At 46.9% G+C, this 144,179-nt stretch overlaps 1 long non-coding RNA gene across 1 annotated transcript; it reads right to left on the bottom strand.

Moving 5' to 3' along the window:
- Nucleotides 1-85,101: 85,101 nt before the first annotated feature.
- Nucleotides 85,102-135,429, bottom strand: LOC138302078 (uncharacterized). Its single transcript, XR_011205260.1, has 2 exons — nucleotides 135,228-135,429; nucleotides 85,102-86,137 (listed from the first exon to the last, which is right to left on the bottom strand). It is a non-coding gene; the product is annotated as an uncharacterized lncRNA (long non-coding RNA).
- Nucleotides 135,430-144,179: the final 8,750 nt, after the last annotated feature.

The raw sequence follows: 144,179 nt of genomic DNA, 5'->3' as shown, positions 1-144,179 counted from the left end.
ATTTGGATGTGTCCACGTTGCGCTTTGGGGTGGTTCCTGTCGCGGCCGCTAGGCCTACCCACACAAGTGAGGTATCATTTTTATCGGGAGACGTGGGGAAACGCTGGGTGGAAGGAAATTTGTGGCTCCTCTCAGATTCCAGAACTTTCTGCCACAGAAATGTTAGGAACATGTGTTTTTTTAGCCAAATTTTGAGGTTTGCAAAGGATTCTGGGTAACAGAACCTGGTCCGAGCCACACAAGTCACCCCACCTTGGATTCCTCTAGGTCTCTAGTTTTCAGAAATGCACAGGTTTGGTAGGTTTCCCTAGGTGGCGGCTGAGCTACAGGCCAAAATCTACAGGTAGGCACTTTGCAAAAAACACCTCTGTTTTCCTTCACAAATTTGGATGTGTCCACGTTGCGCTTTGGGGCGTTTCCTGTCACAGGCGCTAGGCCTACCCACACAAGTGAGGTATCATTTTTATCGGGAGACGTGGGGGAACGCTGGGTGGAAGGAAATTTGTGGCTCCTCTCAGATTCCAGAACTTTCTGCCACAGAAATGTTAGGAACATGTGTTTTTTTAGCCACATTTTGAGGTTTGCAAAGGATTCTGGGTAACAGAACCTGGTCCGAGCCACACAAGTCACCCCATCTTGGATTCCCCTAGGTCTCTAGTTTTCAGAAATGCACAGGTTTGGTAGGTTTCCCCTAGGTGGCGGCTGAGCTACAAGCCAAAATCTACAGGTAGGCACTTTGCAAAAAACACCTCTGTTTTCCTTCACAAATTTGGATGTGTCCACGTTGCGCTTTGAGGCGTATCCTGTCGCGGCCGCTAGGCCTACCCACACAAGTGAGGTATCATTTTTATCGGGAGACGTGGGGGAACGCTGGGTGGAAGGAAATTTGTGGCTCCTCTCAGATTCCAGAACTTTCTGCCACAGAAATGTGAGGAACATGTGTTTTTTTAGCCAAATTTTGAGATTTGCAAAGGATTCTGGGTAACAGAACCTGGTCCGAGCCACACAAGTCACCCCATCTTGGATTCCCCTAGGTCTCTAGTTTTCAGAAATGCACAGGGTTGGTAGGTTTCCCTAGGTGGCGGCTGAGCTACAGGCCAAAATCTACAGGTAGGCACTTTGCAAAAAACACCTCTGTTTTCCTTCACAAATTTGGATGTGTCCACGTTGCGCTTTGGGGCGTTTCCTGTCGTGGGCACTAGGCCTACCCACACAAGTGAGGTATCATTTTTATCGGGAGACGTGGGGGAACGCTGGGTGGAAGGAAATGTGTGGCTCCTCTCAGATTCCAGAACTTTCTGCCACAGAAATGTTAGGAACATGTGTTTTTTTAGCCACATTTTGAGGTTTGCAAAGGATTCTGGGTAACAGAACCTGGTCCGAGCCACACAAGTCACCCCACCTTGTATTCCTCTAGGTCTCTAGTTTTCAGAAATGCACAGGTTTGGTAGGTTTCCCTAGGTGGCGGATGATCTACAGGCCAAAATCTACAGGTAGGCACTTTGCAAAAAACACCTCTGTTTTCCTTCACAAATTTGGGTGTGTCCACGTTGCGCTTTGGGGCGTTTCCTGTCACGGGCGCTAGGCTTACCCACACAAGTGAGGTATCATTTTTATCGGGAGACATGGGGGAACGCTGGGTGGAAGGAAATTCGTGGCTCCTCTCAGATTCCAGAACTTTCTGCCACAGAAATGTGAGGAACATGTGTTTTTTTAGCCAAATTTTGAGATTTGCAAAGGATTCTGGGTAACAGAACCTGGTCCGAGCCACACAAGTCACCCCATCTTGGATTCCCCTAGGTCTCTAGTTTTCAGAAATGCACAGGTTTGGTAGGTTTCCCTAGGTGGCGGCTGAGCTACAAGCCAAAATCTACAGGTAGGCACTTTGCAAAAAACACCTCTGTTTTCCTTCACAAATTTGGATGTGTCCACGTTGCGCTTTAGGGCGCTTTGGGGCGCTTCCTGTCGCGGGCGCTAGGCCTACCCACACAAGTGAGGTATCATTTTTATCGGGAGACGTGGGGAAATGCTGGGTGGAAGGAAATTTGTGGCTCCTCTCAGATTCCAGAACTTTCTGCCACAGAAATGTGAGGAACATGTGTTTTTTTAGCCAAATTTTGAGGTTTGCAAAGGATTCTGGGTAACAGAACCTGGTCCGAGCCACACAAGTCACCCCATCTTGGATTCCCCTAGGTCTCTAGTTTTCAGAAATGCACAGGTTTGGTAGGTTTCCCTAGGTGGCAGCTGAGCTACAGGCCAAAATCTACAGGTAGGCACTTTGCAAAAAACACCTCTGTTTTCCTTCACAAATTTGGATGTGTCCACGTTGCGCTTTGGGGCGTTTCCTATCACGGGCGCTAGGCCTACCCACACAAGTGAGGTATCATTTTTATCGGGAGATGTGGGGGAACGCTGGGTGGAAGGAAATTAGTGGCTCCTCTCAGATTCCAGAACTTTCTGCCACAGAAATGTTAGGAACATGTGTTTTTTTAGCCAAATTTTGAGGTTTGCAAAGGATTCTGGGTAACAGAACCTGGTCCGAGCCACACAAGTCACCCCATCTTGGATTCCCCTAGGTCTCTAGTTTTCAGAAATGCACAGGTTTGGTAGGTTTCCCTAGGTGGCGGCTGAGCTACAGGCCAAAATCTACAGGTAGGCACTTTGCAAAAAACACCTCTGTTTTCCTTCACAAATTTGGATGTGTCCACGTTGCGCTTTGGGGCATTTCCTGTCACGGGCGCTAGGCCTACGCACACAAGTGAGCTATCATTTTTATCGGGAGATGTGGGGCAACGCTGGGTGGAAGGAAATTCGTGGCTCCTCTCAGATTCCAGAACTTTCTGCCACAGAAATGTGAGGAACATTTGTTTTTTTTTTGCCACATTTTGAGGTTTGCAAAGGATTCTGGGTAACAGAACCTGGTCCGAGCCACACAAGTCACCCCATCTTGGATTCCCCTAGGTCTCTAGTTTTCAGAAATGCACAGGTTTGGTAGGTTTCCCTAGGTGGCGGATGAGCTACAGGCCAAAATCTACAGGTAGGCACTTTGCAAAAAACACCTCTGTTTTCCTTCACAAATTTGGATGTGTCCACGTTGCGCTTTGGGGCGTTTCCTGTCACGGGCGCTAGGCCTACCCACACAAGTGAGGTATCATTTTTATCGGGAGACATGGGGGAACGCTGGGTGGAAGGAAATTTGTGGCTCCTCTCAGATTCCAGAACTTTCTGCCACAGAAATGTGAGGAACATGTGTTTTTTTAGCCAAATTTTGAGGTTTGCAAAGGATTCTGGGTAACAGAACCTGGTCCGAGCCACACAAGTCACCCCATCTTGGATTCCCCTAGGTCTCTAGTTTTCAGAAATGCACAGGTTTGGTAGGTTTCCCTAGGTGGCGGCTGAGCTACAGGCCAAAATCTACAGGTAGGCACTTTGCAAAAAACACCTCTGTTTTCCTTCACAAATTTGGATGTGTCCACGTTGCGCTTTGGGGTGTTTCCTGTTGCGGCCGCTAGGCCTACCCACACAAGTGAGGTATCATTTTTATCGGGAGACGTGGGGGAACGCTGGGTGGAAGGAAATTTGTGGCTCCTCTCAGATTCCAGAACTTTCTGCCACAGAAATGTTAGGAACATGTGTTTTTTTAGCCACATTTTGAGGTTTGCAAAGGATTCTGGGTAACAGAACCTGGTCCGAGCCACACAAGTCACCCCATCCTGGATTCCCCTAGGTCTCTAGTTTTCAGAAATGCACAGGTTTGGTAGGTTTCCCTAGGTGGCGGCTGAGCTACAGGCCAAAATCTACAGGTAGTCACTTTGCAAAAAACACCTCTGTTTTCCTTCACAAATTTGGATGTGTCCACGTTGTGCTTTGGGGCATTTCCTGTCGCGGCCGCTAGGCCTACCCACACAAGTGAGGTATCATTTTTATCGGGAGACGTGGGGGAACGCTGGGTGGAAGGAAATTTGTGGCTCCTCTCAGACTCCAGAACTTTCTGCCACAGAAATGTTAGGAACATGTGTTTTTTTAGCCTAATTTTGAGGTTTGCAAAGGATTCTGGGTAACAGAACCTGGTCCAAGCCACACAAGTCACCCCACCTTGTATTCCTCTAGGTCTCTAGTTTTCAGAAATGCACAGGTTTGGTAGGTTTCCCTAGGTGGCGGCTGAGCTACAGGCCAAAATCTACAGGTAGGCACTTTGCAAAAAACACCTCTGTTTTCCTTCACAAATTTGGATGAACCACGTTGCGCTTTGGGGCGTTTCCTGTCACGGGCGCTAGGCCTACCCACACAAGTGAGGTATCATTTTTATCGGGAGACATGGGGGAACGCTGGGTGGAAGGAAATTTGTGGCTCCTCTCAGATTCCAGAACTTTCTGCCACAGAAATGTGAGGAACATGTGTTTTTTTAGCCAAATTTTGAGATTGGCAAAAGATTCTGGGTAACAGAACCTGGTCCGAGCCACACAAGTCACCCCATCTTGGATTCCCCTAGGTCTCTAGTTTTCAGAAATGCACAGGTTTGGTAGGTTTCCCTAGGTGGCGGCTGAGCTACAGGCCAAAATCTACAGGTAGGCACTTTGCAAAAAACACCTCTGTTTTCCTTCACAAATTTGGATGTGTCCACGTTGCGCTTTGGGGCATTTCCTGTCACGGGCGCTAGGCCTACGCACACAAGTGAGGTATCATTTTTATCGGGAGATGTGGGGCAACGCTGGGTGGAAGGAAATTTGTGGCTCCTCTCAGATTCCAGAACTTTCTGCCACAGAAATGTGAGGAACATGTGTTTTTTTAGCCAAATTTTGAGATTTGCAAAGGATTCTGGGTAACAGAACCTGGTCCGAGCCACACAAGTCACCCCATCTTGGATTCCCCTAGGTCTCTAGTTTTCAGAAATGCACAGGTTTGGTAGGTTTCCCTAGGTGGCGGCTGAGCTACAAGCCAAAATCTACAGGTAGGCACTTTGCAAAAAACACCTCTGTTTTCCTTCACAAATTTGGATGTGTCCACGTTGCGCTTTGAGGCGTATCCTGTCGCGGCCGCTAGGCCTACCCACACAAGTGAGGTATCATTTTTATCGGGAGACGTGGGGGAACGCTGGGTGGAAGGAAATTTGTGGCTCCTCTCAGATTCCAGAACTTTCTGCCACAGAAATGTTAGGAACATGTGTTTTTTTAGCCAAATTTTGAGGTTTGCAAAGGATTCTGGGTAACAGAACCTGGTCCGAGCCACACAAGTCACCCCATCTTGGATTCCCCTAGGTCTCTAGTTTTCAGAAATGCACAGGTTTGGTAGGTTTCCCTAGGTGGTGGCTGAGCTACAGGCCAAAATCTACAGGTAGGCACTTTGCAAAAAACACCTCTGTTTTCCTTCACAAATTTGGATGTGTCCACGTTGCACTTTGGGGCGTTTCCTGTCGCGGGCGCTAGGCCTACCCACACAAGTGAGGTATCATTTTTATCGGGAGACGTGGGGGAACGCTGGGTGGAAGGAAATTTGTGGCTCCTCTCAGATTCCAGAACTTTCTGCCACAGAAATGTTAGGAACATGTGTTTTTTTAGCCAAATTTTGAGGTTTGCAAAGGATTCTGGGTAACAGAACCTGGTCCGAGCCACACAAGTCACCCCACCTTGGATTCCTCTAGGTCTCTAGTTTTCAGAAATGCACAGGTTTGGTAGGTTTCCCTAGGTGGCGGCTGAGCTACAGGCCAAAATCTACAGGTAGGCACTTTGCAAAAAACACCTCTGTTTTCCTTCACAAATTTGGATGTGTCCACGTTGCGCTTTGGGGCGTTTCCTGTCACAGGCGCTAGGCCTACCCACACAAGTGAGGTATCATTTTTATCGGGAGACGTAGGGGAACGCTGGGTGGAAGGAAATTTGTGGCTCCTCTCAGATTCCAGAACTTTCTGCCACAGAAATGTTAGGAACATGTGTTTTTTTAGCCAAATTTTGAGGTTTGCAAAGGATTCTGGGTAACAGAACCTGGTCCGAGCCACACAAGTCACCCCATCTTGGATTCCCCTAGGTCTCTAGTTTTCAGAAATGCACAGGTTTGGTAGGTTTCCCTAGGTGGTGGCTGAGCTACAGGCCAAAATCTACAGGTAGGCACTTTGCAAAAAACACCTCTGTTTTCCTTCACAAATTTGGATGTGTCCACGTTGCGCTTTGGGGCGTTTCCTGTCGCGGGCGCTAGGCCTACCCACACAAGTGAGGTATCATTTTTATCGGAAGACGTGGGGGAACGCTGGGTGGAAGGATATTTGTGGCTCCTCTGAGATTCCAGAACTTTCTGCCACAGAAATGTTAGGAACATGTGTTTTTTTAGCCACATTTTGAGGTTTGCAAAGGATTCTGGGTAACAGAACCTGGTCCGAGCCACACAAGTCACCCCATCTTGGATTCCCCTAGGTCTCTAGTTTTCAGAAATGCACAGGTTTGGTAGGTTTCCCTAGGTGGCGGCTGAGCTACAGGCCAAAATCTACAGGTAGGCGTTTTGCAAAAAACACCTCTGTTTTCCTTCACAAATTTGGATGTGTCCACGTTGCGCTTTGGGGCGATGCCTGTCGCGGCCGCTACGCCTACCCACACAAGTGAGGTATCATTTTTATCGGGAGACGTGGGGGAACGCTGGGTGGAAGGAAATTTGTGGCTCCTCTCAGATTCCAGAACTTTCTGCCACAGAAATGTTAGGAACATGTGTTTTTTTAGCCACATTTTGAGGTTTGCAATGGATTCTGGGTAACAGAACCTGGTCCGAGCCACACAAGTCACCCCATCTTGGATTCCCCTAGGTCTCTAGTTTTCAGAAATGCACAGGTTTGGTAGGTTTCCCTAGGTGGCGGCTGAGCTACAAGCCAAAATCTACAGGTAGGCACTTTGCAAAAAACACCTCTGTTTTCCTTCACAAATTTGGATGTGTCCACGTTGCGCTTTGAGGCGTATCCTGTCGCGGCCGCTAGGCCTACCCACACAAGTGAGGTATCATTTTTATCGGGAGACGTGGGGGAACGCTGGGTGGAAGGAAATTTGTGGCTCCTCTCAGATTCCAGAACTTTCTGCCACAGAAATGTGAGGAACATGTGTTTTTTTAGCCAAATTTTGAGATTTGCAAAGGATTCTGGGTAACAGAACCTGGTCCGAGCCACACAAGTCACCCCATCTTGGATTCCCCTAGGTCTCTAGTTTTCAGAAATGCACAGGGTTGGTAGGTTTCCCTAGGTGGCGGCTGAGCTACAGGCCAAAATCTACAGGTAGGCACTTTGCAAAAAACACCTCTGTTTTCCTTCACAAATTTGGATGTGTCCACGTTGCGCTTTGGGGCGTTTCCTGTCGCGGGCACTAGGCCTACCCACACAAGTGAGGTATCATTTTTATCGGGAGACGTGGGGGAACGCTGGGTGGAAGGAAATGTGTGGCTCCTCTCAGATTCCAGAACTTTCTGCCACAGAAATGTTAGGAACATGTGTTTTTTTAGCCACATTTTGAGGTTTGCAAAGGATTCTGGGTAACAGAACCTGGTCCGAGCCACACAAGTCACCCCACCTTGTATTCCTCTAGGTCTCTAGTTTTCAGAAATGCACAGGTTTGGTAGGTTTCCCTAGGTGGCGGATGATCTACAGGCCAAAATCTACAGGTAGGCACTTTGCAAAAAACACCTCTGTTTTCCTTCACAAATTTGGATGTGTCCACGTTGCGCTTTGGGGCGTTTCCTGTCACGGGCGCTAGGCCTACCCACACAAGTGAGGTATCATTTTTATCGGGAGACATGGGGGAACGCTGGGTGGAAGGAAATTCGTGGCTCCTCTCAGATTCCAGAACTTTCTGCCACAGAAATGTGAGGAACATGTGTTTTTTTAGCCAAATTTTGAGATTTGCAAAGGATTCTGGGTAACAGAACCTGGTCCGAGCCACACAAGTCACCCCATCTTGGATTCCCCTAGGTCTCTAGTTTTCAGAAATGCACAGGTTTGGTAGGTTTCCCTAGGTGGCGGCTGAGCTACAAGCCAAAATCTACAGGTAGGCACTTTGCAAAAAACACCTCTGTTTTCCTTCACAAATTTGGATGTGTCCACGTTGCGCTTTGAGGCGTATCCTGTCGCGGCCGCTAGGCCTACCCACACAAGTGAGGTATCATTTTTATCGGGAGATGTGGGGGAACGCTGGGTGGAAGGAAATTTGTGGCTCCTCTCAGATTCCAGAACTTTCTGCCACAGAAATGTGAGGAACATGTGTTTTTTTAGCCAAATTTTGAGATTTGCAAAGGATTCTGGGTAACAGAACCTGGTCCGAGCCACACAAGTCACCCCATCTTGGATTCCCCTAGGTCTCTAGTTTTCAGAAATGCACAGGTTTGGTAGGTTTCCCTAGGTGGCGGCTGAGCTACAGGCCAAAATCTACAGGTAGTCACTTTGCAAAAAACACCTCTGTTTTCCTTCACAAATTTGGATGTGTCCACGTTGCGCTTTAGGGCGCTTTGGGGCGCTTCCTGTCGCGGGCGCTAGGCCTACCCACACAAGTGAGGTATCATTTTTATCGGGAGACGTGGGGAAGCGCTGGGTGGAAGGAAATTTGTGGCTCCTCTCAGATTCCAGAACTTTCTGCCACAGAAATGTGAGGAACATGTGTTTTTTTAGCCAAATTTTGAGGTTTGCAAAGGATTCTGGGTAACAGAACCTGGTCCGAGCCACACAAGTCACCCCATCTTGGATTCCCCTAGGTCTCTAGTTTTCAGAAATGCACAGGTTTGGTAGGTTTCCCTAGGTGGCAGCTGAGCTACAGGCCAAAATCTACAGGTAGGCACTTTGCAAAAAACACCTCTGTTTTCCTTCACAAATTTGGATGTGTCCACGTTGCGCTTTGGGGCGTTTCCTATCACGGGCGCTAGGCCTACCCACACAAGTGAGGTATCATTTTTATCGGGAGATGTGGGGGAACGCTGGGTGGAAGGAAATTAGTGGCTCCTCTCAGATTCCAGAACTTTCTGCCACAGAAATGTTAGGAACATGTGTTTTTTTAGCCAAATTTTGAGGTTTGCAAAGGATTCTGGGTAACAGAACCTGGTCCGAGCCACACAAGTCACCCCATCTTGGATTCCCCTAGGTCTCTAGTTTTCAGAAATGCACAGGTTTGGTAGGTTTCCCTAGGTGGCGGCTGAGCTACAGGCCAAAATCTACAGGTAGGCACTTTGCAAAAAACACCTCTGTTTTCCTTCACAAATTTGGATGTGTCCACGTTGCGCTTTGGGGCATTTCCTGTCACGGGCGCTAGGCCTACGCACACAAGTGAGCTATCATTTTTATCGGGAGATGTGGGGCAACGCTGGGTGGAACGAAATTCGTGGCTCCTCTCAGATTCCAGAACTTTCTGCCACAGAAATGTGAGGAACATGTGTTTTTTTTTTGCCACATTTTGAGGTTTGCAAAGGATTCTGGGTAACAGAACCTGGTCCGAGCCACACAAGTCACCCCATCTTGGATTCCCCTAGGTCTCTAGTTTTCAGAAATGCACAGGTTTGGTAGGTTTCCCTAGGTGGCGGATGAGCTACAGGCCAAAATCTACAGGTAGGCACTTTGAAAAAAACACCTCTGTTTTCCTTCACAAATTTGGATGTGTCCACGTTGCGCTTTGGGGCGTTTCCTGTCACGGGCGCTAGGCCTACCCACACAAGTGAGGTATCATTTTTATCGGGAGACATGGGGGAACGCTGAGTGGAAGGAAATTTGTGGCTCCTCTCAGATTCCAGAACTTTCTGCCACAGAAATGTGAGGAACATGTGTTTTTTTAGCCAAATTTTGAGGTTTGCAAAGGATTCTGGGTAACAGAACCTGGTCCGAGCCACACAAGTCACCCCATCTTGGATTCCCCTAGGTCTCTAGTTTTCAGAAATGCACAGGTTTGGTAGGTTTCCCTAGGTGGCGGCTGAGCTACAGGCCAAAATCTACAGGTAGGCACTTTGCAAAAAACACCTCTGTTTTCCTTCACAAATTTGGATGTGTCCACGTTGCGCTTTGGGGTGTTTCCTGTTGCGGCCGCTAGGCCTACCCACACAAGTGAGGTATCATTTTTATCGGGAGACGTGGGGGAACGCTGGGTGGAAGGAAATTTGTGGCTCCTCTCAGATTCCAGAACTTTCTGCCACAGAAATGTTAGGAACATGTGTTTTTTTAGCCACATTTTGAGGTTTGCAAAGGATTCTGGGTAACAGAACCTGGTCCGAGCCACACAAGTCACCCCATCCTGGATTCCCCTAGGTCTCTAGTTTTCAGAAATGCACAGGTTTGGTAGGTTTCCCTAGGTGGCGGCTGAGCTACAGGCCAAAATCTACAGGTAGTCACTTTGCAAAAAACACCTCTGTTTTCCTTCACAAATTTGGATGTGTCCACGTTGCGCTTTGGGGCATTTCCTGTCGCGGCCGCTAGGCCTACCCACACAAGTGAGGTATCATTTTTATCGGGAGACGTGGGGGAACGCTGGGTGGAAGGAAATTTGTGGCTTCTCTCAGACTCCAGAACTTTCTGCCACAGAAATGTTAGGAACATGTGTTTTTTTAGCCTAATTTTGAGGTTTGCAAAGGATTCTGGGTAACAGAACCTGGTCCGAGCCACACAAGTCACCCCACCTTGTATTCCTCTAGGTCTCTAGTTTTCAGAAATGCACAGGTTTGGTAGGTTTCCCTAGGTGGTGGCTGAGCTACAGGCCAAAATCTACAGGTAGGCACTTTGCAAAAAACACCTCTGTTTTCCTTCACAAATTTGGATGAACCACGTTGCGCTTTGGGGCGTTTCCTGTCACGGGCGCTAGGCCTACCCACACAAGTGAGGTATCATTTTTATCGGGAGACATGGGGGAACGCTGGGTGGAAGGAAATTTGTGGCTCCTCTCAGATTCCAGAACTTTCTGCCACAGAAATGTGAGGAACATGTGTTTTTTTAGCCAAATTTTGAGATTGGCAAAAGATTCTGGGTAACAGAACCTGGTCCGAGCCACACAAGTCACCCCATCTTGGATTCCCCTAGGTCTCTAGTTTTCAGAAATGCACAGGTTTGGTAGGTTTCCCTAGGTGGCGGCTGAGCTACAGGCCAAAATCTACAGGTAGGCACTTTGCAAAAAACACCTCTGTTTTCCTTCACAAATTTGGATGTGTCCACGTTGCGCTTTGAGGCGTATCCTGTCGCGGCCGCTAGGCCTACCCACACAAGTGAGGTATCATTTTTATCGGGAGACGTGGGGGAACGCTGGGTGGAAGGAAATTTGTGGCTCCTCTCAGATTCCAGAACTTTCTGCCACAGAAATGTGAGGAACATGTGTTTTTTTAGCCAAATTTTGAGATTTGCAAAGGATTCTGGGTAACAGAACCTGGTCCGAGCCACACAAGTCACCCCATCTTGGATTCCCCTAGGTCTCTAGTTTTCAGAAATGCACAGGTTTGGTAGGTTTCCCTAGGTGGCGGCTGAGCTACAGGCCAAAATCTACAGGTAGGCACTTTGCAAAAAACACCTCTGTTTTCCTTCACAAATTTGGATGTGTCCACGTTGCGCTTTGGGGCGTTTCCTGTCGCGGGCGCTAGGCCTACCCACACAAGTGAGGTATCATTTTTATCTGGAGACGTGGGGGAACGCTGGGTAAAAGGAAATTTGTGGCTCCTCTCAGATTCCAGAACTTTCTGCCACAGAAATGTGAGGAACATATGTTTTTTTAGCCACATTTTGAGGTTTGCAAAGGATTCTGGGTAACAGAACCTGGTCCGAGCCACACAAGTCACCCCATCTTGGATTCCCCTAGGTCTCTAGTTTTCAGAAATGCACAGGTTTGGTAGGTTTCCCTAGGTGGCGGCTGAGCTACAGGCCAAAATCTACAGGTAGTCACTTTGCAAAAAACACCTCTGTTTTCCTTCACAAATTTGGATGTGTCCACGTTGCGCTTTGGGGCGCTTCCTGTCGCGGCCGCTAGGCCTACCCACACAAGTGAGGTATCATTTTTATCGGGAGACGTGGGGGAACGCTGGGTGGAAGGAAATTTGTGGCTCCTCTCAGATTCCAGAACTTTCTGCCACAGAAATGTTAGGAACATGTGTTTTTTTAGCCAAATTTTGAGGTTTGCAAAGGATTCTGAGTAACAGAACCTGGTCCGAGCCACACAAGTCACCCCACCTTGGATTCCTCTAGGTCTCTAGTTTTCAGAAATGCACAGGTTTGGTAGGTTTCCCTAGGTGGCGGCTGAGCTACAGGCCAAAATCTACAGGTAGGCATTTTGCAAAAAACACCTCTGTTTTCCTTCACAAATTTGGATGTGTCCACGTTGCGCTTTGGGGCGTTTCCTGTCACAGGCGCTAGGCCTACCCACACAAGTGAGGTATCATTTTTATCGGGAGACGTAGGGGAACGCTGGGTGGAAGGAAATTTGTGGCTCCTCTCAGATTCCAGAACTTTCTGCCACAGAAATGTTAGGAACATGTGTTTTTTTAGCCAAATTTTGAGGTTTGCAAAGGATTCTGGGTAACAGAACCTGGTCCGAGCCACACAAGTCACCCCATCTTGGATTCCCCTAGGTCTCTAGAAATCAGAAATGCACAGGTTTGGTAGGTTTCCCTAGGTGGTGGCTGAGCTACAGGCCAAAATCTACAGGTAGGCACTTTGCAAAAAACACCTCTGTTTTCCTTCACAAATTTGGATGTGTCCACGTTGCGCTTTGGGGCGTTTCCTGTCGCGGGCGCTAGGCCTACCCACACAAGTGAGGTATCATTTTTATCGGGAGACGTGGGGGAACGCTGGGTGGAAGGAAATTTGTGGCTCCTCTCAGATTCCAGAACTTTCTGCCACAGAAATGTTAGGAACATGTGTTTTTTTAGCCAAATTTTGAGGTTTGCAAAGGATTCTGGGTAACAGAACCTGGTCCGAGCCACACAAGTCACCCCACCTTGGATTCCTCTAGGTCTCTAGTTTTCAGAAATGCACAGGTTTGGTAGGTTTCCCTAGGTGGCGGCTGAGCTACAGGCCAAAATCTACAGGTAGGCACTTTGCAAAAAACACCTCTGTTTTCCTTCACAAATTTGGATGTGTCCACGTTGCGCTTTGGGGTGTTTCCTGTCACAGGCGCTAGGCCTACCCACACAAGTGAGGTATCATTTTTATCGGGAGACGTAGGGGAACGCTGGGTGGAAGGAAATTTGTGGCTCCTCTCAGATTCCAGAACTTTCTGCCACAGAAATGTTAGGAACATGTGTTTTTTTAGCCAAATTTTGAGGTTTGCAAAGGATTCTGGGTAACAGAACCTGGTCCGAGCCACACAAGTCACCCCATCTTGGATTCCCCTAGGTCTCTAGTTTTCAGAAATGCACAGGTTTGGTAGGTTTCCCTAGGTGGTGGCTGAGCTACAGGCCAAAATCTACAGGTAGGCACTTTGCAAAAAACACCTCTGTTTTCCTTCACAAATTTGGATGTGTCCACGTTGCGCTTTGGGGCGTTTCCTGTCGCGGGCGCTAGGCCTACCCACACAAGTGAGGTATCATTTTTATCGGAAGACGTGGGGGAACGCTGGGTGGAAGGATATTTGTGGCTCCTCTGAGATTCCAGAACTTTCTGCCACAGAAATGTTAGGAACATGTGTTTTTTTAGCCACATTTTGAGGTTTGCAAAGGATTCTGGGTAACAGAACCTGGTCCGAGCCACACAAGTCACCCCATCTTGGATTCCCCTAGGTCTCTAGTTTTCAGAAATGCACAGGTTTGGTAGGTTTCCCTAGGTGGCGGCTGAGCTACAGGCCAAAATCTACAGGTAGGCGTTTTGCAAAAAACACCTCTGTTTTCCTTCACAAATTTGGATGTGTCCACGTTGCGCTTTGGGGCGATGCCTGTCGCGGCCGCTAGGCCTACCCACACAAGTGAGGTATCATTTTTATCGGGAGACGTGGGGGAACGCTGGGTGGAAGGAAATTTGTGGCTCCTCTCAGATTCCAGAACTTTCTGCCACAGAAATGTGAGGAACATGTGTTTTTTTAGCCACATTTTGAGGTTTGCAATGGATTCTGGGTAACAGAACCTGGTCCGAGTCACACAAGTCACCCCATCTTGGATTACCCTAGGTCTCTAGTTTTCAGAAATGCACAGGTTTGGTAGGTTTCCCTAGGTGGCGGCTGAGCTACAGGCCAAAATCTACAGGTAGGCACTTTGCAAAAAACACCTCTGTTTTCCTTCACAAATTTGGATGTGTCCATGTTGCGCTTTGGGGCGTTTCCTGTCACAGGCGCTAGGCCTACCCACACAAGTGAGGTATCATTTTTATCGGGAGACGTGGGGGAACGCTGGGTGGAAGGAAATTTGTGGCTCCTCTCAGATTCCAGAACTTTCTGCCACAGAAATGTTAGGAACATTTGTTTTTTTAGCCGAATTTTGAGGTTTGCAAAGGATTCTGGGTAACAGAACCTGGTCCGAGCCACACAAGTCACCCCATCTTGGATTCCCCTAGGTCTCTAGTTTTCAGAAATGCACAGGTTTGGTAGGTTTCCCTAGGTGGTGGCTGAGCTACAGGCCAAAATCTACAGGTAGGCACTTTGCAAAAAACACCTCTGTTTTCCTTCACAAATTTGGATGTGTCCATGTTGCGCTTTGGGGCGTTTCCTGTCACAGGCGCTAGGCCTACCCACACAAGTGAGGTATCATTTTTATCGGGAGACGTGGGGGAACGCTGGGTGGAAGGAAATTTGTGGCTCCTCTCAGATTCCAGAACTTTCTGCCACAGAAATGTTAGGAACATTTGTTTTTTTAGCCGAATTTTGAGGTTTGCAAAGGATTCTGGGTAACAGAACCTGGTCCGAGCCACACAAGTCACCCCATCTTGGATTCCCCTAGGTCTCTAGTTTTCAGAAATGCACAGGTTTGGTAGGTTTCCCTAGGTGGTGGCTGAGCTACAGGCCAAAATCTACAGGTAGGCACTTTGCAAAAAACACCTCTGTTTTCCTTCACAAATTTGGATGTGTCCACGTTGCGCTTTGGGGCGTTTCCTGTCGCGGGCGCTAGGCCTACCCACACAAGTGAGGTATCATTTTTATCGGGAGACGTGGGGGAACGCTGGGTGAAAGGAAATTTGTGGCTCCTCTCAGATTCCAGAACTTTCTGCCACAGAAATGTGAGGAACATGTGTTTTTTTAGCCAAATTTTGAGATTTGCAAAGGATTCTGGGTAACAGAACCTGGTCCGAGCCACACAAGTCACCCCATCTTGGATTCCCCTAGGTCTCTAGTTTTCAGAAATGCACAGGTTTGGTAGGTTTCCCTAGGTGGCGGCTGAGCTACAGGCCAAAATCTACAGGTAGGCGTTTTGCAAAAAACACCTCTGTTTTCCTTCACAAATTTGGATGTGTCCAAGTTGCGCTTTGGGGTGATGCCTGTCGCGGCCGCTAGGCCTACCCACACAAGTGAGGTATAATTTTTATCGGGAGACGTGGGGGAACGCTGGGTGGAAGGAAATTTGTGGCTCCTCTCAGATTCCAGAACTTTCTGCCACAGAAATGTTAGGAACATTTGTTTTTTTAGCCGAATTTTGAGGTTTGCAAAGGATTCTGGGTAACAGAACCTGGTCCAAGCCACACAAGTCACCCCATCTTGGATTCCCCTAGGTCTCTAGTTTTCAGAAATGCACAGGTTTGGTAGGTTTCCCTAGGTGGTGGCTGAGCTACAGGCCAAAATCTACAGGTAGGCACTTTGCAAAAAACACCTCTGTTTTCCTTCACAAATTTGGATGTGTCCACGTTGCGCTTTGGGGCGTTTCCTGTCGCGGGCGCTAGGCCTACCCACACAAGTGAGGTATCATTTTTATCGGGAGACGTGGGGGAACGCTGGGTGAAAGGAAATTTGTGGCTCCTCTCAGATTCCAGAACTTTCTGCCACAGAAATGTGAGGAACATGTGTTTTTTTAGCCAAATTTTGAGATTTGCAAAGGATTCTGGGTAACAGAACCTGGTCCGAGCCACACAAGTCACCCCATCTTGGATTCCCCTAGGTCTCTAGTTTTCAGAAATGCACAGGTTTGGTAGGTTTCCCTAGGTGGCGGCTGAGCTACAGGCCAAAATCTACAGGTAGGCGTTTTGCAAAAAACACCTCTGTTTTCCTTCACAAATTTGGATGTGTCCAAGTTGCGCTTTGGGGTGATGCCTGTCGCGGCCGCTAGGCCTACCCACACAAGTGAGGTATAATTTTTATCGGGAGACGTGGGGGAACGCTGGGTGGAAGGAAATTTGTGGCTCCTCTCAGATTCCAGAACTTTCTGCCACAGAAATGTGAGGAACATGTGTTTTTTTAGCCAAATTTTGAGATTTGCAAAGGATTCTGGGTAACAGAACCTGGTCCAAGCCACACAAGTCACCCCATCTTGGATTCCCCTAGGTCTCTAGTTTTCAGAAATGCACAGGTTTGGTAGGTTTCCCTAGGTGGCGGCTGAGCTACAGGCCAAAATCTACAGGTAGGCACTTTGCAAAAAACACCTCTGTTTTCCTTCACAAATTTGGATGTGTCCACGTTGCGCTTTGGGGCGTTTCCTGTCGCGGGCGCTAGGCCTACCCACACAAGTGAGGTATCATTTTTATCGGGAGACGTGGGGGAACGCTGGGTGAAAGGAAATTTCTGGCTCCTCTCAGATTCCAGAACTTTCTGCCACAGAAATGTGAGGAACATGTGTTTTTTTAGCCACATTTTGAGGTTTGCAAAGGATTCTGGGTAACAGAACCTGGTCCGAGCCACACAAGTCACCCCATCTTGGATTCCCCTAGGTCTCTAGTTTTCAGAAATGCACAGGTTTGGTAGGTTTCCCTAGGTGGCGGCTGAGCTACAGGCCAAAATCTACAGGTAGTCACTTTGCAAAAAACACCTCTGTTTTCCTTCACAAATTTGGATGTGTCCACGTTGCGCTTTGGGGTGGTTCCTGTCGCGGCCGCTAGGCCTACCCACACAAGTGAGGTATCATTTTTATCGGGAGACGTGGGGGAACGCTGGGTGGAAGGAAATTTGTGGCTCCTCTGAGATTCCAGAACTTTCTGCCACAGAAATGTTAGGAACATGTGTTTTTTTAGCCACATTTTGAGGTTTGCAAAGGATTCTGGGTAACAGAACCTGGTCCGAGCCACACAAGTCACCCCATCTTGGATTCCCCTAGGTCTCTAGTTTTCAGAAATGCACAGGTTTGGTAGGTTTCCCTAGGTGGCGGCTGAGCTACAGGCCAAAATCTACAGGTAGGCGTTTTGCAAAAAACACCTCTGTTTTCCTTCACAAATTTGGATGTGTCCACGTTGCGCTTTGGGGCGATGCCTGTCGCGGCCGCTAGGCCTACCCACACAAGTGAGGTATCATTTTTATCGGGAGACGTGGGGGAACGCTGGGTGGAAGGAAATTTGTGGCTCCTCTCAGATTCCAGAACTTTCTGCCACAGAAATGTGAGGAACATGTGTTTTTTTAGCCACATTTTGAGGTTTGCAAAGGATTCTGGGTAACAGAACCTGGTCCGAGCCACACAAGTCACCCCATCTTGGATTCCCCTAGGTCTCTAGTTTTCAGAAATGCACAGGTTTGGTAGGTTTCCCTAGGTGGCGGCTGAGCTACAGGCCAAAATCTACAGGTAGTCACTTTGCAAAAAACACCTCTGTTTTCCTTCACAAATTTGGATGTGTCCACGTTGCGCTTTGGGGTGGTTCCTGTCGCGGCCGCTAGGCCTACCCACACAAGTGAGGTATCATTTTTATCGGGAGACGTGGGGAAACGCTGGGTGGAAGGAAATTTGTGGCTCCTCTCAGATTCCAGAACTTTCTGCCACAGAAATGTTAGGAACATGTGTTTTTTTAGCCAAATTTTGAGGTTTCAAAGGATTCTGGGTAACAGAACCTGGTACGAGCCACACAAGTCACCCCACCTTGGATTCCTCTAGGTCTCTAGTTTTCAGAAATGCACAAGTTTGGTAGGTTCCCCTAGGTGGCGGCTGAGCTACAAGCCAAAATCTACGGGTAGGCACTTTGCAAAAAACACCTCTGTTTTCCTTCACAAATTTGGATGTGTCCACGTTGCGCTTTGGGGCGTTTCTTGTCACAGGCGCTAGGCCTACCCACACAAGTGAGGTATCATTTTTATCGGGAGACGTGGGGGAACGCTGGGTGGAAGGAAATTTGTGGCTCCTCTCAGATTCCAGAACTTTCTGCCACAGAAATGTTTGGAACATGTGTTTTTTTAGCCAAATTTTGAGGTTTGCAAAGGATTCTGTGTAACAGAACCTGGTCCGAGCCACACAAGTCACCCCATCTTGGATTCCCCTAGGTCTCTATTTTTCAGAAATGCACAGGTTTGGTAGGTTTCCCTAGGTGGTGGCTGAGCTACAGGCCAAAATCTACAGGTAGGCACTTTGCAAAAAACACCTCTGTTTTCCTTCACAAATTTGGATGTGTCCACGTTGCGCTTTGGGGCGTTTCCTGTTGCGGGCGCTAGGCCTACCCACACAAGTGAGGTATCATTTTTATCGGGAGACGTGGGGGAACGCTGGGTGAAAGGAAATTTGTGGCTCCTCTCAGATTCCAGAACTTTCTGCCACAGAAATGTGAGGAACATGTGTTTTTTTAGCCAAATTTTGAGATTTGCAAAGGATTCTGGGTAACAGAACCTGGTCCGAGCCACACAAGTCACCCCATCTTGGATTCCCCTAGGTCTCTAGTTTTCAGAAATGCACAGGTTTGGTAGGTTTCCCTAGGTGGCGGCTGAGCTACAGGCCAAAATCTACAGGTAGGCGTTTTGCAAAAAACACCTCTTTTTTCCTTCACAAATTTGGATGTGTCCAAGTTGCGCTTTGGGGCGATGCCTGTCGCGGCCGCTAGGCCTACCCACACAAGTGAGGTATCATTTTTATCGGGAGACGTGGGGGAACGCTGGGTGGAAGGAAATTTGTGGCTCCTCTCAGATTCCAGAACTTTCTGCCACAGAAATGTTAGGAACATGTGTTTTTTTAGCCACATTTTGAGGTTTGCAAAGGATTCTGGGTAACAGAACCTGGTCCGAGCCACACAAGTCACCCCATCTTGGATTCCCCTAGGTCTCTAGTTTTCAGAAATGCACAGGTTTGGTAGGTTTCCCTAGGTGGCGGCTGAGCTACAGGCCAAAATCTACAGGTAGGCGTTTTGCAAAAAACACCTCTGTTTTCCTTCACAAATTTGGATGTGTCCACGTTGCGCTTTGGGGCGATGCCTGTCGCGGCCGCTAGGCCTACCCACACAAGTGAGGTATCATTTTTATCGGGAGACGTGGGGGAACGCTGGGTGGAAGGAAATTTGTGGCTCCTCTCAGATTCCAGAACTTTCTGCCACAGAAATGTGAGGAACATGTGTTTTTTTAGCCACATTTTGAGGTTTGCAAAGGATTCTGGGTAACAGAACCTTGTCCGAGCCACACAAGTCACCCCATCTTGGATTCCCCTAGGTCTCTAGTTTTCAGAAATGCACAGGTTTGGTAGGTTTCCCTAGGTGGTGGCTGAGCTACAGGCCAAAATCTACAGGTAGGCACTTTGCAAAAAACACCTCTGTTTTCCTTCACAAATTTGGATGTGTCCACGTTGCGCTTTGGGGCGTTTCCTGTTGCGGGCGCTAGGCCTACCCACACAAGTGAGGTATCATTTTTATCGGGAGACGTGGGGGAACGCTGGGTGAAAGGAAATTTGTGGCTCCTCTCAGATTCCAGAACTTTCTGCCACAGAAATGTGAGGAACATGTGTTTTTTTAGCCAAATTTTGAGATTTGCAAAGGATTCTGGGTAACAGAACCTGGTCCGAGCCACACAAGTCACCCCATCTTGGATTCCCCTAGGTCTCTAGTTTTCAGAAATGCACAGGTTTGGTAGGTTTCCCTAGGTGGCGGCTGAGCTACAGGCCAAAATCTACAGGTAGGCGTTTTGCAAAAAACACCTCTGTTTTCCTTCACAAATTTGGATGTGTCCAAGTTGCGCTTTGGGGCGATGCCTGTCGCGGCCGCTAGGCCTACCCACACAAGTGAGGTATCATTTTTATCGGGAGACGTGGGGGAACGCTGGGTGGAAGGAAATTTGTGGCTCCTCTCAGATTCCAGAACTTTCTGCCACAGAAATGTTAGGAACATGTGTTTTTTTAGCCACATTTTGAGGTTTGCAAAGGATTCTGGGTAACAGAACCTGGTCCGAGCCACACAAGTCACCCCATCTTGGATTCCCCTAGGTCTCTAGTTTTCAGAAATGCACAGGTTTGGTAGGTTTCCCTAGGTGGCGGCTGAGCTACAGGCCAAAATCTACAGGTAGGCGTTTTGCAAAAAACACCTCTGTTTTCCTTCACAAATTTGGATGCGTCCACGTTGCGCTTTGGGGCGATGCCTGTCGCGGCCGCTAGGCCTACCCACACAAGTGAGGTATCATTTTTATCGGGAGACGTGGGGGAACGCTGGGTGGAAGGAAATTTGTGGCTCCTCTCAGATTCCAGAACTTTCTGCCACAGAAATGTGAGGAACATGTGTTTTTTTAGCCACATTTTGAGGTTTGCAAAGGATTCTGGGTAACAGAACCTTGTCCGAGCCACACAAGTCACCCCATCTTGGATTCCCCTAGGTCTCTAGTTTTCAGAAATGCACAGGTTTGGTAGGTTTCCCTAGGTGGCGGCTGAGCCACAGGCCAAAATCTACAGGTAGTCACTTTGCAAAAAACACCTCTGTTTTCCTTCACAAATTTGGATGTGTCCACGTTGCGCTTTGGGGCGTTTCTTGTCACAGGCGCTAGGCCTACCCACACAAGTGAGGTATCATTTTTATCGGGAGACGTGGGGGAACGCTGGGTGGAAGGAAATTTGTGGCTCCTCTCAGATTCCAGAACTTTCTGCCACAGAAATGTTTGGAACATGTGTTTTTTTAGCCAAATTTTGAGGTTTGCAAAGGATTCTGTGTAACAGAACCTGGTCCGAGCCACACAAGTCACCCCATCTTGGATTCCCCTAGGTCTCTAGTTTTCAGAAATGCACAGGTTTGGTAGGTTTCCCTAGGTGGTGGCTGAGCTACAGGCCAAAATCTACAGGTAGGCACTTTGCAAAAAACACCTCTGTTTTCCTTCACAAATTTGGATGTGTCCACGTTGCGCTTTGGGGCGTTTCCTGTTGCGGGCGCTAGGCCTACCCACACAAGTGAGGTATCATTTTTATCGGGAGACGTGGGGGAATGCTGGGTGAAAGGAAATTTGTGGCTCCTCTCAGATTCCAGAACTTTCTGCCACAGAAATGTGAGGAACATGTGTTTTTTTAGCCAAATTTTGAGATTTGCAAAGGATTCTGGGTAACAGAACCTGGTCCGAGCCACACAAGTCACCCCATCTTGGATTCCCCTAGGTCTCTAGTTTTCAGAAATGCACAGGTTTGGTAGGTTTCCCTAGGTGGCGGCTGAGCTACAGGCCAAAATCTACAGGTAGGCGTTTTGCAAAAAACACCTCTGTTTTCCTTCACAAATTTGGATGTGTCCAAGTTGCGCTTTGGGGCGATGCCTGTCGCGGCCGCTAGGCCTACCCACACAAGTGAGGTATCATTTTTATCGGGAGACGTGGGGGAACGCTGGGTGGAAGGAAATTTGTGGCTCCTCTCAGATTCCAGAACTTTCTGCCACAGAAATGTTAGGAACATGTGTTTTTTTAGCCACATTTTGAGGTTTGCAAAGGATTCTGGGTAACAGAACCTGGTCCGAGCCACACAAGTCACCCCATCTTGGATTCCCCTAGGTCTCTAGTTTTCAGAAATGCACAGGTTTGGTAGGTTTCCCTAGGTGGCGGCTGAGCTACAGGCCAAAATCTACAGGTAGGCGTTTTGCAAAAAACACCTCTGTTTTCCTTCACAAATTTGGATGTGTCCACGTTGCGCTTTGGGGCGATGCCTGTCGCGGCCGCTAGGCCTACCCACACAAGTGAGGTATCATTTTTATCGGGAGACGTGGGGGAACGCTGGGTGGAAGGAAATTTGTGGCTCCTCTCAGATTCCAGAACTTCTGCCACAGAAATGTGAGGAACATGTGTTTTTTTAGCCACATTTTGAGGTTTGCAAAGGATTCTGGGTAACAGAACCTTGTCCGAGCCACACAAGTCACCCCATCTTGGATTCCCCTAGGTCTCTAGTTTTCAGAAATGCACAGGTTTGGTAGGTTTCCCTAGGTGGCGGCTGAGCCACAGGCCAAAATCTACAGGTAGTCACTTTGCAAAAAACACCTCTGTTTTCCTTCACAAATTTGGATGTGTCCACGTTGCGCTTTGGGGTGGTTCCTGTCGCGGCCGCTAGGCCTACCCACACAAGTGAGGTATCATTTTTATCGGGAGACGTGGGGAAACGCTGGGTGGAAGGAAATTTGTGGCTCCTCTCAGATTCCAGAACTTTCTGCCACAGAAATGTTAGGAACATGTGTTTTTTTAGCCAAATTTTGAGGTTTGCAAAGGATTCTGGGTAACAGAACCTGGTCCAAGCCACACAAGTCACCCCACCTTGGATTCCTCTAGGTCTCTAGTTTTCAGAAATGCACAGGTTTGGTAGGTTTCCCTAGGTGGCGGCTGAGCTTCAGGCCAAAATCTACAGGTAGGCACTTTGCAAAAAACACCTCTGTTTTCCTTCACAAATTTGGATGTGTCCACGTTGCGCTTTGGGGCGATTCCTGTCACAGGCGCTAGGCCTACCCACACAAGTGAGGTATCATTTTTATCGGGAGACGTGGGGGAACGCTGGGTGGAAGGAAATTTGTGGCTCCTCTCAGATTCCAGAACTTTCTGCCACAGAAATGTTAGGAACATGTGTTTTTTTAGCCAAATTTTGAGGTTTGCAAAGGATTCTGGGTAACAGAACCTGGTCCGAGCCACACAAGTCACCCCATCTTGGATTCCCCTAGGTCTCTAGTTTTCAGAAATGCACAGGTTTGGTAGGTTTCCCTAGGTGGCGGCTGAGCTACAGGCCAAAATCTACAGGTAGGCGTTTTGCAAAAAACACCTCTGTTTTCCTTCACAAATTTGGATGTGTCCAAGTTGCGCTTTGGGGCGATGCCTGTCGCGGCCGCTAGGCCTACCCACACAAGTGAGGTATCATTTTTATCGGGAGACGTGGGGGAACGCTGGGTGGAAGGAAATTTGTGGCTCCTCTCAGATTCCAGAACTTTCTGCCACAGAAATGTTAGGAACATGTGTTTTTTTAGCCACATTTTGAGGTTTGCAAAGGATTCTGGGTAACAGAACCTGGTCCGAGCCACACAAGTCACCCCATCTTGGATTCCCCTAGGTCTCTAGTTTTCAGAAATGCACAGGTTTGGTAGGTTTCCCTAGGTGGCGGCTGAGCTACAGGCCAAAATCTACAGGTAGGCGTTTTGCAAAAAACACCTCTGTTTTCCTTCACAAATTTGGATGTGTCCACGTTGCGCTTTGGGGTGGTTCCTGTCGCGGCCGCTAGGCCTACCCACACAAGTGAGGTATCATTTTTATCGGGAGACGTGGGGAAACGCTGGGTGGAAGGAAATTTGTGGCTCCTCTCAGATTCCAGAACTTTCTGCCACAGAAATGTTAGGAACATGTGTTTTTTTAGCCAAATTTTGAGGTTTGCAAAGGATTCTGGGTAACAGAACCTGGTCCGAGCCACACAAGTCACCCCACCTTGGATTCCTCTAGGTCTCTAGTTTTCAGAAATGCACAGGTTTGGTAGGTTTCCCTAGGTGGCGGCTGAGCTACAGGCCAAAATCTACAGGTAGGCACTTTGCAAAAAACACCTCTGTTTTCCTTCACAAATTTGGATGTGTCCACGTTGCGCTTTGGGGCGTTTCCTGTCACAGGCGCTAGGCCTACCTACACAAGTGAGGTATCATTTTTATCGGGAGACGTGGGGGAACGCTGGGTGGAAGGAAATTTGTGGCTCCTCTCAGATTCCAGAACTTTCTGCCACAGAAATGTTAGGAACATGTGTTTTTTTAGCCAAATTTTGAGGTTTGCAAAGGATTCTGGGTAACAGAACCTGGTCCGAGCCACACAAGTCACCCCATCTTGGATTCCCCTAGGTCTCTAGTTTTCAGAAATGCACAGGTTTGGTAGGTTTCCCTAGGTGGTGGCTGAGCTACAGGCCAAAATCTACAGGTAGGCACTTTGCAAAAAACACCTCTGTTTTCCTTCACAAATTTGGATGTGTCCACGTTGCGCTTTGGGGCGTTTCCTGTCGCGGGCGCTAGGCCTACCCACACAAGTGAGGTATCATTTTTATCGGGAGACGTGGGGGAACGCTGGGTGAAAGGAAATTTGTGGCTCCTCTCAGATTCCAGAACTTTCTGCCACAGAAATGTGAGGAACATGTGTTTTTTTAGCCAAATTTTGAGATTTGCAAAGGATTCTGGGTAACAGAACCTGGTCCGAGCCACACAAGTCACCCCATCTTGGATTCCCCTAGGTCTCTAGTTTTCAGAAATGCACAGGTTTGGTAGGTTTCCCTAGGTGGCGGCTGAGCTACAGGCCAAAATCTACAGGTAGGCGTTTTGCAAAAAACACCTCTGTTTTCCTTCACAAATTTGGATGTGTCCAAGTTGCGCTTTGGGGCGATGCCTGTCGCGGCCGCTAGGCCTACCCACACAAGTGAGGTATCATTTTTATCGGGAGACGTGGGGGAACGCTGGGTGGAAGGAAATTTGTGGCTCCTCTCAGATTCCAGAACTTTCTGCCACAGAAATATTAGGAACATGTGTTTTTTTAGCCACATTTTGAGGTTTGCAAAGGATTCTGGGTAACAGAACCTGGTCCGAGCCACACAAGTCACCCCATCTTGGATTCCCCTAGGTCTCTAGTTTTCAGAAATGCACAGGTTTGGTAGGTTTCCCTAGGTGGCGGCTGAGCTACAGGCCAAAATCTACAGGTAGGCGTTTTGCAAAAAACACCTCTGTTTTCCTTCACAAATTTGGATGTGTCCACGTTGCGCTTTGTGGCGATGCCTGTCGCGGCCGCTAGGCCTACCTACACAAGTGAGGTATCATTTTTATCGGGAGACGTGGGGGAACGCTGGGTGGAAGGAAATTTGTGGCTCCTCTCAGATTCCAGAACTTTCTGCCACAGAAATGTTAGGAACATGTGTTTTTTTAGCCACATTTTGAGGTTTGCAAAGGATTCTGGGTAACAGAACCTGGTCCGAGCCACACAAGTCACCCCACCTTGGATTCCTCTAGGTCTCTAGTTCTCAGAAATGCACAGGTTTGGTAGGTTTCCCTAGGTGGCGGATGATCTACAGGCCAAAATCTACAGGTAGGCACTTTGCAAAAAACACCTCTGTTTTCCTTCACAAATTTGGATGTGTCCACGTTGCGCTTTGGGGCGTTTCCTGTCACGGGCGCTAGGCCTACCCACACAAGTGAGGTATCATTTTTATCGGGAGACATGGGGGAACGCTGGGTGGAAGGAAATTCGTGGCTCCTCTCAGATTCCAGAACTTTCTGCCACAGAAATGTGAGGAACATGTGTTTTTTTAGCCACATTTTGAGATTTGCAAAGGATTCTGGGTAACAGAACCTGGTCCGAGCCACACAAGTCACCCCATCTTGGATTCCCCTAGGTCTCTAGTTTTCAGAAATGCACAGGTTTGGTAGGTTTCCCTAGGTGGCGGCTGAGCTACAGGCCAAAATCTACAGGTAGGCACTTTGCAAAAAACACCTCTGTTTTCCTTCACAAATTTGGATGTGTCCACGTTGCGCTTTGGGGCGTTTCCTGTCGCGGGCACTAGGCCTACCCACACAAGTGAGGTATCATTTTTATCGGGAGACGTGGGGGAACGCTGGGTGAAAGGAAATTTGTGGCTCCTCTCAGATTCCAGAACTTTCTGCCACAGAAATGTGAGGAACATGTGTTTTTTTAGCCACATTTTGAGGTTTGCAAAGGATTCTGGGTAACAGAACCTGGTCCGAGCCACACAAGTCACCCCATCTTGGATTCCCCTAGGTCCCTAGTTTTCAGAAATGCACAGGTTTGGTAGGTTTCCCTAGGTGGCGGCTGAGCTACAGGCCAAAATCTACAGGTAGTCACTTTGCAAAAAACACCTCCGTTTTCCTTCACAAATTTGGATGTGTCCACGTTGCGCTTTGGGGTGTTTCCTGTCGCGGCCGCTAGGCCTACCCACACAAGTGAGGTATCATTTTTATCGGGAGACGTGGGGGAACGCTGGGTGGAAGGAAATTTGTGGCTCCTCTCAGATTCCAGAACTTTCTGCCACAGAAATGTTAGGAACATGTGTTTTTTTAGCCAAATTTTGAGGTTTGCAAAGGATTCTGGGTAACAGAACCTGGTCCGAGCCACACAAGTCACCCCACCTTGGATTCCTCTAGGTCTCTAGTTTTCAGAAATGCACAGGTTTGGTAGGTTTCCCTAGGTGGCGGCTGAGCTACAGGCCAAAATCTACAGGTAGGCGTTTTGCAAAAAACACCTCTGTTTTCCTTCACAAATTTGGATGTGTCCACGTTGCGCTTTGGGGTGGTTCCTGTCGCGGCCGCTAGGCCTACCCACACAAGTGAGGTATCATTTTTATCGGGAGACGTGGGGAAACGCTGGGTGGAAGGAAATTTGTGGCTCCTCTCAGATTCCAGAACTTTCTGCCACAGAAATGTTAGGAACATGTGTTTTTTTAGCCAAATTTTGAGGTTTGCAAAGGATTCTGGGTAACAGAACCTGGTCCGAGCCACACAAGTCACCCCACCTTGGATTCCTCTAGGTCTCTAGTTTTCAGAAATGCACAGGTTTGGTAGGTTTCCCTAGGTGGCGGCTGAGCTACAGGCCAAAATCTACAGGTAGGCACTTTGCAAAAAACACCTCTGTTTTCCTTCACAAATTTGGATGTGTCCACGTTGCGCTTTGGGGCGTTTCCTGTCACAGGCGCTAGGCCTACCCACACAAGTGAGGTATCATTTTTATCGGGAGACGTGGGGGAACGCTGGGTGGAAGGAAATTTGTGGCTCCTCTCAGATTCCAGAACTTTCTGCCACAGAAATGTTAGGAACATGTGTTTTTTTAGCCAAATTTTGAGGTTTGCAAAGGATTCTGGGTAACAGAACCTGGTCCGAGCCACACAAGTCACCCCATCTTGGATTCCCCTAGGTCTCTAGTTTTCAGAAATGCACAGGTTTGGTAGGTTTCCCTAGGTGGCGGCTGAGCTACAGGCCAAAATCTACAGGTAGGCACTTTGCAAAAAACACCTCTGTTTTCCTTCACAAATTTGGATGTGTCCACGTTGCGCTTTGGGGCGTTTCCTGTCACAGGCGCTAGGCCTACCCACACAAGTGAGGTATCATTTTTATCGGGAGACGTGGGGGAACGCTGGGTGGAAGGAAATTTGTGGCTCCTCTCAGATTCCAGAACTTTCTGCCACAGAAATGTTAGGAACATGTGTTTTTTTAGCCACATTTTGAGGTTTGCAAAGGATTCTGGGTAACAGAACCTGGTCCGAGCCACACAAGTCACCCCACCTTGTATTCCTCTAGGTCTCTAGTTTTCAGAAATGCACAGGTTTGGTAGGTTTCCCTAGGTGGCGGATGATCTACAGGCCAAAATCTACAGGTAGGCACTTTGCAAAAAACACCTCTGTTTTCCTTCACAAATTTGGATGTGTCCACGTTGCGCTTTGGGGCGTTTCCTGTCACGGGCGCTAGGCCTACCCACACAAGTGAGGTATCATTTTTATCGGGAGACATGGGGGAACGCTGGGTGGAAGGAAATTCGTGGCTCCTCTCAGATTCCAGAACTTTCTGCCACAGAAATGTGAGGAACATGTGTTTTTTTAGCCAAATTTTGAGATTTGCAAAGGATTCTGGGTAACAGAACCTGGTCCGAGCCACACAAGTCACCCCATCTTGGATTCCCCTAGGTCTCTAGTTTTCAGAAATGCACAGGTTTGGTAGGTTTCCCTAGGTGGCGGCTGAGCTACAGGCCAAAATCTACAGGTAGGCACTTTGCAAAAAACACCTCTGTTTTCCTTCACAAATTTGGATGTGTCCACGTTGCGCTTTGGGGCGTTTCCTGTCGCGGGCACTAGGCCTACCCACACAAGTGAGGTATCATTTTTATCGGGAGACGTGGGGGAACGCTGGGTGAAAGGAAATTTGTGGCTCCTCTCAGATTCCAGAACTTTCTGCCACAGAAATGTGAGGAACATGTGTTTTTTTAGCCACATTTTGAGGTTTGCAAAGGATTCTGGGTAACAGAACCTGGTCCGAGCCACACAAGTCACCCCATCTTGGATTCCCCTAGGTCCCTAGTTTTCAGAAATGCACAGGTTTGGTAGGTTTCCCTAGGTGGCGGCTGAGCTACAGGCCAAAATCTACAGGTAGTCACTTTGCAAAAAACACCTCTGTTTTCCTTCACAAATTTGGATGTGTCCACGTTGCGCTTTGGGGTGCTTCCTGTCGCGGCCGCTAGGCCTACCCACACAAGTGAGGTATCATTTTTATCGGGAGACGTGGGGGAACGCTGGGTGGAAGGAAATTTGTGGCTCCTCTCAGATTCCAGAACTTTCTGCCACAGAAATGTTAGGAACATGTGTTTTTTTAGCCAAATTTTGAGGTTTGCAAAGGATTCTGGGTAACAGAACCTGGTCCGAGCCACACAAGTCACCCCACCTTGGATTCCTCTAGGTCTCTAGTTTTCAGAAATGCACAGGTTTGGTAGGTTTCCCTAGGTGGCGGCTGAGCTACAGGCCAAAATCTACAGGTAGGCGTTTAGCAAAAAACACCTCTGTTTTCCTTCACAAATTTGGATGTGTCCACGTTGCGCTTTGGGGTGGTTACTGTCGCGGCCGCTAGGCCTACCCACACAAGTGAGGTATCATTTTTATCGGGAGACGTGGGGAAACGCTGGGTGGAAGGAAATTTGTGGCTCCTCTCAGATTCCAGAACTTTCTGCCACAGAAATGTTAGGAACATGTGTTTTTTTAGCCAAATTTTGAGGTTTGCAAAGGATTCTGGGTAACAGAACCTGGTCCGAGCCACACAAGTCACCCCACCTTGGATTCCTCTAGGTCTCTAGTTTTCAGAAATGCACAGGTTTGGTAGGTTTCCCTAGGTGGCGGCTGAGCTACAGGCCAAAATCTACAGGTAGGCACTTTGCAAAAAACACCTCTGTTTTCCTTCACAAATTTGGATGTGTCCACGTTGCGCTTTGGGGCGTTTCCTGTCACAGGCGCTAGGCCTACCCACACAAGTGAGGTATCATTTTTATCGGGAGACGTGGGGGAACGCTGGGTGGAAGGAAATTTGTGGCTCCTCTCAGATTCCAGAACTTTCTGCCACAGAAATGTTAGGAACATGTGTTTTTTTAGCCAAATTTTGAGGTTTGCAAAGGATTCTGGGTAACAGAACCTGGTCCGAGCCACACAAGTCACCCCATCTTGGATTCCCCTAGGTCTCTAGTTTTCAGAAATGCACAGGTTTGGTAGGTTTCCCTAGGTGGCGGCTGAGCTACAGGCCAAAATCTACAGGTAGGCACTTTGCAAAAAACACCTCTGTTTTTCTTCACAAATTTGGATGTGTCCACGTTGCGCTTTGGGGCGTTTCCTGTCACAGGCGCTAGGCCTACCCACACAAGTGAGGTATCATTTTTATCGGGAGACGTAGGGGAACGCTGGGTGGAAGGAAATTTGTGGCTCCTCTCAGATTCCAAAACTTTCTGCCACAGAAATGTTAGGAACATGTGTTTTTTTAGCCAAATTTTGAGGTTTGCAAAGGATTCTGGGTAACAGAACCTGGTCCGAGCCACACAAGTCACCCCATCTTGGATTCCCCTAGGTCTCTAGTTTTCAGAAATGCACAGGTTTGGTAGGTTTCCCTAGGTGGCGGCTGAGCTACAGGCCAAAATCTACAGGTAGTCACTTTGCAAAAAACACCTCTGTTTTCCTTCACAAATTTGGATGTGTCCACGTTGTGCTTTGGGGCGCTTTGGGGCGCTTCCTGTTGCGGGCGCTAGGCCTACCCACACAAGTGAGGTATCATTTTTATCGGGAGACGTGGGGAAACGCTGGGTGGAAGGAAATTTGTGGCTCCTCTCAGATTCCAGAACTTTCTACCACAGAAATGTGAGGAACATGTGTTTTTTTAGCCAAATTTTGAGGTTTGCAAAGGATTCTGGGTAACAGAACCTGGTCCGAGCCACACAAGTCACCCCATCTTGGATTCCCCTGGTCTCTAGTTTTCAGAAATGCACAGGTTTGGTAGGTTTCCCTAGGTGGCAGCTGAGCTACAGGCCAAAATCTACAGGTAGGCACTTTGCAAAAAACACCTCTGTTTTCCTTCACAAATTTGGATGTGTCCACGTTGCGCTTTGGGGCGTTTCCTATCACGGGCGCTAGGCCTACCCACACAAGTGAGGTATCATTTTTATCGGGAGATGTGGGGGAACGCTGGGTGGAAGGAAATTAGTGGCTCCTCTCAGATTCCAGAACTTTCTGCCACAGAAATGTTAGGAACATGTGTTTTTTTAGCCAAATTTTGAGGTTTGCAAAGGATTCTGGGTAACAGAACCTGGTCCGAGCCACACAAGTCACCCCATCTTGGATTCCCCTAGGTCTCTAGTTTTCAGAAATGCACAGGTTTGGTAGGTTTCCCTAGGTGGCGGCTGAGCTACAGGCCAAAATCTACAGGTAGGCACTTTGCAAAAAACACCTCTGTTTTCCTTCACAAATTTGGATGTGTCCACGTTGCGCTTTGGGGCATTTCCTGTCACGGGCGCTAGGCCTACGCACACAAGTGAGGTATCATTTTTATCGGGAGATGTGGGGCAACGCTGGGTGGAAGGAAATTCGTGGCTCCTCTCAGATTCCAGAACTTTCTGCCACAGAAATGTGAGGAACATGTGTTTTTTTTTTGCCACATTTTGAGGTTTGCAAAGGATTCTGGGTAACAGAACCTGGTCCGAGCCACACAAGTCACCCCATCTTGGATTCCCCTAGGTCTCTAGTTTTCAGAAATGCACAGGTTTGGTAGGTTTCCCTAGGTGGCGGCTGAGCTACAAGCCAAAATCTACAGGTAGGCACTTTGCAAAAAACACCTCTGTTTTCCTTCACAAATTTGGATGTGTCCACGTTGCGCTTTGGGGCGTATCCTGTCGCGGGCGCTAGGCCTACCCACACAAGTGAGGTATCATTTTTATCGGGAGACGTGGGGGAACGCTGGGTGAAAGGAAATTTGTGGCTCCTCTCAGATTCCAGAACTTTCTGCCACAGAAATGTGAGGAACATGTGTTTTTTTAGCCAAATTTTGAGATTTGCACAGGATTCTGGGTAACAGAACCTGGTCCGAGCCACACAAGTCACCCCATCTTGGATTCCCCTAGGTCTCTAGTTTTCAGAAATGCACAGGTTTGGTAGGTTTCCCTAGGTGGCGGCTGAGCTACAGGCCAAAATCTACAGGTAGGCACTTTGCAAAAAACACCTCTGTTTTCCTTCACAAATTTGGATGTGTCCACGTTGCGCTTTGGGGTGTTTCCTGTTGCGGCCGCTAGGCCTACCCACACAAGTGAGGTATCATTTTTATCGGGAGACGTGGGGGAACGCTGGGTGGAAGGAAATTTGTGGCTCCTCTCAGATTCCAGAACTTTCTGCCACAGAAATGTTAGGAACATGTGTTTTTTTAGCCACATTTTGAGGTTTGCAAAGGATTCTGGGTAACAGAACCTGGTCCGAGCCACACAAGTCACCCCATCTTGGATTCCCCTAGGTCTCTAGTTTTCAGAAATGCACAGGTTTGGTAGGTTTCCCTAGGTGGCGGCTGAGCTACAGGCCAAAATCTACAGGTAGTCACTTTGCAAAAAACACCTCTGTTTTCCTTCACAAATTTGGATGTGTCCACGTTGCGCTTTGGGGCGTTTCCTGTCGCGGCCGCTAGGCCTACCCACACAAGTGAGGTATCATTTTTATCGGGAGACGTGGGGGAACGCTGGGTGGAAGGAAATTTGTGGCTCCTCTCAGATTCCAGAACTTTCTGCCACAGAAATGTTAGGAACGTGTGTTTTTTTAGCCTAATTTTGAGGTTTGCAAAGGATTCTGGGTAACAGAACCTGGTCCGAGCCACACAAGTCACCCCACCTTGTATTCCTCTAGGTCTCTAGTTTTCAGAAATGCACAGGTTTGGTAGGTTTCCCTAGGTGGCGGCTGAGCTACAGGCCAAAATCTACAGGTAGGCACTTTGCAAAAAACAACTCTGTTTTCCTTCACAAATTTGGATGTGTCCACGTTGCGCTTTGGGGCGTTTCCTGTCACGGGCGCTAGGCCTACCCACACAAGTGAGGTATCATTTTTATCGGGAGACATGGGGGAACGCTGGGTGGAAGGAAATTTGTGGCTCCTCTCAGATTCCAGAACTTTCTGCCACAGAAATGTGAGGAACATGTGTTTTTTTAGCCAAATTTTGAGATTTGCAAAAGATTCTGGGTAACAGAACCTGGTCCGAGCCACACAAGTCACCCCATCTTGGATTCCCCTAGGTCTCTAGTTTTCAGAAATGCACAGGTTTGGTAGGTTTCCCTAGGTGGCGGCTGAGCTACAGGCCAAAATCTACAGGTAGGCACTTTGCAAAAAACACCTCTGTTTTCCTTCACAAATTTGGATGTGTCCACGTTGCGCTTTGGGGCATTTCCTGTCACGGGCGCTAGGCCTACGCACACAAGTGAGGTATCATTTTTATCGGGAGATGTGGGGCAACGCTGGGTGGAAGGAAATTTGTGGCTCCTCTCAGATTCCAGAACTTTCTGCCACAGAAATGTGAGGAACATGTGTTTTTTTAGCCAAATTTTGAGATTTGCAAAGGATTCTGGGTAACAGAACCTGGTCCGAGCCACACAAGTCACCCCATCTTGGATTCCCCTAGGTCTCTAGTTTTCAGAAATGCACAGGTTTGGTAGGTTTCCCTAGTTGGCGGCTGAGCTACAAGCCAAAATCTACAGGTAGGCACTTTGCAAAAAACACCTCTGTTTTCCTTCACAAATTTGGATGTGTCCACGTTGCGCTTTGAGGCGTATCCTGTCGCGGCCGCTAGGCCTACCCACACAAGTGAGGTATCATTTTTATCGGGAGACGTGGGGGAAAGCTGGGTGGAAGGAAATTTGTGGCTCCTCTCAGATTCCAGAACTTTCTGCCACAGAAATGTGAGGAACATGTGTTTTTTTAGCCAAATTTTGAGATTTGCAAAGGATTCTGGGTAACAGAACCTGGTCCGAGCCACACAAGTCACCCCATCTTGGATTCCCCTAGGTCTCTAGTTTTCAGAAATGCACAGGTTTGGTAGGTTTCCCTAGGTGGCGGCTGAGCTACAGGCCAAAATCTACAGGTAGGCACTTTGCAAAAAACACCTCTGTTTTCCTTCACAAATTTGGATGTGTCCACGTTGCGCTTTGGGGTGTTTCCTGTTGCGGCCGCTAGGCCTACCCACACAAGTGAGGTATCATTTTTATCGGGAGACGTGGGGGAACGCTGGGTGGAAGGAAATTTGTGGCTCCTCTCAGATTCCAGAACTTTCTGCCACAGAAATGTTAGGAACATGTGTTTTTTTAACCAAATTTTGAGGTTTGCAAAGGATTCTGGGTAACAGAACCTGGTCCGAGCCACACAAGTCACCCCACCTTGGATTCCTCTAGGTCTCTAGTTTTCAGAAATGCACAGGTTTGGTAGGTTTCCCTAGGTGGCGGCTGAGCTACAGGCCAAAATCTACAGGTAGGCGTTTTGCAAAAAACACCTCTGTTTTCCTTCACAAATTTGGATGTGTCCACGTTGCGCTTTGGGGTGGTTCCTGTCGCGGCCGCTAGGCCTACCCACACAAGTGAGGTATCATTTTTATCGGGAGACGTGGGGAAACGCTGGGTGGAAGGAAATTTGTGGCTCCTCTCAGATTCCAGAACTTTCTGCCACAGAAATGTTAGGAACATGTGTTTTTTTAGCCAAATTTTGAGGTTTGCAAAGGATTCTGGGTAACAGAACCTGGTCCGAGCCACACAAGTCACCCCACCTTGGATTCCTCTAGGTCTCTAGTTTTCAGAAATGCACAGGTTTGGTAGGTTTCCCTAGGTGGCGGCTGAGCTACAGGCCAAAATCTACAGGTAGGCACTTTGCAAAAAACACCTCTGTTTTCCTTCACAAATTTGGATGTGTCCACGTTGCGCTTTGGGGCGTTTCCTGTCACAGGCGCTAGGCCTACCCACACAAGTGAGGTATCATTTTTATCGGGAGACGTGGGGGAACGCTGGGTGGAAGGAAATTTGTGGCTCCTCTCAGATTCCAGAACTTTCTGCCACAGAAATGTTAGGAACATGTGTTTTTTTAGCCAAATTTTGAGGTTTGCAAAGGATTCTGGGTAACAGAACCTGGTCCGAGCCACACAAGTCACCCCATCTTGGATTCCCCTAGGTCTCTAGTTTTCAGAAATGCACAGGTTTGGTAGGTTTCCCTAGGTGGCGGCTGAGCTACAGGCCAAAATCTACAGGTAGGCACTTTGCAAAAAACACCTCTGTTTTCCTTCACAAATTTGGATGTGTCCACGTTGCGCTTTGGGGCGTTTCCTGTCACAGGCGCTAGGCCTACCCACACAAGTGAGGTATCATTTTTATCGGGAGACGTAGGGGAACGCTGGGTGGAAGGAAATTTGTGGCTCCTCTCAGATTCCAAAACTTTCTGCCACAGAAATGTTAGGAACATGTGTTTTTTTAGCCAAATTTTGAGGTTTGCAAAGGATTCTGGGTAACAGAACCTGGTCCGAGCCACACAAGTCACCCCATCTTGGATTCCCCTAGGTCTCTAGTTTTCAGAAATGCACAGGTTTGGTAGGTTTCCCTAGGTGGCGGCTGAGCTACAGGCCAAAATCTACAGGTAGTCACTTTGCAAAAAACACCTCTGTTTTCCTTCACAAATTTGGATGTGTCCACGTTGTGCTTTGGGGCGCTTTGGGGCGCTTCCTGTTGCGGGCGCTAGGCCTACCCACACAAGTGAGGTATCATTTTTATCGGGAGACGTGGGGAAACGCTGGGTGGAAGGAAATTTGTGGCTCCTCTCAGATTCCAGAACTTTCTGCCACAGAAATGTGAGGAACATGTGTTTTTTTAGCCAAATTTTGAGGTTTGCAAAGGATTCTGGGTAACAGAACCTGGTCCGAGCCACACAAGTCACCCCATCTTGGATTCCCCTGGTCTCTAGTTTTCAGAAATGCACAGGTTTGGTAGGTTTCCCTAGGTGGCAGCTGAGCTACAGGCCAAAATCTACAGGTAGGCACTTTGCAAAAAACACCTCTGTTTTCCTTCACAAATTTGGATGTGTCCACGTTGCGCTTTGGGGCGTTTCCTATCACGGGCGCTAGGCCTACCCACACAAGTGAGGTATCATTTTTATCGGGAGATGTGGGGGAACGCTGGGTGGAAGGAAATTAGTGGCTCCTCTCAGATTCCAGAACTTTCTGCCACAGAAATGTTAGGAACATGTGTTTTTTTAGCCAAATTTTGAGGTTTGCAAAGGATTCTGGGTAACAGAACCTGGTCCGAGCCACACAAGTCACCCCATCTTGGATTCCCCTAGGTCTCTAGTTTTCAGAAATGCACAGGTTTGGTAGGTTTCCCTAGGTGGCGGCTGAGCTACAGGCCAAAATCTACAGGTAGGCACTTTGCAAAAAACACCTCTGTTTTCCTTCACAAATTTGGATGTGTCCACGTTGCGCTTTGGGGCATTTCCTGTCACGGGCGCTAGGCCTACGCACACAAGTGAGATATCATTTTTATCGGGAGATGTGGGGCAACGCTGGGTGGAAGGAAATTCGTGGCTCCTCTCAGATTCCAGAACTTTCTGCCACAGAAATGTGAGGAACATGTGTTTTTTTTTTGCCACATTTTGAGGTTTGCAAAGGATTCTGGGTAACAGAACCTGGTCCGAGCCACACAAGTCACCCCATCTTGGATTCCCCTAGGTCTCTAGTTTTCAGAAATGCACAGGTTTGGTAGGTTTCCCTAGGTGGCGGCTGAGCTACAAGCCAAAATCTACAGGTAGGCACTTTGCAAAAAACACCTCTGTTTTCCTTCACAAATTTGGATGTGTCCACGTTGCGCTTTGGGGCGTATCCTGTCGCGGGCGCTAGGCCTACCCACACAAGTGAGGTATCATTTTTATCGGGAGACGTGGGGGAACGCTGGGTGAAAGGAAATTTGTGGCTCCTCTCAGATTCCAGAACTTTCTGCCACAGAAATGTGAGGAACATGTGTTTTTTTAGCCAAATTTTGAGATTTGCACAGGATTCTGGGTAACAGAACCTGGTCCGAGCCACACAAGTCACCCCATCTTGGATTCCCCTAGGTCTCTAGTTTTCAGAAATGCACAGGTTTGGTAGGTTTCCCTAGGTGGCGGCTGAGCTACAGGCCAAAATCTACAGGTAGGCACTTTGCAAAAAACACCTCTGTTTTCCTTCACAAATTTGGATGTGTCCACGTTGCGCTTTGGGGTGTTTCCTGTTGCGGCCGCTAGGCCTACCCACACAAGTGAGGTATCATTTTTATCGGGAGACGTGGGGGAACGCTGGGTGGAAGGAAATTTGTGGCTCCTCTCAGATTCCAGAACTTTCTGCCACAGAAATGTTAGGAACATGTGTTTTTTTAGCCACATTTTGAGGTTTGCAAAGGATTCTGGGTAACAGAACCTGGTCCGAGCCACACAAGTCACCCCATCTTGGATTCCCCTAGGTCTCTAGTTTTCAGAAATGCACAGGTTTGGTAGGTTTCCCTAGGTGGCGGCTGAGCTACAGGCCAAAATCTACAGGTAGTCACTTTGCAAAAAACACCTCTGTTTTCCTTCACAAATTTGGATGTGTCCACGTTGCGCTTTGGGGCGTTTCCTGTCGCGGCCGCTAGGCCTACCCACACAAGTGAGGTATCATTTTTATCGGGAGACGTGGGGGAACGCTGGGTGGAAGGAAATTTGTGGCTCCTCTCAGATTCCAGAACTTTCTGCCACAGAAATGTTAGGAACGTGTGTTTTTTTAGCCTAATTTTGAGGTTTGCAAAGGATTCTGGGTAACAGAACCTGGTCCGAGCCACACAAGTCACCCCACCTTGTATTCCTCTAGGTCTCTAGTTTTCAGAAATGCACAGGTTTGGTAGGTTTCCCTAGGTGGCGGCTGAGCTACAGGCCAAAATCTACAGGTAGGCACTTTGCAAAAAACAACTCTGTTTTCCTTCACAAATTTGGATGTGTCCACGTTGCGCTTTGGGGCGTTTCCTGTCACGGGCGCTAGGCCTACCCACACAAGTGAGGTATCATTTTTATCGGGAGACATGGGGGAACGCTGGGTGGAAGGAAATTTGTGGCTCCTCTCAGATTCCAGAACTTTCTGCCACAGAAATGTGAGGAACATGTGTTTTTTTAGCCAAATTTTGAGATTTGCAAAAGATTCTGGGTAACAGAACCTGGTCCGAGCCACACAAGTCACCCCATCTTGGATTCCCCTAGGTCTCTAGTTTTCAGAAATGCACAGGTTTGGTAGGTTTCCCTAGGTGGCGGCTGAGCTACAGGCCAAAATCTACAGGTAGGCACTTTGCAAAAAACACCTCTGTTTTCCTTCACAAATTTGGATGTGTCCACGTTGCGCTTTGGGGCATTTCCTGTCACGGGCGCTAGGCCTACGCACACAAGTGAGGTATCATTTTTATCGGGAGATGTGGGGCAACGCTGGGTGGAAGGAAATTTGTGGCTCCTCTCAGATTCCAGAACTTTCTGCCACAGAAATGTGAGGAACATGTGTTTTTTTAGCCAAATTTTGAGATTTGCAAAGGATTCTGGGTAACAGAACCTGGTCCGAGCCACACAAGTCACCCCATCTTGGATTCCCCTAGGTCTCTAGTTTTCAGAAATGCACAGGTTTGGTAGGTTTCCCTAGTTGGCGGCTGAGCTACAAGCCAAAATCTACAGGTAGGCACTTTGCAAAAAACACCTCTGTTTTCCTTCACAAATTTGGATGTGTCCACGTTGCGCTTTGAGGCGTATCCTGTCGCGGCCGCTAGGCCTACCCACACAAGTGAGGTATCATTTTTATCGGGAGACGTGGGGGAAAGCTGGGTGGAAGGAAATTTGTGGCTCCTCTCAGATTCCAGAACTTTCTGCCACAGAAATGTGAGGAACATGTGTTTTTTTAGCCAAATTTTGAGATTTGCAAAGGATTCTGGGTAACAGAACCTGGTCCGAGCCACACAAGTCACCCCATCTTGGATTCCCCTAGGTCTCTAGTTTTCAGAAATGCACAGGTTTGGTAGGTTTCCCTAGGTGGCGGCTGAGCTACAGGCCAAAATCTACAGGTAGGCACTTTGCAAAAAACACCTCTGTTTTCCTTCACAAATTTGGATGTGTCCACGTTGCGCTTTGGGGTGTTTCCTGTTGCGGCCGCTAGGCCTACCCACACAAGTGAGGTATCATTTTTATCGGGAGACGTGGGGGAACGCTGGGTGGAAGGAAATTTGTGGCTCCTCTCAGATTCCAGAACTTTCTGCCACAGAAATGTTAGGAACATGTGTTTTTTTAACCAAATTTTGAGGTTTGCAAAGGATTCTGGGTAACAGAACCTGGTCCGAGCCACACAAGTCACCCCACCTTGGATTCCTCTAGGTCTCTAGTTTTCAGAAATGCACAGGTTTGGTAGGTTTCCCTAGGTGGCGGCTGAGCTACAGGCCAAAATCTACAGGTAGGCGTTTTGCAAAAAACACCTCTGTTTTCCTTCACAAATTTGGATGTGTCCACGTTGCGCTTTGGGGTGGTTCCTGTCGCGGCCGCTAGGCCTACCCACACAAGTGAGGTATCATTTTTATCGGGAGACGTGGGGAAACGCTGGGTGGAAGGAAATTTGTGGCTCCTCTCAGATTCCAGAACTTTCTGCCACAGAAATGTTAGGAACATGTGTTTTTTTAGCCAAATTTTGAGGTTTGCAAAGGATTCTGGGTAACAGAACCTGGTCCGAGCCACACAAGTCACCCCACCTTGGATTCCTCTAGGTCTCTAGTTTTCAGAAATGCACAGGTTTGGTAGGTTTCCCTAGGTGGCGGCTGAGCTACAGGCCAAAATCTACAGGTAGGCACTTTGCAAAAAACACCTCTGTTTTCCTTCACAAATTTGGATGTGTCCACGTTGCGCTTTGGGGCGTTTCCTGTCACAGGCGCTAGGCCTACCCACACAAGTGAGGTATCATTTTTATCGGGAGACGTGGGGGAACGCTGGGTGGAAGGAAATTTGTGGCTCCTCTCAGATTCCAGAACTTTCTGCCACAGAAATGTTAGGAACATGTGTTTTTTTAGCCAAATTTTGAGGTTTGCAAAGGATTCTGGGTAACAGAACCTGGTCCGAGCCACACAAGTCACCCCATCTTGGATTCCCCTAGGTCTCTAGTTTTCAGAAATGCACAGGTTTGGTAGGTTTCCCTAGGTGGCGGCTGAGCTACAGGCCAAAATCTACAGGTAGGCACTTTGCAAAAAACACCTCTGTTTTCCTTCACAAATTTGGATGTGTCCACGTTGCGCTTTGGGGCGTTTCCTGTCACAGGCGCTAGGCCTACCCACACAAGTGAGGTATCATTTTTATCGGGAGACGTAGGGGAACGCTGGGTGGAAGGAAATTTGTGGCTCCTCTCAGATTCCAAAACTTTCTGCCACAGAAATGTTAGGAACATGTGTTTTTTTAGCCAAATTTTGAGGTTTGCAAAGGATTCTGGGTAACAGAACCTGGTCCGAGCCACACAAGTCACCCCATCTTGGATTCCCCTAGGTCTCTAGTTTTCAGAAATGCACAGGTTTGGTAGGTTTCCCTAGGTGGCGGCTGAGCTACAGGCCAAAATCTACAGGTAGTCACTTTGCAAAAAACACCTCTGTTTTCCTTCACAAATTTGGATGTGTCCACGTTGTGCTTTGGGGCGCTTCCTGTTGCGGGCGCTAGGCCTACCCACACAAGTGAGGTATTATTTTTATCGGGAGACGTGGGGAAACGCTGGGTGGAAGGAAATTTGTGGCTCCTCTCAGATTCCAGAACTTTCTGCCACAGAAATGTGAGGAACATGTGTTTTTTTAGCCAAATTTTGAGGTTTGCAAAGGATTCTGGGTAACAGAACCTGGTCCGAGCCACACAAGTCACCCCATCTTGGATTCCCCTAGGTCTCTAGTTTTCAGAAATGCACAGGTTTGGTAGGTTTCCCTAGGTGGCAGCTGAGCTACAGGCCAAAATCTACAGGTAGGCACTTTGCAAAAAACACCTCTGTTTTCCTTCACAAATTTGGATGTGTCCACGTTGCGCTTTGGGGCGTTTCCTATCACGGGCGCTAGGCCTACCCACACAAGTGAGGTATCATTTTTATCGGGAGATGTGGGGGAACGCTGGGTGGAAGGAAATTAGTGGCTCCTCTCAGATTCCAGAACTTTCTGCCACAGAAATGTTAGGAACATGTGTTTTTTTAGCCAAATTTTGAGGTTTGCAAAGGATTCTGGGTAACAGAACCTGGTCCGAACAACACAAGTCACCCCATCTTGGATTCCCCTAGGTCTCTAGTTTTCAGAAATGCACAGGTTTGGTAGGTTTCCCTAGGTGGCGGCTGAGCTACAGGCCAAAATCTACAGGTAGGCACTTTGCAAAAAACACCTCTGTTTTCCTTCACAAATTTGGATGTGTCCACGTTGCGCTTTGGGGCATTTCCTGTCACGGGCGCTAGGCCTACGCACACAAGTGAGGTATCATTTTTATCGGGAGATGTGGGGCAACGCTGGGTGGAAGGAAATTCGTGGCTCCTCTCAGATTCCAGAACTTTCTGCCACAGAAATGTGAGGAACATGTGTTTTTTTTTTGCCACATTTTGAGGTTTGCAAAGGATTCTGGGTAACAGAACCTGGTCCGAGCCACACAAGTCACCCCATCTTGGATTCCCCTAGGTCTCTAGTTTTCAGAAATGCACAGGTTTGGTAGGTTTCCCTAGGTGGCGGCTGAGCTACAAGCCAAAATCTACAGGTAGGCACTTTGCAAAAAACACCTCTGTTTTCCTTCACAAATTTGGATGTGTCCACGTTGCGCTTTGGGGCGTATCCTGTCGCGGGCGCTAGGCCTACCCACACAAGTGAGGTATCATTTTTATCGGGAGACGTGGGGGAACGCTGGGTGAAAGGAAATTTGTGGCTCCTCTCAGATTCCAGAACTTTCTGCCACAGAAATGTGAGGAACATGTGTTTTTTTAGCCAAATTTTGAGATTTGCAAAGGATTCTGGGTAACAGAACCTGGTCCGAGCCACACAAGTCACCCCATCTTGGATTCCCCTAGGTCTCTAGTTTTCAGAAATGCACAGGTTTGGTAGGTTTCCCTAGGTGGCGGCTGAGCTACAGGCCAAAATCTACAGGTAGGCACTTTGCAAAAAACACCTCTGTTTTCCTTCACAAATTTGGATGTGTCCACGTTGCGCTTTGGGGTGTTTCCTGTTGCGGCCGCTAGGCCTACCCACACAAGTGAGGTATCATTTTTATTGGGAGACGTGGGGGAACGCTGGGTGGAAGGAAATTTGTGGCTCCTCTCAGATTCCAGAACTTTCTGCCACAGAAATGTTAGGAACATGTGTTTTTTTAGCCACATTTTGAGGTTTGCAAAGGATTCTGGGTAACAGAACCTGGTCCGAGCCACACAAGTCACCCCATCTTGGATTCCCCTAGGTCTCTAGTTTTCAGAAATGCACAAGTTTGGTAGGTTTCCCTAGGTGGCGGCTGAGCTACAGGCCAAAATCTACAGGTAGTCACTTTGCAAAAAACACCTCTGTTTTCCTTCACAAATTTGGATGTGTCCACGTTGCGCTTTGGGGCGTTTCCTGTCGCGGCCGCTAGGCCTACCCACACAAGTGAGGTATCATTTTTATCGGGAGACGTGGGGGAACGTTGGGTGGAAGGAAATTTGTGGCTCCTCTCAGATTCCAGAACTTTCTGCCACAGAAATGTTAGGAACATGTGTTTTTTTAGCCTAATTTTGAGGTTTGCAAAGGATTCTGGGTAACAGAACCTGGTCCGAGCCACACAAGTCACCCCACCTTGTATTCCTCTAGGTCTCTAGTTTTCAGAAATGCACAGGTTTGGTAGGTTTCCCTAGGTGGCGGCTGAGCTACAGGCCAAAATCTACAGGTAGGCACTTTGCAAAAAACAACTCTGTTTTCCTTCACAAATTTGGATGTGTCCACGTTGCGCTTTGGGGCGTTTCCTGTCACGGGCGCTAGGCCTACCCACACAAGTGAGGTATCATTTTTATCGGGAGACATGGGGGAACGCTGGGTGGAAGGAAATTTGTGGCTCCTCTCAGATTCCAGAACTTTCTGCCACAGAAATGTGAGGAACATGTGTTTTTTTAGCCAAATTTTGAGATTTGCAAAAGATTCTGGGTAACAGAACCTGGTCCGAGCCACACAAGTCACCCCATCTTGGATTCCCCTAGGTCTCTAGTTTTCAGAAATGCACAGGTTTGGTAGGTTTCCCTAGGTGGCGGCTGAGCTACAGGCCAAAATCTACAGGTAGGCACTTTGCAAAAAACACCTCTGTTTTCCTTCACAAATTTGGATGTGTCCACGTTGCGCTTTGGGGCATTTCCTGTCACGGGCGCTAGGCCTACGCACACAAGTGAGGTATCATTTTTATCGGGAGATGTGGGGCAACGCTGGGTGGAAGGAAATTTGTGGCTCCTCTCAGATTCCAGAACTTTCTGCCACAGAAATGTGAGGAACATGTGTTTTTTTAGCCAAATTTTGAGATTTGCAAAGGATTCTGGGTAACAGAACCTGGTCCGAGCCACACAAGTCACCCCATCTTGGATTCCCCTAGGTCTCTAGTTTTCAGAAATGCACAGGTTTGGTAGGTTTCCCTAGTTGGCGGCTGAGCTACAAGCCAAAATCTACAGGTAGGCACTTTGCAAAAAACACCTCTGTTTTCCTTCACAAATTTGGATGTGTCCACGTTGCGCTTTGAGGCGTATCCTGTCGCGGCCGCTAGGCCTACCCACACAAGTGAGGTATCATTTTTATCGGGAGACGTGGGGGAAAGCTGGGTGGAAGGAAATTTGTGGCTCCTCTCAGATTCCAGAACTTTCTGCCACAGAAATGTGAGGAACATGTGTTTTTTTAGCCAAATTTTGAGATTTGCAAAGGATTCTGGGTAACAGAACCTGGTCCGAGCCACACAAGTCACCCCATCTTGGATTCCCCTAGGTCTCTAGTTTTCAGAAATTCACAGGTTTGGTAGGTTTCCCTAGGTGGCGGCTGAGCTACAGGCCAAAATCTACAGGTAGGCACTTTGCAAAAAACACCTCTGTTTTCCTTCACAAATTTGGATGTGTCCACGTTGCGCTTTGGGGCGTTTCCTGTCGCGGGCGCTAGGCCTACCCACACAAGTGAGGTATCATTTTTATCGGGAGACGTGGGGGAACGCTGGGTAAAAGGAAATTTGTGGCTCCTCTCAGATTCCAGAACTTTCTGCCACAGAAATGTGAGGAACATGTGTTTTTTTAGCCACATTTTGAGGTTTGCAAAGGATTCTGGGTAACAGAACCTGGTCCGAGCCACACAAGTCACCCCATCTTGGATTCCCCTAGGTCTCTAGTTTTCAGAAATGCACAGGTTTGGTAGGTTTCCCTAGGTGGCGGCTGAGCTACAGGCCAAAATCTACAGGTAGTCACTTTGCAAAAAACACCTCTGTTTTCCTTCACAAATTTGGATGTGTCCACGTTGCGCTTTGGGGCGTTTCCTGTCGCGGCCGCTAGGCCTACCCACACAAGTGAGGTATCATTTTTATCGGGAGACGTGGGGGAACGCTGGGTGGAAGGAAATTTGTGGCTCCTCTCAGATTCCAGAACTTTCTGCCACAGAAATGTTAGGAACATGTGTTTTCTTAGCCAAATTTAGAGGTTTGCAAAGGATTCTGGGTAACAGAACCTGGTCCGAGCCACACAAGTCACCCCACCTTGGATTCCTCTAGGTCTCTAGTTTTCAGAAATGCACAGGTTTGGTAGGTTTCCCTAGGTGGCGGCTGAGCTACAGGCCAAAATCTACAGGTAGGCACTTTGCAAAAAACACCTCTGTTTTCCTTCACAAATTTGGATGTGTCCACGTTGCGCTTTGGGGCGTTTCCTGTCACAGGCGCTAGGCCTACCCACACAAGTGAGGTATCATTTTTATCGGGAGACGTAGGGGAACGCTGGGTGGAAGGAAATTTGTGGCTCCTCTCAGATTCCAGAACTTTCTGCCACAGAAATGTTAGGAACATTTGTTTTTTTAGCCAAATTTTGAGGTTTGCAAAGGATTCTGGGTAACAGAACCTGGTCCGAGCCACACAAGTCACCCCATCTTGGATTCCCCTAGGTCTCTAGTTTTCAGAAATGCACAGGTTTGGTAGGTTTCCCTAGGTGGTGGCTGAGCTACAGGCCAAAATCTACAGGTAGGCACTTTGCAAAAAACACCTCTGTTTTCCTTCACAAATTTGGATGTGTCCACGTTGCGCTTTGGGGCGTTTCCTGTCGCGGGCGCTAGGCCTACCCACACAAGTGAGGTATCATTTTTATCGGGAGACGTGGGGGAACGCTGGGTGGAAGGAAATTTGTGGCTCCTCTCAGATTCCAGAACTTTCTGCCACAGAAAGTTGAGGAACATGTGTTTTTTTAGCCTAATTTTGAGATTTGCAAAGGATTCTGGGTAACAGAACCTGGTCTGAGCCACACAAGTCACCCCATCTTGGATTCCCCTAGGTCTCTAGTTTTCAGAAATGCACAGGTTTGGTAGGTTTCCCTAGTGGCGGCTGAGCTACAGGCCAAAATCTACAGGTAGGCACTTTGCAAAAAACACCTCTGTTTTCCTTCACAAATTTGGATGTGTCCACGTTGCACTTTGGGGCGTTTCCTGTCGCGGGCGCTAGGCCTACCCACACAAGTGAGGTATCATTTTTATCGGGAGACGTGGGGGAACGCTGGGTGAAAGGAAATTTGTGGCTCCTCTCAGATTTCAGAACTTTCTGCCACAAAAATGTGAGGAACATGTGTTTTTTTAGCCACATTTTGAGGTTTGCAAAGGATTCTGGGTAACAGAACCTGGTCCGAGCCACACAAGTCACCCCATCTTGGATTCCCCTAGGTCTCTAGTTTTCAGAAATGCACAGGTTTGGTAGGTTTCCCTAGGTGGCGGCTGAGCTACAGGCCAAAATCTACAGGTAGTCACTTTGCAAAAAACACCTCTGTTTTCCTTCACAAATTTGGATGTGTCCACGTTGCGCTTTGGGGTGCTTCCTGTCGCCGCCGCTAGGCCTACCCACACAAGTGAGGTATCATTTTTATCGGGAGACGTGGGGAAACGCTGGGTGGAAGGAAATTTGTGGCTCCTCTCAGATTCCAGAACTTTCTGCCACAGAAATGTTAGGAACATGTGTTTTTTTAGCCAAATTTTGAGGTTTGCAAAGGATTCTGGGTAACAGAACCTGGTCCGAGCCACACAAGTCACCCCACCTTGGATTCCTCTAGGTCTCTAGTTTTCAGAAATGCACAGGTTTGGTAGGTTTCCCTAGGTGGCGGCTGAGCTACAGGCCAAAATCTACAGGTAGGCACTTTGCAAAAAACACCTCTGTTTTCCTTCACAAATTTGGATGTGTCCACGTTGCGCTTTGGGGCGTTTCCTGTCGCGGGCGCTAGGCCTACCCACACAAGTGAGGTATCATTTTTATCGGGAGACGTGGGGGAACGCTGGGTGGAAGGAAATTTGTGGCTCCTCTCAGATTCCAGAACTTTCTGCCACAGAAATGTGAGGAACATGTGTTTTTTTAGCCAAATTTTGAGATTTGCAAAGGATTCTGGGTAACAGAACCTGGTCCGAGCCACACAAGTCACCCCATCTTGGATTCCCCTAGGTCTCTAGTTTTCAGAAATGCACAGGTTTGGTAGGTTTCCCTAGGTGGCGGCTGAGCTACAAGCCAAAATCTACAGGTAGGCACTTTGCAAAAAACACCTCTGTTTTCCTTCACAAATTTGGATGTGTCCACGTTGCGCTTTGGGGCGTATCCTGTCGCGGGCGCTAGGCCTACCCACACAAGTGAGGTATCATTTTTATCGGGAGACGTGGGGGAACGCTGGGTGGAAGGAAATTTGTGGCTCCTCTCAGATTCCAGAACTTTCTGCAACAGAAATGTGAGGAACATGTGTTTTTTTAGCCAAATTTTGAGATTTGCAAAGGATTCTGGGTAACACAACCTGGTCCGAGCCACACAAGTCACCCCATCTTGGATTCCCCTAGGTCTCTAGTTTTCAGAAATGCACAGGTTTGGTAGGTTTCCCTAGGTGGCGGCTGAGCTACAGGCCAAAATCTACAGGTAGGCACTTTGCAAAAAACACCTCTGTTTTCCTTCACAAATTTGGATGTGTCCACGTTGCGCTTTGGGGTGTTTCCTGTCGTGGCCGCTAGGCCTACCCACACAAGTGAGGTATCATTTTTATCGGGAGACGTGGGGGAACGCTGGGTGGAAGGAAATTTGTGGCTCCTCTCAGATTCCAGAACTTTCTGCCACAGAAATGTTAGGAACATGTGTTTTTTTAGCCACATTTTGAGGTTTGCAAAGGATTCTGGGTAACAGAACCTGGTCCGAGCCACACAAGTCACCCCATCTTGGATTCCCCTAGGTCTCTAGTTTTCAGAAATGCACAGGTTTGGTAGGTTTCCCTATGTGGCGGCTGAGCTACAGGCCAAAATCTACAGGTAGTCACTTTGCAAAAAACACCTCTGTTTTCCTTCACAAATTTGGATGATTCCACGTTGCGCTTCGGGGCGTCCCCTGTCGCGGCCGCTAGGCCTACCCACACAAGTGAGGTATCATTTTTATCGGGAGACGTGGGGGAACGCTGGGTGGAAGGAAATTTGTGGCTCCTCTCAGATTCCAGAACTTTCTGCCACAGAAATGTTAGGAACATGTGTTTTTTTAGCCTAATTTTGAGGTTTGCAAAGGATTCTGGGTAACAGAACCTGGTCCGAGCCACACAAGTCACCCCACCTTGTATTCCTCTAGGTCTCTAGTTTTCAGAAATGCACAGGTTTGGTAGGTTTCCCTAGGTGGCGGCTGAGCTACAGGCCAAAATCTACAGGTCGGCACTTTGCAAAAAACACCTCTGTTTTCCTTCACAAATTTGGATGTGTCCACGTTGCGCTTTGGGGCGTTTCCTGTCACGGGCGCTAGGCCTACCCACACAAGTGAGGTATCATTTTTATCGGGAGACATGGGGAAACGCTGGGTGGAAGGAAATTTGTGGCTCCTCTCAGATTCCAGAACTTTCTGCCACAGAAATGTGAGGAACATGTGTTTTTTTAGCCAAATTTTGAGATTTGCAAAAGATTCTGGGTAACAGAACCTGGTCCGAGCCACACAAGTCACCCCATCTTGGATTCCCCTAGGTCTCTAGTTTTCAGAAATGCACAGGTTTGGTAGGTTTCCCTAGGTGGCGGCTGAGCTACAGGCCAAAATCTACAGGTAGGCACTTTGCAAAAAACACCTCTGTTTTCCTTCACAAATTTGGATGTGTCCACGTTGCGCTTTGGGGCATTTCCTGTCACGGGCGCTAGGCCTACGCACACAAGTGAGGTATCATTTTTATCGGGAGATGTGGGGAAACGCTGGGTGGAAGGAAATTCGTGGCTCCTCTCAGATTCCAGAACTTTCTGCCACAGAAATGTGAGGAACATGTGTTTTTTTAGCCATATTTTGAGGTTTGCAAAGGATTCTGGTTAACAGAACCTGGTCCGAGCCACACAAGTCACCCCATCTTGGATTCCCCTAGGTCTCTAGTTTTCAGAAATGCACAGGTTTGGTAGGTTTCCCTAGTTGGCGGCTGAGCTACAAGCCAAAATCTACAGGTAGGCACTTTGCAAAAAACACCTCTGTTTTCCTTCACAAATTTGGATGTGTCCACGTTGCGCTTTGAGGCGTATCCTGTCGCGGGCGCTAGGCCTACCCACACAAGTGAGGTATCATTTTTATCGGGAGACATGGGGGAACGCTGGGTGGAAGGAAATGTGTGGCTCCTCTCAGATTCCAGAACTTTCTGCCACAGAAATGTGAGGAACATGTGTTTTTTTAGCCAAATTTTGAGATTTGCAAAGGATTCTGGGTAACAGAACCTGGTCCGAGCCACACAAGTCACCCCATCTTGGATTCCCCTAGGTCTCTAGTTTTCAGAAATGCACAGGTTTGGTAGGTTTCCCTAGGTGGCGGCTGAGCTACAGGCCAAAATCTACAGGTAGGCACTTTGTAAAAAACACCTCTGTTTTCCTTCACAAATTTGGATGCGTCCACGTTGCGCTTTGGGGCGTTTCCTGTCGCGGGCGCTAGGCCTACCCACACAAGTGAGGTATCATTTTTATCGGGAGACGTGGGGGAACGTTGGGTGAAAGGAAATTTGTGGCTCCTCTCAGATTCCAGAACTTTCTGCCACAGAAATGTGAGGAACATGTGTTTTTTTAGCCAAATTTTGAGATTTGCAAAGGATTCTGGGTAACAGAACCTGGTCCGAGCCACACAAGTCACCCCATCTTGGATTCCCCTAGGTCGCTAGTTTTCAGAAATGCACAGGTTTGGTAGGTTTCCCTAGGTGGCGGCTGAGCTACAGGCCAAAATCTACAGGTAGGCACTTTGCAAAAAACACCTCTGTTTTCCTTCACAAATTTGGATGTGTCCACGTTGCGCTTTGGGGCGCCTCCTGTCGCGGCCGCTAGGCCTACCCACACAAGTGAGGTATCATTTTTATCGGGAGACGTGGGGGAACGCTGGGTGGAAGGAAATTCGTGGCTCCTCTGAGATTCGAGAAGTTTCTGCCACAGAAATGTTAGGAACATGTGTTTTTTTAGCCACATTTTGAGGTTTGCAAAGGATTCTGGGTAACAGAACCTGGTCCGAGCCACACAAGTCACCCCATCTTGGATTCCCCTAGGTCTCTAGTTTTCAGAAATGCACAGGTTTGGTAGGTTTCCCTAGGTGGCGGCTGAGCTACAAGCCAAAATCTACAGGTAGGCACTTTGCAAAAAACACCTCTGTTTTCCTTCACAAATTTGGATGTGTCCACGTTGCGCTTTGGGGCGTTTCCTATCGCGGGCGCTAGGCCTACCCACACAAGTGAGGTATCATTTTTATCGGGAGACGTGGGGGAACGCTGGGTGAAAGGAAATTTGTGGCTCCTCTCAGATTTCAGAACTTTCTGCCACAAAAATGTGAGGAACATGTGTTTTTTTAGCCACATTTTGAGGTTTGCAAAGGATTCTGGGTAACAGAACCTGGTCCGAGCCACACAAGTCACCCCATCTTGGATTCCCCTAGGTCTCTAGTTTTCAGAAATGCACAGGTTTGGTAGGTTTCCCTAGGTGGCGGCTGAGCTACAGGCCAAAATCTACAGGTAGGCACTTTGCAAAAAACACCTCTGTTTTCCTTCACAAATTTGGATGTGTCCACGTTGCGCTTTGGGGCGTTTCCTGTCGCGGGCGCTAGGCCTACCCACACAAGTGAGGTATCATTTTTATCGGGAGACGTGGGGGAACGCTGGGTGGAAGGAAATTTGTGGCTCCTCTCAGATTCCAGAACTTTCTGCCACAGAAATGTGAGGAACATGTGTTTTTTTAGCCAAATTTTGAGATTTGCAAAGGATTCTGGGTAACAGAACCTGGTCCGAGCCACACAAGTCACCCCATCTTGGATTCCCCTAGGTCTCTAGTTTTCAGAAATGCACAGGTTTGGTAGGTTTCCCTAGGTGGCGGCTGAGCTACAAGCCAAAATCTACAGGTAGGCACTTTGCAAAAAACACCTCTGTTTTCCTTCACAAATTTGGATGTGTCCACGTTGCGCTTTGGGGCGTATCCTGTCGCGGGCGCTAGGCCTACCCACACAAGTGAGGTATCATTTTTATCGGGAGACGTGGGGGAACGCTGGGTGGAAGGAAATTTGTGGCTCCTCTCAGATTCCAGAACTTTCTGCCACAGAAATGTGAGGAACATGTGTTTTTTTAGCCAAATTTTGAGATTTGCAAAGGATTCTGGGTAACACAACCTGGTCCGAGCCACACAAGTCACCCCATCTTGGATTCCCCTAGGTCTCTAGTTTTCAGAAATGCACAGGTTTGGTAGGTTTCCCTAGGTGGCGGCTGAGCTACAGGCCAAAATCTACAGGTAGGCACTTTGCAAAAAACACCTCTGTTTTCCTTCACAAATTTGGATGTGTCCACGTTGCGCTTTGGGGTGTCTCCTGTCGCGGCCGCTAGGCCTACCCACACAAGTGAGGTATCATTTTTATCGGGAGACGTGGGGGAACGCTGGGTGGAAGGAAATTTGTGGCTCCTCTCAGATTCCAGAACTTTCTGCCACAGAAATGTTAGGAACATGTGTTTTTTTAGCCACATTTTGAGGTTTGCAAAGGATTCTGGGTAACAGAACCTGGTCCGAGCCACACAAGTCACCCCATCTTGGATTCCCCTAGGTCTCTAGTTTTCAGAAATGCACAGGTTTGGTAGGTTTCCCTAGGTGGCGGCTGAGCTACAGGCCAAAATCTACAGGTAGTCACTTTGCAAAAAACACCTCTGTTTTCCTTCACAAATTTGGATGATTCCACGTTGCGCTTTGGGGCGTTTCCTGTCGCGGCCGCTAGGCCTACCCACACAAGTGAGGTATCATTTTTATCGGGAGACGTGGGGGAACGCTGGGTGGAAGGAAATTTGTGGCTCCTCTCAGATTCCAGAACTTTCTGCCACAGAAATGTTAGGAACATGTGTTTTTTTAGCCTAATTTTGAGGTTTGCAAAGGATTCTGGGTAACAGATCCTGGTCCGAGCCACACAAGTCACCCCACCTTGTATTCCTCTAGGTCTCTAGTTTTCAGAAATGCACAGGTTTGGTAGGTTTCCCTAGGTGGCGGCTGAGCTACAGGCCAAAATCTACAGGTAGGCACTTTGCAAAAAACACCTCTGTTTTCCTTCACAAATTTGGATGTGTCCACGTTGCGCTTTGGGGCGTTTCCTGTCACGGGCGCTAGGCCTACCCACACAAGTGAGGTATCATTTTTATCGGGAGACATGGGGAAACGCTGGGTGGAAGGAAATTTGTGGCTCCTCTCAGATTCCAGAACTTTCTGCCACAGAAATGTGAGGAACATGTGTTTTTTTAGCCAAATTTTGAGATTTGCAAAGGATTCTGGGTAACAGAACCTGGTCCGAGCCACACAAGTCACCCCATCTTGGATTCCCCTAGGTCTCTAGTTTTCAGAAATGCACAGGTTTGGTAGGTTTCCCTAGGTGGCGGCTGAGCTACAGGCCAAAATCTACAGGTAGGCACTTTGCAAAAAACACCTCTGTTTTCATTCACAAATTTGGATGTGTCCACGTTGCGCTTTGGGGCATTTCCTGTCACGGGCGCTAGGCCTACGCACACAAGTGAGGTATCATTTTTATCGGGAGATGTGGGGCAACGCTGGGTGGAAGGAAATTCGTGGCTCCTCTCAGATTCCAGAACTTTCTGCCACAGAAATGTGAGGAACATGTGTTTTTTTAGCCATATTTTGAGGTTTGCAAAGGATTCTGGTTAACAGAACCTGGTCCGAGCCACACAAGTCACCCCATCTTGGATTCCCCTAGGTCTCTAGTTTTCAGAAATGCACAGGTTTGGTAGGTTTCCCTAGGTGGCGGCTGAGCTACAAGCCAAAATCTACAGGTAGGCACTTTGCAAAAAACACCTCTGTTTTCCTTCACAAATTTGGATGTGTCCACGTTGCGCTTTGAGGCGTATCCTGTCGCGGGCGCTAGGCCTACCCACACAAGTGAGGTATCATTTTTATCGGGAGACATGGGGGAACGCTGGGTGGAAGGAAATGTGTGGCTCCTCTCAGATTCCAGAACTTTCTGCCACAGAAATGTGAGGAACATGTGTTTTTTTAGCCAAATTTTGAGATTTGCAAAGGATTCTGGGTAACAGAACCTGGTCCGAGCCACACAAGTCACCCCATCTTGGATTCCCCTAGGTCTCTAGTTTTCAGAAATGCACAGGTTTGGTAGGTTTCCCTAGGTGGCGGCTGAGCTACAGGCCAAAATCTACAGGTAGGCACTTTGTAAAAAACACCTCTGTTTTCCTTCACAAATTTGGATGCGTCCACGTTGCGCTTTGGGGCGTTTCCTGTCGCGGGCGCTAGGCCTACCCACACAAGTGAGGTATCATTTTTATCGGGAGACGTGGGGGAACGCTGGGTGAAAGGAAATTTGTGGCTCCTCTCAGATTCCAGAACTTTCTGCCACAGAAATGTGAGGAACATGTGTTTTTTTAGCCAAATTTTGAGATTTGCAAAGGATTCTGGGTAACAGAACCTGGTCCGAGCCACACAAGTCACCCCATCTTGGATTCCCCTAGGTCGCTAGTTTTCAGAAATGCACAGGTTTGGTAGGTTTCCCTAGGTGGCGGCTGAGCTACAGGCCAAAATCTACAGGTAGGCACTTTGCAAAAAACACCTCTGTTTTCCTTCACAAATTTTGATGTGTCCACGTTGCGCTTTGGGGCGCCTCCTGTCGCGGCCGCTAGGCCTACCCACACAAGTGAGGTATCATTTTTATCGGGAGACGTGGGGGAACGCTGGGTGGAAGGAAATTCGTGGCTCCTCGGAGATTCGAGAAGTTTCTGCCACAGAAATGTTAGGAACATGTGTTTTTTTAGCCACATTTTGAGGTTTGCAAAGGATTCTGGGTAACAGAACCTGGTCCGAGCCACACAAGTCACCCCATCTTGGATTCCCCTAGGTCTCTAGTTTTCAGAAATGCACAGGTTTGGTAGGTTTCCCTAGGTGGCGGCTGAGCTACAAGCCAAAATCTACAGGTAGGCACTTTGCAAAAAACACCTCTGTTTTCCTTCACAAATTTGGATGTGTCCACGTTGCGCTTTGGGGCGTTTCCTATCGCGGGCGCTAGGCCTACCCACACAAGTGAGGTATCATTTTTATCGGGAGACGTGGGGGAACGCTTGGTGGAAGGAAATTTGTGGCTCCTCTCAGATTCCAGAACTTTCTGCCACAGAAATGTGAGGAACATGTGTTTTTTTAGCCAGATTTTGAGGTTTGCAAAGGATTCTGGGTAACAGAACCTGGTCCGAGCCACACAAGTCACCCCATCTTGGATTCCCCTAGGTCTCTAGTTTTCAGAAATGCACAGGTTTGGTAGGTTTCCCTAGGTGGCGGCTGAGCTACAGGCCAAAATCTACAGGTAGGCACTTTGCAAAAAACACCTCTGTTTTCCTTCAAAAATTTGGCTGTGTCCACGTTGCGCTTTGGGGCATTTCCTGTCACGGGCGCTAGGCCTACGCACACAAGTGAGGTATCATTTTTATCGGGAGATGTGGGGGAACGCTGGGTGGAAGGAAATTCGTGGCTCCTCTCAGATTCCAGAACTTTCTGCCACAGAAATGTGAGAAACATGTGTTTTTTTAGCCAAATTTTGAGGTTTGCAAAGGATTCTGGGTAACAGAACCTGGTCCGAGCCACACAAGTCACCCCATCGTGGATTCCCCTAGGTCTCTAGTTTTCAGAAATGCACAGGTTTGGTAGGTTTCTCTAGGTGGCGGCTGAGCTACAAGCCAAAATCTACAGGTAGGCACTTTGCAAAAAACACCTCTGTTTTCCTTCACAAATTTGGATGTGTGCACGTTGCGCTTTGGGGCGTTTCCTGTCGCGGGCGCTAGGCCTACCCACACAAGTGAGGTATCATTTTTATCGGGAGACGTGGGGAAACGCTGGATGGAAGGAAATTTGTGGCTCCTCTCAGATTCCAGAACTTTCTGCCACAGAAATGTGAGGAACATGTGTTTTTTTAGCCAAATTTTGATGTTTGCAAAGGATTCTGGGTAACAGAACCTGGTCCGAGCCACACAAGTCACCCCATCTTGGATTCCCCTAGGTCTCTAGTTTTCAGAAATGCACAGGTTTGGTAGGTTTCCCTAGGTGGCGGCTGAGCTAGAGGCCAAAATCTACAGGTAGGCACTTTGCTAAAAACAGCTCTGTTTTCTGTGATGTGTCCACGTTGTATTTTGGGGCATATCCTGTCGCGGGCCCTAGGCCTACCCACACAAGTGAGGTATCATTTTTATCGGGAGACTTGGGGGAACATTGAACAGCAAAACAAGTGTTATTGCCCCTTGTCTTTCTCTACATTTTTTCCTTCCAAATGGAAGACAGTGTGTAAAAAAGACATCTATTTGAGAAATGTCCTGTAATTCACATACTAGTATGGGCACCCCGGAATTCAGAGATGTGCAAATAACCACTGCTTCTCAACACCTTATCTTGTGCCAATTTTGGAAATACAAAGGTTTTCTTGATAGCTATTTTTTACTCTTTATAATTCAGCAAATGAATTGCTGTATACCCGGCATAGATTGAAAACCCACTGCAGGGTGCAGGTCATTTATTGGCTCTGGGTACCTAGAGTTCTTTATGAACCTATAAGCCCTATATATCCCCGCAACCAGAAGAGTCCAGCAGACGTAACGGTATATTGCTTTCGAAAATCTGACATTGCTGGAAAAAGTTACAGAGTAAAACGTAGAGTAAAATTGATGTTTTTTTCACCTCAATTTCAATATTTTTCTTTTTCAGTTGTTATTTTCTGTAGGAAACCCTTGTAGGATCTACACAAATTACCCCTTGCTGAATTCAGATTTTTGTCTACTTTTAAAAAATGTTGCGGTTTCTGGGATCCAGCCTTGGTTTAATGCCCATTTCTGTCACTGACTGGAAGGAGGCTGAAAGCACAAAAAATCGTAAAAATGGGGTATGTCCCAGTAAAATGCCAAAATTGTGTTGGAAAATTGGGTTTTCTGATTCAAGTCTGCCTGTTCCTGAAAGCTGGGAAGCTGGTGATTTTATCACCGCAAACCCTTTGTTGATGCCCTTTTCAGGGAAAAAACCACAAGCCTTCTTCTGCAGCCCATTTTTCCCATTTAAAAAAAAAAAAAAAACATTTTCACTGTTTTTTGGCTAATGTCTTGGCCTCCTTCTGGGGAACCCACAAAGTCTGGGTACCTCTAGAATCCCTAGGATGTTGGAAAAAAAGGACGCAAATTTGGCGTGGGTAGCTTATGTGAACAAAAAGTTATGAGGGCCTAAGCGCGAACTGCTCCAAATAGCCAAAAAATGGCTCGGCACAGGAGGGGGAAAAGGCCTGGCAGCGAAGGGGTTAAATGAATAACAAAAACAGGAATGAGCATTTTGTATAAATGATGCAAAAAATGAAACTATTCTCCAACCAATTAGTCAAACTTTAAAGCTCTTTACAATCTGATACACTTTTCCAATTTAAAAGCAGTATAAAAAGGCCATGAAAATACAGAACGAAATGTTTCCCGAAAAAAATTACATCAGCTCAGGGTCACTCAGTCAGATTGCAAACATAAAAAAGAAGATTGCAACACTTCAACAAATCACTGACTCCTGGAAACAAACAATAAAGGAAAGCCAACAAAATTAATAAATAACTAAAAGTATGTTAAGATAATAAATATCAGCTGTGTTACATGTTTATGTCCCTAATTTACAGGTACAATCTTTCCAAGAAGAAAAAATGCTAAAAGGAATAGAAAATAAAAACATAACCAAAGTCCAAAACTAAAATTAAACTAATAATAACGCTTTAACATATTTAAAAAAATAAAACAACTAAACCCCTAACTAAATTGTACATTAAAAAATAACAACTAACAAATTGCTCCTCACAACAGACTTCGACAAAATAATACAATGCCAAAAACAACACCAAACTGACCTACTGAGCACAATTCCACAACTAAAATGAGCAAAGAGTAAATCCAGAATACAAGTAAAAATGTGCGCTGCAGTATAAAAATGGTAAAATAAATATAAATTCAAAGATTTGTTATGAAATGAGTGCATATTTTTTAAACTCTAAAGCCCACAAACAAAATTTTGGAAATGGCAAAATACATCAAATCCAAAAAGGAAGCTCTTATTGAATTATAGAGGAAATACGTATGGTAAGCAGAGCACTAACAGTGAGAAAGCACAGTGAAAATGTAATACATATTGGCCCTCATTACAACCTTGGCGGTAAATGCCGCCGACTGCCGTGCTGATGATCGACAAGATACCGCGGCGGTATACCGCTACCCGTATTATGACCCACACAGAGAAATCCACCACTAAACAGACACCCACACAAGTCCGCCAGCCCAAAGGTCAGTGATAAATTGGCGGTACCAAAACCCACACCGTTACGCCAACAGAAATACGCCCACAGCATCAGGACCCACGAATCACTGCAGCAGTCTTTCAACCGTGGTAAACCATTGGCAGTACACACCGCCGCTCTCAAAATACACACACACTAACAAAACTACACAACATTGGACAATTCAAAATACACACACCTGACACACATACACACACCACACCCACAATACTATAAAACACCCACCCACAATACCCAAAGTCCCTTACAACGAAAACAAATATTGCCAGCTCAGAGAGAGACAAGCCAGGAGCACCCACTCAATCTGAGCCACATAGCACCATCACCCATACACCATCCACGCACCTCACAGCACACACCCCAACACATCACCCCACACACCCTCACACATATCACTCACACTACACCCATGGCACCACAAAGACACCCCAGGTTCTCTGAGGAGGAGCTAAGGGCCATGGTGGAGGAAATCTTCCGGGTAGAGCCACAGCTATTCGGATCACAGGTGCAGCAGACGTCTATTGCAAGGAAGATGGAGCTATGGTGGGGAGTCCTGGACAGGGTCAACGCCGTGGGACAGCACCCAAGAACAAGGCATGATATCAGGAAGAGGTAGAACGACCTACGGGGGAAGGTGCGTTCCGTGGTTGCAAGACACCAGGTAGCGGTACAGAGGACTGGTGGTGGACCCCCAACTCCTCCGCAACAACTAACAACATGGGAGTAGCAAGTCATGGCGATCATGCATCCTGAGGGCCCCACAGGAGTAGCAGGAGGACCGGACTCTGGTAAGTCAAATCTTTACTACTTTATCCCCCCCACCTGCATGCCATCACAAACTCCTACCCCTACCCTCACCCCCATCACTCTACCACCTCACATACACCCCACCATCACAACTCACACATCCTAATACCAAGCCCTGCATGCAACAACAATGCATGAACACCCATCACAGATCTGCATGGACACCCATCACCACAGCATGCACACTAGTGACCATCACTTAGCCAACCGATTCTCAACTCACACAAGCCAAAGCTGCCTTGCAAATAACAACCATAAAGGAAAACATACCCATGCACAAGATGTCACACGCAGATACAATAACACTGCATTTCATCCCCACAGGACCCCCACTCAACGTCCCCGGAGAGGAGGTGCCACCAACATCCAATCCCCCCCCAGAAGAGGCACACAGTGATGACAGCAGCTCTGCACGCCTGGATCACGATGACCAACCTGGCCCATCAGGGACCTCTGCACAGTTGGGGTACCCTGCCACAGTCCCATACCACCATAGAGCCTCCCCCCTCAGGAAATGCCAGCACAGCACCCACTCAGCGGGCCCATCCCTCTGACCCCAGGACACGTGAATCAGCAGTGTGTCTACCACTACAGGGACCCCAGGCAACCCCACAAACACAGGACAATCAGGGACCTGGGGTCAGTGGCAGTGGGCACATGGTTCAGGGGACGGAGGCACAGGACAACAGGGACACTGGGAGGACTGCTGTGCGACAGGGGGAGGACAGACCCAGGGAATCCACTCTCCACAAGGCACTTGCAGGGATCCTGGGAGCATACCAACATTACCAGGAGACCTTGGGCCGGATACTGTACAAGTTGCAGGGGACCCAGCGGATGCATGAGGGACAGTACTTGGGGATTAGGGAGGACCTCAAACACATCCACACCATCCTGGTCACCATGGCAGGGGTGCTGGCTGACATGGCCAACACCATGAGGGAGGCAGTGGCACACCAACGGGCCCCGGACACTAGCCACACCGATGAACAGCCCTCCACCTCTGCCGGCGCTAGTGGACAGGAGGCCCCACCACAGGACCAACAGGCCACCAGCACCCCAGCCCCTGCAGAAGGAGAACCACCCTGCAAACAGTCCCTGCGATCCAGGCAGAAGCCAGAGAACATTGCCAAGACCCCCGCCAGGAAATAAGACTCTCCTGATTGTCACCCATCTCTCCCACTCTGTTACCCTGTCCACCTTGAACTGCTATTGCTCCCCTTCCTATGCCCCATTGGACAATGCACCTGTGATACCAATAGTCAGAACTCTACCCTGGACTTTCCTCCATCATCAACCCAGCCCATTGCAATACCCCCTCCACTTATTTGCACATAGATAAACACCCTTGGAACTAATACAAGTATGGAGTCTGGCAATTGATTCAAATACATATTCGTTTAACAAGCTGTAAACATTGCAATTCAACTGTACAGTCATGTATACATGGGTATGACATGTAGTAGGCAGCAGGGAACATGTGGGGCACATAGATCTGAAAATAGAGATGCCAAAGGGTACAGTAAGTGACCATACAATATGGAAAATCAGGCTGCCACGTACAATGTCCAACACAAAACTGCAATGGAAATTGAAGTTACAGTGTCTTACCTGTGTGTCACTGGAAGTACTGCTGTATGAGTGATCTCCTGTTGTCCACATCTTCTTTCTCTGCCTCCTGTTCCTCACTGTCCACAAGCTCCACCGCTGCCACAAGACCATCTCCAGGCTCATCTTCCTGCAGAAAAGGCACCTGGCGTCTCAAGGCCAGGTTGTGCAACATGCAACATGCAACGATGATCTGGCACACCTTCTTGGGTGAGTAGTACAGGGATCCACCTGTCAGATGGAGGCACTAGAACCTGACCTTCAAGAGTTCATTCCTCCGGGGGGGACAAATGCTACATGTGTACCATCAATGGCACAAATGGTGTTGGGGATATGTGCAAGGGCATAGAATTCAGCTTTCACTGTGGCCAAATCCTCCACCTGGGGGAATACGATGTAGCTGCGCATGTGTTTCAGCAGGGCAGACAACACTCTGGTCAACACGTTGAAGAGCATAGGCTGTGACATTCCTGATGCCATGGCTGCTGTCGCTTGGAAGGAACCACTTGCCAGGAAATGGAGCACTGACAGGACCTGCACTAGAGGGGGGATACCTGTGGGCTGGCGGATAGCTGAAATCAGGTCTGGCTCCAATTGGGCACTCAGTTCTTGGATTGTGGCCCTATCAAGTCTGTAGGTTAGGATAATGTGTCTGCCCTCCATTGTCGCCAGGTCCACCAGGGGTATTCATCCTCAACGGTTGAAGTCTAGGGAGAAAAACGGTGAGCAGAGGGTCATATTCACACATCTATTGAAATAATCATTCATCTCTTCCTTTACAGAAATAGTATGTGAATTTGAGAGTCAGTTGATGTGCCAATGTCTGCTGTGATGCAGTTAGGTGTCATGGCCGGTGCCCCCCTGAAATGGCAGCTGCCTGACCTCTCAGGAGAGACAAGTGGAAATGAGGTAATTATGGTGGCGTTGTGCGCCGTAGCGGTTGGCGGTCGATGACCATTGCGCAACTTCGCATTGGTTAACATTAGATCATATGGTTCCAGGAGACAATGGCGCTGTACGCCGGAGGTGACGGTATACACCACTGCGGACGGGACCGCCATTTCCTAACTGTTCACTCACTTGCTAACTGACCTTTAACAGGCGAGAACCTACACTACAAGTGCTGCTGTGACCTGTGTCTGGAAGCGACAATTTCTCATGTGTCAGGGGAAAGGGCCCCTGCCTTCACTTCGGAGGAGTTGGAGAGACTGGTGGATGTGGTCCTACCCCAGTACACTTTACTCTATGGTCCTTCAGACAAACCAGTGAGTACACTGTGAGCATGATGCTTGGGCCATGAATGTATGGAGTGCTGTGTTTGTAAGACCACATGTGGGGGTGGCTGAGGGGTCCTGGGCAGAGTGCTGCATGTGTGGTGGTCAATGTATGTGCGTAAGGGGATGGGAGAGATATGGTGGGCCATGAGTATGACAGTCCAGGCGGTATGACTAATCCCTTTTCTGCTGTCTTTCTCCTGCAGGTCAGCTCCCATCAGAAAAAGGGTATTTGGCGTGCCATCGCCAAGGAGGTGCGGACCCTTGGGGTCTTTGACAGGCTGGGCACCCATTGCCACAAACGGTGGGAGGACCTGCGCTGCTGGGCAAGGAAGACGGCAGAGGCCCAGCTGGGGCTGGCCTCCCAACGAGGAAGGGATGCCCGTCGTACCCTGACCTCCCTGATGTTCTGCATCCTGCCGGTGGCCTATCCTAAGTTGGATGGGCGCTTGAGGGCATCACAGCAGCCACAAGGGGCTGAGTACAGATTCAGAATCATGACTTTGCGTGCATTAAGGTTTTACCTGGGTGGGGGATGTGGACTGTGGGTGCCCCTAGGCCAGGGCGAACATGGCAGGGTAGGTCCCTTGTTGGTCAGGCTCTGAAGCACTCCAACCCCAATGGTGTTAGTGGGCATCTACTTCTGGGCAGGGCCCTGTTTGTTTCAGGTGTGCAGCTGATGGTGTTATGCTATGTACCCCATGGGCTGGTGACTATCTTTTCAACTGGTAGTGCATGGCCTAGTGCATAGGGATGCTCCCTGTGTGTTGTGTACGCCAATGGTAGTGTTGTTGCTGGCATTGACCAAGTGTATCCTCTGTCTCTCCTCCCCATTTTGTTTTGTCACCCTGTCCTTGCGTGCATTGGCATCATCTGGCGGAGGAGCAGAGGCACAGGCGACGGAGGGAGGTGCATCCCACATAGGCCTGGAGGCCGAATCCACCGACAATGAGGGCACCAGTGGGACGGAGGGCAAGGGGAGCACCACGACGGAGACTGAAGGGGACACTACAGACAGCAATTCCTCCTCTGATGGAAGCTCCCTGGCGGTGGCGGACACCTCTGTGCCCACCCCAACAACAGGTACAGCCGCCACCCCCCCCTAAAAGCACTGCCCTCCCAGCAGCCCCTCAGCTTGTTTCCCGTGCCCGCTCACCCAGGAGGGTGGGCATCTCCTTTGCCCCAGGCACCTCAGGCCCTGCCCCAGTGAGCCCTGCTGCCCTCAGTGAGGAGGCTATTGACCTCCTGAGATCCCTCTCTGTTGGGCAGTCAACCATACTGAATGCCATCCAGGGTGTCGAGAGGCATTTACAACAAACAAATGCATAACTGGAGGGCATTCACTCTGGTGTGGGGGCCCAACAGAGAGCATTTCAGGCTCTGGCCTCTGCACTGATGGCAGCCATTGTCCCTGTCTCCAGCCTCCCCGTCCAACTTCCTCTACCCAGTCCCAATCCCCTCAACCCCAGCCTATCCCAAGCACACCTTCAGAACAGCATTCACCCAAATCAACACACAGAAGTGGCTCAGGCAAACACAAGCACCACACTTCATCTCACAGGCACTCACACAAGCACCATCCCCATTCAGACACACCAACATCCACTGCCTCCACTGTGTCCCCCTCCTCCTCCTCGTCCACCCCCCTCCCAGTAGCGTCTCACCTCACACCTGCATGCACTACATCCTCATCCACTACCTCCATCACCAGCACGCCCATCACTACACACCCCTCACTGGTAGTCACCACCCCCACATCCATGCACACGTCTCCTGTGTCCTCTCCCACTGTTTCTGTGACCCCTCCTCCCAAAGTACACAAATGCAAGCACACTCACACCCAACAGCTATCCACCTCACAACAGCATCCAGCTCATGCACCTGCACCCAAACACAGCAGACTGACACCACCTACAACCACTCCCTCTTCCTCCACTCCCAAACCTTCACCTTCTTCCCACCCCAATGTCCCTAAGAAGCTTTTCCTAGCGAACATTGACCTCTTCCCTACCCTCCCCGTCCTTCACCTTGGGCCAGGGTGGCCAGAACCCAGCCCAGCACCTCAGCCACCAAGTCCATGTCCGCTGTGGTTTCTGCAGCTGTAAGAGGCTCTAAGTGGGCACCCATCAGCCCAGCCAGTGTGCCACCAACCCCTGCCAAGGCCAAGAAGATTCCGCCACCTGGCAAGGTCAAGAAGGGGACAGTGTCCAGCAAGGAGGAGCCAGAACCACCCAGCAAGGCCACGTCAAAGACTCCAGCTGCCAGACCCAAGGTGACACCACCATCTGCCAAGGGCAGGAAGGGGCACAGAACACCAGCCAAGGCACTTCAGCCGTCCAAGCCTGCAGTTGAAGGCCTGGTGGCTACCAGCACAACTGCCAGCACCGCCACCTGCACCGCAGCCAGCACCGCCACCTGCACCACCGCAAGCACCGCCACCTGCACTGCCGCAAGCACCACTACTGGCAGCAGCAGCAGCCCCAGTGGGCAGCTGTCTGAGGCTGCAGGTGAAGGGCTGGAGCCTCCCCCCACCACTGGTAGCACTGGCACCTGCACCGCGGCCAGCACTGCCACCTGCACCGCCACAAGCCACGCCGCAAGCACAGCCACCTGCACCGCTGAAAGTAGCACCACTGCCAGCAGCAGCAGCCCCAGTGGGCAGCTGTCCGAGGCTGCAGGGGAAGGGCAGAAGCCTCCCCCATCCACTGGCAGCACCCCCACCAGCACTGGCACTACCACCACTGTGCAGCCATAGCCGCCGACGGATGGACTGTAGCCCTGCCTCCATGGAGTATCATGCATCCTGGCCACTGCAAATCTTGTGGCTCTGACACCCCGGTGAGGGACTGTGACCTGACACCCCCCAAGTGCTACATCACTGAGCACAAATCCCCCTCCAGAACCAGTGGAAGAAGGCATCCACTCAGCCCCTCCTTGCCAGGAAGAAGCACACTGAGCACAAGGCCCCCTCCGGAACCAGTGGAAGAAGGCATCCACTCACCCTATCCTTGGCAGGATGAAGCACACTGGGCACAAAGCCCCCTCCAGAACCAGTGGAAGAAGGCATCTACTCACCCTATCCTTGGCAGGATGAAGCACACTGGGTACAAGGCCCCCTCCAGAACCAGTGGAAGAAGGCATCAACTCAGCCCCTTCTTGCCAGGAAGAAGCACACTGGGCACAAAGCCCCCTCCAGAACCAGTGGAAGAAGGCATCCACCCACCCTATCCTTGGCAGGATGAAGCACACTGGGCACAAGGCCCCCTCCAGAACCAGTGGAGGAGCCACCCACTTGAGAGACTGTGGTTCTTCTCTCCCCAGGACCAAGCAGTGGGCAAACCACACACTTGAGAGACTGTGGCTTTGCACTCACCAGGACCAAGCAGTGGGCAGGTCACCCACTTGAGAGACTGTGGCCTTGCACTTCCCAGGAGCAAGCAGTGGGCAAACCACCCACTTGAGAGACTGTGGCTTTACACTCCCCAGGACCAAGCAGTGGGCATGAAGCCCCCTCCAGGAGCAGTGGCGTACTACCATCTTCCGGCTGAGGTGCCCCCCTTCCCCGTTCCCCTGAGGTGCCTGTGTGTTTTCAACCTGATGCCCCTGCAGTGTTCTCTCCGTTTTGAGGCAGGAGTCAAGTTTGGGCTTGGCCTATGTGTTATGGCCCAGTGGGCCACGGACTATTTTTGTGTGTACATTGACCCTCATTTTGTATATATTGTATATATTGTACATACTGTTCATTTATTTATGTATGTATTTCTAAGTATTTCTAATATTACACTCATTTGACTCCATTTCTTTTGTCCTTGCGTTATTCCAGAGGGTTACGGGGTGTATATGTAATGTTGTTGCATGTGTTTGTATGTATGGTGTTGGGGGTGAGGGTGGGGGTGGGGGTGTTGCATGCTGCGTGTGTGTGTCACTCTCTTTTTCATCCCCCCCTCCCTTGTGTGCTTTGTGCAGTACTCACTGTGGTCGTTGTCGCCGGCGTTGGTGCTCCTGGTATATGAGCAGATATATCATAATGGGGAGGACCTGCAGCTCGGGCTCCATGGCGTCCTGGTTCTTCCTTGAGTGTCGAGAGATGAGTGGTTTCCTTCCAAGTACTGTTTCCGCTTTTGATGGCGTTAGTGCCGCCCCGGAAAAGCTGGCGGATGGGCCAGTTGTAATTCTGTTGGGGGTACATTGTCTTCCCCCTGGCTGTTGGCGGTTACCGCCGTGGCGGTCAGAGTGTTAAAGTGGCTGTCTGTGTTGGCGGTTTCTGTCGTGGTCATGATTCTATTTTTGTTACCGCCAGCCTGTTGGCGGTATTACCGCCGCTTTAACACTGACCACCAGGTTTGTAATGAGGGCCATTATGCCAATATCTGCTACCACAGGGCTACCAGTAAAAATGAAGTAGATGAATGTATAGTAAGCAGAGCACTAACAGTGAGAAAACACAGTGAACATGCAGTACATGTCATGTGAACATATGCCATCGCAGAGGTGGGGGGAGGCGCTAAAGTGCCAGGGGCAAAATGGACCAACATTACTGCTGTTCCACCAGCTGGGATTAGTAATCCGGCAGTTATCTGGCTCCATGGCTGCCATCCGTTCCCAATAAGAAAAAATAACCCATTGAGACGAAGTGGGAAGAGGCCAGTGACAGTGGCGGTGTTGTGGAGGAGTCCGGTACGAGCGATAGCTGAGGTGCTGAAGCCCTGCATGGTCTGGGCCTACCCGGAGAGGTGAAAGACTGGCTAGGGTGCTGCCTCTGGAATAGCAGCAGGATCCTACAGTGAGGAACTGGGGGAGAGGATGGAGCTGTGGAAGGAGTAGCTAAAGGTGGCCCGGACAAGCGGGGGTGGCCTGAGGCCCTGGATTAGCGGTGAGTGGCTGGGGGTGCGATGAATGGGGGGGAGACTGTCCCCAGTGGAACATGAGGTTGCGGACCAGAGAGCGTTGGCCTCCTGGTCCTCCCTTCATCCCCAGACGAAACAGCAAGTGTGGGACCGGCAGGCAAGCCAAGAGGGAGATGGACAAATCCTGGCCTGCAGTGTCGGTGCCCGCAGATGTGAACAAGGCCTGCGCGCTGGGCCTCCACCTTCTCTCAGGCACGCAGACAAGCGCAATCCATTGCATGACCTGTGGTGATAGCAGCGCAGGCTCTGAGGGCAAACAGTCACTGAGACCACCTGAGGGGGGTTCTGCCAAACATACTGCCCACTCTGGGACCACAGCAAGAGGGGTGGGTAGAAGCAGTGCAGAGCCCTGACAACAATAGCGGGCCCCCCTTGGCCGGGGGGTATAGAAATGGCATGGAATCTTTGAGGGCACATCACCAAGGGTGGCGAATGGCCCCAACCTTGAGAGAACCTAGGAATTCAGACACATAGATGCCCACTGTGTCAAATAGAGAGGTACTGCCCATACTGGATGTTGCCACCACAAGCAAATGAGTGGAATCCGTGGCACAGTCAGTGGGGAATGTGGCACTGTTCTTTGAGCAACAGACATTGAGACCCCCTGGGGGAGCTGCCGAGCACAATACCCACCCTGGAATCACAGCATGAAGAGTGCTTAGGGGAGGTGCAGAGCCCCAACAACAGGAGTGAGTCCTCCTGTGGTTCGTGGGTACCATAAAAACAGCCAGGAATCTTACAGGGCACATCACCAAAGGCCACTGTTCACACCAATCCTGGGAGCACCGAGGAATTCGGAATCACAGATACCCACTGGGTCAAACAGCTAGGCACTGCCGAATTGAGCGATGCCACTCAGGCAGGTAACCTGGATGCGCCACACAGCAAAAAAAACAGTCCTGCTTCACCTTTGAATCGCAGCGATCAACTCGCCCTCTCCCAAAATGCATTGTCGGACTCTGAGCTGGAGGCACCTATGCAGCCGCCCCCAACATTGGAAACCATGCTCTTACCTATGCAGCACAGCCTACAGTCCATCAAAAGTAAAATGGATACTTTACACCTCAGGATGGACAGCATTGAGGCAAAACTAGACAAACATGCAACAAATATCACAAATGTAGAACAGCACATATCCACTGCGTAGGACGGCACGCAGTCTCTCACGGACAAATGTCTCAATATGGGAAAAGTGCTTGAGGTGGTCCGAGCCAAAAATGAAGATTTAGAAGCATGCCCATGGTGCAGCAACCTGCCCATAGTTGGGGTGCCGGAATCAACTAACACTGGTCATCTGGAGGACTATATGGAAGCAATTTTGTGGGAGATTTTTGGGCCAGCGAACCTGTCCTCGGTTCTCACAGTGGAAAGAGCTCATGGATTGTTGGCAATTACTCAACTAGTGGGATCAGGACAATGTGCTGTCTCTCCAGATCGCAGCAGACCACAAACTAACAGGGAAACAACATCACCTTCTTTCCAGACTTCACTGTGGTGGTCCAAGTGGCCTGACGGGAATTTCTTCAAGTTTAAAAATGCCTGCAGACTGCCAGCATTTAATATGCTATGCTGTACACAGCCCGACTGCACACTAATCATGACGGCAAAGAGAAAATCTTCACTTCTCCAAAAGCAGCAATGGACTTTGCCAGGTCTGTAGTGCGAGAGGAACATCATCATCGCCTCACTTGGAAAACCATGGACAACTAAATAAGTGCGCAAAACAGGATGGAAGCCTTGCAGAATGAGACCAGAGGAATAAATGCTCACCCCCCTCACTCTCTGTAGTACTGAAGGTGCAGAAATCTCCCAGGATGGAACCTTGGGGCACACAATATGAAGTAGACGCATCAGCCATATTCTGCATGAATATTGGCTTACGCTGCTCTCTGGTCTGGGATGGCTGGGGCACCGGGACTGGTTGGGACCCCGCTTGGGCATGGGCATCCTGGACAAATTCAAGGCAATGGGCTCAAATAAAGTTGTGAACTACTAGCGAAGGCCAAAGCTGACGTTCCAAACCCTATCAGCCTACTGTGGGAGTACCCCAGATGGCAATAATGCTTGATATTTTGAATGTATCCAGTTATAGATTAAGTTTGATATGGTTTCAGTAGTATTTTTATTTTACTGTTGGGAAGCGGATGGCCTTAGCATGGTTGGGTTGCCGAAGCTTTACACGGTTGAAGCAACCATGTCGAACCTCAACACCTTGGCTATATCAGTCGGGCTATCACGGGCATATGTTGTTGCAGTGTATACTAGAAGGTGACATTGGGCAGCCATCATGATACCTAAAGTAGGGCGAATTAGATTCTTAAACTGGAATATACAAGGCCTTAACAATCCCAAAAAACTGATGCAGGAATTTGCCTATACGGAAAGCACCAAATTCAAGTTGCATTGTTGCAAGAAACGTACTTGATACCCCCATTAAGATGAAGGTGGGCACAAAATGGGCCAGTTTTGGGTTGCCTTCTCCTACTCCTCCTATTCCCAAGGCATATTATTATTACTTATAAGGGGAGTGCCATTTATACTAGCACACTCTGAACCAGATAGCTGGGGCAAATATGTGCTTGTTCAGGGCATACTGGGCTGGACGTTAGTCATCATTATCAACACATATGGGGCGAACATTGACGATCACGAGTTTTATACCCAGATATGGGGCCGCGTTTGTGACCTGCAGCCGTCTGCTGTGGTGGCAATCTCAACACTTACTTAGACTCCACTGTGGACTGGTCTGCCATGGCAGATTGGCATGGCAAGCGTCCTGCTCGGGTTATCCAAGAAGGCATGGATGACTTTGGGCTCATTGATGTTTTGAGACTCTATCACCCAGCAGATAGAGAGGGCACTTTTTCCTCCACGGTTCATAAGTCATGATCCCAGCTAGATTATTGGTTTACCATGAGGAAGGTGAGCACATGGGTAACTGATGTAGCACATATGCTGAAGACCCTACCGGATCACTCACTGGTGATGATGGAGCTTGAGATTCCCACACACATACACCTCTGTCGCCGCTATTATTTTCACTAGCGGTAGAACTGCTGGGATGTCTATTAAGACAGAAACATAAAGCCAGTCATACCAACACATTTTCAGTTTTGTGAAACACACCTTCACACTGATTGGTTGGGAACAGCCAATCAGAGTTATGAGAGAGAGCTGCATTCTATTTCACTGAAAAACAGCCTTCTCACTGCACATGGTGGGTGAAGAGGGAGGAGAGGAAATGCAACTGTGTGTTTGTTTCCAGTGAATTTAAGGCTGCACAATATTTCATTTTATTTAACTAAGTGTTTTTCTCTTTACACAGGCCTCTGCAGAAAGCACTGCTGGTTTGGGAAATACAAGGGGACCCAGCTTGGGCCATAAATCAGCTCTTGGAGAAAGGGTTATAGAGGTCATCTACAGTTCAACCAAAAACATTCTGGTTTCAGTTTCATATGTTTCAGTGTGAAGGTGTGTGTCATAAAACTGAAAATGTGTTGGTATGACTGAGGGATGAGGAATGAGGAGTAGGGATGGTGGATGAGGAGTCGGGATGATGGCTGAGGCATGAGAAGTGGGAATGATGGAAGATGGATGAGAAGTAGGGATGAGAAGCAGGGATGAGGGATGAGAAGTAGGAATGATGGAAGAGAAGTAGGGATGAGAAGCAAAAATGAGGGATGAGAAGCAGGGATGATGGGTGAGAAGTAAGGATGATGGATAAGAAGCAGGGATGATGGATGAGAAGTAGGGATGAGATGCAGGGATGAGAAGTAGGGATGATGGATGAGAAGTAGGGATGATGGATGAGAAGTAGGGATGATGTTTGATGGATGAGAAGTAGAGATGATGGATGAGAAGCAGGGATGAGACGAAGGGATGAGAAGTAGGGATGATGGATGAGAAGAAAGGATGATGGACGATGGATGAGAAGTAGGGATGATGTATGATGGATGAGAAGTAGGGATGATGGATGAGAAGTAGGGATGATGGATGATGGATGAGAAGTAGGGATGATGGATGAGGAGTAGGGATGTTGGATGAGAAGCAGGGATGATGGATGAGAAGTAGGGATGATGGATGATGGATGAGAAATATGGATGATGGATGAGAAGCAGGGATGAGAAACAGGAATGAGAAGTAGGGAGGAGGAGTGAGGAATGAGGATGTCCTAAAATGGATGCCGTACAGCTGAGAAACTATCCCCACTAATACGGGAGTGTATTCAGTACAAATGGTATTCTGGGTTAAGCATTAAATGGTAAAAATCTACCATTATACCACTAAAGCAGGAGTCAAATCCATGCACGCTGGACTTCTCTTTGGATTGGCAGGAGGAACCTGTCTAGTACCTGGGAATATAGGTACACAGAGACCCTGTGACAGTCATCAGACAAAACTACGGCAAGGCAATCTTCAAATTAGGAGACCAAGTTGCCAGATGGACGCACCTACCACTGTCCCTTGCTGAGAGAATTGCAATCATGAAAATTATTATACTACCCAAGTTCCTTTATCTATTCATCAACACACCCATTATCTTAACGAAGGCCTTCTTCACCACCCTTCAGTCCCACATGTTGGCATTGACATGGGCCAGCAAACAACCAATGATTGGCTGGCACGCTTGTGTGACCGTATGAACAAGGAGGGTTCGAAGCACCTGACATGCACTAATACTACCTCTGCACACAAGAACAACTCGCACATTGCTGGTACTTCCCACCCAAATACATGTTTCACATAGCAATAGAAGCCGATGATGCACACCCTATGCCCCATGAGCGCAAAGACGTGAATCACCAGGAATTAAACACAATACACAGCACTACAAAAGCATGACGCATGCCTAGTATACGCGTGGGTAAAACCCCCATTTATGCACCAACACTGCCACATCACCTAGCAATTTCCACCAGTCGGGAACCCAAGAAACTTTCCATGCTTGCAGTGGCAGGACTTCACACAGTAGGGGATCTATACAAAGGGGGTACACTTATAACACTTCTGGAGGCATTCCAACGCCAGCGCAGCACGCCGCTGTTGATTTTTAACTATCAAAGATTACAGAGATCAATGAGAGAATTGTATCCTCAGGTCCCTGATGAACCACCCCCACTGGGGTCACTGCAGAAACTACTTTCAAGCTGCACTCGTAGAAATCTCATCACCGGATTACACAATGCCTCACTGTCTGATAGACCATTCACCCCCAACACCACATTGGAAGAAGCAACTAGATAGGTATGCAGAAGAATTGCCACAGACCTCTAGACCTCTAGACCACAGGATATATGGGGCACAACTGTACCAACTGTGATTGTATATGATGACAGCACTTCATGACGTGTTGCAACTGTAGTGACATGTTTATGCCCTATTCTGTACTATTGAAAATTTTAAATAAAAAAAAAACATCTGACTTCACAGGGCTACCAATGAAAATGAAATAGTTGAATGCATCATGGAACAAAACCAATCAGAAATCAAAAGTGTGAAATATTTTAGAGGAACTAGAAGAGGCCAATACGAGTGCTCAAAATCCAACAGGAATGACAATACTTAAAAATATTGTACCAAACGTTCCTTAACAAGCAAAAGGCTAACTCTTTGCAAACAATCCTAAAATAATTAATTGCCAGAACACATAGAACAGCGAGCCACTAATTTACTGCAATGTAACACAAGGATGATGGATGGCACTTATAAGTTGTGTCATCCATGATTCAAGCCAACGTACACAATACATGATCAATATCAAAATACACACATCCCATTATAGTATGCACTGTTACCTAACAAACAAAGAGCAACCCACAATGAAATACTAACACGTACTTAGCAAAAATTTAACAGCTACTATCCACAAAAAGATAATTGAACAGGTAACAATATCAACCATACTAAGGCCCTCATTTCAACCTCAGCGGTCTTTTCACAAGACCGCCAAGATTCCGCCGGCCTGATGCCCTCCAGTGGTGGCGGTCTTCCGCTAACCATATTATGACTGTTGGCAACCCTCTGCCCTTTTTTGGATGGAGAGCCACTAGCAGCCATCCTGGCCGTCGACGGTAAAGTGGAGGCTGCTCCACCATCACCGCCACGTCATCGGAACACCGCCCACTGTAATACGACCCAGTATTCGGTGTGCGGTGTTCTGGTGACGGGGTGCTGGCGGCAGAGCAGCCCCCATGGATCCCGTTCCTTCCCGGAGGATCACCAGAACAGGTAAGGTGATCGTCCGTTAGGGGAGGGGGGTGGTGGGGTGTTGTGTGGTGTGTGCATGCATAGGGGTGTGCGTGTGCATGTGTAGAGGGGTTGTGTGAGTGCGTGTATGCATGCGGGAGTGTAATGTGTGTAAGGGAAATGTAACGTGTATGTATGTGTGCATGAGTGCATGTATGTGTGCGTGTATGTGTGTGAGTGGTGTGAGCGTGCGTGTAGGGGGTTGTGTGGGATATGTGTGGAGGTTTATATTGGGGTGGGGGCGGGGAGGGGGCGTCCTACCACCTTTTGGGGGTGGTAAGGGGGTCGTGGGTGTTGGGGGAGGACTCAGGGGAGAGGGAGGAGGAGAGGGGAGGGGGAGACTCCAATCAGTGCCAGGGAACAAATTCCCTGGCACTGAAGGTACATACTGCCATGGATTTTGTGGCAGTACGAAACCCCACGAAATCCATGGCGATATGCGGGGTCCTGATACCGCCGGCGGTCTAGTGATGGCTGCCGGGCTAGAGGCCGTTGTCTCCAGCATGGAGGTCGTTACCGCCGTGGCGGACGGTGCGGGACATTGTCGGTTTGGCATATGCCAAACCGCCAATGTCATAATGGGGCGGTAATGACCGCCAGCCTGTTTGCGGTCTTACCGCCCTTTTTCCGCCATCCACCAGGGTTGTAATGAGGGCCTACATTTCGACACATACTTCAAGTCAGGGGTGCTGCTATCACTTTAACCAGAGGCTCTGAAGGCACTACAAAAATTCACTGAGTATCAAATATGCAGCTAAACTAGACTTTGCACATGAAAAGTTAATAGCTTTAGCATATGTTCCTGTAACAGAAGTCACTAAACACTAGGATATACTAATTGAATCCCCCAATTTCCAACATAATGAAACAAAACTAACCTATTTAATGAATTATTTTGTGGATACTTGTCTGTCACCTGCACTGATTAGACCACAGACCCCAATCCAAGAATCACATTCCAGAGTGGAATAGCTATGATAGCACCACGCCCAAAGACATAAAGACAAATAACACAGTAGAAGGGTGGTAAAATTCTTTCCACTGAACACTTGGAAGTAGCTCCTCTATTATCTACCAATACCTAGAAATAATTAAAAAAAAACAAAGATGTCAGGAGCTGAGAATGAAACAATCCCTGACCAAACTCAGACCAAAACTGTCCAGATAAAAATAATGATGAAAATAGAAATAATAATAATAATAATAAGAAGAAGAAGAATTTCTATTATTATTATTATTGTTTATTGCTGTTATTAGTTATTGTAATGCTGCTGATAATAATAATATTAACAATAATAATCATAATAATAACAACAATAATAATAATAAGAAGAAGAAGTAGAAGAAGAATGAGAATAATAAGAATACCTGTCATATCATCATAATCATAATAATCATCATCATAAAGGATCTACTGATCAAATATCTAGACCCATATTTATACTTTTTTAGCGCCGCATTTGCGTCGTTTTTTGACGCAAAATCGGCGCAAACTTACAAAATACAATTGTGTTTTGGAAGTTTGCGCTGCTTTTGCGTCATAAAATGACGCAAATGCGGCGCTAAAAAAGTATAAATATGGGCCCTAGTGTCTTCAAATATGGTACAGAAATACAGTTCATTCACAGTTCTTATTGTTCTGATTTAGTCAGGACAGTATTCAGATTGATGTAAACAGAGTGCAACAATGTGCATGTGTACTGTGAGGTAGATGTAAACATTGTGTCTAGATAGATGGTGATGAGTACGAACAGGACATTCATTGACAAGTCTCAAGGGAAAGGTGTGTTAAAGGGGAGTTGTACCCCTGTTAGTAACTTGTGTACCTATATGTGCGGTTCAAAAGTGCATACTTTAGATAGACAGCTTCCACTATGCATGTAATGGCTGTTAGTATTGGAGGCGACATGCTGTGGATTGCAGTATGCTCCTCTCAATGCTGTTCAAGCAATGTGCCACTGTTTGTGGCATTGTGACACCTATCACCTAAATGAGTAAGGTATTAATGTGCAAAAAGTATAAGTATGCAGGGAGCTCTGCTGTACTTTTCAGGGTGCCTGTCGCTGTGCCCAAAGAGGTGCACAGATGTATGCCACCTCATGCGTCGCATTGATGCATTTTCTTTGACCTGCCCTAGTTAGGATATTGGATCTCAAGTTAAAGACTCTTATTCTGACAGTTCAAAGCAATAACATTTTAGCTCACAGGGGTGAGAAGGATACTTTACCCATCTATTCCTGACTTTAATGCTCTTTCTTAAACAGAGCAGACAGTCTCTTTGCAGTGTGAACTATTAACCTCCCAGTGTTACCTTTCTTGATCACCAATATTTGAAAGTGGTTGGTGTACTGTCTTGTGAGTATGTATGATGGAACCTTTTTTGGATCCTGAAACACTCCGTAAAATGATGACATAAGATTTAGAACGTGTTGAACTAACATAGGTTTAGAATGTTGAGTTTGCGGTTACACACTGAAGAATAAAGACGTGTAATACATAGGTCCGTCTGTGGCATATTCATTGGTGGGTAGCCAAGCTGGGAGGATGCTGCAACTGGTGACAAGATAGGGGATAAGTAACCGGATGATTGACAGTGCTCTCCCAGACAGTTTGTTGTGGTCCAAGCAAACTGCACATGTGTATGCCACATGTGCCTTTGTTGAAGTGCCGAATCGACGGTTGGCGTATGTGGAGTCAAAGCGCAACTCCAGCCAGTGTAAAGCATTTGAAGATAAAGAAAGCCTTACTGAGAAGTCTACACATCATTGGTGAAGAAACTGAGTACAAGACCATACAGAAAGGTAATGCACCACTACGCAATATAGAGTTATACAGTATACAGAGTGCATCTGCTGAAGGCGAATAAAACTAGGTTTTGAAAGGGCAGCAATTAGCAACAGCAGACTATGTAATAACACTATGATCAGAAGCACTGCAAGGCAGAGACCAACAAGGCGTTAAAAGAGCAAAAAGAAAGACTGAAAACACAACCACTCAGGTGCATGAAAGAGTCATCTGCTTACCAGAACTGAAAAAAAAGAGAATCATACTGCTGCCAAAGGTGACTCTAAGAGAAGTGCCTGGAGTTGTGCTTACAGGGCCAACCATACCTGCAACAACATAGTGCCCAACAGAAAGCCGTTCTGCCAATGGAGACCGTGAAAAATTACACTGAGGCCGGAACATCACAAAGTCAGGGGAGGGGCATGAATGGAACAGATCCCGAGTTATGGCAGAGGGAGTCGGAGAGAGCACCAGCCATAGTGTCACTCAATCGGGTGAACAGTTGAAATGCTGCCATCTTCCACAAACCACCACCACCCTTCGATACCACCAAAAAGCTGAATATTGGCAATAATTGGGTTGCTTTGAAAGAGATGTTTGATTATTTAATTGATTCGCTAGAAGAGAGAAATAATAAAAAGATTATCAAATACCTCATGAATGTTGCCAAAGAAGTTATGAAGAAAATGCTGCATACTGATGGGGTTACATACTGTCAAATTAAAGAAGCCTTGAGTCTCAAATTCAATCCACTGCTGAATGTAGATTACAAACGGTACATTTTCAGTCAAGAATAACAAAGAATTGGTGAAACCATAAATTAATTTGTTGGGAGACTGAATAAGCTCGGAAAACACTGCAGATTCAATTATTTTAATGTCGAAGAAGCACTATATCTCAAAGTCATTGACAGATTCATTAAGACAATGAATGCTGAGAGAAACTCTTAGTCTGGAGCGAGTTCTCATGGCTGTCAGAGCTGAAGAATTTGCTGATCGACAAGCTGCTGACATGAAGGCTCCCAAAGTGAGTCTGTCATGAACGTGAAAATTAAGCAGAAACACAAAGCTGAAGAACTCAAGGTGATGTCTCCATGAAAAAAGAAGTTGCATTTCAGACATGGATTGTTCTTTCCACACGAAGATAAATATCCCTCCATCAGACAGATATGCAAAGGATGTGGTGAAGAGAACCAGTTTGTAATGGTTTGCAAGGTGAAAAAAAAAATAAGTGCATCACTGCGAAAAGACAATATGGCCAACTGAACTTTCCAGAAGTGATGTTCAACACATGCCCACAAGCCCAAGCAGCAACATTAGTTGAGATAAAACGACACCCAACGAAGTTGATCATCTAAATCATCGTCGAAAAGTTCATCAGTATTAGTATTGAGTGAAATTGAAGAAGATGATTGTGCAATGTCAATGTTTACCTCTGAAAAATGTGCATATTGGACTGACAGCATGTGAAGAGAAATACCACTCAAAGGAAAGTCGACATGAGAAAGCACCCGAGTCACTCAAACATTGTCCAAAGATTACACTGAAAATACATGGTTGTGCAATATCTTTTTTCATCCACAGCGGTGCATCAATAAATATTATGACTGGAGAGAAATATAATGAATTATATCCATTACCACGACTGCACAATTAAAAAATAAAAGTGTACACATGGATTGTATTGACACATTTGAATAAATAAAGGTTCATTTGTAGTGACTATGAAGCACAAAAATACAACAGTGCAAGTGCCCATTCACCTACTTCAAAGTAGTGTCAAGTGCCTTTCAACTCAGTTTCAGCGCAGCTGCTGACATGGGACTGATATCAGTGAACTGCAATATGAATGCTTATCATGAAATACTAAGTCAGTGTCCTTCATTATTTCATGGGCTAGGAAAACTTGAGACTATGAAGGTACAGTTGCATATCAATGAGGATGCTCGTCCTGTTGCTCAAAGACACAGAAGAATTTAATTAATTTAAAAGAAGCTGTTGAAAGGAAACTTGAGTCACTACTTAAACATGATATCATTGAATATTCTACTGGTCTGATGCAATGGGTTTCTCCCATTTTCTCCCATAGTGGTAGTATCCAAAAAGGACAGTCTGCACGGATATCAGTCAAGAGAACAAGACAATTGAAAGAGAACGACATTTAGGTCCACACATTGCTGACATGATAACACAATTGGAAAGTGTGAAAGTCTTCTTTCACCTTTATTTAAATAAAGTATATCATCAGTTGGAACTCAAGGAGAATTGCAGGTATATTACAAAGTTTTCTACGCATATTTTGATACAAAAGATTAAGGGGGTTATTCTAACTTTGGAGGAGTGTTAATCCGTCCCAAAAGTGACGATAAAGTGACGGATATACCACCAGCCGTATTACGAGTTCCATAGGATATAATGGACTCGTAATACGGCTGGTGGTAAATCCGTCACTTTTCCGTCACTTTTGGGACGGATTAATACCTCCTCCAAAGTTAGAATAACCCCCCTAAGGGCCTGATTATGAGTTTGGTGGTCAGATCACCAGACCACTGCAGTGGCGGTACCAGAAAGATCACTGTGGCAGCGGTCTCCAGACCGATATATCACGAAGTATGCAGGCTGAACCGCCACCCTCCAGGACAATTGGCAGCTGGTCAGCTGTGCGGTGACCTCTAATCTTGGCCATCGCAGTCATGGCAGTGGGGAACCGCCAAGCCCATTACAAAAACACAATCGACATGGCGATATCCTTGCGGCAGTTAGCTGACAGTAGTCGGCAGCTGTGGTATGCATTCAGTGAAGCAACATACAAGTTCCCATTGGATGGATTCAAAAACAACACAGCTAACATACATTGGTCCAGTACACACACCTGCAAATCACACTATAAAACACACCCCTTTCCAAACCATGATCCTTTGCCTCTCTACTACCACACTTCAAGAAAGAGAACAGAGACCACCATTTTTTTAATTTATAGATAAGGCACTCCTTGTTGTCACCATCCCTTTTAACACCTTTCACATACTTTTGTCCATATACTCCCTATATCACCTTTCTTGTTAAGTAAGTCCCTGTCGCCCACTTTTATTTACATCCCTGTCACATCCCAAAAATCCCAGTTTTTCTGAAGATGAGTTGAGAGTCATGGTGCGTGAAATCATAAGAGTAGAGCCACAATTGTTTGAAGCCCAAGACCAGCATACTTCTCTCAGTAGGAAAATGGAAATGTGGCAAAGGATAGTTGACAGAGTGAATGCTCTAGACACTCCCTGTGCACAAAGGAGGACATTAGGAAGAGGTGGAATGACCTGAGGGAGGAGGTGTGTTCTCTGGCCTCCAGGCAACACATGGAGGCCAATAAGACTGGTGGTGGTACTCCCAGTGCCCCATTACAACTATTTCCCTAGGAGTAGAAGGCCTTGGCCGTCCTGCATCCAGAGGGCTTGACAGGAATGCCCGGGGGAGTGGAGCTTTAAGTTACAACACAAAAACTGTCACAAATTTTCAATGTCCTGCATGCTCACATCTCACCTTTTACCACAGCTTTGTTCATCTACTTTCCCAACATGCAATACCCTGAGTAGCAGAGATGTAAGCTTGTCAATGTATCAATCCCCATTACACGCCATATGTTAGAACGGGGTCTGTAAGGGGCATATTTATACTCTGTTTGCGCCGAATGTGTGTCAAAATTTTTGACGCACAATCAGCGCAAACCCTGCCCCATATTTATACTTTGACGTCCGACTCCGCGGGCGTCAAAATTCCACCATGTGCGTCATTTTTTGGAAGGGGGATCCAGCCTTGCGTTAATTATATGCAAGGTAGGCGTTCCCTTCCAAAAAATGACTTTAAGGCCTGTGCTCCTTATTTATACTCTGGTGTCATTTTGACGCACAGGAGGGGGTGGGCCTTAAAAAACGACGCACAGCCTGATGTGCGCCGTTTTTTAACACCTGGGTCAGGGCAGGCGTTAAGGGACCTGTGGGCTTGGAAGGAGCCCAGAGGTGCCCTCCCCTGCCCCCAGGGACACCCCCTGCCACCCTTGCCCACCCCAGGAGGACACCCAAGGATGGAGGGACCCATCCCAGGGAAGTAAAGGTAAGTTCGGGTAAGTATATTTTTCCGATTTTATTTGTGGCATTGGGGGCCTGATTTGGGCCCCCCTACATGCCACTATGCCCAATGACCATGCCCAGGGGACATAAGTCCCCTGGGCATGGCCATTGGGCAAGGGGGCATGACTCATGTCTTTGCTAAGACAGGAGTCATGTCAATGGAGGTTGGGCGTCAAAATAAATGGCGCAAATCCGGTTTGAAGCCTGAATTTTGCCTCAGACCTGACGTGCACCATTTTTTGACGCACAACCCCCATTTTCCCATACGCCGGCTAACGTCATTCCATTAATAAGGCGCCCGCATTGGCGCGTTGGAATGGCGTTAGCCGGCGGTAAAAAAAATTACGCACAACTGCGTTGGCGCAGTTGTGCGTCAAAAAGTATAAATATGGGCCTAAGTGTTTCAATATCAAAAGATCATCCCAGGACCAATGGTATGTGTGAACATGCAAATGTATGGGCCAACCTGACTGCAATATGGCAACAGATATGTAAGACTAAACATTTGTCAAGTTTAGGAAGAAGAGAAAGTGACATGACTACACCTCCGAGGAGGCCCCTGTTTCTGTAACTCAAACCAACAGGCCTTTGTTCTCTTGCCCAAATACACCTGTTTGCCATCTCACAACTGATGTTCATGGACCTAGAAGGTGAGCATTTGTGTAGTGTCTGTACGGGTGGAGGTGATGGTATCCTGTGTGTCCTTAGATCGTGGCCCCAGTCCAGGTGCTGCTGCTGCTGTTGATGGCTGGTCTGTATCTTGGTCTGTGGTAGGGGATTCCTGGTCTGTGGGGGTCTCAGGCTGGGTTGGGAAGTGGTGCAGCAGCGCCCCTACAATAGTGGCCATGGTGGCATTGAGCTGGTTACACTGCTCCATGGCCTCCTGGTGGTGTGCTATCTGCAGCCTTTGATTCTGCTCTAGAGTGTCCACGATCTGGCCCATCCTGTCCTGGGTATAGTGGTATGCTCCCAGGACCTCAGAGATCACCTCCTGGGCTGCAGCATCCATCCTTTGGCCTCCCCCCGGGCCACTGATGCCCTCCCACTGGGCCTAGCCCCCTGTGCCTGTGTCCCCCGAACAGGTCTGGGGGTGCCACTTGTACTGGGGCCATTGTCTACCTGCCTGTTGGTAGGCGGTGACTGTGGCCTCTGTCCTTGTGTTCCACCAGTCTGTGGCCTGGATACACAGGTGTGGGGCTGGTTGCCCGGAGCTGATGTTGGTGGCTGGGTGGTAGGGGTGTCAGTGGTGTCCTGGGTGGGGCTGCTGGATGGAGACAGGCCAGGACTATGTGAAGGGCTAGGGTTTTCCTCACTGTCCAGAGTTCCCTCTACAGTGTCCTGAGTGGTGCCTCTGTCTCCATGTGGGCCACGGCCACTCCTTGTCCTGTCCACTGGTGGGCCATGCAGGGTGCCTTTATGAGGTTGCCATTGCATTTTGCTTGGGATTTGGAGGTGCATTGTGGGTGCCATAGTGCCATTCTGATTCCTTGTAGGGGTAGGTGGCTGTGCAGAGGGGGAGGGATGTGGGCCTGTTAGTGGGTTTGTGGACATGCAGGGTGACTGGATGTAGTGATTGTGACCTGGGTGGGGTAGTGGTCCTGGTGGTAGTTGGAGGGGTGGTGCATGCATTACAGATGTTGTGGATATAGGTTAATTGTAGATGACTTACCCGAGTCCATTCCTCCAGTGAGTCCAGTGAGGCACTCAGGGTGCAGGATGGCCAGTACCTTTCCTCCCAGTCAGTGTAGTCGGAGGGTGTTGGTGGAAGTCCCACCCAGTCTTCTGGACCACAATGTTGTACCGGGATGCCATGGACCTCACCTTTCCGCGCAGGTTGTTCCATCTCATGCGGATGTCGTCCCTCATGCGTGGATGGTTTCTCACTGTGTTGACCTTGTTGACAATGGTCTGCCATAACTCCATCTTCCTGGCGATGGGTGTGTGCTGGACCTGTGCCCCGAATATTTATGGCTCAGCCTTGAGTATCTCGTCCACCATGGTCCTTAGCTCCCTTTCTGTGAAGCGTGCGTGCTTGGAGGGTGCCATGGTGTGTGTTGTGGGTGGTGTGTTGTGTGGATATTGGTGAGGGTGCTGTTGTGTGTTTGGGTATGTGAGTCGTGTGATGTGGTGTTCCGTGTCTGCCTGTAGTGTTGTCAGTCTTGCTTCACCTATTGGCAATGCAAAGGATTGTTGGGTGTGTCTGTGTGTGTTTTATGGTGTTGTGGATGTGTGTCAGGTGTGTGTGTTTCAAACTTGCCAATGTGTGCATTTCTTACTGTTGGGTCCACTTGCTGGCCGTGGCGGTCTGTACCGCCAATGGTCGTTTGACATCTACTGACCACCGCAGTGATTTGTGCATCATTATTTGGAGGGCGGGGATTTGTGTGCTCGGCGGTGGCGGGGTGGGATGTGCAGCGTTTTCGCCGACAAGACCCTGGCAGTGACTGGTGGTAGGAATATTTTTGGAGGACTCTGTTTTTTGCATCTATATATGGCAGGTTTCTGTTCACCGCCAATGGCGGGATTTCGTTCACTGTCACCACGGTGGGAGATGGTGTTTACCGCCATGTTCATAATGACCCCCCCTAAATCTTAGCAAAGTGCTTGAAAAAACAATAGCTCCAACTGGGGCTATCATGACGTCTTGATGGAGTCATTCCCAACAGTAAGACGCCACTCTCAAGGGAGTGCGGGCCAGTCACGGACTTGCACAAACCCCAGGTACAGTACCTTGGAAAACAAGGAAATAAAGATTTTGCACGTAGTTGAGGAAATGAGGCGTTGGTTCCTTACTGCTAGCAGGGAGGTGAGGCATTGGTTTCTTACTGCTCGGCAGGGGAGGTGAGGCATCTGTTCCTTACGGTTGCAGGGGAGGTGAAGCAGCGTCAGTGATGAGGAGCTAGTTTCTTATGATTCAGCGGGGTTGATGAATCCAGCACATCAAGCCATGGGGCGTAAACTCTGTGGCGTCGCTATCACACCACGGGGCCACAGGTATTGCAGCAGATCCTGAGTCAGGTGTCACGGATGTTCGTGACACGCCACGTGGGACTCATGCTGTGGCAGGACTTCAGAGGGGCAGCGGCGGCATTGGGCCTGTGGCATTAGTCACGGTCGCTGCACTCAGCTGGGTCTATGGCTCCAGTGCAGGCTACAGCATGGTGTCAGATAGCAGCAATGGTTCCGAAGTCACTCTGAAGTCGATGTGCTTGTTTCTTCTTGATTACAACAGAACTCACTCCCCAGGTCTCAGGAACTGGGTTTAGCATCACTTGGCAAGTCAGGACTCTCAGCAAGAAAGCCCAGGTGCTGGCAGATGAAGTCTTTGATGTTCCTGAGACTTCTTAACAGGTGGTAAGCTCAGTCCAAGCCCTTGGAGAACCTTTGGGAGCAAGATATAGAAAGCAAAGTCCAAGTCCTTTCACTCCCAGGACAGAAGCAGCAAGCAGCAGGCCGGTACACCAAAGCAACAAGCAGAGTGACAGTCCCTCCTATAGTATCCAGCCCTTCTTTCTGGTAGAATGTCCTAAGTTCAGAAGGATTCTGACTTTGTGGGTTCAGAGGTCCTGTACTTATCCCCATTTCTGCATTTGAAGTAGACAAACTTCAAAGTAAAGTCTTTTTAGTGCACAAGACCCTGCCTTTCCTGTCCTGGCCCCAGACACACCCCAGGAGGTTGGAGACTACTTTGTGTAAGGACAGGCACATCCCTATTCAGATGCAAGTGTCAACTCCTCCCACCACTCTTACTCAGGAAGGCCAAACAGGATATGCAGAGCACACCTCAGCTCCCTTTTTGTGGCAGTCTAGACTGAATTCACACACAGCCCAACTGTCATCCTGACCCAGACATGCATTCCACAGGCAGGCATGGGCCCAGAATGATTAAGCTAGAAAATACCCACTTTCTAAAAATAGCATTGTCACACCTACAATTTAAAACCCAACTTCACCAAAAGATGTATTTTTAAATTGTGAGTTCAGAGACCCCAAACTCCTTATCTCTATCTGTTCCCAATGGGAAATTACACTTAAAAGATATTTCAAGGCAATCCACATGTTACCATATGGGAGAGATAGCGCTTGCAATAGTGAAAAACAAATTTAGCAGTATTTCACTATCAAGACACACAACACACCAGTACATGTCCTACCTTTAAACTACACTGTGCCCTGCCCATAGGGTTGCCTTGGGTCTACCTTAGGGGTCTATATTTAGTAAAAGGGAAGGTTTAGGCCTTGAAAGTTGGTACACTTGCCAGGTCAAAATGGCAGTTTAAAACTGCACATACACACACTGCAGTGGTGGGTCTGGGACATGTTTGCAGGGCTAATCATGTGGGTGGCACAATCAGAGCTGCAGGCCCACTCATAGCATTTAATGTACAGGCCCTGAGCACACATGGTGCACTATACTAGGGACTCATAAGTAAATCAAATATGCCAATCATCTATACAGTTTAGACAGAGAGCCCTTGCACTTAAGCACTGGTCAGTAGTGGTAAAGTACAGAGAGTCATAAAGCCATCAGAAATTTAATTCAGCACAGAAGCAAAAACAGGAGGTCATATGCATAAAAGTTTGAGGATAACCCTGCATAAAGGAACATTTATGACACTGTTGTTGTTGGAATTTTGTCCAAAAACAAATGTTTATGAAAAGGGTGCAAATAATACATTTAAGATGTATTATTTACACAGTAATAGTCAAGACACATGTCAAGTCCTCAATTGGGATTGGTGATGGATGTTTCACAAAACAGTCTTTAAACGTAATATGTGTACTGTATATTGCAATATAAAACAGTTATGTACTGTCACATGAGTTTTGGCTTACTCTTCACATTTCTTACTATGGACATTGTGACCAACTTCCATATACTGTTTTCAGTTCACACATAGGTACCCTGGGACAGGGAGGAGACAACAGCCTCCAGTGTACCGCCCATTTCCAGACCTTCGGATCATGTAAGAAAGGGATATCATCCCGAAGTTTTGTTTGAATAGGCAAATCATACTAGATCTATGTCATTAGTTGAAGCCTGATCGCCTGCCTCAAAACACTAATTCCACATGTATCACACAATTGTAAAACTTATGGCTGGATTGCATTTTCTGGCCACAGGTTCCTTTCAATACACAGTGGCAATATGTGGTGGTATGTCACAACCAATGTTCTGTTGTGTACTAAAAGATGTGCCTTCTGCAATGATGAGACATTTTAATAGCTACATCCAGTTCCCCAGGCGTGAGGATTTACCCACTGTGAAGGTTGGATTTTATGGATTTACTCTGCTACCACATGTTGTTGGAGCCATTGATGGCACCCATATTGCCTCAGTACCACAGCAAGCCAGGGAACAAGTTTACAGTAACAGGAAGAACTTCCATTCTGTCAACGTGCAAGTTGTCTGCTTGCCCGATTTGTATATCTCAAACATCTGTGCCCGCTTCCCTGGATTAGCCCATAATTCCTTTGCCATGTTGAACAGCACCCTATTTCAGCTGATGTCACAACTACTACCAGAGAGGATATGGCTTGTTGGTAAGTATGATCCATCCTAACTTTGTGTGGGTAATGTTACGTAGTAAAATGAGGCAGTATTTACCTTATTGTTGCACTTATGTCTGTCTTCCATCTAGGAGACTCAGCCTATCCAAACTTGCCATGGTTTTGGCCCCGCTTAGGAATCCAACAACGCCAGGGGAAGTCTGCCACATTTAGATGTCTGGATACAACTTGGGGAGCCCTTCTATATTCAGCAGGGAAGATGTGTCAGATCACAGTGGCCTACTGCATGCTCCACAGCCTAGCCCTGCTATTGAACACCTCTTATATCGCAGAGGATAGAGACCATGAAGTGCCACAGGGTGAGGATCCTGGAATGCCAAATGATAATGATAGTGGGGAAAAGGAAGGAGATGAAGCGTCAAGATCTCATCAACATCTTCTTCTCATGAGTGTAAGTATTTTTTTAAATGTCATAACTTTGACAGTTACAGCAGCTCTTGTTGTGATGATGAGAGGAGTATGTTAGGGAAAAACATCATGATGGGAAGCTCTGGGTAATCAATGTGTTTGTTGAACAAGGGTATGACACATGCTCATTTTGTTTGTGCTGCTTTGTTTTGATCAGATGTTCGCCATGGGCTGTGTTCTCCAGGAGCTTACTATGAGAATTGTCATATATGTAAGGCTTGATAGCTAATTTTCTTGTTTTGGTCAGTTGTAGGTACCTTGACAGTGGCATCTTCATTTGGACATTTCAGAGTTGTGACATTTGCAGGTATATGATGGTGTTTGGAAGTACAATGTGGTAATGAGTTGTTTCTGAGTATGACAGAAACAGACTTTGGTTGTACAAATCATGTACCAAGGCAGCTTGCACAGTGATAGGATGGAAGTTATGTGGACTCCATTGGACTTGTTCCTTGCCACGTGGTGTTCCTAATGCAATATTTGTTTTATCATGTGCTCCAACACAATATTGTTGTGGAGCCAAATCATGCTATTCTCCCTTCACATTGTCTAAATCCATATTATGTGTAAATTGTATGCAGCTGTTAATGTGTCTCCTCATTGTAGGGCAAAGGGGTTGTGGCACAACACAGACATTTGTTGATGACATTCCACCAGATAATGGAACAATGAATTGGAATGATCCAGTGATCAGAAAATATAGGACTGTCAAGTGTTTGTCCATTGGTGTTATTGATGTGGGATTTCCTTTGTGGGCTAAGCGATATGGCTCCAACTGATGACACAGACCGATTTTACTTTACTTATTCTATAGAAAATTGGCAGATGTATCCCTTCCTTCCATGTTGTTAAGATCTGCAAATAAAAATGTGACCACTGGCACAGATTATTGGTGCCATGTATGATTTGCTATGTGCCTGACATAATTCCAGGCTATTGTTGGTGCAATGGAATAAGGATGGTAAATAAGAACACACTTGTATGTTTTGGCGAGACATGGTTGTGATCCTGAGCTAAACACTGTGTACATCCAGTTTATCCATGCTTATAAAAGTAGATTTTTTTGCCACTGTAAAGTTCATATGGGAAAACATATATACATTGCTAGATGTGAGATATACTACAGCAGCCAATGAGATTCAGACTAGAGGATTTATTTAAGTGAACAAGGAGAAAAGAAACATTGTGAAAACCAAACAGGAAAACTGAGAAGTGAAGAAGTCAATCATGGTGAACAAAACCATAGCTGTAGATGCTAAATTGTTTTAAGTTCAATGTCCAAAATGCTGCTGCCATCAGAAAAGTAGATGTGTCCAGAAATAGTCCACTGAGTGAATGGAGGCAATTAGGTTTGAGGTTTCTTGCTGCTGGTGGTGGAGGCCTTTCCATTTGCACTTCCTGGCAATTCTCATGGAACTTCCTGCTTACCATTGCGGGGGAGATCCACAGCTGCAGGGACAGGGGTGTCTGCAGGTGTGTCTTCCTCTGGCAGGGCCTCCCCTCCTTTGGCAGCAGCAGATGTTGATGGCCATGATTTAGTTGGACCACATGAGGAGGTGGATGGTACTGGTAAAGCCCTGCACAGCTGTTTGTGAATGTCCTGCAGTGCCCGAATTTGGAAGCCCATGTGTGAGTTATGGGCCTCCATCTTGTGATGTATGTCCCTCTGCAGCTGCTTCATCTCCCAGAGTTTGTGAGCACCTGGCCCCTAACACCTTGGGACTCATGATATGCTCCCAAGACTTGGTTGATGGTGTCCTGGCCAAGAGTGGCCCCAGTGGCCTCAGTCTGCTGGTGCACCGTTACCCTCCCACGACCTCCTACCTCCACAAGCCTGTGCCCTTGGCCCGGGTTGCCCTCTCCCACTGGTTCTTGGCTCCTCTGTAACTGGGGTGATGACTGTCACATCAGGATCCAGCACAGGGGCACACAATGGTGTTACTGTGATAGGTACACAGGTTGTGGGCAATTATGTTAGCTGAAGTATTGTAGCTGGGGTGGGAGGTATTGCTGTGGGTTCACTGTTGCAATATGCCCAGGCTGAACAGATGAACCAGCACTGTCATCCTCATGCAGATCACCAGGAGTGTTGTCATCACTGAAGGCTTGATCCTGGGGTGCAGTGGGTGTCTCTTCTGCGTCCAGGCTCTGGGCAGGTGCTCTGCCAGATAGACCTGTTGTGAAATAGAAAACATTGTTATTGGTGGAAGTGTGGTATTTACATATAAATGTGGTTGTCCACCAGCAACCACCAGCTCAAATTAAGCATTGGAAATCACTATTTTATGGGGACTCCTACAACACGCCCTTTCTAGATAGTGATCCTGTATCCACTTCTAAACCCATTTTAGGAGTTGGTAGAAAGTTACTGACCTAAAATGAGTTTAGTGCATTGCAAAAGGCAGTTTCTCAGTTGAAACTCTGAATTGACATGTTTACGACCAAATAAAAGCTTTGTACATCTGGTCCTTTGTCTTTATCTCGTGCTCCCTTTTCAAGTGAGTCAGACTAGGAAGTGGTATCGCCAGTGCTTAATTTTACCTGTGAGTCCAGCTGGTGGAGACTAGCACACATTTTTTAGCACTGAATGTATTTCTTACCTTCAAACTTTAGCTAAGAGCAGGAGATAGAAATGGAGAAATAAAGTGGAAGAGAAAGGAAATAGCGGCAAAGGGAAAAACAGGGGTAAAAAATAAGCTGCATGAGAGTCATAAAGTGACAGGCAGTGTATGGGAGTTGCAGAAAGAGGCATGAGATGGAACAAGACTAAGGAGCCGTAGTGTTCAGCAAACTCTGCATTAGGCAACTTTGTCAGCGAGCTCTAGAGAAGATTGTTTATCTGCTGGAAGGTGTGCCTTCCTGCACATAAACATTCAATAATGGCAATTTGTTACTTCTATGTGTGCTCCAGCACACATAGAAGTAGCAAATCCCCATTATTTAATGATTGTGCAGGAAGAATCATTAATGGTGTTTTGCTCTTTCTATGTGTACTTTAGAATGCAACACAAATAGAAAAAGCAAAAACAAGGAGAAATAAAAGTATTCCTCCCCCTTGAGCTGCTCTAATGCCACCCCTGAAGTAAAATGCAATGGGTGTTGCAGTGGAACACCCACAGCAACTCCCGTTGCATGACCCATTCACGCAAAGTGATGCGTGTAAAGAGGCTGTATTTACAGGGGTGGGTTAAGTCACAAAATGTGGCTTAACGGCAACTTGTAATTATGGAAAAGGGCACAGCGCCACCGGAGAATTGCTGAAAGTGACGCTCTGGTGGCGCTAGGGGCTTATAAATGAGCCCCATCATATGGACAATTGGTGGCTAAGTTGAAATACTGGAATGAGCCAGCAAATACAAACATTTGAAGCAAAAAAAAGAAAAAGGAGCGAGCTAGACTTTAGCATATTGCTGCTTCTTCTTAATAGTACAACTGCATTTTGAAAAGCTCAACCTTTCGTATTAAAATTGCAATTTTTGCATATTTATTTGTTTGTCAAAAGGGGGATAGGAGCATACTGCCTCACATCACAGCACAGTTTCCCCCTTTGCATTGCGGTAAATGTAGTACAAACTTTGTGTTTACTTGACCTGTACTGCAATTTCCACAGTGAGGCAGTGTGCTCCCATCCCCCTTTCAATTTATTTGTTTGTGAATTCAGTGTTTCAGAACTGTTGTATTTGTTTGATATACACTTGTTTCTGTATTTTTAGGCACTGACAGGATTGCAAATATGCTGGAGTAATTGGAATAATTCTGATAATTCTGCGTAACTCTTTGACCCAGAAATAATAATAATAACGTGATTACTCCTGCTTGTATAATGAAAAGTAATTTAGAGTACAAAAATTCTACCATGAAAGCACATTTAGCAAGATCAAGCTGCTTCTCAAGGTAACTATACGTGTTCTGCTGCATTTAGCGCTATTTCTTAGTGCAAAAGGTATCCTCAAGTCCATTTTGGACCCAAGGTTGCATTTTGCACTAATAAAATAGCACTAAGGGCCACATGTACAAAGATCCGGTTTTGCGACTCGCAATTTGCGAGCCGCAAAACCGGATGTTCAACAGTGTTTTCAATTCCCAATGGAGTCGCAAATGACCTACCTCATGAATATTCATGAGGTAGGTCGCAATTTGCGGCCCCATTGGGAATGGCCGCCCTCACAGGGATGGTGGCCTGCTGGAGACAGTAGACCACTATGTCTGTGACTGCTTTTAAATAAAGCAGTATTTTTTTTTTTTAATGCAGCCCGTTTTCCATGAAGGAAAACGAGATGCATTTCAAAATCAAAAATGAAAGTTTTCTTTTAATTTTTTCAGAGAAAAAATATTTTGTCTGCCATTCACAAAGGGGAAGAGGTCCAATGAGGACCCCTTCCCATTTGCAAATGGATTAGCACCATTTGAAACTGGTGCTAACTGCGACTGTTTTGTGACCGCATTCACGGTCACAAAACAATCCTACATCACACTCCGACTCGCAATTAGGAAGGGAATGCCCCTTCCTAATTGTGACTCACCAACCTATTTTGCGATTCGGTCAATAGATTACCGAATTGCAAATTAGGCTCTGTACAAGCCAAAATTATTTGTTCTTGTCGCAAACGGTCCAATTCTGCGAATCTGGACGTTTGGACAGGAAAAATGGTACGTACATGTGCCCCTAAAGTATGTTGGGGGAAATTCGTACTTCAAGAGCCCGTGTCCTGTTTATTTAGCACTTTTTCTTAGCACATAATGCATTCTTGTGGAGATTTTTGACGGGAGGGGGCATTTTTGCATAAGAAGTAGCAATAAACTCACTTACTCTATTGTTTTGAGTTTCAAATTGCTTAGGCTGGGGTCCCTGGCTTCCAGTATTAAAATTAATGAGGGCCCAGAGAAGTAAAAAAGATGATAACTGCAGCACTACACCATTCATATATATTAATTCATTTTATTGAGGATATTACGTTAGCACAAACCTATCTGCAGAGGCCAGCGCTGTGTTTCACAAAGAACAAGACACATATGGGCATTTACATAAACACAGGTGAAATAATGCGTCTTTAAAAACAGCAGCTAGCAAAAGAAGGGGAAAGAGTTTGGTGGAAAGAGGTGAAGGAGATGAGTTTTGAATTATATCTTGAAATGCAGTATTCAGTGCTTAATTTGTGTTGGTGGTTTCCGGTGCTGAGTACCAGCACTTATTTAACAGGGCCTATTGAATTTTTCTTCATTGTGCGATGGGCCCAGTAGATATTAAAAATATGTGTCCCTACCTGTCCTCCTCCTTCAGTTCATATACCTGTTCTGCAACCCACAGGCATTGTTTGCATTTCATGGTGCTTTCAGAACACTTTCAGTTTGCTGTCTCCCCCTTTGTCTGGCTTTGTATTAAAGTGTCCTGAGGTGGATTTAAGATCAAGCAGCGTGGTACTCAGCGCGCCGGTGCCGCCGCCGGTGTCTGAGCAGCGCCTTGAGCACTGGCACTTATTATTGTACAAATTAAGCACTGGCAGTATTGAAGGAGCATTCTCAGAAAAGTGGAAGATTATTCAGGAAGGAGTCTTGTGTTTTTTCGGTCTTGCCTGAAGACAGATTTTTTAGCTGCTTTTATCAGTGTTTGGCTGACTGCTGTTGAAGAAATATTTAGTATAACACCAATACTTAAGTGTGATTTGGGTCACCCATTGCTTATTACTGGTTGGCTTTCTTGTCAATCTCATTTGCTTACTACATATTTAAAGGCTTTTCTTCTTCCCTATGTTTGTCCCTCCCTGAGCATAGCTTCTTTATCAACCGTTTAACTGGATGATTGCATCCAAACCTGCGCCTCAGGGAGCAACTTTTTAGGGTCGAGCGTGCAAGTGCATCAAGTGCATGCGCTTGCGTCTCGTATGGGAGACACTGTTGTGATCAGTAAAGGGCTTGGAGCCCGCCTGTCGCTCTTTATTTGTTGGTTTGTGTGGCACTCTTCTTCACAGCCTTGTAATTCGTCAAGGCATGTCTGTCATCATTTCTGTTCCTCGGTGTGGACCAGGGATCAAGCACTAACTGATTTTAACTTAATTAGTGCCCCTCTCCTGCTCTTGATGTGATTGCGGTACAATTTTGTTCTAACTTTCAGTGACCCGCAAATAGAAGGCTTGTGACTGGCAAAAATGTGCCCAGCAGGACTAACATTATTGCAAAGTTGCATTTATTTAAAGCTAACTTTATTTTATTTTTTTAAGTCGTCTTTTCTCAGTTTCCGCTCCTGTTTTTTAGCTTTGCTCGTGGGCGCTGTTGTCAAAAGATAACAATTAACTTGTTCGAAATATGTGAGACCGCATTGCATTGCAAATGCTTGTTTTCCTTGATCCCTCCTCTGGGCGCTGTTCCACCCTCACATACCCGCCCCCATCACTTTGAGTGCTGCTCCCCACAAGCTCACCCACTGCTTCCCTCTGTTGCTCCCTCTTATGATGAATAGAAGCTTTAACTTGATGCATGCTCGGTGGTAGAACCGGCGAAGGTCTCTGAGGGTGGGAGGTGATCTGATGGATCTTTGGGTTGCTCATAGAAGAGATGTGAGCAGGGTGAAGAATTACTTTCAAGGGGCTCTGAGTGGAGTCCGGGTATGTAGCTGTGCTGGGTCTGCGGATGGAGACTCCCTAGTCAAAAAGGAAGATCTTCCTGGAGTCATTCTGAAGTCATCCGATGACTTCAGCTGGGCTATTCCTGTAATTAACTGGTGAAGTCATCACAGGCCATCCTGAAGTATGCCTATAGGGCGAAATATTTAAATGAGAAGACTCTAGAGTCATCAGAAAAACTACAGTAGGATGGTGTTGTGATGACTTCCAGGTGATGATCATTTACTACTGTAGGATGACCTTCTGATTACTTCAGTGGAAAGCCTGTGATGATCTTTTACTATTCCAGGATGATCCCCTGATGACTTCAGGGTACGCTAGTGTTGCTTCAGGATTATAATAGGATGATCTCAGCATGACTTCAGGATGGAGTGTTACTACACCAGGATTACTCCCTGATGACTTCAGGATGAGGTTTTATTACTCTAGAATGATAGCATGATGATTTCGGGAAGAGGTTGTTACTACTTCAGGGTGGTGCCCTCTTAGCTCCTCGATGTAGTTGTTTTTCTCCACGATGGTCCCATACTGATTTCAAGATGGAGGTGCTATGCCAGGATAATCTCAGAGTATTACTGGGTGAACACAGAAACACCAGAACTGCTTTGCAGGCAAACTAAAAAAGGGGTGAAGTCCCTTATTTCCAAATATGGGAAGCTGCCTGCATTACCTTGTGCTGCAAAATGATCCAAAAAGTCACTGGCTACTCACTGTTATTCTGAAAGGTTTCCAGTGGCTAATCATAACTATCTAGCAACAGATACCTGTACTGATTGGTTGATGGGAACCAACTTGATGTGTATAAACAGCAAGCAGTGCAGTTGTTATACCCTTGTAATTAGCTTCTCAGAACCCATAATAGCCCTGTTCCTGCCTGCCCATTCCAGCATGTAAACAATTGCAGCAACTCATTTTTTACTAGAGGATATAGGGCCTCATTCTGAGGCTGGCGGGCTGCGGTAGCCGCCCGCCTGGCTGGAACCGCCAAATGGTCGAAAGACCGCGGAGGCCATTCTGGTTTTCCCGCTGGGCTGGCGGGCGACCGCCAGGAGGCCGCCCGCCAGCCCAGCGGGAAACCCCTTCCCACGAGGAAGCCGGCTCCGAATGGAGCCGGCAGAGTGGGAAGGTGCGACGGGTGCAGTTGCACCCGTCGCGTATTTCAGTGTCTGCAAAGCAGACACTGAAATACTTTGTGGGGCCCTCTTACGGGGGCCCCTGCAGTGCCCATGCCATTGGCATGGGCACTGCAGGGGCCCCACGACACTCCTCACCGCCATCCTGTTCCTGGCGGTCAGAGCCGCCAGGAACAGGATGGCGGTGAGGGGGTCGGAATCCCCCAAGCTGCGCCGCCATGGGGGATTCCCAGGGCAGCGGAAAACCGGCGGGAGACCGCCGGTTTTCCTCTTCTGACCGCGGTCAGAATGCCCTGCGGGGCACCGCCAGCCTGTTGGCGGTGCTCCCGCATCCCCGGCCCCGGCGCCGGGGTCGGAATGACCCCCATAATTGGCTATTGCCGCCTTTTCTGTGCATCGTAATTAGAGGAGGAGGCGACAGAAAATAGCAGGTTCCAATTTACCATGCAAACTTCATCCAGACCCTCTCATGAGTGCTGTAGTATATGAACTGGTACTTCAGAATAATTTGACAATTGTTAAGCTCCATGACTACCACTCATCCTATTACAACGTGAACACAAAGAAGTATTGTTAAGCTAATACACAGCAACAACCACAAACCCACCTGTCACTTCTCCACTCCTTGTAGTCCTGCCTCCATATTGTTCTGTGACTCCTTCTGGTAGTAGTGGAAAGGCAGGAGAAAGTTAGTGATTGTAAGTGCCTGCGATAATGCAACAGGTGGAGAATTTGTGTGGAGAGGGTCTAGGTGTCTAGGTATGTGTGACTGTGTGATCGGGATTTTGTGACGAACAGTGGTTGAGGCCTGTAACTGAGATTCAATGTAATATTGGGTACAGCAGAGCAGGATACTGCAATTCAATGGAGTTGGGTTTGAAGATATTGTAAAAGATTAATGTCAGTGGTGGGTGATTGGTGCTGTGGTGGTGAGTGGTTGGCAGTACCTGATGAAAAGTGGCTTGATCAGATGATTTCTGTGGTTCGCAATCCTACAAGTGAGGAAAGAAGTGTTGGTGTGACTCAAAGGTATTTAGAGTGGTTTCAAAAATATGGTGTCAGGGAACTTTCCTACATAACTAAGTAATTGGTTGAATGGCTGAATTCTGTGAGTGCTGAATGCAGTGAGAACAGAGTGCGCCTCTGAGTATCTTTGGATGAGTAGCCGTTGGTAGAGAGATGAACAGGTAGAGTTGTATGAAATGGTGGGCATGCTATGAGTGGATGATAAAGTGAGGTGTAAATGACTATAGTCTGATTTAGAGTTTTGCCATTGGATTACTCAGTCACAAACATGACCGAGGTCCAGTCCACCATATTATGATTTCCATAAGCTATAATGTAATCGTATAACAGCGAATGGGATATCCATCACATTTGTGACGGAGTAACCTCATCCTCCAAACTCCAAATCAGGTCCTAAGTATGATTACATGGTGCATGCGAGTAAAGGCAAGGCAAGTAATGTTTTGAGTGGATGATGCGAGTACCTGAGCATGTATCTAACGCAACAGTGTTGTTTTGTGAATCTGGATGAATGGTGTGGGTAATATAGAGAGCAGTGAGTGATACAAGTAACACTGAGTAGTAGGAGAGGGGTTGGAGTTTATATGGTCCAAGCCACCCCCCCCTTCACCCCTCACCCAGAACTACAGGGGCCAGAGTTCTTGCAAGGACTTCCTCATTACACCAATATAAATTAGAAATCAAGTTGGACTGCAACCTATACACAACCCACTGAGCAATGGAGGTGTTTCTGGTAACGACTAGCCCCACAAGATAGGTTCAGCGACACAGTGGAAATCCAAAACCCTCTTCCGTAAACAAATAACACACGCACAAAAGCACAAAGAAACAATACATGTATTTTAAAATGTTTATTTTAAAATCCAACCCAGTGCATAAAATATGAATGGTAAACACACAGGATGCAAAAAAGAAATGCAACTAAAAATGTCACCATCAGCAAAACCAATATGAAAGTCTGTAACATGGATGTTTAGTTCTTTTCATCCTAATACCCTTAGGCTATTTCTAAGTACTGCGCTAAGATATAAAGCTGTAAATAGATAGCCTATTTTCACGTTTCTTAAAATGGCACACGCAGCATACCCATTTTCATTAATAAATAGAAACTCAGCTATTCTCCATTGCAGCTTGTTTGGAGCTTTGGTATAAACAGCGACTGGCCCACAGCATGTTTTCCAGTGTTGCTTCAAATTGAGGCTGGTTGGTGCTGCAAACTGGTGTGACCTCTGGTGTGATATTGCTGTAGGAAGTCCCTCTCCAACTATGATCCAATACCTGGGTTTCTGTAGCATCTGATCCCCTATTTTATCTTATTTTGTGAAGATAAATGCAAGGCTTGCAGACAGTAAAACATCTAGAAGGCTAACAATCATGGCAACAAATTTGTCAAATTGATTCACATATGGATTAGATGCATTTGTAACTAAAAAGCAAGTGAGGGTACACAATAAGTGGGCATGATGTTATGTGAGCCTAAATGGACACAATGCCAACATTTCTATGCATGTCTTAACAACTTTGCACATTCTAGGATAAAGATAAAAGTGTCTGCAACCAGCAAAGAGCTGCTACGGTGATCACAAAAGAGTGTGTTGTGAATGGTTGCAGACATGTTGTGAAGGGTGGGTATGGCAACTGGCTATGGGAAATGTTACATGAGATTAAGCAGATATATGGGAATGGTGTTACTGAATATGTGTTGTTAAATGCTGGAGATAAGTGGCTGCTGCTGTACAAAGTGATGTGCTGAATGAGTAGTGCAAGTAGCTGAGGCAAATGTTCTGATTGATTATAGGTTTGCAGTATCAGATGTGAGCAGTAGGTTTTGCTGTGCAAGGCTGAAAGGGTATGCATCTGACTGTGGTTGAGAACTAACTGGTATGAGTGACTGGTTATGTTGATGAGTGGTCTTTAAAATGGTTGAGAGTGAGTAAAAGGTGTGAGCAAGTGGGTGAGGGGGAATGTCTGCACATGACTGGTTGCATAAATGAAGACTATGATTTAAAGAGTGGGGGTTGTGGGTGATAGTATGACTGGTGTTGCAGAATAGCTGTGGGTGTATGTCAAAGTGGCTGACGGTGAGTAGCTTGATGAAATGGTGTTTGGGTTGTGCTAGAATGTAGCTGACGTGCTGTGAGTATTGGGCTAGTGAATAAGTACTATAAGTGCTAAAGAGGAGTGGTGTTGCAAGTGACTAGGAATGAGAGGTGTGGTGAAAGTGGTTCTGTGAACAGACAAATTATGAGAATGGCAGGACAATCTAATCACTGTTCAAGGTATTTGAGGAATAGTGATCTGTTGTAGAGTGGGAGAGATATATTGTGCTTGTGTGATAGTGTGAGTTTTGGTGTTAAAAGTAAGTTCTGCTAACCATCTGAGTGCGAGTGATCAGTGGTGTGACACTGAGCGCAATCTGCATGTTGGTTTTCTCAGTGGATCACCGGTGTTACATGTGGCTGAATGTGTGCTGTGTTGTGAGGTTGAGAGGGATTGGTGATGGCATGGATGAGCGATATTGCATCTAGTAAGCGTTCTCAGTGTTGCAACTGAGTGGTATATGTGAATGATGGTAAGTGAATGGTATAAGCAGATAAGTGTTGCAGGCTGTATTACTAGTTTAAAGTGGTGCCACTTAGTAATGTTGCAGGTGGCAGTTCAGTATTGTGAGAGGCCAACTGGTATGATTAGAGTCCAGTGGTATACCAAATGAATGACTGCTTGCAGGGGTGAGTTACTATATGAATCAGTGAGACAAGTGATTAATGTTGTGAGATATACAAATGTTGCAGAGGCTGGAGGCAAATGAATGTTGGTGTGAGTAGTGTAAGCAGCTGAAAGTTATTATATTGTGTCAAAGGCAGCAGATAACCATGTGTGTTAAGAGATCAGGGGTATTTTGAGCAGGTGGTGTAAGTAGCTGTGTACGAGTTTAAGAGGGACATTATAATATGTCAATGTGTGTAGTTCAATGGCATAGTGAATGGCAGGCTTTGACTGCGTGCCATGCTCCAATATTGTTGTAAGTAACTAGAAAACACAAAATATTTGGAGATGAATCATACTGTGAGTGAGAGATATTATACCAAGCTGTGTGGAGAGGCAGTGGGCATTAATACTTGCAAGAGATCCTGAGTGCAGGCTGTGACAGGAACAAGCCAAGTAGCACTTACCCTCCTCTATGTTGATATGAGGCACAGGTCATGTGATGTGGCCACTTACGTTATCCAAGTTATCGCAGTCCCTGCTCTCTTGAGGCACACAGCTCTGCTCTCTGTCTTTGAATGTTGCTTTATAAGGCTCCTTTGATTTTGAAATGTAGTTTCAGCTTTGTATACAAATGTGCTGGAAGAGGAAAAATACTTTAGATGGTTACAGAAGTACATTATAGGTTTTCTACAAATGAGCATTATGTACACCACATCTTGTCACAATTACTCCCCTGATTACACACACCATCCTGTCAAACATCCATTACATCTCCCTCCCACCCAAAACCCTCCTTTTTGCAGCTCCCTTCTACCACCCATCCCATCATCAATTGCTGTCCTTTGGTGCCCTGCATGCAGCCCTGATCAGATTGCTCACTCCCCTCATGCCTTAACCTGTCCACTCCTGGTACTCAACCTCTTTTCCCTCTGGTCATGCCACCAAACGACCATTCCCTTATATCATACTTATCTCCTCCAGTCCTTCTATTCCCCCTTTCTGTGTCACCCAACACCTGCCCTGGGTCGTCCATTTCCTCCTTTCTCTTGCTCTGCCTTTCAAACCCCCCATTAGACATTCCAGGTTGATTCCTATTATCTATATTGTGTCCCTTTAAATATCCGTTCCATCTTATCTGATTATCTCCTCCCCACTGTAGCCCATCAACTTTCACAGTTTGTCCCTTACGCCCTGCCACCTTGCTACCTCCTCAAAGCTGTGATTCATTCCGTGTATGCCCCTTATAATATGCCATTAATTCACAGCCCTGTCCTACCTCATACGCACCTGCTCCCACCAAGTCACCCCAACACCCATTCCTTCCCTCAACTATAATTTTCTTCTACTGTCACCTATTCCAGATACACTGTGTTACCTATTCTCCCAAATTCTACTGTGTCAACCTGTCAATTAAACTACTACTTGTACATCCCATGTCCTGACACCAGCCCTTCAGTTGCAATACCCTCCACTCCCCACCTTTTTATGAACCACACACTCTAAGAAAACCATACCTGTCCCATCAGTCACCCCCCTCTTGTCATCTGTTGTGTGGCACTGCCACACGCATTTGGCTGTCCAATCAGCCTTCTCTCTTCCATCACACACCTTATCACTTGACATTGGAAAGATGATTCAATAAGGGAAAGTTTGTAACCGAGTTCTGATAGTCTTCAGGTCATAAGTCTGGATCCCCACAGTGCCAGCTTAGTCTTCATCCTTCTAAGATTGGTAAAATGAATACCGTGCTAGAGTTAAAAAGTAACCTGTTATTTACAGCACTTGGAAACTAACACAACTACCTCTGCCATCTATCAACAGACATAGTTATCAAATGTTAATTAAGTTATATTGTATGATGATATCTGGGTCAGAAACCACACCATCATTTCTTCTGATCAGAATTCCATGTTATGTGATATTTTTGGGCCAAGGCTGACGCAGTGAGGTTCTAGTTATTTTAACAGAATGCTATATATTGGTATTGAAACCGGACAAACCCTCAGAAAACAATTGCTAGTATGTTTTTCGAAGCTTCATAGAAGCGGATTACACATCTGTCTCTTGCAAAGTTAGTAACAGTCCCTTAATGTAAGAGGGGAGAACCATGAAAGATGGGTGAGAGAAGGATATGGAGGAAGGATGGTCAAGTGGGAGGTGGATTTGACAGCGAAGGGATGTGAGGGAGGAAGGGAAAACTGAAGAAATTAAATTGAAAGGGTCATTGGGGTGGAGTAGGGAAGGAAAAAACAGACAGGTGGGAGAGGAAAAAAGAGGACAAGGGAGTTAAAGAGGTCACAGTAAAGCGAGAAATATGCATACATGTGAAATGGGAAAGAGTAAATCATTGGTGGAGTAGCACAAAAGGAGAGTGGAGGGAAGGGAATGGGGGAGCAAAACAGAAGAGTGAAGAGGAAAAGCAGACTGGTAGAATCTTTGGCTCTGGGGCTAGAGGTGTGTGTGAGACCAAGTTTGGGACTTTGCTGGGTCTGCAAGTCTAACCTGTACTCTTTACTGTCCAAATTCGGTAGTGATACAAATGTGCATCATAGCTGCAGGTTCTATCAGGTAGTACGCTTCTCTCCTCCTGCTGCACACATTTACAGAAGAATGAAAAACGGGGATACATTACTTAAATGTTGAATCCACAATAATTACAAGTTTGCTGTTGATGTGGAGTGTCTAGCAATCGAGAACACAACTACAGGTGATGGGGACAAGCAGGCTGTACATAATTGCATACATTTGTAAAGGATTAACTTTGCAGATGCCTAGATTTGGGTAGATTTGTGTGTGCTCCTCCACAGCCAAGCGGTGCGCTCAACTTCGGTTGCAACATGAAATAAAAGCCCCGTTAGTTTTCTTCACATAAATCAAAAGAACGGAGGCTGCTGCAGAAAGTTGCAGAGTTTCAAACAGACTCTGCTCAACATAGCAAAGTAACACACCCCACAATTATAATCTTACACGCATTTCGAACAAAGATTCGACCGGGCTGGTTGCTGATGTCTTTTGCATAACTTCCTTGGAGCAACAGGTGCTGGTGCAACTCGATTTTGAGGCAAACAGAAAAGAGTCAAAAGTGCTTGAAAACGCGCCACAGTTCATCTCTGTAAAACATCTCCTGTCCTAAACTTCCTTACCCTCGAGGTGATTTTCTCACACGGTGACGCAGTCAGTGACGTACTTCCGGCGCCACCGGATGTGCGTACCAAAGCGGAGGCTTTCTTTGAAGCCAGTGACAGCAGGCTTTTTCTCATTTTGTGAGTTACTTGTTTAGAGGTCCCTTGAAATAAAACACTTTTAAACTTGTGTATGGTATTTTGGTGCACAAACATGCGCTTTAAGAACCACAAAGGTCATTGGTGGGAATTATGCAAAATAGTAAGCTGTGTACTGTGACATTTGCAGAGGCTGTTTTAGGTGAGGGTACATAAATAAATGTGTTGGGCAATTAAGGTGTGCTCCAGCAGTCACAAACGGGATCAAATTAAACTGCTTTTTTTGTGCTCAAAAACACATTGCATTCTGGGACTTGTATTTTCATTATTTGCATTCTTTCTTGGATTAAAAATCCCAGAATGCAAAGTAACACATAGGAGCATCCTGTCCATTAAAAAGTTTTTGACCTCAAGTAAATGAGCACCCAGTGTCTAAATATGTTTCTGCCTCCCCCAACCTTATTTGTATGAATTAAGTACTTGCTTTGCTTCATTTTCTTTGTAACATGCCCATCATGCCAGTTGCCAGGGCACAAGCCCTATATTCTGTAGATCACCGGAAATTAAATCTGTCAACCCCCCCTTTGTAACGCGCTACAAGCCCTGCAAAGTTTCCCAGGCCCATGCATGAAGTGTTGTTCTACTCCAGGATTTTTATTGAAATTCTGGCACTTGTAGTTTTGTTTATCTCACTATAAAACACGACTTCAAGTTCCAGAATTCAGAGGGGAAAACCTGGACTGGAGTAGCACATCATGCATGGAGCTGAGAAACTTGACAGCTAAATGCTACCTATTTCAAGCTTTGCATTATGACTTCTCATACCTGTAGGAAAGTACCATCTTGCCTGGCATGTTACCCCCATATTTCACCGTATATATGTTGTTTTAGTCTATGTGTCACTGGGACCCTGCCAGGCAGGGCCCCAGTGCTCATAAGTATGTGCCCTGCATGTGTTCCCTGTGTGATGCCTAACTGTCTCACTGAGGCTCTGCTAACCAGAACCTCAGTGGTTATGCTCTCTCTGCTTTCCAAATTTGTCACTAACAGGCTAGTGACTAAATTTACCAATTCACATTGGCATACTGGTACACCCATATAATTCCCTAGTATATGGTACTGAGGTACCCAGGGTATTGGGGTCCCAGGAGATCCCTATGGGCTGCAGCATTTCTTTTGCCACCCATAGGGAGCTCTGACAATTCTTACACAGGCCTGCCAGTACAGCCTGAGTGAAATAACGTCCATGTTATTTCACAGCCATTTACCACTGCACTTAAGTAACTTATAAGTCGCCTATATGTCTAACCTTCACCTGGTGAAGGTTGGGTGGAAAGTTACTTAGTGTTTGGGCACCCTGGCACTAGCCAAGGTGCCCCCACATCGTTCAGGGCAAATTCCCCGGACTTTGTGAGTGCGGGGACACCATTACACGCGTGCACTGTACATAGGTCACTACCTATGTACAGCGTCACAATGGTAACTCCGAACATGGCCATGTAACATGTCTAAGATCATGGAATTGTCACCCCAATGCCATTCTGGCATTGGGGGGACAATTCCATGACCCCCCGGGTCTCTAGCACAGAACCCGGGTACTGCCAAACTGCCTTTCCGGGGTCTCCACTGCAGCTGCTGCTGCTGCCAACCCCTCAGACAGGTTTCTGCCCTCCTGGGGTCCAGGCAGCCCTGGCCCAGGAAGGCAGAACAAAGGACTTCCTCTGAGAGAGGGTGTAACACCCTCTCCCTTTGGAAATAGGTGTGAGGGCTGGGGAGGAGTAGCCTCCCCCAGCCTCTGGAAATGCTTTGATGGGCACAGATGGTGCCCATCTCTGCATAAGCCAGTCTACACCGGTTCAGGGATCCCCCAGCCCTGCTCTGGCGTGAAACTGGACAAAGGAAAGGGGAGTGACCACTCCCCTGACCTGCACCTCCCAGGGGAGGTGCCCAGAGCTCCTCCAGTGTGTCCCAGACCTCTGCCATCTTGGAAACAGAGGTGTCTGTGGCACACTGGACTGCTCTGAGTAGCCAGTGCCAGCAGGTGACGTCAGAGACTCCTTCTGATAGGCTCTTACCTCTCTTGGTAGCCAATCCTCCTTCCTAGGTAGCCAAACCTCCTTTTCTGGTTATTTAGGGTCTCTGCTTTGGGGATCTCACCAGATAACGAATGCAAGAGCTCACCAGAGTTCCTCTGCATCTCCCTCTTCACCTTCTGCCAAAGGATCGACCGCTGACTGCTCAGGACGCCTGCAAAACCGCAACAAAGTAGCAAGATGACTACTAGCAACCTTGTATCACTTCATCCTGCCGGCTTTCTCGACTGTTTCCAGGTGGTGCATGCTCTGGGGGTAGCCTGCCTCCTCTCTGCACCAGGACTTCTGAAGAAATCTCCTGTGGGTCACCGGAATCTTCCCCCTGCAACCGCAGGCACCAAAAGACTGCATCACTGGTCCTCTGGGTCCCCTCTCAGCACGACGAGCGTGGTCCCTGGAACTCAGCAGCTCTGTCCAAGTGACTCCCACAGTCCAGTGACTCTTCAGTCCAAGTTTGGTGGAGGTAAGTCCTTGCCTCCCCACGCTAGACTGCATTGCTGGGTACCGCGTGATTTGCAGCTGCTCCGGCTCCTCTGCACTCTTCCCAGATTTCCTTCGTACATAGCCAAGCCTGGGTCCCCGACACTCTTTCCTGCAGTGCTCAACCTTCTGAGTTGTCCTCCGGCGTCGTGGGACTCCCTTTTGTGACTTCGGGTGGACTCCGGTTCACTTTTCTTCTAAGTGCTGTTCAGGTACTTCTGCGGGTGCTGCCTGCTTCTGTGAGGTCTCCCTGACTTGCTGGGTACCCCCTCTGTCTCCTCCTCCAAGTGGCGACATCCTGTTCCCTCCTGGGCCACCGCAGCATCCAAAAACCTCTACCGCGACTCTTGCAGCTAGCAAGGCTTGTTTGTGGTCTTTCTGCGTGGGAATACCTCTGCAAGCTTCATCGCGACGTGGGACATCCATCCTCCAAAAGAGAAATTCCTAGTCCTCTTCTTTCTTGCAGAACTCCAAGCTTCTTCCAACAGGTGGCAGCTTCCTTGCACTCTCAGCTGGCATTTCCTGGGCTCCTGCCCACTCTCGTCACTGTCGCGACTATTGGACTTGGTCCTCTTGTCTTACAGGTACTCAGGTCCAGAAATCCACTGTTGTTGCATTGCTGGTGTTTGTTCTTCCTGCAGAATCCCCCTATCACAACTTCTGTGCTCTCTGGGGGTAGTAGGTGCACTTTACACCTACCTTTCAGGGTCTTGGGGTGGGCTATTTTTCTAACCCTCACTGGTTTCTTACAGTCCCGGCGACCCTCTACAAGCTCATATAGGTTTGGGGTCCATTTGTGGTTCACATTCCACTTCTGGAGTATATGGTTTGTGTTGCCCCTATACCTATGTGCTCCTATTGCAATCTACTGTAATTTTACACTGCTTGCATTACTTTTCTTGCTATTACCTGCATAATTTTGGTTTGTGTACATATATCTTGTGTATATAACTTATCCTCATACTGAGGGTACTCCCTGAGATACTTTTGGCAAAATGTCATAAAAATAAAGTACCTTTATTTTTAGTACTTCTGTGTATTGTGTTTTCTTATGATATTGTGCCTATGACACCAGTGGTACAGTAGGAGCTTTACATGTCTCCTAGTTCAGCCTAAGCTGCTTTGCCATAGCTACCTTCTATCAGCCAAAGCTGCTAGAAACACCTCTTCTACACTAATAAGGGATAACTGGACCTGGCACAAGGTGTAAGTACCTCTGGTACCCACTACAAGCCAGGCCAGCCTCCTACAATACCTGGTTATATTCACTGCTGCTAAATACAGCATTCAGTTGCCCACTGCTGCTAGATCCGTAGGAGACAGAGTAACTGAGACTTAGAATGATGTGCAGTAAGCAGAGAGAGTGGCTAACGCTCAGCATGAGTTGGACAGAGCCTGACTGAGTCTGAGGACGAAAGAGACTGGCTGAAAGAGCTTGAGGCTGAAAGAGACTGAGAATGACAGACTCAGAGCGACTAAGATGAGGATAAATTGAACCAAGGGTGGCACAGTGTCTGGGACTGAGAGTGACAGATTGAGAGGATTCCTCTCCTGCCGACGAGAGTGCTCCAGGGAACACAGGTGGTGAACCCCTAAGGTCCAGCTGTCCAAATTTGGCAGAGGTAAGAGCTTGCCTTCCCGGTTTGCGACAGTACCCCTGTGCACTCCGTTATCTGTAGCTCCTGATGCCTCTGTGCATTATTTGCGAAAATCCTTTGTGCTCAGCATGGCCCAGGTGCCCAGCTCTCCATCCTGTGATGCACAACTCACTGAGTTGTTCTCCGGCGGCATGATACCTTCTTTTGTAGTGCTGCAGCAACCGCAATTTGCACCTTCTTTATCCCCGGACTCCCGTGGGTGCTGCCTGGTCATCTGTGGGGTCCCTCCAGTGTTGGGAGCCCCCTCTGCCTCCTCAGTCCAAGTTGAGGCCCCCAGGTCCCTCCTGGGTCCAGGCAGTGCCATTTTGACGCAAACCGCGACATTGCTTGAACCAAGGCTTGTTGGAAGAATCCAGCGCTGCAACTTGCCTGCAACCAACATCTCAATGTGGGACATCTCCTGCACCACGCTGGAACCCCCAGCCATCTTCTTTGATGGTCTTCTGCAGGCTTCCTCTAACAGGAAAATCCTCTTTTTCACCATCTTCTAGGTTGGCAGGGGCTCCTGTCCAGGAATCTTCTGTGACTTCTGACTTGGCCTCCTCTCTTCACAGGTCTTCAGGTCCAGGAATTCACCATTTGTTGCTTGCAGTCTTGCTTGGTTCTTGCAATAACTCTTATCACAACTTGTAGTGTGACATGAGGAAACTTGCAGTACTTTACTCCTACTTCCTGGGTTCTGGGTTGGGGTATTTTACTCACCTTTGTGGGTTTCTTACACTCCCAGCACCCCTCTACACACTACACTTGCCTAGGGGGGAATTTGTGATTCGCATTCCAATTTCTTAGTATATGGTTTGTGTTGCCCCTAGGCCTATTGCTTCCTATTACATCATATTGTATTTTCTTCTGTTTGCACTATTCTGTGACTATTTACTTACCTGATTTTGGTCTCTAGTGTATATATTGTGTATAATACTTACCTCCAGAAGGAGTATTGCCTCTAAGATATTTTTCGCCTTGTGTCACTAAAATAAAGTACCTTTATTTTTGGTAGCACTGGGTACTGTCTTTTATTTTGTATAAGTGCTGTGTAACTATAGTGATATTGCAGGAGCTTCGCATGTCTCCTAGTTCAGCCTAAGCTGCTCTGCTACAGTTACCTCTAGACAGCCTAAGCTGCTTGAACACTGACTACATTTCACTAATAACGGATAACTGGACCTGGTGTAAGTACCTAGGGTACCCACTACAAACCAGGGCAGCCTCCTACAGGTGCCTTGAGCCAAAGGTATTTCGGAGACCCCTTTTTGGAACAGCTTTGAATTTATGATCCAGTTTCAGCTTTCATTACATATTTGGCCAGGTCACTGACAGTGCACAGACATACTCGTCCAAATTCAAAATATTTCTACATCTACTATTCAGGGATAGAGACATGTTTTCAATATTGTAACAGCAGCAGCTCACTAATAATACTGCAAATGATCTCTGTGACACCCTCCCTTTTCTCATATAGCAAGTCATGTTTTGATCTAAAATTTAAAAACAATTATGGATGTTGCATGAAACATAACAACAACATTTCTCTGCAAAATGTCTGTAAAAGGCTCACACATCCCCCACATTAAAAATAAATGAAATAAATTAAAGGAAAACAGTATTTAATATATTCTGTTTAAGTATTATTTAATGGCATCATGGCAAGACTCTCTGCAGAACAGAGATGACTCTATCAGGGGGCCCTCTGAAAGGCTGGGGCCCTGGGCCAAAGCCCACTTTGCTCATGCTTTAAAGCATGTAGGTTTCTTTTCTGATGAATGTAACTCAATGTATGTTGCTAGAAGATCCCTTTCACCTGTGGATCCCCTAGGGTCCCATCTTGTTCATAGGGTCCTTTTAACCTCCTTAAGGAATCCCTTGACCATGCCACAAATCAACAACATCGAAATTCCCCAGCAGGACGATGGCCCACAATCATCCTGTGCCCTAGCCATCCAACACCTCAAACACTGTCTTTACCTCATCAAGATATGGATGTCGAACATATATCTGATGCTCAACCACACCAAGACAGAACTCCCACTATTTGTCAAGAACAACAAGCAACAACTAGTGGAAATCTGGCACAGTGACATGAGCATGGACGTATTTGAACCCCAACATTTGCTCAAGTCATTCAGATTTACTCTGGACACCAACTTCACCCTGAATAAACTGATCGCTAAGAAAACCAAGATGGCCAGGTCCATCTATCCATACTGAAGGAAGTGAAACCATTCTTAAGAGAAAGTGACTTCAGAAATGCTATCCCAGTTTTTTTCCTCTCACATCCAGATGGTTGTAATACCCTATTCAACACCCCCCAGATATCATACTGCCCCCAGAACCCCCCTGCTGTGCATCCTGTATGCTCTAGCATTCCTCATTGAGGCCTCAAAAAATATGACCACATCACCTTCTACCCTGATGGAATTCCATTGGTTCCCCCTTGCCAGCTTGTACCATCCTCAAAGTCAGCTGGCCAACATCCTCACCACCTCCAATGACTCTCAGCACACATGTAGTCAGGACACCATCAGACTGGAGATAATGTAGTTAAAAAAGAAAAAAACAATGCTGCAGGCATGCTACATTTGTCCACTCAGTATCTAGAATGACATCCCTAGCGCCATCAGGACCACCCCAAACATGCTTCAGTTTTGGAGACAGCTGAAGACACACCTCTTTAAAGAACACTACATCATGACAATAACAGTCCACCTCTACTGCCATAAGCCAGCTTTTCCTCCACTACAGTCTTTTGACTTTATTCTTGCCTTTGCTCCTGTACAGTGCTCCTCTATCTTTTGGCCAGGTTTGTGCTATATAAGCTTCATATATATATACTAGGCCTGCGAGAAATTTGTATTACAGCGACATCATTCACTTAATTTTGGGAATTAATGTGTTATGTTTGCAACACGAAATTGCACCTACAATTGATAAATTGGAATAAAATAATAACATTTTGAACATTTTATCACAATATACATTGTTAATAGCAGCTATTATAAACAGAAATTATGTAAATTGTTTTAAAGAAAATAACAATAAAACGTTTTACCTATGACTTTTCTCATATAGTCTTCTGAACACACTGTATTTCAGTTTACATTTAAAGAAAACTGATTTAATACCTATATAGTGCTCACTAAGTAGTAATCAGCCAAAAAAAACTAAAATCATAGAGAAAGTTGGACCTTTCTGCCAAAAAATGAAACCAACCAGTGGGCATATTCTCGGGGTAATCGGCAAATCTGTCTCAAAACATCAGGGGCAGCTTCATCACGTTAAGAATAAATTATGCTTGTGGAATCAACAGATGTTTATTTGCAAATTACCCCCAAATCATCTAGAACAATTGGATCTGATGAAGTGATCAGATACTCAGTTTTAAATCCTCCTAAAATCAGTGGGAATAGTCACACCTTGTGAAGTAGTCAAATATCCATTTTTAAATCATCCTGAAGTCATCAGGAATAGTCACACCTTGTGAAGTAATCAGATACTCATTCTTAAATCACCCTGAAGTCATCAGGAATAGTCACACCTTGTGAAGTAATTGGATACTCATGTTTAAATCATCCTGAAGTCATCAGGTATAGTCACACCTTGTGAAGTCATCAGATACTCATTTTCAAGTCATCCACAAATCATCCAGCACAAGTTTCTAAACTTTGCTGATGACTTCCAGAGCTTGATGATGTCTGATGATGTGAAAATGACTTCTACAGTAGTTAGATGATCATCTGATGACTCTGGGATGGCTTCTAAAGTAATCCTGTTTGACATGGGCTGGTGAGGGAGGAGTTTGAAAGGCAAGTGAGAAGGAAGTTTCCCTCTAGGATATGTGAGAGGCAGAGGGCAAGGTGCACATTGGTGGGAAAGGTTTGATATAACACAGAAGAATGAGCTCATATACAGTATCTAATGTTTGCCAATGTCCTATATATGTTCACTGGTCACAGGCCTTTATTGAAAAGGGGGTGCCGCTAGGGAAGAGTCACGTGTCGAACCATGCCTGATGTCACTGACTGCGCTTCGGTGCTACACACAGTGCCGCGGGATGACTGGGACTCGTCTGTCAGGAACCCACTGGATCTGGTGAAATAAGTTATTAGAAAGAGCACACAGTGCTACGAAACAGTAGGGGTTGTAGATGTGCGCTACATCAATGTCAACAAAAGTCTGAATGGCCCATAAGGTCTGAAGCCTTAAAGCACTATTAGCCTATCTGCTGTGCTAGAAAGAAAGAAATCTGGAACTGAAGTTTGTCCACACAGCTCTGCACATGTCTCAAGAGCAGTCTCCTCTTGCATAAGCGCTGTGATGTGCACCATCCTGAGCTGACGTAAGTGCCCATTTATTCTCTGTGCCAGCTGGCGTGGAGTAGGGTGCTTGGTTATTTTCCACTGTTTTTCTTTCTGAAGTGGAATTTTTGGTATGAGAAAGGCACACACACTCCTGATCCGTGCCAAGTGTATTCACACGCTGATAAAAGAAAACGCTCAGTGAGATAATGCGCACAGTCAACTGTGGCTGCTAAGAAATTGAGTCAAAGGCACAGCAAACATTGCTTCGAAAATCATCTGGCCTCTTTTGCCGAAATTTCCACGCATTTTACCAGCTTTGCTCTTCCTACTTTGAACGTTCTTCCGAAACATACTGTTAGCTGATCATTTGTTTTTAGCTTTACTTTTGAGGAACTAGTAATACCACATAGGTATTCTCACTCCCGGAATAGGAGTACTGATGTAATCAGGAATTTTAAAATGCGGGAATACTCCGGTATTCAGCATGCTACTCTGAGCGTCTAATTAGAAAATGGGGGCAGTACCACCAGAATTGGTGATCTCGCACAAAATTCTGATTGTAATTCCACATTTATAATCGGCTTTCTACTTGGAAATTCACCAGGTCGCAATCCAAGCAATCAGCCAAACAGGGTTTATAAACACCGGCTAATCACCCAATAGTGTATCCAGCTGCTTGCAGGTCCCAGAGGCAGTTCTTGAGGGCCATTAGGAATTATGAAAGTAAGGTGGTGGTTGGTAGGTGTGTGCAGAGGCTGTTCCAGGTTGTTGCTGCGATGTGAGAGAAGGAGCGTCCTCCACTTCTGTTTTGGTAGATGGAGGGAGTATGGACAAGTGAAAGGGATCCTCTCGGTTCCTTCGGTGAAGAAGGAGCCCGTCCCCTTGGATGTTAATATGGTGGAGTCTTTTGATCAGCATGTGGTAGGATACGGTGTCGAAGGCTGCAGAGAGTTCGAGGAGAATCAAAGCTGCTGTTTCTCCTCGGTCGAAGGGGGGGTTTGGATGTCATCGGTAGTTGTGATCAGGACAATTTTGGTGCTGTGATTGCTGCAGAAGCTGGATTAGGAGGGAGTGAGTGGGAAAGATTGGAAGTGTGGCATTTCTGTGTCTATTGTAATGTCCAAACCAGTCAGTAACTATTGTTAAAATCTAAATTAGGAATTATGGGCTGCTCAGTATCATGTCTGTTGCTCTTTTTCTAATTTCCCAGCTCTGCTCCTTTTTGGGGTTCCTTTCTGTTTTTTTTTTAAATATTTCATCTGTTGTAGCTCATAATTACTGATTCGTCTGCCTATGTCTTTTCTCTCTCTTTTTACTGATTTTACTGCAGTTGTCGGTTATTTGGCCTGAATTGGGCTATTGCCTAGGTGATTTGCATGACTCAGGCGCAGGTGTTAGGGGCAGTATTAACTTCTAGAACTATGAAGTAAGTTTGAGATCAGAATTGTAAGAAATAACATAAAGGTTAATTCAAATTTGAAGAGCAAAACAGGAAATAAGAAAAGGCAAACGCAACAGCAATCTCACTGAATCAATAAAAATACATAGAAGTCAGCTGCCATAAAGGATCTCAAATACAGAAATAATGCAACAATGACCAAAAATCAGTAAAAAAAGACTGAAGTGGTTATTTTGACATTGGCGGTAAAAAACACCTACCGCTGCAGTGACGGCCACCAAAATACCGTCACCACGGCTACCATCCATCTGCCATATTATGATCACTTCCGGACTTCCGCCACAAGAAGGGCGCAAATCCAGCAGTGATCATGCTGGCGAACGGTGGTAAGCTGGCTCTGCTACCATCATCACCGCCATGCCAGTTGAACGCATCAGCTGTATTATTACAATTCAGACGTCCTGGCAGTGTTCTGCTGGTGGGGTGCTGCTGGCAGTAGCAAAGCCCCTTCCTGTTCCTTGCCGGAAGACCTCCTCCTACCAAGGTAAGTCGGGCTTCCGACATGGGAGAGAGGTGAGAGGGTGGGTGGTGTTGTGTGTGTGTGTGTCTGAGTGTGTGAGTGAGTGTGTGAATGCGTCTGTGAGTGATGTGTTGTTTGCGTGGTTGTATGTGTGTGAGTGAATGCGTGTAAGAATGGTGAAGTGAGGGCTTGTCTGCATGTCAGTTTGATTGTGTGTAAGAATGTGTGCAAGCATGTCTGGAAGTATGCGTGTATGCCAGTGTGAGTGATTGGGTGTATGTGTGGTGCGTGTCTGCGGTTGTGTGTGTGTATGGGTGTGTGTGTGTGATGATCAGAGGGGGTGAGAGGATCGGAGGGGGGTTGGGGGGAGTTTGGATGGAGGGGGGTGTCAGGTGAATGTTGGGGGGGCGGGGGAGCCGCCTACCGGTGACAGGGAAGGAATTCCCTGTCCGGTAGGGCCTACCGCCATGGTTTTTGTGGCATTGCTAACGCCACGAAAACCATGGTGGTAGGCAGGCTCATAATGCCGCTGGCGGTACTGTGCCGGCCGCCGGGTTGGAGATTGACATCTCCGGCCCAGCGGGCTGATACTACCGCCACATTAACACTCACCGCTGGGGTCATAATGACCCCCTAAATCTCAAATGTGCAGCAAATCAATATAAATTTGGGCACCAGTCCTAGAGCCACAGGAAAGAGTCATGGCTCACTCCCAAATTCAGAGTTTTCATAGCAACTTTCAGCATAGGACATCATAGAAGCTGCAAGAGTGGCATGGTGCAAGCATTATTATACAAATCACATTACATATTTCTCAGAAAGTCACATAAACCTACCATCTTAGCACTAACCTAATACATGAACCTTTTTACTCCACGCTGACCTAATGTAATCCAGAGGTGTCAGAACATTTAGTTAACTGTTTATGTAACTTTTATTTATTTATTATTTATTTATTTATTTATGTAACTGTTTAGTTACATAAACAGCAGAAAACTATTGAGAATGAATGTAACACAGTGTGTTAGAAGGAGGAGCCTTGGAAAGTAGCAAAAGGCTCCCTCCCTCCAGCGAGTTCTTCTAGAGCAATATGTCATACAGATTTACCAGTGCACATCTTGCTGCATGTGATAAATATAAACACAAAAAGAACATCATGACACTGTACCCATTTTAATAAAGTTGCGGTTGATCCTAATTTGGTCTAAGGCAGAAAACATAGTAAAATATATCATACTGATTTAGGGCCGGAGGATGGGTTACTCCATCACAATGGTGATGAATATCGCGTTCGCCGAAATTTGAATCCCAATTACATCCAATGAGATTTAGATTTCGGCGCACAGGATATCCGTCACCGTTGTGACGGACTAACCAGTCGGCCGAGTTTTAAATCAGGCCCTTAGCTTCCATTGCAATAGCTCCATATATGGATCTAAATGTAGAACAACTAATATTAATGCTCATTTTCAGTTAAATTGTGGAAAACTTCCACACCTGTTTCTTGACTCTAGTCTTCCATACTATGGTCTTATTCCTGGTTCTCTTTTACCATTCTGTCACTATTGCTTCCTTTTATTTTTTTCCTGGATTCCCAGCATCTTTTGTTACTTTTCCTGGTATAATTTGGTTTTAATTCTGCTTCTACTTCCTGTGTCCCATCTTTCCCCCCTCTTTGGCTGTCCTGCTCTTATTCCTATACCTCTATGCGTTTCTAATTTTATTTTTTAATTTGCAGCTCGTACTTCTGGTTAGCCAGTCTCTGTTCATCCCTCCATTGCCATTATTCCAGATTTCCCAGTCGGGGTCTTGCCACTAATGTTCCTTTAGTTTATCTTATTCCCCCATGACGTAGCCCAACGTGACTCATATGTCTTATCCTTGTGCCTCATCCCACTGGCCTTATACCGCTACCCCTTCCTGTACCTTGGATCTATATGGCCTTTTTAGGTTGCGCCTACCAAACAGAACAAGCTGTCTCTTGGGGAAAAGACTTATTGTGAGCTTACAGTGGAGTTTGGCCCTCCAATTGCTTGCCATTGGTTGGCTTTATTGTCACTCTCATTTTCTTGCTTTTTATTCATGTGTATGCTTGGCCTTTACTTCCTCTTTTTGTATTCATCCATTTGCTGGAGCATGGACTCATTAGTTGTGTCCTTCCACTGCTCACTTTAGAAGCACTACTTTTATCGATTTGTTTAAGCACTTCAAGAAAGTGCAGGTGTTTTCCAGGTGTCTCTCTTGTGAAATTCTCTTCTCCCCTTCACCACACCCCATGTTGCTCTCTCTTGCCAGTGTGCTTCTCCATGCCCCCCCCCATGTTGTGCTCACCTTTGTATGCATCTCCCTCATGTATTGCTTTCTTACCTGTGTGCTTCTCCCTAAAAGCTTCACACCTCTCTCTGTAGCCCCTGTGATTCTCTTCCGCTCTTTATCCATGATTGTCAACCCCCGGATTGCTTCCTAACCCTCACCTTCATGTTGCTTCTCCCCACCTTCTACACCACTGCACTTTATACCACTGCACTCTACTCGGCACCACTCTACAACACTCCACTCTATTCAACTACATTCTACACTACTGCACTCTGTGTCACCACACACTACTCTGCACCACTGTGCTCTGTGCCACTGCACTCTACACCACTCTACACTGCACCATTATAGGCCACTGTTCTCTACACCAATATACTTTACTCTGAGTCACTCTACTCTGCACCACTGCACTCTATGTCACTGCTCTCTATGACACTGCACTCTGCATCACTCCTCTACTTTGCACCACTCTACTCAATGCTACTCCACTCTGTGCCATTCCACTCTACACCACTGCACTATGCCACTGCAATCTACGCCTCTCCAGTCTGCTCTGCAGCTCTCCACTCTATGTCACTACACTCTATGCCACTCTATTGTATTATGCACCACTGCATCTTATGCCAATGCACTCTATGCCCCTGCAGTCTATGTCTCTCTAATCTGCCCTGCAGCACTTCACTTCATGCCGCGGTAATCTATGCAACTCTACTCTGTACCACTTTACACTAAGCCACTGCAATCTATGCTGCTTTACTTCCCATCACTCCTCTCTGCACCACTGCACTCTATGCCACTCTACTCTGCACCATCTACTTTACGGCACTCTGCTCTTACATGGAACACTCTATTCTATGCCACTGCCCTCCAATTCACTGCACTCTCTGCCACTCTTCTCTATGCCACTGCAATCTACTCTGCACCACTCTACTCTGCACCATTCTACACTACTGCACTCTACAACATTGCACTCTATGCCATTGCACTCTACACTACTCTTCACTGCACCACTCTACGCCACTACACTTTACGCTACTCTATTCTACAGCCACTGCACTCCACATCACTCTACTCTGCTTTGCTCCACTCTGCTTTATGCTACTGCACTTTATGTCACTATACTCTACTCTGCACCACTCTACTGTATGTCACTGCACTCTACACCACTCTACTCTACTCTGCACCACTCTATTCTATGCCACTGCACTCTACACTGTTGCACTTTACCCAACTGCACTCTGAACCATTCCACTCAGCTCTGCACCACTACATTCTACTCCACTGAACTCTATACCACTCTCCCATACTCTGCACCACTCTAGTCTATGTCACTGCACTCTACGCCTGTCATGACTGTTACTACCACCCAAGCTCATGCATGAGGGCTTCACTCATTGTCACTCCCGTAATTCCTCATGTGTATCCTGCTAACACATTTTATCATCTTTCACAGGATTCAAAACACTTCACTGAGGTCCAGGGATCTTTTGACCCAGTAAAGAGTTTGGTTAACCAGACACAATCATTTCAAACTCCACCCCAACTAATTTAAACACCATGACCAATGTGGCCACAGAAGGGAAACTCCAATTAGTAAAAGTTTCAACCACTAAGTCAGATCACGTAAACTGTGTGCTAAATCAAATTGTAAAGATAAGTCAACACCATTGGTTGCCCTAAATGGAGAAACAAGCGTAATCTACTAGGCATCAACACCATTAAACATTCAAGAATAATAACATATATCATTAAAGATATAGGGGGTCATTACAAGCTTGGCGGGCGGCTACTGCCGCCGCCAAGCTGTAACCGCTGTGCGGCCGCACTCCCGTGGTCCCCATTACAACATCCCCGCTGGGCCGGCGGGCGCAAACTTAGTTTATGCCCGCCGGGCCCAGCGGGGATGCGGCCGCAACATAGGAGCCGGCTCCTAATGGAGCTGGCGGTGTTGCGGCCGTGCGACGGGTGCAGTAGCACCCATCGCGCTTTTCACTGTCTGCTATGCAGACAGTGAAAAGCTGCATGGGGCCCTGTTAGGGGGACCCTGCACTGCCCATGCCAGTGGCATGGGCAGTGCAGGGGCCCCCAGGGGCCCCAGGACTCCCCTTACCGCCATCCTCTTCCTGGTGGTGCAAACCGCTTGCAGCGCTGCCCTGGCGGATTATCACCGCCGGGGCTAAAACGGCGGGAAACCGGCTACCGCCACAGTTGAAATATGGGTCTCCGTACCGCCAGCCTGTTGGCGGTACGGACGCCACTTTAGCCCGGGCGGTCTCCGACCGCCAGGGTTGAAATGACCCCCATAATCTGGGAAACAGAAACATCTCTCAAGTCAGACTGTGTTGAAATTTTACAAATCAAATTAAAGCGAGATCATGAGTTGAGGTTGGACATGATTTATCCTTTAGAACTAAACAGATTAGGACATGCATGTGTGGGAACAGACTAACACATGCTGACAAAAAGAGACAAAAATATTTGGAAAATAATCTCTATCGGGCTAAGAGAAACTTTCTAGAAAAATAAAATAGATAGGTGCCAGCATGCTAGCTTCTATTAGGTAAAGGACATGTCAAAGGAAATAGCATTAGCAGGGAGATATACCTTTCCTAGGTTCAGCAGTTAAGGAATCTTTGTCAGCAAAGCATGTAGAGCATCAGCAAAGTCCAGTAGATGCACCATCAGGGAAGTGCAGAACATGAGCTGCACAGAGAACAGTGTTCAGGGACAACAATAGGACAACTAACTGAAACTTACAAAGTCCATCCCTATAGTTAAGTACACAAACATCTCTGATTCAACAGTTCAGTGGTCCCACATCACGTAAAAGAGGCATCATCCAATCAAATATCAATAAAATGTCAGGTTGCAACAATCCGGTATTTTCCAAGGTTTTGTCTGAGGTCATCTCCTCTTTCCGTGTGAGTCCAACAGTCAATTACAATTTTCTGGGCAAAAATAAGAATTCTTCCCAAGGTATACAATGGACTCATCCTCTACCCATGAGAAAGCACATGTTGATAGAAACAATTTATTTCATGGTTAGTCCACAGGCCTAAATGTTCCTGAACCAAGGTCATTTAACAACAAGTCTTTGTGTAATTGAACAAAATAATCCTTTATTACTGCTCATAAGAACAGAATTTAGAGGAAAATTTCACGTTAGAAAGAGCATTGATTAATCACTTTTACCTGATTGCAAATACGAGCTCTGCAGGCCTAGTTATGCTAACACAAGAAATATAGGGGGTCATTCTGACCCCGGCGGTCATGGACCGCCGGGCCACGGTTGGCGGGAGCACCGCCAACAAGCTGGCGGTGCCCCGCAGGGCATTCTGACTGCGGCGGTTCAGCCGCGGTCAGAAAGGGAAAACCGGCGGTCTCCCGCCGGTTTTCCGCTGCCCTGTAGAATCCTCCATGGCGGCGCAGCTCGCTGCGCCGCCATGGGGATTCTGACACCCCATACCGCCATCCTGTTGAACAGGATGGCGGTATGGGGTGTCGTGGGGCCCCTGGGGGCCCCTGCAGTGCCCATGCCAATGGCATGGGCACTGCAGGGGCCCCGTAAGAGGGCCCCACTTTGTATTTCAGTGTCTGCTTTGCAGACACTGAAATACGTGACGGGTGCCACTGCACCCGTCGCACCTTCCCACTCCACCGGCTCAATTCTGAGCCGGCGTCCTAGTGGGAAGGCTGTTTTGCACTGGGCTGGCGGGCGGCCTTTTGGCGGTCGCCCGCCAGCCCAGTGCAAAACCCAAAATACCCTCAGCGGTCTTTCGACCGCGGAGCGGTATTTTGGAGGGGGGAACTCTGGCGGGCGGCCTCCGCCACCCGCCAGGGTGAGAATCACCCCCATAATGCTTTAGCATATTTGTTAATGAAACACAAGTACTATGCAAACTAGTAAATTCAGCATTAATAATGTACCATTAGAAAGAATAAAACGTTTCATTATGAATTGCAAACTTGTTAAGGCATCACATTAAATATGACAGAGAAGTGCATTTAACTTTATGTACACGTAACTTTAACCTCATAGATCACACATTAAACATTATAAAATTCAAATTCGTTTTTATACTAGCAATTAATCAAGAGTCTAAGATATACTTTGACATTATTTAAATCTTGTTACAACATTCTTAAATCCGGTAGGAACAATGGTGACCACCACAAATGAAATCATGAACACTTTGAAAATACATGTTAGTGGAGCGTATCTCTATGTGAAGCTTTTAAACATGAAACTTTCTGCTGATGTCTGGGTCAATAAAAGCATTACTAAAATGTATGCTTCAACAAACCCTCCACTGATGGCAATCTATGCCGCCACAAAAGGACACATTCTCATTTCAATGAGACAACTCAAACGTTTGATGTCTTTTTCCAGTAAGGTCTGCTGTAATTCTCAATTTTCTTGAGATTAGTATGATAAACGCTTCTCCTCTTCTCCATTTTTATCTCTTCCCTCCTCTGTTTACTCTTAGCTCTTTTCTCTTTCCACAATTTGTATGGTTTGTATAATACATGTGCACCTAAGGCACACAAAGCCACAATCAACACAGGTCTCAAGATCATTCCTACTACTCCCTTTCCCAAGTTTCCAATCCACTTACCAATAGTTGAAAAACCATTACCTATCGCTTTCCATGCACCCGTTGCTTCTAAGTATTTCAGGTCATTTTTCCGATTTGTGATATAAGTGATAAACTCCCTTTTCTTCTTACTATTGTCAGGTATGTAAGTACAGCAATGCTGCGCAAGTAAAACTTTACAGACTCTGTCCTCCTTCACCAGTAACATGTCTAACGCAAGATGATTTTGCAAAAACATTGATTTCATAGCAACCATTTCTGTACCTATTAAAAGCATAGCTCCAATATAATCGGTTGATAGCTTATCTACTATTGTTGACAACTTCCTAATCTTGGTATCATTTAAGATCACACCAACTGATGGAGCGATGGCACCAAATGTATCACCTGTAATTTCTGTTGCACTATGCACTAGCTTCTCTCTTAAATCTGGAATTTGGTTTCTCTTTCCAGATTGGATTGTCAAAATTGTCCGAATGATACATTTTCGGAAATACCTCTCCCATGTAAAATGTACCATACCAGCCTTTCGGCAGTTTGTAATAGGCATTTTTTCAAAAAAAGGAAATAAACACCTGGTATGGCGGGATCCTGTCCATTTAACATGAAAGTCCAAACACCATTAAACAAAATGCAGGTATATATTTACTGGTACCTACAGAATGTGTGTCTGTTTTTGACTTAGGTCTATATATACATAATTTCCCCAAGTGTGGCCAGTCTAAAGCTAAGTGTCCTTGTGTATCACTGCCTGTAATATGTGGAGTGTCTTTATGCCAATCCTGTAAAACAACAACTTTTTTATTTTGGTTTTCATTGCTTTCCTTCTGTCATCTACTTGAACAATGAACTCTTCTTCTACTGGTGTAAAAATACAGGTTAAATTGTTTTTGTGTGCATATGCAGTTCCAAAAGTCAGGGTTGATTCAAAGATTCCAACCACAATGTCAATGTTTTTCACCTTAGCAAGCCTACTCAGATGCTGGTTAATAGGCATAAAAGAAAACACAAGATCATGGTTCAAATAAAAATATTGTATATACTTCTGGTTATACAAATGTGTTAGTACCGGACTGCAAGAAATTCCCTTTGTTAGTGGCAATCTGTGATAAGTGATTCCTTCCTTAACTGCTGAAGGGATCTGTATACAAATATAACAATCACGCATTTCCATAGTCTCAATGTATTCCTATAGTAACCTGTAATATGCATTAGAAGACAAATCTCTCTTTCAGTCGGCAATGTATAACAATCTCTTATCATTATATATGGGATCTTGTTCTATATGTGAATCTTCTAGCATTGGTGTACTTGTGCTTTCAACTTTTTTTCCACTGGCAGACTCAATTCAACTATCATTAAAAGGCTCACAACCACATACTGTTGCTAATCCTATACACGCATTTACTCCTTTTACCTTGGTCGGGTTTCATGGCTTGCATTGATTCAGACCAAAAATATCAAATTGAAATATAAAAATAAAAAACCAGAAAGGCAAAAGCTGCTCTCAATTAATTTACAGCATCTTTTTCTTTTGCGAGCAAAGCAAAAAACAAAAATCAGAAATGTATCTTCTCAAAATTGCTGCACTTACTTACAAAGTTCTCGATCTTTTAGAACGTTTGTCAAGAATTACTGTACTTGCAAATGTTCAAACAACACTAATGTTCGAATGTCTCTAATAATAAACCATCTGGTAATTGCTGACTAGCACTTCCAGCAAATAATGTCTTTGTTCATCAAGCAGAAATGAGATTTCAAAGGTCAGTTCTAAAGCAATTTCAAGTTCCAAAATGTTCAGGTGGATTCTAATTGTCGACACAAAAGGCAACAAACTATATTCCTAATGATCAGCTGCATAATAAATCCATTCAGGTGCTGAATATTTTCAACTGCTCAATTTTTCACTTTGACCTCCTTGCTGCACAAACTTTCAATATCTCTGTCACTTTGCTATGATTCTTCAATCAGTTCAGCAATAGGAGGTGGCACATTTATCACTGGGTCTTGACCTTTTACGGGCCACTGGTCTCCAACCACAATTATTTTCTCAGGCACAACTGGAACTTCAGTGTTTTCTGAGCTAGGAGAAGTCAACTGACTCTGACTTTACCGTCCTGCACCTTCAATTGCTTTTGACACACTGAGATTTTCACCAGACTGTGCATGCTCTGTGATAGCCACTTGCCCAGTCTTCACAGTTTGGGTGATCTGGACCCCATTGCTCACTGCATCTGACCCTAAAGGAACAGGCACTGTATCTTCAAGAGGGCTTGGAACTTTGCATGTATGGCTCACATGAACCCAGTTCGGTAGACCAGCACACTTCACAGCAGTTTTAGTGACCGCGTCAACCTGGAAAGGCCCTTTACAGCGCAACTCTAAGCATAACTTTCTAACATGCTTCTTCACCAGAACCCAGTTTCCCTGACTCAAGTCGTGGCACTGTTTTTGTGGTGGTTGGGCAGTTGCTTCTTCAACCTGATGAGACAAAGAGCGAACCACATCAGTTAGTACTTTGCAATAATCCAGCAACAAGTCATCTGTAATGTTCACAAGTGCATTTGCGGGCACAGCTGACAATCTCATAGCACGCTCCATAATGATTAAATGAAATAGTCATTTTTGTCTCATGGGGTATCTTGAATATCAGGTCTTGGTTTGGTGCACAGTTCAGTAACATCACGACAGTCATGCTCCACTTCATCTTCGTAATCATTTACATTTTTAGCAGAAACTGGCAAAAGTGTTGTGGGGTTCAGTGTATGACATATCTTTATATTTACATTTGGGGATCCCAAAATAACGTGTCCATAATGGGTCAAATGACCTTGGTTAAACATTAGATCTTGGTTTGAATCAAAAGGATTTCAACAGAATGGAGCACAAAAACGTTCAGGGTGGTGGCCCATGACAATGCTTTTGCACTGACCAATACTGACACGGCTGCAACAAATTGTAAGCAGCCGGGCAATGCAGCAGCTACAAGAGGAGGGGGTAAAAATATGCCACTGGCCTGTCGACACCTCCATGTAACTGCATCAAAACAGAAAGTGGACAATTGTCTCTTTCACAACAAAACAAAGAAAAGCATTTTTTTTGTAATCAGGCATTCCCAGAGCTGGGGCTCGGCACAGGCTTCCTCTCAGCTCGGAGAAGGCTTACACGCAAGTGTCATCAATTGGTACTGGATCAGACACCTCTGTGTGTTAACTTCAGTAAAGGCTTGGACAAAAATGAAAAATACAGAATCTACTGACAGCAGTAGCCAACCATTCCCAGAAACATTCTGACGTCTCTCTGTGTTACTAGTGGGTTCATTTGCATTATTACTGAAATTCTCTCATAGGACTTCTTCCTTATGCCCTTCTCTATGTGATGACCAAAGTATTTTACTTCTTTTTGACAATACTGCAACTTTGTAGGGGAAGCTTTGTGACCGTTATCTCCTAAATGCTTTAACAGGGCAATTGTGTTGTGGGGTTCAGTGTATGACATATCTTTATATTTACATTTGGGGATCCCAAAATAATGTGTCCATAATGGGTCAAATGACCTTGGTTAAACATTAGATCTTGGTTTGAATCAAAAGGATTTCAACAGAATGGAGCACAAAAACGTTCAGGGTGGTGGCCCATGACAATGCTTTTGCACTGACCAATACTGACACGGCTGCAACAAATTGTAAGCAGCCGGGCAATGCAGCAGCTACAAGAGGAGGGGATAAAAATATGCCACTGGCCTGTCGACACCTCCATGTAACTGCATCAAACCAGAAAGTGGACAATTGTCTCTTTCACAACAAAACAAAGAAAAGCATTTTTTTTGTAATCAGGCATTCCCAGAGCTGGGGCTCGGCACAGGCTTCCTCTCTGCTCGGAGAAGGCTTACACGCAAGTGTCATCAATTGGTACTGGATCAGACACCTCTGTGTGTTAACTTCAGTAAAGGCTTGGACAAAAATGAAAAATACAGAATCTACTGACAGCAGTAGCCAACCATTCCCAGAAACATTCTGACGTCTCTTTGTGTTACTAGTGGGTTCATTTGCATTATTACTGAAATTCTCTCATAGGACTTCTTCCTTATGCCCTTCTCTATGTGATGACCAAAGCATTTTACTTCTTTTTGACAATACTGCAACTTTGTAGGGGAAGCTTTGTGACCGTTATCTCCTAAATGCTTTAACAGGGCAATTGTATAAACCAACAGGCTTCATGTGTATTTGATGCAACCATCAAATCATCAGTGTATTGCACCAAAACTGGATGAAAATGCTTTTTAAGGGACTCCAAGTTCTTTTTCAAAATCTGATTAAAGATTGATGGTGACTCCTAAACCCTGAAGGCATACAACACCATGAAAAAACAGGGCTTCCGAATTTAAAAGCAAAAATTGGCAATCCTCATGAAGTGAAATGGAGGAAAATGCTTGGCACAAATCAGTGACCATGAATCATTCCGCCTCACAAGGAATCTGGAATAAAATCACTGCTGGATTTGGTACCCCAGGACACCATGGAATGACAATCTTGTTCACTTTTTTCAGATCCTGAATAATGCAGTGTTTTCAATTGGGCTTCTGAAATACTAAAATAGAGGAATTGCATTGACATCCCAAGGTCTCCTTTAGAAGACCTTGGTCAATGACGTTTTCAATTAAGGGAGTTATTCCTGCGATTACTTCTGGGGTTATATTGTAAGGCAGTATCCTCAGATACACTACTTTTGGCTTTACTGTGATGTTGACTGGCTCAACTCCTCTTATGAGCCCAATGTCCTTTCATTAAAAAACCCACAACTTTTGCAAGAACGCTCCCTTGAAACCCCTTGGGTAAATCATTAACTGTTATCATTGGGAACAATGAAATGAGACAGTACATTTCTTCAGTTTTGTAGGGCATTTCATCATCACTATTTGTCTAGATTGCTATTCCCTTGTGGGTGCAGCTAATAGCTTACACATAGATCACAACCTAACAAGCTCACAGGACTTGAATCACAAACCACAAATTGGTGCTTGTCCTAAAATTACCCTATTTTAACTGGGATATGTTCTGTAATTAGTTTAGTTAACTGCTGATTTGCTATTCCTACCACCTGAATTATTTTTCCTGACAAGGACAAATTTGGTACTTCTGCAGTTCTGACAGTGGAATGTGTAGCTCCGGTGTCTACCAGGATTAAAACATTGTGTACCATAACTCTGGCAGTTGCATAGGGAACACGTTGCTCTACCTCTAAGAATGCTACTAACATGCAATCCTCATCATCAGAACTGTCACTTTAAAATGTTTCCAAAAACTCCTCATCACTCAAATCAATTAAGGGAAATTGTGTTACCAACTGATTTACATTTGCATTTGCACTCTGATTCATGTTTTGCTGAGGAACCATCACTTGCTGCTGTGTCTTCCAGGCTTATGGAACTTTCATTTATTGTGGGACTTGAATCTGCTCTGGAACCTGCATATGTTGCTGAACCTGCATTTGCTGTAATCCTGGTGGAACAGCTACATTTTGGACTCGGGGTCTTTGAATTCTCTGAATTTGAACCTAATCACTGCCAACAGTCTGGGCAACACCACCATTCTGCACCACATTATTCACATTATTATAAGGACACTCTTATCTCTAGTGTCCAAAGTTGCTGCATGCATGACATGGCTGCATTTTCTTCATTGGCTGCACATCAATCACATTACCACTCTGATCTATCTGAAAACTGCGTCCTCTACCTCTCAACTGAAGCACATTGTTAATCTGCTGTTACATACCTTGCATTCCACTAGTGTTCACCATCGTCTGCGGGCTCTGATTTCCTGTCTGAGTAGATTTTATATTCATCACCATTAATTTCTCTTTCAACTTTTACTTCTTCAACTCAATTTCGTGACTACAGTACCTTGCGTACTGTAGTGCCTCGTCAATTGGTTTGTTCTGCCAACAAATCAAATGCTGCCAACTCATGGTGCTGACCTCAGGCTTCAATCCATGGACAAATCTAAACACAAAGTGACTCATATATTTCAGTTCAATGGTTTCAGAACCACTGTGCTGTTCTAACGGTTGTAACAATCTTTGATAATAGGCATGAATCAACTCCTCCGTGTCCTGTGCTGTCCTGTCAATCTTTTCCCAATCAACATCTTTTGGGGAACCTTTGTTCTTCGTAAATTCAATCACTTTATAACACCCTTTCATTACCTCTTCAGACAGAGCACCTGTTACTGGATCTCTTGGGGGTTCACGATTTGGCCAATCAACGCTCTGGTTGCACTCAACCCACAAATCAACTGGAACTACAATGTTAATCTGTTCAAATGCTCCCACAGGAATTTTGAAAGTTTCACAAATCTCTCTGCTTGTACCACTCTACTGGCTTCTCTCTCAATCCGGGGTAATCATTTGTGAATTAAAATATGTCACATCTACTCCACGAGACATGTATATAACCTCCACCTGGAAGTTCCTTCATTGGTAACAGTCTTACATTATAATTACGTTGATTTGCACCAGCCGGAGACAAACTCTGCTCTGCTTTCTTTTGATCTATTTTCTATGCTCATCTATCTTCCCATTTGTCTAACGCACCCCACGTTTGAATGTTCGTAATCAATTCCTCATTGTGCATTCGCAAGCCAAGTGATCTCATGTTTGTAATTGTTTTGATACTGAACTCTAACCTGCAACTCCTTCTTAAGGGCTTTGACTTTTCTAAATTCAAATCATACTTTTCAGCAAGTGTACTCATTAGTGATAAGTCAGTCTGGCACATCGTGTGACATCTTTGCACATGAAGCTCAATTCATCTTCATTGTCTATACCCAATTATTCTAGCTCAAGTGTTCCCACGATTAACTCATTTAATCCTAATTTTAAACTGGGCACATTTACTGTTCTGTCTCTCTCTGGGGTCTCCTGTTCTGACACTACTACTTGTTGTACCCGTTGCTTCTTTTTGACTCAGAGTGTCTAACCACAGTTAACTTCTGTGCTGAAAAACTTTGCAAACTAATATTGCTTCTCTGGGTCATACTTTGTGGGGTAGTGCAATGTACACTCATAATATGATCTGGTGTAGGCAGGTAAGGAAGTGGAGTTCCCTGCGGGCACATCAAAAACTGCTCCTGCTTGATTTAACATCTGGTTCGGTTTTGCAATTCATGTACGGGTCAAAGTTGGGACACAAGAAACGATTTTCTCCATCTCTGAATCGTTTGAATATACCAATCTCTGCATACCAATTGGTGACATCCCTGTAGATACTGGGGTTTCATGAATTTCATAAGCATTTATGTAGTGGGCATTATTTCCAGAGTTGCCTGAAGCATACAAGGTAACAACTGGTCTTATAGCCACTGGAACTGTTAATTCATTGGGTCTTGTAAATTTTTTCTGATTCTGTGGAATTTGCATTCCAGCACTTTGACCTGTTAAAACAGTACTGAAAGTCTTTCCTATTTGACTTGGGGTAACATTTGACACTGAATGCACTGGTGTATACATAGGCATAGTCTGATTCTGATTAAAATTCTGCACAGGAGTAGACAGCATCTGAGTCGCATGAGGCATTGGCACTACCTGATTCATAACTGGGCTTGTAATATACTGTGCTATATTGACAGTCAAAACTGGTGGATAAACCATGGGCTCTTGTGTCACTGAATTTGAGGTGTACTTGGAACTAACAGAACTGTGTAACTGGAGAGGTTGGAACATTTAGGCTACATTCTGCACTGCTTCCTCAACTGAAAGATACGAAGCGGGGCGATGCATCAAAAGCTGATTTATGAATTTATCTTCTGAGTCACTTTCATATGTGGCTCTTTTTATCCTCAACTGCAGTCTGTTCTGCTTTAACTGTCTGATTCTTTCTTGTCCTAGGTTTTATACTCTCATCATCTTCCTCTGTGATAGTTAGAAACATTCACACTCCATATAATATCTTGGCTCTCCACATTTTTTGTTCAGCATCTCACCTAGCTTCCACTAATGTCTCAATTGCTTTCTTCATTCTATTCACAAATTTTGCTGTTCGTTCCATCTTTCAACAACCTCCCAAATAGCAAGGGATTTAAATTGCGCAGGTCTTGGAGGAGGCTTTAATTCATCCAATACTCCCCTTAAATTTTCTAAAATTGTCAAATTAAACGTTCTGTAACAAGGGAAAGCTAATGAACCTTTTTTAGCAGTACTCTTGCACCATTGTTTAACCCAGATACATGCTAAAACTCTTTTTACCGCTGACACTTCATAAGCTGGTGTTCCCGTGGGTGCTAACTGTTTATCCTCTATAAGTGGAATAAACACATTTCCTGTCAGGGCACTTCTTAAGGGCTTGACAGTTTTCATTTTTGCACAGATTCAATTAATAACACAGATTTCAAAGAAAACAGGAAAAAAATGTGATCCGACAATCCTTCGCTCAAGCTGCTCTCAACCAATGACAACGCAGTATTGTACACCAATACGAGCTTGGCTTTCTCACCGACAAAACTATTTCAGTACTGTACAAATGACGTCACACTCACTTCACTCAGCAGCTGCAGTCGCTTCACAATTGTCTCTCACACAATTTCTCACACATAATGCAAAATATTGCCAGCAAGATCAAAAACCAACGATCTGTCTGCACACTGTGGGTAGGGCTCAATCACTTTGAAAGCTGTACGGTTTGCACATCTGACTGTGGCTTTTGCAAATATACATGAGAGAAACGACCAGCAATTCTCACACCAGTTGATACAGATCCTCCCTAGCCTTTGGGATTTACCCAATGCCAACCAACAACTCATACCCATTCAAGTAAAACCTACTGGCACTGTCAATGACGTCTCATGATCAGTACCTCACTGCAGACAATAAATTAACCAAGAGTATTTTACACTTGTGCGTTACCCGGGGGTCTTAAGCTTCGAGGGACCCTTCAACAACAACAACTGACAATTTTTAAGCACAAAGCGCCACAATCACTTAGAGAACGACAACTCTGCAAACACCTCACACTATCACACTTCACCTCAATCTGTAGCAAAAAGCATTTCAAGCGCAAATCCCTACTTATGCTTACACCACACTACTCTTGTGCACACAACTCTGGAATTTCATCAACCTCTCAAACTAACCATAGAACAACTTACAGAGTGGGCAGTTTTTGGACTGAACAATAACATGTGCCTAATATTGAACAAAAATATGGCTACCCCTCTCAAGGGAGGAAACCATCCTCTGCTACCAGAATTGCTAACACGTTTTCTCATCCTTCATAGGATTCACTTTTTTTTCAAATATATTTCTATTAACTGTTCGCTGTTTTACATATGTAGATCTATTTGCAGCAACCTTTTGTTCTTATTATACATATCAACCAATTGGGCCATGTCCTTGTTATACATTTCAGGTATTGTGCTCCACAATCTCTTGTTCCTTTTAATTACAATATAGTATTCATTAATCATTGTTTCCAGCACATTAACCGTTCCATTTTTGGGGTGTCAATTCTTTCAGTGTCCCCTGTTACCTTTTGTATTTTGTGACCTTATAACAGACTTAACTCAACTTCAAACTGTATGTAAACTTATTGGCTTATGTGGGCGGAACTGTGTAGCTTCTAAAGGGAGGTTTTGCCGGGGCGTGTCTAATTGTGCGGGGGTGGCCAGCTGTCCGTTCCCCTCCCTCCAGTGTCTTTTTAGTTGTTGTGTCCTGTCCTGTTCTACTCTCCGTCCTTGCATGTAGTCTGGTGTGGCGCCTGACATTTCTCCCGTTCTGGTTTCAGAGACCTTCCCTAGCAGTCACATCTATTGGCCATATTAGCTATTTCACCCTATCCCCTCGGGCGCTATCAGTCTCTTCGTTAGGTCGTCCCAGTTTGTCACTAGGTTCTCCTATTCCGAAGCGATGGGGTCCTGGCGAACTCCCCTGGCCTCTTCGGCTTTAAGGACCTGCAGCTCAGCCCTGGACCACCTTGTGACATTGCTTTTCCATTCAGTCAGTGAGGGGTGGCCGGGGGACTTCCAGCCCCTCGCAATCAGTCTTTTGTAGAGGGCCAGAGTAAGGTCTAAGAAACGACCCCCAACCCTCCCCCACTTGGCGCTGGCCCTGAGGCCCAGTAAGCACATGGCGGGGGTTGGCCGCAGCTCCGCCCCAAACAGCTCTGTGAGGACCGCCATCATCGCACTACAACCCGTCTGAAGCATCGTGCATCCCCACACCATGTGATCAAAGTCGGCCTCCCCGTCCCCACATCTGGGGCATGTCCTGGGCGCCCCTCATATATGCGGTGCAGCCGGTGGGGAGTGAGGTATGTTCTGTGTAGGTAGTTGTATTGGATGTATCTTAGCCTCGTGTTGCGTGAGATCACCCTGGGATAGGCTAGTGCTCTGGTCCACTCTGTCTCGGAGAGGTCCCGCCCAATCGTCCTCACCCATTTTTCTCTTAGTGAATGCAGGGGGTCCACCGCAGCCTCAATTTGGGCCTGGTAAATTTTGGCAATCAAGTGAGGTTCCTCTCCCGCTGTCAACAGGAGGTGCAACACGCCGTGGACATCGGGTTCTGCGTTTATCGTGTCCCAATGGTCTTTCAGGGTATGCACCAACTTCCTAAAGAGCAAAAATTGTCCCGGTGGCACTCCCCTTTCAGATATGTCAGTGAAGCTCCTCAACACTCCTTCCTTGAATAGGCCCCCCCACTGTCACCATCCCTGCTCTCGTCCATGGTCCCAGTCCTAGCCCCCCCGTTCCTCCACTCCCGGGTCCAGGGCGATGACCGCCAATGGCATAGCGGGAGAGTATGGTGGGCCCACTCCAGTCCGTGTCATGCACCGTTTCCAACATTTCATTGCCACACTACACATTATGTTGTCCCCTATGGGGGCAATCTTCCTGCCTGCCATGCGTGCTACGATCCGGGCTGTATCTATTTCACTGTGTGCGGTACACAAGTCCAGCTGTCCCCTGCTCGCCAGCCAGCCAGCCACCCATTGTAACTGGGATGCCAAGTAATATGCCTCGAAGTCAGGGGCACCCAGTCCCCCCGCATGGGTCGGTCTACATATGGTCGACAGCGCCGTTCGCCTATGACCATCATCCCATATCAGCTCTCTGAGCAGAGCATTCAGCTCGCGGAACCATGCAGAGGGGACCTGTAGTGGTAGGTTAGCAAAGTAGTAGAGGAGGCGGGGAAGCATAATCATTTTTGAGAGCGCCACTCTGGCCATTATTGTTAGCTTCAGTGAACGCCAGAACCCCACCGAGGAGCACAGGGATCTGAGTGTCCTACCAAGATTACCTTCCCTGAGGTCGCTCAGTTCGTGAAATATTTGTATGCCCAGGTATTTAAAAGTCCGCGGGGCCCAGTTTACGTCTGCTGGGCATGCATCAGGGCGTACGCTACCTGGCAGCACGGGGAACACAAATGATTTCCTTTGATTAAGGCGAAGTCCAGATATTCCCCCAAAGTTCTCCAGGATCCCCAACGCCCACGTGAGTCTGTTTGTCCCGTCCCTCAGGTAAAGAAGTATGTCATCGGCATACAGAGAGACAATATGCTCAGTCGGACCCCAAACGATTCCCTTACCCACACCTTCCCGTCGCAGCTGCGACGCTAGGGGCTCAATTGCCAAGGCAAATAGTAGTGGGGATAAGGGGCAACCCTGCCTTGTTCCCCGGTGCACTGGGTATGCACTGGATATCGTTTTTCCGGTCTTTACTCTTGCTAGCGGGGATGAGTACAACAGGTCCACCCATTTCACCCACCCCTCCCCCAGTCCCATTTTTAGCATCACAGTCCTTAGATAGTCCCACCTGATAGAGTCGAAGGCCTTCTCGAAATCTACCGCGAGCAAGACCCACGTTGGCGGTTTCAGGTCTTTGGGCGTGTGCAAAACCGTGAAAACCCGCCTCAGATTCAGGGAGGTGGTGCGGCCAGGAACAAAGCCGTTCTGGTCTGGGTGCGCAAGCTTGGTCATAAGGGGGAGCAGCCGGTCGGCCATGATCTTGCTAAGAATCTTAAAGTCGCTGTTTAGCATTGATAAAGGCCTAAAGTCCGTCACCGATGCCTCCCTGACATTTGTCTTGGGGAGTGGCACCACCAATGCTTCCCGCAGCGTGCGCGGTAGCTCTCCACAGTGCAGTGCCTCCGCATACATCTTTGTCAGCTGGGGAGCCAGCAGGGACTTATATTTTTTGTAAAAATCCATGGGGAGACCGTCCGTTCCAGGGGTCTTCCCAGGTGCTAACTGCGCAATGGCCTCGCTTACTTCCTCCACTGTCACTGGTCCCCCCAGATTATCTCTCTCCTCTGTGTTCAGTGTTGGCAGTGGAATTTACTGCAGGTACTTATCGAAGGTCTCCGTCCGCAGGTCGCTAGGTTTCCCATATAAATGCGTATAATATTCCCTAAATGCATCATTTATGGGGCCCGGTCTGAACCTGCGGAATCCCTCCCCATCTAGTACACACGTGATAGGCTCACTATGCCCTCCTGGGCGCACCAGCCACGCCAACAGTCTCCCCGATCTGCGCTCCTCCGATTGTAGGGATGCTAAGTATTTTTGCGTGTTGTGGCACCGAAGTTGTTCTTCAATCCGGGAATGTTCTCTACGGACATGGTTGCATTTTTCATTCTCCTGAGCCGCAGGCCCTTGTCCCAACTCTCCCTCATGCATATCCTTCTCTAGGGCATTCAGTTCCTTTTCAAGTGTGCGCTTCACCCCCACCGACTGTCCCAAGCAGTAGCCCCTCGTCACCACCTTGAGTGCTTCCCATTCCGTGGCCCTAGAGGGGGTGGACCCACTGTTCGTCTCAATATATTCAGCTAGTTGACAGTGTAGGGCCTCCCTATACACCTGATCTTCAAGTGCTGAGGGGGTCAGTCTCCATGACGGTATGGGGGGTCTATCCTCCGATACCCTCATCGTTAATAACAAGGGGTTATGGTCCGACAGGGTGCAGGCAAGATATTCAGAGCGTGTCATGTTATTTATCAGGCCTGCTGTGCAGACCACTCTGTCAATTCTGGTATGCACCCGGTGGAGACCCGAGTAATATGAGTAGTCTCTATCAGTTGGGTGATGCTCTCGCCAAACATCCGCCAACCCCCACGTGCCCAGCCAATCGCCTAGCCTTTTGGCTGTTTTGATTGTCGCTGCCCCCTGTAAAGGCGGGATAGACCTGTCCATGTTTATGTCTAGTACTGCATTGAAGTCCCCCCCAATTAATAGCTCTCCGGTGCACTGACGTGTGAGGTGGCTCGACAGACCAGTTATGAATGGTACCTGATCTTGGTTAGGGGCATAAATGCAACTTAAGACTATCGGTATGCCATGTAGCCTCCCCTCTAATATCACGAATCTTCCCACCCGGTCTATGTTGGAAGAGACTAATGTAAAAGGGATCCCTGTTCTGATCCACACCAGTGCGCCTCTTGCATAAGCTGAATATTCCGTTGCGAATATCTGCCCCCTCCATCTGCGTCTCAGCCTCTCTCCCTCCCCGGGTGCCAAATGAGTCTCCTGCAGTAATGCCACCTGCACACCCCTTCTCTTTAAATAGGAGAGTATTTTGTGTCTTTTAGCTGGTGTGCCCATCCCCCTAACATTCCATGTTAAGAGATTGTAGTCTGCCATCTCATAATATCAGTCTGGTGACATTGCCCCTGGCTCTCCCAAGCCTCGGATTTGTTCTTTCGCATGTTCAGGTTCTTGCTATAGTCGGTTGCTACCACCCACTTTGCCATATTAACTTGTAACTGTGTATCCCAACTCCCAATCCCCAGGGCGCCTCCCAAACTGTAGGTTGCCCAGCAAACTGTGCAACAGTGCAACTTTTTCAACCACTTATCAGCAGTACTCGCCAGTCTGTTTAAATAGGCGAGGTTCTGGTCCGGGGGGGTGGCCAAGTCCGGAGGGGCCATTTGTTCCCATGTCATGCCTTATCTCCAGGGCCCCAGGCGGGTCCAGGTTAGCCAAGTTCGTCAGCTGTTTGTGGGGTCACCTTCGGGGCGAGGCCTGAGCGCTCCAGTTCTCCAGCAGTAGACACCAGGGTGTCATCCGACTCCTCCCCTGAACCCTCCTGGGGAGACGGCTCTCCACCCATGCGAGCCGCTGCTTCCAGGGCTGCCTTCCTGCCCTTCTCCTTCTGTGTTTGCGTAGGTGCCAGTCGTCGACCGTCTCTGGACCTCCGTCCTCTCGAAGCCCGGCGAGCTCTGCTCCCAGGCAGGTCCTCTCCTGCTGACCTCCCCGCCTGGGAGCTGTGTGCCTCCAGCCATTCCAACGCCTCCTCAGGGGATTGGAGGAACGTTGTCTTCCCCTCCAGCATCACTCTTAATCTGGCTGGGTAGAGTAGCGAGTACTGGATCCCTTCTTCTCTTAGGGCTCTCTTGACTGTCAGAAACGATACTCGCTTGTTTTGTACCTCCAGAGTAAAGTCCAGGAATAGTGTCACCTCCCCGTTTGCAACTTTAAATGGGCCCGATTCCCTGGCCCTCTGCAGGAGGGTGTCTCTGTCTCTATAATGCAATAGTATAGCGATCACAGCCCGGTGGGGCCTACCAGGAGCAAGGGGTCTCAACGGCACTCGGTGCGCCCGCTCCAGCGTGTAGAAAGGAGTCAGACGCCCAGGCGCCACTGTCGTACGGAACCACTTCTCCAGGAATTCAACCATGTTCGTCCCTTCGCCCCCCTCCGGGAGGCCCACCACGCGTACATTATTTCTTCTGTTCCTCCCCTCCGCATTTTCAGGTCTCTTTTCGAGGCGCGTCACTCTGTCGACAAGAGAAGTCACTTCAGCCGCCAGGTCTTTCTGTTTCGGTGCGATGTCCGCCAATACAGTTTCTGTCTCTTTGACTCTGTCTACCAGTTTGTGGTGGTCCGCTCTCAACAGGCTCACCTCAACCGCAACCTGGCTGATTTCCCGCTGCAACGTTGTCTTTGTGTCTTCTATCGCCCGAGTATTTTATCTAGGGTATCCTGCACTTTGATCTGTGTGTGATCTTGCGGGCCTGCCTCTTTGCGCTCAGTCAGAGCCGCGGTGTCCATGGTTTTGTGCTTGTGTCGGCTCTTGGGGGGCATCGGACGGGTAGGGGCTCTCACCCCAGGGGCCCCGACAGCCGCCCCAGCGGTATCGTAAGCTCCCCTCCGAGTCTTCGTACCCTATTCTCCGTAGGCCGCACTTCAGTCCCCAGGTATTCCCCAGCAGGTTCCCTGCACCCCGTCGGATCCAACTATTTTCGGGCTGCTGTGCTGGGGGCTCCCCGTTGATGACTTATGTTTAACTGCTAGTCTCTACAGCTATGGGCCCTTCAGTGCGTCGTAGGCCCAGCCCGGTCGCCCTTCCTCTTGGTGCCGATTCTGCCTCCTTCTTGTTTTACTTGTGATGTCAAAATTACATCCAGGCACCCTCAACTACCCTACAGGGTCTATTCTCCTCAGACATACCGTCCACCATACTGCTCATTCAGGGGTCGTTGGCGCTCCAGGGTACCCGGGTGGGGGTCCATGCTTTCCATCTGCCGGGTAATCTGCCCACCGCTCCCACGCGGGGCGCGGTTCCTCACTCACTAGCACCGTTGGATGTTCCTTTTCCTCGCTGGTTTGATCTTGTCGGGGGGTCGGCCTGCCTCTGTCTCTAGGCCAGCTCTCAGAAGTCTCAGTTCAGCGCGGTCCTGGTTGCCCCATACCAGATCCCACCTCAATCGGCCAGCCTGGCCCACCACGATCTCCTCAGGGCCCCCAGGGGCCCGCCGGAGTCCATTATCTGCCACTCCCATCTCCTCGTTGATAACTGCCAGGGCCCAGCGCTCCTCCACCGGTCAGTCGTCCTCGTAGTTTGCTCATGGGCCGTGCCGCCACCCCGGCGTCATATTACTCCGTCTCAGTCCCGATCGAGGGCCGGCCCCAACACTGCCAGGGGCCGCGCTCAGGAGCGGCGCCGCTCCGCCGCCGACGGGGCGTATCTTCACTTCACTTGACTTGGGCCCCCGGACCCCCACCGGCACCTCAGCGCCGCTGCGTCCCCCGCCATTTTCGGGCCGCCCGCCCCCGAGCCGCGACCGCTCACGGCTCAACTTGAGGCCGCGGCTTCAGCCGCGCAGCCAGGCCGCCAGCCCTCGCCCCCGCGGCCAGGCCAGGTCCGCACGTCAGTGCCCTCCGGTGTCGCCGCGGGGGCCCGATCACACCCGGTGCCCGCCGCAGGAATAACTCCTCTGCTCGGACCCCGATCGGCCCGGAGACGGCGCGCTTTTTCACAATCTTTCGCCGGCCCCTCCGGAGCGAGAAAATCAGGCGTGCGCCATCTCCGGATCCTTGGCCACCATCCTTCATAGGATTCACAATGCTTCATTGAGGTCGAGGGATCTTTTGGCCCAGTAAAGAGTGTAGTTAACCATACACAATCATTTCAAACTCTACCCCAACAAATTTAAACACCATGACCAATGTGGCCAAAGAAGGAAAACTCCAGTCAGTAAACGTTTCAAGGATTTATTTTACATCTACAAGCCTTAAGTCAAGTAAACTGTGTGCAAAATCAAATTGTTAAGATAAATAAACACCATTGGTTGTCTAAAATGGCAAAACAAGTTATATCTGCTTAGCTTCAACACCATTAAGCACCCCAGAAGAATAATACATATCACTAAAGACATAGGCCCTCATCACGACCCTGATGGTCCGAAGACCGCCAGGGCGGCTGTGGCGGTGTCACCGCCGAATACCACCAAATTAGAAGTTTGGCGGTTTGACTGAAGCCAAACCGCCAAGCCTCCACCCGTCCCTTCGCATTACAGCGTTCCGCTGGGCCAGAAATGAGCACCTCCAGCACAGCGGATGGCATGATACCGTCAGTGGTATCATGAGGTGGGAGACCACCAGCTTTTTTCTGGCAGTCGCACCGCATTCCTGTTGCTAGGATACACTTGCACACATTCACTCACACACTTCTACACACAAACACACCCCAAATCACCCATGCAAACACGACATACCCATTCACACTGACAAACAAACACAGCAAACACACACGCATTCACTGCCCCCATGTGCATACATACATTCACACCCCCCTGCACCGCATATACGTACGCATTTACTCCCCCATGTGCATACATACATTCACAACACAGACACCCTGCACCGAATACATGCACACATTCACTCCCCTTCCCCATGTGCATACATACATTCATACACACACCCCCTGCACCGCATACACGCACTAACCCGCTCTCCCCATCCACTCACATAAACACTCACCACCTTCCCCCATCCACACACAATCACTTACACACGCAGACACGGACCCACAAACACTCCCCCCGAATTCACGACATTCACACACGCACTCACAAACTCACTCACACACACAAACACACACACACCCTCGCCTGTCTGACTATCCACTTACCTCGTTTGTCGAGGAGGTCGTCCGGGAGGGTCTTGGCGCTTCCACCACCAGCAGCGCCTCGCCATCTGGACACCGCCACATGGTATACAGGTTGTAATATGGTGTGCGGTCTCTTTTTGGCGTGGCGGTACCACCTCTGCACCGCCGACCGCCAGCATGACTGTTCTCAAAATTCCACCTGATTCCACACTGGCTGTATTTTGGCGCCCGCAGCTTTGGCGGTCTTTGGAAAAGACTACCGAAGTCGTGATGAGGGCCATAGCCTGGGAAACAGAAACATCCCTCAAATCAGACTATGTTAAAATTTGACAAATCAAATTAATCACAGATCATGAATCTGGGTTGGGCATGAGTTATCCCTACAGCTAATCAGATTAGGACATGCATGTGTGGGAACAGACTAACACATGCAGACAAAAGACAAAAAGAGACAAAACTAATTTGGAAAACAATCTATCTTGGGCTAGAAACATAAAATAGGCAGATGTCAGCATGCTAGTTTCTATTAGGGAAATGGCATGTCAAGGGACATAGCATAAACAGGGAGATATACCTCTCCTATGGTCAGCATTTAAGGAATCTTCATCAGCAAAGCATTTATATCATCAGCAAAGTCCATTAGATGCACCATCAGGGAAGTGCAGAACATGAGCTGCACAGAGAACAGTTCTCGGGCAAACAAGAGGACAACTAACTGAAACTTACGAAGTCCATCCCAACAGTTAAGTACACAAACGTCTCAAATTCAGCAGTTCAGTGGCCCACCATCATGTAAAAGAGGCATCATCCAATCAAATATCAATAAAATCTCAGGTATTTTCTCAGGTTTAGTCTGAAGTCATCTTATCTTTCTGTGTGAATCCAATTGTCAGTTACAATTTTTTATCAATTGTGAAAGCACGTCAACAGAAACAATTTAATTCACATTTAGTCCACAGGTCTGAATGTTCCTAAACCAAGGTCATTTAACTACAAGTCTCTGTACAATTGAACAAAAGAATCCTTTACTACTGGCAAAGCATTTCATGAGAACAGAACCTAGAGGAAAGTTTTACAGTAAAAAGAACCGTGTTTTCTCACTTTTACATGGCCTCAGATACGAGCTCTGCAGGCCTAGTTATGGTAACACAAAAATATAATGTATTAACATATTTGTTAATAAAACACACATAATATGTAAACTAGTAAATTTGGCATTAATAAGATAGCATCAGAACAAATAAAACATTTAATTATGAATTGCAAACTTGTTCACATCACATTAAATATGACAGAGAAGTGCATTTAACTTTATGCACACGTAACTTCAAACTCATGAATCATACATTAAACATTATACAATTCAAATTCGTTTTATACTAGCAATAAATCTAGAGTCTAAAATATACTTTGAGGTTATATATATATCTTGTTAGCACATTTATAAATCTGATAGGTACAATGGTGACCATCACAAATAAAACATGAGCACTTTTAAAAATAGGTGTCAGTGCAGCTTTTCTCTATGGTAAGCTTTTGTACATGAAACCATCTGCTGATATCTGGGTCACTAAAAGCATTACTAAAATTTATGCTCAAACATTATTTCAGTATTTCACTATTCTTTATTCCACTATTTCAGTATGTGATTTCCCAGGAGCCGGCCACTCATAGTGTTGCATTCACTGCCTTCCTGGTCTGACTGGTCTACCGTACTGGTACGCTTGTCAGTATGGTTTTGCTCCTCATTACCCACCCACTCAATCCAGTCAATCCACACATGCAGCAATTCCCCAATACTGCTCCCAATAATCCTTACCTGTTATTCCTTTTTCCCTCATTGTGTTGCATTTCTCTCCCGCATTTGAAATCTTACGAGATTTTAACTAAACCACGTGTCTTGGAGGCCATCTATGGTGTGCGGTTATAAAAACCAAGTCCCAACCGTGAGACAGTGCCTAACTTCATCTTCTCTTGAACCAGAAACGCCCAGAGATGCTGTCCTGGAAAACCTCGATCCACACAAGAAGGAACTTGCCAGTGCGTCTTCCTGGAGTTGCAACTCCTCCCCGTTGTGGAACTACTAGAAATCAGCAGACTCATGGTAAACAAAAGGAACAGGTAAAACAAGTATTAGAACAAGGAATACAAGCTTCAACCCAAGGTACGGGCACCACATGTACATGCCGCAGTTAAAGGGTTATCATTTTCTAGACTACCTGTAAAGAGAATTGCACAATTAAAGATTTTGTTAACCAAGTAGTATATCGGACTTCCTACAAGACAATGGTTGAACTTAATATTTATTTGTTGGCCCATTATCTATAGAGGTGAACAGGAATGTGTGTGAGCTGCATAGGTTGCAAGTAATCTACAGTTAGTTAATGACTGGGCTCTCAGAAGACCCAACAAGACGTATTGGCCTCTTTGCTGACAACAAGAGTTACTATTTTTACTACAGAACATTGTGGATCATTATTATGAAAGAACTTGACCAATAGCTTCAACATACTGGTGATGGGATGAGCAAGAGCTTGCATGGACATGCAGAAAACTACTGGCAAGGTAGAATCTGGCATTGGAAGCATGTGCCAACAATGACTTGGAAGTATGCTATGTGGCCAGAAACCACGTGGTGTGGCCCACATGTCTTTAAAGCACCCAGCAAATGGCATCAGCATCAACTCCTTTTTTTCAGGAGGAGGAGCTTGGGCAGGCAGTCTGTAGGAGCTCACCACGAAGAGCCGATAGCAGCCAGTGGGCCAGGACTTGCAATGCTGGAGAGTGGGTGAGGTATTGATGGCAATGTACTTTACTTGACTTTGCCTTCTAATGCTTTGGCAATGGCTTGACTCTAGCAATCTGCATGTAGCAAGGACCTGAGGGTCCAAAGAGCACACGTATGGTAGTACATCACATGTCTTGTGACCGTCTACTGGGAGAATACATTTTAAAGGCTTGCATGGATCCAGCATGAAATGTCTATGAGGGTCCATTGGACATGCTTTCTTCAGAAGTTGCTAACTCAAAAGGGTCATGCCTACCCAAAGGTTTGTGCAAGGCTACTGTGCCACAGTGGCACATTTCAGAGTTGGCAAATTACATCTGGTGTGAAGCCACTTTCATGTGGACTTTAGCACCAAGAATAAATATACGTACATTAGGACATGTTTAAAACTTGCTTGTTGTTATTAGTATGGCAAGCTAAGTTGCATCACTAAGCCAAAGATTGATGCCATTGACTAAGCGTGGTAACATTTATGCGTATTAAAGGCATGCATGGTAAAGGCATATGCGTCATAATGGACACATTGAAAAGGCATGCATGGTACAGGCATGCATGATTCTGTCATAAACCACTTTTGACATCTTTTGCTTTAATCCAGCAATCCATCCACACTTAGAGTTGGTGTTGGTTTTTGAATTTCATTGGATCGTTAATCAACATTCAACACTCTCAAACATCCTCTCTTACGCTGATGTCTTGATGAGGCCAGCTTGCTTAGTTTCTAGATTTAGGCTTTCACATCTCCTTACAAGTCTTCCTTCAGGCCTGTTGCCAGGAGAGTACCTGTGGGCTCAGCTGTTTTGATGCTTCTGTTTGTCTACTATTAATGGCCTTTTACCCTTTTACTAGTCTCATACCTTACTCCAGACCTAGACTCTTTAGCGTATCGTGCTAACACACATGTGGTCCTACATCTGAAGCATAACACAAATGCCTCTTTTCCGGAAATTAAATTTAGTTTTGACGGCAATAAGTTGGTGATGGTCAGCTAACCAGCTTGAGATGGACTCTTCTGAAACAGAAATCTACCTTTCCTCTGCAGTCTTCTGTGCCAGAATTTCCTACTGCAATAAGAGCCGCTGCCATCATCTCAGGTTTTGACAACTGATTCTATTATTTCTGCTTTATGTTTCAGATCTCACAACATGTTTGCTGTGCATTGAGTACAGCACTACTGTCGGTATTGGAAAAATCTTTAATATGTCTTAAGAGCTGCAGAATGCTGTGCCATCTCTTCTTCTGAGGTTGACTAAACAGCTTATTCTAGTATATTGTTCCTTCATTGGATTTTGTTTTAAACTCTGAGCATAGTTCACAGGACTTTTCACAAACGTGATCACAGCTTTATCACCTAGATGTTAATTAAATAGCCACAGAACATCTGTGGCAAAGGCAGGTTATGACATCACAGGGTGGAAAAAGATACCCAGCGGAGACATTTATTTTAAAAAGTAGAGAAATTGTTGTAATATTAAATCATGTGTTTGTCCCTACAGTCGCGGCTCCCGGTGTTACAGGGGGTGGGACAGTGCGTAGGTGAGAGGGGGGCAGGGGTGACGGCAGGGAAATAATAATACATTAAAAAAAAAAAAACTTACCTGCACGCCGTTCGCCTCCGCCGCTCCGCTGTCTCCTCAGCAGCCTGCAGGCACAAGCTCCCAGCCTAGCCTGCAGGCGGCAGTGTTAGGATTGGCTGGGAGCACCCAGCCAGGGCACCCCAGGCAGACTGGGAGCTCTGATTGGCCAAACACACATGCGCACTGAGGGGAGTCCACAGTGCACTTCCCTCGTCCCTGTCATCCCCAATGCCCCTCCTCTTTAACAATGAAAGGATAAAGTTTATTAGCCTTTCATTGTTAATTGATTTGCAGCAGTTGCTGCTGGCGGGGGGGAGAGGCGACCCACTGTGTCCCTGTTAATTTACACACATACCCACATATGCTGAGGTTACTGTTTCTCTATACACATAATATATGGTAGGTAAAATTTCCCTTAAAATAGTAAGGGCCTCATTAAGAGTCTGGCGATCGGTACTCCCGACTGCCAGACTCGTGCTGATGAGACCACCACGGTGCAGGCGGTCTCCTCACCACCACCATTACGAGTTTTCCACTGGGCTGACCTGCAGAAACCAAAATTTCCGCTGATCAGCCGAGCAGAAAATGTGCAGCGGCATTAGACTTGGCTCCACATGAAGCCGAGTCCAATGCCCCCACACATAGTCACCCTCGGAATGCACACTGTCTGCAAAGCCGACAGTGCATATTCCGACGGTGCTGGGCGGGGGGCCTCGCACTGTCTTTTCTGCCAGCCTTTTCAAGGCGGTCAGACCGTCATGAAAAAGCTAGTGAAAAGTAGGCTTGTAATCGCCAGGCGGCGCTGACTACAGTGCCGCCATGGCTGATTAGAATCTTTACCGCCATCATCCCGTTGGGATCTAAGATCCTGGCGGAGACGGTGGTCGGCTGACAGGTCCGCTCTCCAAACTTGTAATGTGGCCGTCGGACCACCACAGCCGCAAAGGTTCAACCGCCACAGCGAGACTGGCATTCTTGATACTGCCAGCCTCGTAATGAGGAAACTTAATCTTGTCTTTCATTTCATTTACCCTGTTTTTTTTTATTTCTGGTCGGTTTGTCTGTATCTAACTCACTTGACTATCTCTATTCATGTTTCTCCCTCACATCGGCCCAGATTTAAGAGGGCCTAGCTCTTCCTTGGGCCACATTAGCGTCATTTTTTTACGCTGATATGGCCCAATGAGGCCAAAATCGCTGCACCAGATTTACAAAGTAGCATGCATTGCACCACTTTGTAACCCCTTGCATCACATTATGCCTGCGCCAGGGGGACTAGGGGGACCCAAAAATGTCCCAACTAAATCTAAGATTTCTTTGTGCCATTTTTTTAGCCATTTTTAACGCCTGCTCAGAGCAGGAGTTAAAAGGGAACCCTCCATTGGTTAAAATGGGCCCCTATGTCCTGTTCAGGGTTAGCGGCAAAAGTTTGGCGCTAACCCTGAACAGTACATCAATAGCATCAAAAATTCTGCTGCTATTGCCCCCTACCCTGCGCCATGGTGCATCATATTTTAAATACGGCACACACATGGTGGCGGTAGGGAGGGGCAATAAGGGGTGCATGGAAAGTAGAACTGCACTGGGTGTAGCACCACTTTTCTTAAATCTGCCCCCATAGGCTCTCTCTCTGCCACATCTTTTTTCTCTTGCTCTTCTCTTCCCCCTCCCTCCAAATCTCCTTCTCTTTATTTCTCACTAACCTATTCACCCTGTCTGCAGATTTCTAATTCCAATCAAAGGTAATTTAGAGAATTTGAAATTTCTATGGTACTTTTTCCTTTTCAGATTTTGACAACTGAATCCTTCCAAATGATTAAACCACCAAAATGGACCTGACAAATATAATGACTGCATATTAATCCAACAGTTTGCAAGGCCCCCTCTTAATTCTGGAACTTCTACGGATACCATTATAGTAAGCAAACGTTTTTGATGGTCACCTTTATGCTTACTCTCAAACCTTAGCACATCATCATCATTACTTTTATTCAAAGCATTTCTGCACCTGGCTGCACGAGAAGCATTCCACTGTTATTTGTATCACGTATAGCATTATTCTTGACACTTAGTGCACTCACAGGATCTGTGAACTTGAATGACCCTTTTCTCAACTACAAAGGAGCCGTTAATGCCTACTCTAGAACCACTTATTTTTTTACCATAGCAATTTTTTCACAATTAGAGACACTAAGGGGGTCATTCTAACCCTGGCGGTAAAAACTGCCAGGGCGAATGACCGCGGTAGCACCGCCAACAGGCTGGCGGTGCACCGCTGGGCATTCTGACCGCGGCGGTTCAGCCGCGGCCAGAAACGGAAAGTCGGCGGTGTACCGCCGACTTTCCGCTGCCCTCGAGAATCCTGGGATTCTGACACCCCCTACCGCCATCCTGTTCCCGGCGGGTCACTGCAGTGCACTGCATGGGCACTGCAGGGGCCCCCGTAAGAGGGCCCCACAAAGTATTTCAGTGTCTGCTATGCAGACACTGAAATACGCGACGGGTGCCACTACACCCGTCGCACCTTCCCACTCCGCCGGCTCAATTCTGAGCCGGCGTCCTCGTGGGAAGGCTGTTTCCCACTGGGCTGGCGGGCGGCCTTTTGGCGGTCGCCCGCCAGCCCAGTGGGAAACCCAGAATGACCGCCACGGTCTTTCGACCGCGGTACCGTCTTCTGGCGGTTCCCGCTTGGCGGGCGGCTCCCGCCGCCCGCCAATATCAGAATCACCCCCTAAGTTTCTCACTTTGGTTCTTAGCTGTTCGCAATGACATTAAATCATGTCTTTGCACCCATTCTTTCATTACCAAAAATGGACACAACATTTAAGCAACGTTCCCCCCATGAATTAAAAAAATACTCCATTACAAAACGCAGGGCTGCTCTAGAAACTCAAAACAATTCCCTCACTGTGCACACTTAGGGGGTCATTCCGACCCTGGCGGTAAATACCGCCAGGGTCGGGGACCGCGGGAGCACCGCCAACAGGCTGGTGGTGCTCCCTTGGGCATTCTGACCGCGGCGGTTCGGCCGCGGTCAGAAGAGGAAAACCGGCTGCCCTGGGAATCCCCCATGGTGGCGCAGCTTGCTGCGCCGCCATGGGGGATTCCGACCCCCTCACCGCCCTCCAGGAACAGGATGGCGGTGAGGGGTGTCGTGGGGCCCCTGGGGGCCCCTGCAGTGCCCATGCCAATAAGAGGGCCCCACTTTGTATTTCAGTGTCTGCATTGCAGACACTGAAATACGCGACGGGTGCCACTGCACCCGTCGCACATCCTCCACTCCGCCGGCTCCATTCGGAGCCGGCAGCCTCATGGAGGGCTGTTTCCCACTGGGCTGGCGGTCGGCCTTTTGGCGGTCGCCCACCAGCCCAGTGGGAAACCCAGAATGACCGCCGCGGTCTTTTGACCACGGTACGGTCTTCTGGCGGTTCCCTCCAGGCGGGCGGCTCCCCCCGCCGGGGTCAGAATGACCCCCATAATCTCCTCTGGACTTAAAGGCGCGTTGTATATACTACACCAGTACTTTATTGATCCTCTCCACTTTTCCATAAGATTGAGGGTAATACAAAGGTATAAGTACATGTTTAACAGCATGATGGTCCAGAAACCCTTCCATAGCTGCAGAATTCCCCGTAACCAATTAGAATTTTATTTGGGACTCCTCCTTTTACAAACATTTCCTTAAAGGAAACCAACACACTTGGGGGGTGATTCTAACTTCGGCGGGCGAAAGACCGCTGAGGGTATTTTGAGATTTGCCCTGGGCTGGCGGGCGGCCGCCAAAAGGCCGCCCGCCAGCCCAGGGCAAATCAGCCTTCCCACGAGGACGCCGGCTCAGAATTGAGCCGGCGTAGTGGGAAGGTGCGACGGGTGCAGTGGCACCCGTCGCGTATTTCAGTGTCTGCATAGCAGACACTGAAATACTTTGTGGGGCCCTCTTACGGGGGCCCCGCGGCACCCCCTACCACCATCCTGTTCCTGGCGGGAGTCCCGCTAGGAACAGGATGGCGGTAGGGGGTGTCAGAATCCCCATGGCGGCGGAGCGCGCTCCGCCGCCATGGAGGATTATGCAGGGCAGCGGGAAACCGGCGGGAGACCGCCGGTTTCCCGCATCTGACCGCGGCCGAACCGCCGCGGTCAGAATGCCCTGCGGGGCACCGCCGGTCTGTCGGCGGTGCTCCCGCCGACCCTGGCCCCGGCGGTCTCAGACCGCCGGGGTCAGAATGACCCCCTTGGTGTAGTTGGTTCTGTTACAGCTTAAACTTCCACCCATCTAGATAAATGATCTCTCATAACAATAAAATACTTCATCTGATGAGGAAGTACACTGAATGGACCCAGAAAGTCAATCCAAACTCTTTGCCACTCCTTAACAGGACAAATAACTGGAGAAATCCTGAGCACTTAAATGACTGAGGGTTATATATTCAAACGCATTTTTGCAGTCTTTAACAGCACAATTTGCAGAATTGGGCCGTTCCCGAAAAAATGCTTTTACAAATATACAGAGCACAAATTGGGGATTTGGTAACATGTTACTGAATTGCAATTTGTGTTAGCGAGCCAGTATTTGGTAGGGGCATGTTTAGGGCGTCCCTTCCTAATACCGAATCACAGTGGCATGTAAGAATGTTTTACAACCAAATTACAGTCTGAAAACCTTAATTTTTTACCAACAACTCAAGAGTGGTGGAAAACATTTGCAAATGGGTAGGGGTCCCCAGGGGATCCCTTACCCTATGTCAATGTTGAACAAAACTTTTTTTTTAGCACAGGTCTAGTGACCCAGTCTACTCTTAAAAAATGAAACTTCAAATTTTCATTTTTTCATTTAAAACATAGCCCATTTTCCTTTAAGGAAAATGGGCTGCCTGTAAAAGTAAAAAGGTCTGCTTTATTAAAAAGCAATCACCGACATGCAACCAACATCCCTGTGATGGCTGCAATTACTAATGGGTTGCAAATTGTGACCTGCCTCATTAATATTCAAAAAGAATCGCTGTTAGGAAATTGCAATCCTTAAAATTTGCACATATAGCCCTAAATGTCTGTCACTTATATTTCAATGAATACATTTTTAATGACACTTTTAAAATAGCTGGCAACCAAAAATGCTCTCTGAATCTACGCCTGGAGGCACTCATACCTGTATCACCAGTATGAGCTGTTTCTAAGGGGGTTATTCCAACTTTGGAGGAGGTGGTAATCCGTCCCAAATGTGACGGATTTACCACCAGCCGTATTACGAGTTCCATAGGATATAATGGACTCGTAATACGGCTGGTGGTATATCCGTCACTTTACCGTCACTTTTGGGACAGATTACCACTTCCTCCAAAGTTGGAATAACCCCCTAAATGTCTTTGTCTGAAACTTCCCTGTGGTACAAGCTTGTCTCCTGTGACCAACAAACCTCTTTCTAATGAACGTTCCTCAGCCACTTTGAAAAAAAGCTCAAATTATCTATCTAGTGATTTCTCTTTGCACCAACCTTTAGTAGAAGAGTCCATAACTATTGGTATGTCCAGAAACAATAGTATGTTAAATATACTGTTAAGCATTTTTGCAACTACTTTCTGAAAAACAATTGATGCTGAGGCCAGTTAAAATGGCATTCTACTAAATTGAAAAGTACCATCAGGCATAACAATATTGCTATTTGATGAGAGTCAGGGGCTGTCTATCTGATGGTAAGCAGCATGAAGCTCAAGTTTGGAAAACCATTTCAGCTGACCTACAGAACTTATGAGGCACTCAATACAAGGTAAATTTCCAGCATGCTATGTTATGTCTATATGTATAGCACACTAATCACCCATGAGCGTATCCATGCGCTTGAGCAGGTGCGTAGGTAACTGTCCTCTCAGAGAAATTTGAAGATCCAGATATTAGGTTTCTTGAGGAACTCAAGAACTGGAGAGGAGGCTCTGATGTGTTGTGGGATGCTTTTCCATGTTTTTTGTGTAAGGTCTGATAACTAATGACCTCCTGTACGGCTCTTGTGAATACAGGGTAAATATGCGAGTGAGAATATGGCTCAGCCTAGGTATCTGTCAGGCTAGGGAAAGTTTATGCGATTGGAGAGGTGTAGTGGGCCAGTGTTGTGTGATGCTTTGAATGTGTGTGTGAAGAGTTTGAATTGGCTGAATTTGTGAATGTGGAGCTAGTGGAGAATAGAGTGGTGATTCCATCACCCCAGAACATTTCTATTTTTTTGTGCAACGCAAACTTTACCCTGCATATTTTTGTCAATAAAACAAATTTAGGCTCAAAATAGCCAATTTACTCAATTATGCTCTCTTCAAAAGCAGTGGTTATCACATCTGGAAGTAAAAGTATTTTATCTTACCACAATTTAATGTACTTATCACGTAAAATGGTGGTAAATTTAGCCCCAGAATCCTAT

This window comes from Pleurodeles waltl, chromosome 6, assembly GCF_031143425.1.
Source record: "Pleurodeles waltl isolate 20211129_DDA chromosome 6, aPleWal1.hap1.20221129, whole genome shotgun sequence".
NCBI lineage: Eukaryota > Metazoa > Chordata > Amphibia > Caudata > Salamandridae > Pleurodeles > Pleurodeles waltl.
This window is presented reverse-complemented; position numbering and strand designations above follow the sequence as displayed.